This window comes from Crocodylus siamensis, chromosome 1, assembly GCF_052110815.1.
Source record: "Crocodylus siamensis isolate JL-2025a chromosome 1, ASM5211081v1, whole genome shotgun sequence".
NCBI lineage: Eukaryota > Metazoa > Chordata > Crocodylia > Crocodylidae > Crocodylus > Crocodylus siamensis.
The window spans coordinates 233314915-233430190 of NC_143395.1; the positions used below are offsets into that span (position 1 = coordinate 233314915).

Consider the following 115276-nt stretch of genomic DNA (forward strand, 5'->3'; position numbering starts at 1 on the left):
CTTTAGCACAGGTACTCCATAAACATACTTTGAAGCAGCACTTTGACACCTACTTATATATAGTAATTTTTTTTCAAAACTATGTTATTTCTCTCTCTCTCTCTCTCTCTCTCTCTCTCTGTATATATATACATACACATTATTTATTTATTTATTTATACACACCTATACCTTTACAGTTCTGTCTCTTCACTGATCTGGCTCACTTCAGAGTTCATAACACATGTATACAGTTCATCATCATGATTACCATTATACTTATACAGGTGTGCCCATCACCTTCTCCTTTATTATCCCTGTCATCTTCTCCTGCTTTCCAGTGGTGCAATACTCAACTGGGATGTTTGTGTGTCTGTACATAAGCAGGTTCCTGGTCTTCCACAGGGCATTCCTGAAGCAGGAGATGAACTGGTCAAAGCAGGCTGTTAGGGGGTCCTTTGCTGCTTGGTCAGGTGGCCAAACTGGTCTTGACCCCTTCTCTGGTCAGGGTCTTGACCCCGTCACCATCCTGAGTGGAGGATTACTCTCCCCCACACCTCCTTGGTGCATGGCCAGTTCCAGAGGAGGTGGTTTTTTTCCTCCTTCCACCAGCAGGTTTGCCTGAGGCAGTTCAGTGGGCCTCTTTGCCCCTCTCTGCGTTTCAGCGCCTGCGCAGAGAGTGTCCAGTGGGCTACCTGCTCAAGTCCCTGTGTTCCTTCTGCAAGTCCTTTTGGAAGATTTGTTCCCCAGGTGGTCCAGGATCTTCACCCCACATGACCTTCCTCATATCCCAACCCCAAGACACCTGCTGGTGTAGACTCTGCAACTTGTGGTTTAGGTGTTTGTGGTGCCTCCTTTGGCTCTAGGTTGACCACCTGCTAGCCTGTTGAAAAAAGGCTCTTGCTCTCTCTTTAATGCTGGCTCACTACTCGATGTAGTTCCAGTACCTGGCTCTGATGCTCTTTTACCCTATGTAATGCTGTCTGAACTCCTTCTGGGTCTTTTCATCATCCAAGAGACTCACATTCAGCTTCCACACCTCTCTACCCCTCTCAGGTTGCCCCACCATTTCTGCCTTAATTGTTGAGCGGTAGTGGTCTGAGAAGCAGACTGGCATGGGTTCAGCCTTCACTATTGTCCACCCTTTGGGGAGGAAGACAAAGTCTATGCATGATTGTGTCTGCCCCACAGGGTCGACCCAGTTGAAATTTCTTCAGGTTTCTGGGCTCCTTTGCCTGCACCCACCAGGCTGTGGTCCCAGACAAATTGTTTCAGTAACCTGGAAGATCTTTCCGGCCTTTCTTTTCTATCTCCCTCATCAATGATTCAGTTTAAGTCTCCTTCCCTCCCTCCGATTCAAAGATGGCTTATAGTAGCCTGCCTGCAATAATCTCTCTCTGCTGTTGGGGTCTCACTTTGTCTCCTTTCAACAGGATGGCCACTCTTGCTGACCTACTATCATTTGATCGCAACCAAATGGAGTGGTCATGTGCCCAGTGTTTTTTCAAACAAAGCAATAGCTTTTGGTGCTGGACAAGCCACATCCCTGGAGGCAGATAATAGCTGCTTGCAACTGGTCGAGGCATTGTGATATGGTATCCCATTTCTCTTTTTTTAACAGGCTCCTCACATTTACTGAGGCTATTAGTATTCCTATGATAAAGACAGTTGGCAGGGGATGCAGCACAGATGCAGCCCTTACTTTTTCATTTCTTTGCCTTTTTAGGGACTTTGCTCAGGTTTAGGATTAGATTTTTCCCTGACCTGCCAGGTCCCCTAGGATCTGGGTTCCTTTTTCTGATGAGCGTGAAGTGATGCCAGGGTCTGCTTGAATACTGTCAGTACCCAGTTGCCCTGGTCTATTCCTTCAGTTTTCAGGGATTGCCTCTTTTTTGCCTCTACCTCCATTTTTGGTCTGTGGTTTGTCTAGAGCTACTTTCACTTTTCCTATTTTCCTGCAGTGTCTTTTTAGTAAAAAACTCACATCCTCTCCTTTTATCTGACCAGTGTTTGGTGGGTTTTTTTAATTGATGTATTTCATTTTCCAGTCAAATCAACCAAATCAGTTCCAAATCATATCAAATAGCAGAGCTCAATTGTTCAAAAAATGATATCAATCGAGCAGACAAAACTCAATCACTCACACATCATGTATGGTGCTACAGCTGCCGAGCATCCTTCATCTCAGGTTCTCACCCTGGGACTTGATATACTTCACTCCCACTTGTAAGACATTCTTTTAAAACAGTGGAAATGCAAGCTCAGATTCACCTCTCATTATTTTTGTTGAGAGGGGCCCAACATCTCAAATTATTTCTATGTTATATCTGCAGCTGGTATAAATAGAGAGCTACACCTCTTTATTCTAGTTAAGGATCTGGCCCAGAAAATCCCATGCCCTGAGAATTAGCCTTCAGGGTGCTGTCCCTTGTTTTCTTTCTACTCATTGGCAGGTGTCCTACATGCAGATCTAAGCCCAGAGGTCTTGGGATTTGGATGCCCCCAGTTCATACCCGATCTGAGCTAAAAAGCCAGTGTACATTTGGGTAGTAGTCCAAACCAAAAGGCTCATGATTTACCATATAGTTTATTGGGCTGGGCCCCAGCAGAACCAAGAGCCAAGCCATGCACAGCTCAGCACTGTTCAGTATGTGTGTGTACTCCAGATATCCCCACAAAGGATCCATGTGCTAATTAGCCCCCCACTCATGACTAGAACCAGATGTTCTTGTCATGAGTCCTAGGATCCAAAAATGTATATGCAGATGAGGCATGGGGCAACATCGTCCATCTGGCTTCACTTCACAGAGGGCTTCACTTGCACACTAATTATAGGCAACAGGCTGAGAAAGGAGGGGACAGAGGGATACTGGGTGAACTGTCTGGGGCCTCACTTGGTGATGTTTAAAGCTGATGAAGAAACAGGAATCAATGGAAATAGTAAAGAAAGGTGCAGCTCAGTTGTGGGAGTGAAGAGGAAGTCAAAATGTATTCAGTGTCGTGGCTCACCATGACTTTAAAATAAGTCTATGCTGAGGGGGATTGCACACACTAGACATTACTGTATATTTTATTTAGATAGGTAATATTAATTTACCTTTGTGGTGTTTTGGCCAACTTGTAGATTATCTTCTGAGACCATAGGTGTTGGTATGTACTAACCAATAGGAGACTGTGGTCCACAGAGTACCCGTGGTTCTACAAGGTCTTAAAAGAGTTTTGGAGTAAATATGGCCTGCAGAGTGAAGGGCCAATGACTATGTCTAACCACAGGAAGATACTAGAGGTGGTTAGAGCCAGAGATATGCTGTTGATTGTTGAGGTGCTCCCTGATGATGGTTGCCTGGCCATGTGGGAGCAGATTTTCCATAAGGACCTATGAAAGGAACACAGAGACCTGAACTGGCTAATAACTCACTGCACACTCCCAGTGAGGGGGTGGGGGGCAGAGACACAGAGAAGGGCAAAGAGGTCAACCCAGCTGTCTCAGGGGAAGCTGCCAAGGCCCAGCAGAGACCATCGATCACCTCCTATGGCTCTGTCCATATGCCAGGGGTGCATGGAAAACTGGTAAACCGTCTCTGCAAAGAGGTGACAGGGGGTGGACTGATGATGAGAGGCAGCACTGTACAGGCACCTGACTAAACAACAGGGGACCCTGACAGCCTGCTTTGATGAGATTGTGTCCTGCATCAGGAGTATCTTGTGAAAGTCCAGGAACCTCCTGATGTACAGGCACATGGAAATCAAGATAGTAGACTGCATTAAAATGGTACTGAGTGAGCTCCAGTTCTACTACTGGAAAACAGTAGGAGAGGATAGAGAGGAGGTGGCCAACACCACCTAGCAGAGGGACAACTGGCACAGGCTTCTCAAAGATCCCCCTCTAGGGAAAGTGGACAGTGACAGGAAAGAAGACAAGTCAACTGCATCAAACAACAATGGTGAGGATAGCAGCAGTAACAGCAACAGTGGAACCACTAGTGACAGCAACAGTGACAGTGATATGAACTAAGGGCTTAAAGCTCATAATCAGAGCTAGAACCCAAGGGACAGTGTAAATGTAACAAGGAAATGAATGTCGGCGGGTATGCAGGTGCATAAGGGCAATCACTGTAACGGGTATGCGGATGTGAGATATTTGGTATAGGTGTAAGGTGAAGAAAACGGGTTAAGGTTTGGGAAGAATGGTATGCTAGATGGTGTGTGTGTGTGTATATATATGTATGTATGTATAAATAACTCTCTGTTTTTATATATAGAAATATATTTTTCCAAAAAAATATGGCTAAAGTCAAGTGTGTAGTGGCAGTTTCCCATCAGTATGTTTGCCCTATATTAACCATGTGTTTTATATTCATATTCAGTGATGGCCATTTAATCAAATTCATAGTTTGTTTCCATTACTAAACACACTGCTTTTTGTAGCAGTTCACAGATAGATAATGTTTTTAATTTCTAAATACAAGGGTTTCCTTGTATGTAAATGTCAAATATATAAGTTCTTCAAGGTAATGGCTGTTTCTTGTTATACTTGTGGGCAGTGTCCAGCACAATGGGGTTCTGGATTTTAGCTAGGTCCTTTAAGTGCTAATATGATAAAAATAAATAGCTTATTAAGTATCATTAATGTAATAAAATTATGAGATTCTGAAGGGGTGTTGAGAGAAGAAAAGGAGTAATGAAAGGGAAATATTTAGGAGCCTGAAGCATGGATCTCAGGAAAAAAGCCCTCTCGACAAAGGAGAAAAAAAACTGCACTATCTGTTTGAGCCACAACTGGGTTAGAAAGTGTTTGTCAGGCACAGTTTACATATAGCCAGGCTTAACAGCTGTCACTGCATATAGCTGCAGCTAGCACAATCCCAGTTCTGCGAAGAACAGCATTCATGGTTTCACAAGCAAAGAAATGAGTTATCTGAGCAATGTGAAATTTCCGTAGAAAGTGAGGAAATACTGAGCATAAAAAGTCTAATTGAACACTCTATAAACTAGGGGTTATACTGTCTTACTGGCTGTGAAACTTTAGCAATGAAGGTTGTAAAATATTTTTAGATCCTCTGATAGAAGTGCTATAGACATTAGTTATTCAAAGGGCACATCTACATGAGACACTAAATGCGCAGTAGACTACTTTTGCTGATCACAACGCACATCACAGCGAAAGCTATACTTATATGCCAATACACAGTAATATTAGTCTACTGCACATTAGCATCTCTTAAAAGGCAATTACTGGTACTACTGTACAGTAGCACTGATTACTGCACACTGGTTTAGTACCTGGTAATACAGGGTGCCTGTATATGCGTGCAGAGGCTGCTCCAATGCAGTGCGATTACAGCATGTGACGGAGGCAGCTTTCAGGGACGGGTCTCATGCCAACCCACCCACCTGTCTCTATGGGACAGTCTGCCCAGTCTCTCCTGCCACGACTTTGCTGTTCCATAAACTGTTGGTATGATGCGGGAGACTGTCCATTACATGCTCCAATGCCAGGGGGTGGTATCTGCCACTCTGACCTTCCCTACACTGTAGCCCATGCCTCGCAGATGGCATCCATGTGTTGTAATCATACCTGGTACCACAACTGGTGCTTCCAGGTCTCACAGAGATTCTCACTCCCTCCCGGGAACAGCAGGTCATTGTGCTCAAACTACTGGTCTTACTTTCATCCCACACTTGGCCTTCTTACCACTGAGGACTTACCGGGGTCAGGACTCACCCCAAACTCTCTGGCTGAGCCCCCTACTCAGCCTCTGGCCCAAACTACAGCCTCAGGGATCCACAACCATGCCTGGGCCTCTTCCCCCACATGGAGTTCCTGCTATGCCCCCTCTAAGGCCCTCTATACCATGCCCCACCCTGGGGTCTTCTCATCTTCATGATTGACTATTCACAGGGATGACCGTTGTGCTCCCCTTCAGGCTTATTCCTAGTTCAGCCCTAATCAATTCACCCTTGGGACTGCCTTTCAGGCCTGCTCCTTATTCAGCTATACTCAGCGCCCCCTCATGCACAGCCCTTCAAGCCTACTCCCATTCAGCCCTACTCTGTGTGGGGCCACGTAACTATGCTCCCCACACTACCTCCTCTGGGGTCTCTGGGATCTCACATCCCTGCTGGGCTCAGGTGGCACTCTGCTTGCCGTGCCTTGCCCCACTACTCCCACACCCCACCCGAAGATGGGGGATGGGGTTAAGGTGTCCCTCCTTGCCTTTTACCAGGGAGGTAACTGGCTTGGCATTTCCTGGAGGCTCCTAGGAGCCCCACCAGGCCACTCTTCCCCAGCACGGTTTAGTTTTAGGTTATGCCCAGGACCACGAGCTTCTTGCTCTTACCTTCCAGATGTTCCTGCTGCACTGAGCCAGCACTCGCAAACTGCAGCCTTTATATCCCTTGCTTTCAAAATGGCTGCCGTCAACAGGCACCTAGTAGCTGCCTGATTCTGCCCTTAAAGTGGCAGGCACCCAAAGATGCCCTGCTACACAGCATGTTGGAGCAGACTTGATGAGCTGAGTCTGCTGGAGTGTGGCAATTACTGCGCTCCAGCAGCTTCCTGCATCTCATGTATCAGCGTCCCCACACTTCAAAATGGTGGCAGGGGTGCTTGAACTAAAGTGCAAGGACACTGAAATTCAAGATGCTGTGGCTTGCTAAAAAGTTGCTCCCCGCACCCCCGGAGCACATGTAAAAGTGCCCACAGGTATTAAACTTAATGTGCAGTAACTACAGCATATTAATGCATGTGTAGATGTACCTAATGTGTTAAAATCCATGTTAGGGTTTTTCCCCCCCCTTAATTGGACAACATTTTGGGTAACATCTGTTTGGTTTGTCTGAAATATTGTCTGAAATAGGAGGTGCTGTCATGCTCTAACACTTGCAGTAAAATTTTACAAAATGGATGCTGCTGATTAGCTATTTCTCTGTTACAACATTTGCTCTTAGTGACAACATTAAGGCCTTTGAGTTGCACCATGTTCTGCTGCCAATACTGTTTCCTGAATATTTTTAAAATATTTCAAACAGTAGGAAAAAGAAGCAATTACCAATGTGCAATCTTCAAAATGACATGCCTACTAGGTTATTTTCTCTTTGACCGTTTAGGGCGTATACACTATAATCACACCAAATCAGTTTACAACATAGCTCTGTTCTGTAGTGCAAACAGAACTCAACATCATATATTATTTACAGCAGCACCAGTGTGCACTAGGGGATTTCCAAACACAGAAGAAAGATGGTCCCTTTTCCAAGGGAATCAAAATACAAGGAGAGAGGACACATGCTAATTAGAGACCCAAGGAGAAAGGGGATTTGGAACAATAATAGGTAAATTCTACACAACTTCTGTAAAAGTCAACCAGATTTATTCCTGGCATCAAGAGAGAAGTGGGTTCTTAAGAAGGACTTAAATGTAGACAGGGTAGAGTCTTTTTATTCAATGATGCTAACATTGTGGACAAGTACTTGTTTTCAGCGCCATGAGAGAATACTCCTAAGGCTCCATCTCCACAACAGTATGGCACCTTCTTGTGGACACAGGTGTTACATATTTGTTTGGCTTTGTCCATTAAAAATTGTAACTGCTCTGTCATGATGTAGTTTGATCAGCAGACTGCTCAAGCAGAAACCCAATCAAGCATCCACTCACTACAGAGATTCTGGCATAAGAATTATCCAGCACTCAAAACCTGCATTTTCAGCTCCCCCAAATGGAAGAAACCTGTTACTTAGCACTGTAGTAGCCCGCAAGTCAATCATTTCTGAAGGTGGTAAAGGAAAGGTAAAAAAATTCAACAGTCTGCTGTGAAAAGAGGAAGTCCCAGCTTCCTACCTGCTAGAGAACTTACAGAAAAAACAGTGCATCTACACATCGACTAATTAGCTCTGCAATAAATGTCTCAGTGGCAACAGGTGCAGGACTATTAGGCTAGTGTAAACTAATAAACTCCACAGCAGAGTAGGACTTGTAAATACAAGTTTTTTACTTTGCAGCAGTGCACGTGTAGATACTGATGTGGCTGGCTGGGGCACAAGGGTGCTTCAGTGCTGGGGCTGCCTGCTGGCTAGCTGCACACTGGAGACCATTGTGCCCCAGCCTGCTCCAGGGCAGCATGTTGATCTGGGCTGGAGCAGCCCTGGGCTGGCAGGCTGACCCCCTGGACTCCCTGATAGCCAGGGCTGCTCTGACCCGGCTCAACATGCTGTGGTCTCAGGGCGTAGCTGGGAGCAGTAAAATCCAGCATGATGTGCACCGGAGTTTATTGCTGCGTGCTAATAATACTTGTAGACCCACCCAAGTTCTCTAGTCTTAAGGAGTCTTGTTCAGTGGAAGCTACAAAAGACATGGGTTAGAACTACCCTTCTAAACAGTGAAAACACATTTTATGAACAAATTAAATATCGTCATTGGTGATACAGCTGTGGCATCTGTTGTTTATAGTATTGTCTGACACTGCCTTGGAGTCAGGCTTACTTTTTCTTGCTGAAACAGAAATTAGCTTGAGCCATAGATGAAAAATCATTTGTTCCTTTGATTTTTACTACTACTACTAAATTTCCTTTTGTGTATTTATTTTAAAATTTTGGTGAAATAGGCATGATTCAGATTTGTGAGCTGTCATCACAGCTGATCAGTATGGAGATAGGGGCTCAGATTTTTACAACCAGGTATCTAAAGTTCGGTACCAATATAATTTTCAAATAAATGAACAGCCTTGTTTTTCATCAGTAGAGCTTAACATCCTGCAGCTCCACGACCATTTTAGAAAGTGGGACTGAATCTTAGCAGAAGAAAATCTCAGAAATTCCTGCTCAAAATGAACAGAAAATAGTTTTGTCATGGCTAGCTCTTGTCATTTCTCATTGTTAGCTCTTATATCATTGCCAATGATGTTCAGGGGAACAGCAATTTCAACAAAGAGCTCTGTTTCCTGGTACATTCACAAATGAAACATCTGAAAAACAAAAGTGCTCTCCTGCAAGCCATCTCTTCTTCCAACGCGAGCTGATACTTGCACACCAGACTGTGACATGTGACTCACCAACTTATTGCTCTTTTAGTTCCTCCTGGCAGAAATTTTACTATGTTTAACTTAACCCGGGTTTTCTACTTCCTGGTGTCACCTGGTCAGATTGGTATGGGTGATGAGGGGTTTTGCCTTCCTCTCTAGCAGGGGGCCTCTTGAACATATATAGACAATATTTTATAGAAGCAGGGCATTGGCTGCTGTGGTTCCCCTGTTTTACAAGTGGCAGGTTAGGGTGTTAGGTCTATGTTGTGTCAAGGTTGAGGGTAGTTTTACAAAGACTTTAGATTATGGTTGTACGGTATGGTGGGATAGAGATGATCCTGCCTCAGGTAGGGGTTTGGAGTAGATCACCTCTGGAGGTCCCTTTCAGCCTTACTTCTCTAAGACCTCCTTGTCACTCTTTCCTGTGAGGACTGAGATCGAGCGCAGATTATTTGTAGGCAAGAGCTATGCATCCCATCATACTGCAGAACTGGACATTTATACAGTTAATGCTGGGAATATTCCTAGTTAGGGCAGCATAGAAGGAAGTTTGGAAGAGATATGAAACCTCATGTGTCAGGGCATAAATCAAACTTGTACCAATGAAACAATGAAAATTGCTTGTGGGGCAGATTATTCCATAACTGACCACTTACTAGTTTTGCACATTCCTCTAAAGACTCTGGTCCTGACCACTGTCAGGAAACTGAACTAAATGGACCTTGGGCACGACCAGTACTCATCCGGTGTGGCAGGCCCTATGTCTCTATTTTCACTGATGGGTTAGAACAAGGATAACCCAAAGTACACCCATCTTTTGATTTGACCTCCTGTCCTCACAGTGATAGTCAAAATCCTTACCCTAGCCACCATCAACACTCAACCTTCGTACTTCCTCAAGCAATATAGCGAGAAGCCAGTACAAAGACAGGTCAAGATGATGACAAGAACAAAGCCTAGAAGACTCTTCTTAGAGAGCAGCTTTACTTCAACAGAGGAAGAAATCTTCAAAGAAGTGAACTCTTTCTGTCTTTTTCTGGCAGGAGTCTCATGGGAGGAGAAGAAAACAGCTTTCATTTTAGCGAGTCATGATATTTATGGTCCTTTTATAAATTTTGTTTGAAAATATAAAAGTAGATGGGCTCAAATCTGTTTCAAAAGAGAGGAGGAAAGGGAGAGGGAGGGAGAAAGAGTGAGCATGTGAAGGGCAGATGGATCTGACTCATCTTTGTCCACGTTAAAAAAAATCAAAATCCTTCTCTGTCTAAGCATATATCCTTTCTGCCAGTCATGAGGATAATAGTTAACCTTTATTACCCAGCCCCTTTCATCCCAAAGCGACATACAAACTATAAATACAACTATCACCAAGTACAGCCACCTCGTGATACAACATGACAGCTGTTTAATAGTGCAATGCAGCACCGTGCAATAGTTCAAGAACCAGACTTTCAGATCACGTCTCTGGTGAAAGTGAAGTCTTTTCACTGGAATCCTGAGGGGCAATTGTCAGCTAGCGCTTGCTCACATACCAAAGTCTCAGGTGGGCTTTTATCCATCATGTCTGTAGTGTCTGTTCAGCAATTGGGGTTGCATCCTCTAGAGGGCCTCCTACTTTTCATATGTGGAATCTCCTCTGACCCTTTGCCTCTAGGCAATACTTTTGATCCATTTCAGAGAGTAAGGTGCGCATAATTTGTGCAATCATCATCATTTCAAATCTATCTATCTATCTATCTATCTATTCCATGCCATGCCATTCTATTCAAGCTAAAATTAGCTTATATACTTCACAGGATATGGATACATGGAAGAGTATAATACATGAAAAAATTATTGGGGAAAATATAAATCAAAGAACTGTGTTTTGACTTTAGTCCTGATTGTGGTGAGGCCTCTAGTAATTTTTATCTCCTTTGCACATGAACTCCACAGACTACGACAGCTTCTATGAAATTTCTGTCACCCAAACTCACAAGCCCCTCTCTGTACTTGGCAGTTTTGTAGTATCTGTTCTGAGAGTTTGTGGTCAAGAAGGGAGAGAGATCTATGACCTTGCAAGTCAGGACAGAGTCTTTGAACTGGACTCTGGATAATGTAGTGGGTTAATGCAGGGATCAGAATGCAGGAGAAATGTGAACGTAAGTGATTGGTGATGCTATGAAAATGGATTACTGCATGTTATAAGTCAGGGCATGTAGCTTCAGTCTTTGATTTAACATAAAATCCTAGCTAAGCCTAGAGGTCATCTATGTGTCGATTATTATGATCAGGTGAAATCTGGACAGTATAAAATGCAGTCTTTTGCCTAGTCATAGACGGAGGTGGTTATTTCTTGCTATAACTATGATTTGGGCATTTAATAGTACAGAGGAGTCACAAAGGATCCCTAGGCTATGAACAAAGAATAGCTGCTGTAGCTAGTTAGGCAATATGGGATGGTCAGATCTTTTAAATGTTTCACTATCTTCCTAGCCTAACCAGTTTTGCTTTGGTTCAATTTTACCCTTTTGAATAGAAGAATTTATTTTCTCCTGGTTACTCAGTTCAGCATAGGACAAAGTCTTAATCAGGTCTTAAGATTTATTAATCTAGCCTTATTTTGTTTGACTTAATTTAATGGCTGTAAAGCACTTAAACGGATTAACTGAATATGTAGAGACATTGCTCTCTATATAATTAACAATGATATTAGTTTTACATTATAAACCTATGTATGCCTCATATACTTTCTTCTCAAACACTTTGTTGGGACATACCATTCTGCTTTTATGCCTTCCAAAGTGCGTGAGAAACATACAGGATTGCTAAAACACTCTCCAAAGCTAGTGTTTCTTAAATGGAAACGATTACTGAATATGGCTGTAAAAATATGACACCAGTCACTCAAGGTGTGGGTGACAGCATTTTGAAGCACTGAGCAACATGCACTATTCTGCTCTGGATGACTCAGGCCTCCTACCCAGGATGCAGCAGTGGTAATAGAAAATGGCTGAGCTCTGTGATTTTGAGGTCCCCTTAGACTTGAGCAGATTTGGGACCTGCCTCAGTTCTGGAGTGCCTTTTTAGGATAATTTGGCTCCACAATTCACAGTGACAGAACCTCCCCCCCACCCTAAGCCCCTCAAACCCTCTTGCAATACAGCAGGCAAATGCCATTGGGCAGGTGTCAGGCCCAATACCTGCTGCTGCCTTTTGACTTTCACTGAAGGATTGTGGGGAGGAGGAAGCTGAAGTGTCACAGAAAGAAATCCTCTCTGAATACATTTGGATACCTTGCTATTCTTTTTATCTAGCATAGGACCACTGAGATGGGTGTAGGAACTATTCCCCCTGCAGCTCTGGTTGCCTGAAACAGTCTTTGTGAATCTCTCCTCTTTACTGAGTCTCCATCTCCTTTTAAATTCTCATCTTAAAAGCTGACTTTTCTACTCTGCCTCTAGACCTCTTCATTTCTATCCCTCCTGGTTATTGGCCTTATGACTGAATGCTTTAATATTTTCACCATACAAGGTCTTTATGTTACTGTTTCATGTAATTTATACCTGTGAGCTGGAGCCTTTCTCAGTCTGCTCTCAAGCACAGCCCACACACTGCGTAGAGTCCAACATCACCCCCTCCTTGCTTTGGGGTCTTTGCTTTTATTAACAAAGATATCAACAATAAGAAAACAACATTCAGCTGTTTCTAAGGGTTCTCTCCCTTGACTACTCAGCCCACATCCTAGACTGTCCCTCCCCAGTGAGCCATTCTCATTTCCTTTTTATACAAGTGCACTAATAAGCCACCTTCCTCAGTGAGTCAGCAGAACCCACTTAACCCTTTCCTAGAAGGGTCACAACTTGCTAGCAGGGTTGCATGTTTCAGTCCTGAAGACAAAGAACGGAGGGTCTTCAATAATTTAATTCTGTAACAGCCTTGGGATGCAGTTTAAATGAAACATGCTACAGCCTGTGTTGTATTATGTGAACTGAAACCAACCTCTAAACCACATGATGTTCACCTGTCTCAACATAAAATGCTGCCTATTATTTCTAGGGAAATGCTTTGTTGAGGATGGCAGCCAATCACAGGGAGAAAAAGACAGTTTCAACAGAATCCAGCCTATGTTACTAACAGAGAACTCGGTCTTGGAAGGTGCTGAGTGTATGACCCTGATCCAGCAAAATTCTTTAGCTATGATTTCTTTTGGCCTCTCATAGTGCTGTTGGAGTCACTGGGACTACTCAAGTGCTTTCACTTGCAAGCTTTTCTAGATTGGGATCAGCATCCTCCAGATGCAAGCTTGGATTAAGCTGTAAATACAGAATATTGTAATGTATTAAGCAAGTCCACCGGGGTAATGGGAAGAGACAATAAACAAAGGACAGCACTATGCAGGCTAATTCTCAGGGCATGGGATTTTCTGGGCCAGATCCTCAACTGGTGTAAAGGGGTACTGCTCTTCATTTATACCATCTGTGGATCTAACCTAGAAATAGTTTGAGATGTGAGGCTCCTCCCAACAAAAATAATGAGAGGTGAATCTGAGCTTGCATTTCCACTGCTTTAAAGGAATGTCTCACATGTGGTAATAAGCAATCTGATTTATTAGAATGGAAGTGCACTGCAAGCCTTGCAGCTCCACTGCAGAAGGCAAACTGAACACCTGAAGTGTTTGCAAAGCCATGTTCCTTATTTATTTGAAAAATATAGCCCAAGTTTCCTGTGAAGAAAAGAAAACAAAACAAGAAATAAAATCTGTTCCTTCCTTTGTGGCCCTACATATGTCAGTATTCAGTCACTTGATTCTGAAACTCCCTCTTTCAATCAGGAAGCACTGAGCATCTTTCAGTTGCCCTGGCCCTGGTTGTCAGAAAGAAACACCTTTGTATTCGAAAGATGCAATAATGCCCTCTCTGCAAGGGACAGATGAGTGAAATGATCCAAAAGGTTCTCCTGGGTTTGAACTAAGGCAACTTATGGCTTATTGGTCTAGGGGTATGATTCTTGCTTTAGATGTGAGAGGTCCTGGGTTCAAATCCTGGACAAGCCCAAGTTTAAAACTAGAGAGGTTCAGGCTAGACATTGGGAGATGCTACTTCACAGTCAGGGTGACCAGGATCTGGAACCAACTTCCCAGGGAAGTGGTGCTAGCTCCTACCTTAGGGGTCTTTAAAAGGAGGCTCAATAACTACCTGACTGGGGTCATATAAGCCCAGTATTCATTCCTGCCCAGTGTAGGGGGTCAGACTTGATGATCTGCTCAGGTCCCCTCTGACCCTACATCTATGAGACACAAAGGTTAGCATTACCTGTTCTTTAGATGGTACCACCGATGTGCATGGCACCATACAGTCAAACTGGAAGACAAGGTCCCAGCCCTGTGGAGCTTACAAACTATAAGGGATAATTAACATATTGAGAAGTAACATGCATACCAATAGCTGTCTCTAAATATCATAGAGAGAGGGGAAGTAAACATAAGAATATGGGAGAGGAATATTGCCATAATGATTCATCTCTCCATTTGTTTCTGCCTTGTATTTATCTTTGTGAAGGTTATGATGGAGTTCTCTGGTGTTTCAAAATATAATTCACATGACAGAAGGAAGAGAGATTTCCAGAATGGTAACAGAAAGTCAGCTGAGGGTGCTGTAAGGTGAGATTTGAAGAAGACATGGGAGGTTAACTGGTGACACGCTGTTTGACCATAGAGTAGTTCCTTGATGTGTCAGAGACATACATCTACATGAGCCATTTTACTGCGCATTAGACTAATCTAATGTGCAGTAAAGCATCACCATCTACATGTGCACAACAATTATTGCACACCAGATTAGTCTAATGCACTGTTTTCTAGTACCTCCAGATATCTCAGTACCTCCATCTTTTCCCTGCCAGGAAAAAGGGTAAGACAGAATATGACTACAGACATTGCAGATAGTCTCTGAATGGCACATGCGCAATATCAAATTGAATTTAGGACCTTTTGCTCCAAAATAAACCTCTGTCTCTCTAACTGGATCAGACTATCAACTAAAAGGCAGTTAGCAGTATTAAGCATGTGTTCTCTTGGAGACTTCAAGCCACTAGCAGGAGAGACACTAATCACATGAGAGCAGAGCCAGATCCATCTAGTGGAGGGCAGTGGTACTACATAAATAAATCATATAAAACACGGAGAGAAGTGACTATTTTTGCTGGATCTTGCCCCTGAAAGTGCCCTATAGCCATGACCAAACACAGGTGCATGGCTGCAGAATGCTTGAAAAGGGCCCAATTTTCTGACAATCTGAACCCTCATTGCATGAAGGTTCAGATGAAAATGCTCCAAAATGGAGTGCCCTCAGTAACTTCTGTCCATGCACACTGGGAACAGGGCTGAGCTGCATCATCTGCTCCTGGCGCTGTCTTCAGAACAGGAAGGGGAAAAGCAAATGAAGGTAGTTCAGTTTGGAGTTTTTTTAGCTGCCACTGGAGAGTATGGTGGGGTGGGTGGATTGGAGTCCCCTCCACCTTGGGAAGGATGACTCCAATCCACCTGCCCTACCCTACAGCACTGGCTGGGCACCCCCAGAATGAGCTCCCTATGCTCCCTTTCCCTCTTCTCATTCTGAAAACAGTGCTGGGGCTGGGAGAGGGGGAGGGGTGTTGCTAAGGGAGAGTGGCTGCAGGCTTGCAGCAGCTCTAAACAGCAGTTCAATCTCCCAGCCCCTGGGACCCAACAACGAACACCTGTTGGATCTGGGGGATCATTGTAACTCATGGCGCTTCCTGCAAAGCACTGTGAGTTACAACACGGAGCTGCTCTTCTGTCTGCACCTTTACAGCAGGGGTGTCAAACCCACAGAGCAGGGGATCAGACCCATAGACTGGCCCTACATGTTGGAGCCAGCATGTAGGGCCAGTCTGACATTGGTAGCTTATATAGCTCATGCCCTGCACCAACTCTGCAAGCTATATGCAGTACATGCTGGCACCAATCCAGAGCTCATGTGCAGAGCCAGCATGGGGTGTGTGCTGTGAGGTGACCATGCTGGATCAGCCTTGTGTGCTGGCTCTGGTGCATGGGGCCTGTAAGAGGGAGCCAGAGCCTCCTCCTACTTTAAGGGATACTGCAACAGGCTAAGCTGGCTGTGTGGGAGCCTAAGTGGGGTCCCCCCTTGGCCCCATCAGTGCCTCAGGGCACCAGTTAGCTTAAGCACTATTTGTGGGCATTGTATGTAGTGTGTGCCAGACTGGCTCTATACACTGTAAGTAGCACACAGGACCAGAGCTAGTGCATACCATATGTAGCACACAAGGTCAGTCTGAGACCCACAGGCTGGGCCCCCACAGGCTGTATCTTTGATGCCCTTGATTTAGAACATTACATTCTAGAGGAGGAACACCTTCTTGTCACTGTATTGGTTATATCAGTTATCCCGCGTAGGCATTGAGATCCACCCTAGATGTGTTCAATTTAAAAAGGGACAGACTGTCAAGCACTGCATTCAGAATATTCCTGTATGCTCCTTTCAGTAACATACATCAGTAACATTTGGTACAGTCTTCTTTTGCTATCACGATCATTTTCCTCTCCTATTAAGTGACCAACCAGGATTGCCCACTTTGCCATTTTTGCTGACACTCATGACTTTGGTGGGGGTAAACAAGCAACATTGGCTTCTGCTAAATAAGAAAAGGTGTATTAATAAGAAATTATCAGTAACAGCAAAGCTATTAAGAGAAGAACCTACATTTTCAAAGGAAGGTTGTACATTCTCTCTCCTACTTCCAATTTAGATGAAACTAGAAAAAATGCTGGAGCAGCTCTTTAGTGAATCTAGAAACTTGATATAATCAAAATGGCTTTGGACCAAGGTCTTGATTTGTGAGCACTATCCCATGGGGCATAATAGCATTACCTGCATTTACTACTAAAATATTCTTCAGATGCAAGTAGCTCCTTATGCTTTTTACACCTATACTGATCACTGAGCACAAGCTGCTTCTTTTCAGCAAGCCACAAATACTTCCAGTGCTTGACCTCCTCCTACTAAGGCTGCTGGTTAAAGAGAAATAAATGCTTGTAGGACATTAGCAATGTCCTGCCAGCCATGTAGTATGATCCACAAATGTAATGGTGAATGATTCAGGTGACAGCTGGGTCTGGGACTCCTGAACAGAAAGCTCTCCCCCTTTCCCCAGAGTTGGGATTCCATTACAGTCCACCTAGAATCTTCAAAATCTTATCCTGGGTCATTCTTCTCTCCTTCGCCGGAGCTTTGCCTGAGTTTCTTCCAGCCGGTTTCTCCAGGCAGCAATAATGGCATCATCATCCATTTCCTCTTCCTCTTCCTTGCGGGTGCTGCGCCGGTACTGCGAGGATCTCCTTGATGCAAACTTCTCCTCACTTTTTTCCACTTTCTCTTCTTTCTCTCCATCCTCCTCAGACTTTGAAAAACTTTGAGTGAACTTTCTCTTTGCTCCAAATTCAGACATGTCTGTCCTGGACTCTTCTTCAGATTCTTCAACATGTCGGGATCTGAATCTACTGTGTGCTGATGTTTCAGGAGATTCAGAGTCAGAGGATGGTTCAGGTGTTTTTCTGAAAAAATATGGCTCTGGGCTTTCTTCCCTGGAACTTGTCTCACTAACCTTTGATCGGGTGAACTTGTACATTTCCTTATCCTTTTCTGCAGAGACAGAGGAAAATCTTGATGTGGTTCTCAGTGAATCACCTTTAGACTCAGAGGAAGAAAACCTGTCCAGCTTCGCTCTTTGGGATCTGGAGAATCTGTAGCTGGATGATTCTGATTCAGAGTTTACCTGTCTAATAGTGGAGGATCTGTTGTGTTTCTCACCAGCCTTCTCACTCTGGGCATGATGTGATGGCCTTTCTTCTTCTTTCAGGTCACTGAGCCACTTGCTAACATTCATCTCTGTCTCTGAATTCATGGCACCAGTATTTGCATATTGACCAGAGAAAGCAGATGCAGTATGATTTCTGTCAGTATCTGTTTGCAAGGGGTATCTAACATTGCCTAGTGTGCTTTCTGAGTCATCTTTTAATTTCTCTTCTTCATCTTCTCCCTTGTCCTTTTTCTTTTTAAATAAAGTGCTGCGTTTGTTGTCTCTGACAAGCTTTTCAATTTGATAATCTGACATTTTCTCCCTCATCTCCATTTGCATCTCCTTCTCCTTCCGGCTGAGTTTCTTCAGGTCGACATCATCTGCAAAAAGACTGAACAATGGCTTGCTTGTCTGCGTCACTTGCGAGCTGGACCCTTCTGTCCTTGCGCTCATTGAGGTGTTGCAAGACAGGACAGACCGGGTATCAGCACAGCGTATGTCCTGCTGGCGGAGTAGTGAACCAGCTGGAGATGAGCCACTCTGTGCACTGAGGAGGGAGATCTTGTCATCATCTAGGTGCTTGCCAAAATCACCTGACTTCATGCTGGAAGCCATTTCAGAGGGTGGGCGGGACAGCATCAGTATCTCATTTTGTTTCTGAGCAATGGTTTCGCTAACCACATTGGCAATCCAGTTCTGAATACTTGCCATGGATATTGTATCACTTGGGCCAGCTTGGAGGTTAGGTAGAGGTATAATTGGCATTTGAGGCTGCATGGCCCCAGTGCTGCTTCTGGTCTGAGATAAAGGTGGGAGGTTACTCTGCACACTCAGTACAGAAGCTGAATCATCAGCACCACCAATGGAAGGTGTTGAAGGCCAAAAAGCTGACAGTGGGATACTGCCACTCATTGCGCTCTCTGCTTCCCAGCTGCACAGGGACTGGCTTTCTTCCAGGACCTTCTTTGAATGTTCAAGTAGCTCCACTCGCCTCTGCTTCTTTTTAGCTGAGACAGAATCTTCGCCCTTGGCAAGCTCCACAATCTCATTCTTGTTTTCACTGCCAACCTTTTTCTGGTGTTTCATTTTCCAGGCCTGGTAAGCAGTCAGGTTAACATCTGACAGATTCTTCTCTTCTGCAGCCTCCTCACCTGGATGGCTGCCCTCTTCCACCTTGGGGCGTTCGGGTGATTCAAGGTCCTTCTTGTGAAAACCAAACTGGATCCTTTTGATCTTCCATCTTTCAAGAGGAGTCAGCTTGTCTTTGTTCTTTTGGCAGAAGTTATAAAAGGAGCTGGTGTCTGAGAACACACTTTCTTCATCCATGTCCCTGACCTTTCCTCCTGGCTCTTGTCCTGAACTGTCCTCACAACTTCTATTCCTAGAGCAATATCGCTGAGCTGCTTCTTTCTCAATCTCCAGTAGCCTTTGGTTCCACATGTCCCAGGTGCTCTCTGTAGACATAGAGTCTGTGCGGCCCCTTGTCATCCTTTTGATGCCACTGGCTTCCAGTTGTTGCTTCAAGATTTGGATGTCGAGGCTGCTCACACTTTCAGTATCGCTGAATTCACTTGAATGATAGGGTCTTCCTCCCATGCTACAGTCTTCATCCTCCCTCTTGGGTGGACAATTACCTTCCACTTGGTATTTCTCATTTCTGCACTGCCACTCTTGGATCATTCTCTCCACATCCTCCTCAGATTCCTCCCCCGCCTGGTCTGGAAGCCTCGGAGGTTTTCTTTCTTCCTCCTTGTTTGGTAGCTCCCTTGCAGGCAAGCCTTGATTTCTTCTCCATTCCTCATACAGCTGTTCCTCCTCTTCCTCACTAATGAGAGTAGGCTGCTTGGAAACCAAACTTGATTTTCCCAAGGATGAGGTGCTCAGAACACTACCGAGGATGCTGTTAGTATCTTCTTCCTCCACTGTGATGGAGTGCACTTTGGCTCCCATGACACTTCCAGAGTCCTCTGCCCCAGATGGCAGGGAACAAGCCCCTGCTTGGATGACTGAACTCTGGCTAACAGTGTCATCCTCACCAGCAGCATTCTCCTCCTCTCGCTCCTCCAGCAGCTGCTCGTTGAGCTCCCTAAGTTGTTTCAAAAAGCCATCATTGGGGTAAATAGCACGCTTCTTCCTCAGGGTCATCAAGGCCTCCAAGATGGTCATGTGGTGATAGATCATCAGGTAAGCAGCCACCAGCACAGCTGAGCGACTGATTCCCATTTCACTGCTCACCAGGATTTTACCTACAGGTTTCAAACATAATGATAGTCAATGGCTTTCAGTGGCATAGAAGGATTTCTTCTTCTTTTTTTAAATTGCCATAATTAAAATGTAGACAACTAAGATGCCAAAAGTTAGCAGGTTGATATATGCCAAGAGAAGTGGCTGTCACATGTCAGAATAAGATACATTTGTTTTCTGTGCTGTAGCAGTTGAAAGGGGACAAACCCCCAATAATTAGATTCTATATATGGAAAATTTATGAATTTGTTATAATTTTCTGAGTATCACATCTACTTATTGAGGAGTCCTTTAATAATTAAGATTATCTTCTATTCAAGTGAATACAGTAATACATTTCCTCAGAGAGTCTCAAAGTACTTTATAAACATTAGTGAGTTGAGCCTTACAGCCCAGCTGACTGTTGCATGACCTTGGATCAGTCATAGAATCATGGAAAGGCAGAGCTGGAAGGGAGCTCCAAAGGTCATCTAGTTCAACCCCCTGCTTGAAAGTTACTTAACTGACCTGTGTCTCAGTTTTCCCATATGTGCAATGGGGATATTAATACCAGTCTCAATGTTAATGATGATGGCGCTTAATACCAATGGACAAATATATTAATTACTTAATTTTTATAAATTACTTTGAGAGACTTAGATAAAATGCTAACTTATTTTATATATTTTCCAGGAGACAGCTCTGGTGTGTTAGATCTACTGCAGGTCAGAACTAATGAGCTATCAGGGTTATATTGGTTCTCAGGAATGGAACAGCCGGGTCAGTGACTGGTATAGCTGAGGTTTCCATAGTAAAAACTAGTTTAACTCCTTCAAAAGACTGGGCATGCATAGACTTGTAACACTACATAATATACCCTATACTCAGTCTTCTTGTACGTGACTTATTACATGGTATTTGCCACAGAATGCACCTGTTACTGCAGAACTGTGCTTCAGAACTATTATTATTATTAGCCTTTTCTTTCTTTCCATTATCACATTTTCTCACATAGAATGCCCCCTGGAATATAATACACACCTTGTTTTTGAACGGCTAAATTGGGTTTTTCTAGAGTTTTCTAGAGTTATGGCTGCATAGAGCAGGAACAGAGCCTAAGTTTCAGCTCACTCATCCTCCTTTTTCTGTTTAACTAAAGCTGGTCTCCTGGCTGCATCTGCAGACTGGTCCCCATGTGTGGATCTATGATTCTGAAAAGAGCTAAAGAATCTCCACGACTGTGAAATAAGAGAAGAAAGACCAGGAGCAACTAGCAGACAACAACATTAGTTTGATTAATGGAAAACCAAAACCTTTAAAAAGAAGAGATGAGCAATAACACTTGTGGAGTGGAGAACAATGAACCAGTAAGTCATCTGACTCCCTTAGCTGCCTGAATAGAAATGCAACAGCTGTTGCATCATGGAGCAAGAATCAAAGCAAGGTGTTTCTGTCCTGGGCACAAAATCAGCTTGTCCACTTAATTCAGGCATCCCAATTTTGGGGGAAAAAGGTACAAGTTTTATGTGAGAATATATGATACTTTCATACCTTTTTACATTTAAAATTAAACATCCCAAGCATAGCATGAGCATCAAGAAAGCACAGCTTTCTATCTGACAACCTGAAACTGTAATTCTTAAATGTTTATATCTGAGTGTCAACATGCTGTTTATGTGAATGTGCTGATCACGCTGAAACCTAACGAGGCCACCAATTTAAATGTCAGTGCCTCACTGCAGATATTTACCAGAAACATTCAATTAATATGCCTAGTTCTGCAATCCCAAACTGCCTCATACACTTAACTGAGTCCCCAAGTAGCTTCTTACCTCAGCTGCCAAAACTTCCACCTTCCCCTACTGATTCAACATAATAATAAATTATCTATGCAAAAATAAGCAGCACATTCAAAATGAAAGTGCAGAATAAAATTAAGTGAATCAAATGGGAAAATAAATAATACGAGGGATACCATGTAACTGATTGTATTATTCCTTTTCATATTTAATTCTATAATGATCTCTTTTTTAATTTTAGCCAGAGCTTCTGCAGAATTTCCAATCTGGTACACTGGAGTTCCAAACAAACAATGGTGGGGACTGCTGTAAAAGACTATGCAGAGGCCTTGATTATAATCACCCAGAAATGTGTCCTCTCTTATGTCTTATTGCTTTGGTCACCCTAATAATACACTGGTTCCTACAGTGGTCTTGTGGTAGATAACCTTGCAAAGATGAGTATCTCAAGACACAGAGACTTAGATAGCCTGGACCAGGGCTCATATTATTGCTTGAAATGGGTTCAAGAGGCAAACTCATCACAATGGTTGGGTGAAGATGTCTGGTAGCAGATTCAGTTCTGGGGGGGTGGGCTCTCACTAATGGCCAGCTCTAGACCAATTCTTTCTGCCCTCATTTGCCCTCCCTCTTCTGATCCATTTTTGACCTGTCTCACTTTGGAATGCCCATCATATATGGGCCTGCGGAATTAACCAGGATCCCTTATGTCTGCATCTGCACTGGAGCCACTTGGTAACTACAGATCTGGCTCTGAATGTTCCCTGTGATGCCAGCCCCATCTATGGATTTTGAAGTGTTCATGAACTAATTTACTTTTTTATTCCTACCTCTGTAAGTCAGCAATGCTTCATCAAGGAATTCTGCAGCCTGGTGGAAGTGTTTGGAGATGTCCATATCTGGGAAATCATCCACCTCAATGCCCAGGTACTGGATATTCAAGCCATTGTAGAAATCTGACCCTGTGTACACACCAGTACCATGAGCTGCATTTAGGATGTGGGTGATACCAAGTCTCTTCAGACGGCCTTTGTTCACTGCAACACTCCTTCAGAAGAGAGATAGGGACTTTAGAGTTTGGCTTCTTTTTGGGGGACGGGGAGAGTCAGTCCACTAGCAGTCATTAGAAAATTTCCAGCCTGTTACCGTAGTGTATACACACCCTTACCCAATCACCTGCTCCTTTTCTGGTTGCCCAACACTTCTTCAGATTTTTCTCTGCAATGTTCACTGGGCTGCTAAAGTGTTAAACCTGTCCTCTCTGCATCTTAACAGGTCCACCTTCCCTTCCAGCTTGGTTACCACTCACCCTGCCCTCTTGGGCTCATGCAGTTCTGTTATTTTTTGTTCTAATCACGTTGTGACTGACCTCGTACCACCCTCTCCCCTTCTAGCATCTTTTCTGCACAGGTCTTGTGGACAGCAGACCCATAAAACAGAAGCCGTTGCTGCTTGTACTCCATAAATTGCATGTTTCTTTCCTCTTTTAAAAAACAGAGGAGCTAGTTCTCATGTCTGGGCCAAATTCCAGCTAGATAATTTAATTTTTCCCATCTTTTCTCTGGGGGTTTAATCAGATATAGTATTGTTCTCCACACTCTTTCCGACGTTGTTGTGAAGTGTTGCTATGCAGTATGGAAAAGCTGCTGGGCTCCACCCAGAAGTGTTTGCTTTTCAGTGTACAGTGATTGCTGTAAACATGGTCTGTAAAATGCCTTTGGATCTCAAGGGATGAAAGGCATTAGATACATGTAATTTATATTATGCCTTCAGTGACATGCTCTAACCCTTTGCTAAGAATTTTGCGCACCTTCAATAGCAAAAGCTCATACTCACTTCTCTGCTATGAAGACATTGGGCCAGACTTCATCCACAGGATCCTTAGGGGCTTCTAGCCTGTCTTTCACCAGTGCCCTCTGCAAGTCCATCACACACGGTGTGTTGAACAGGCTGGTGTCATCAATCTTTTCCTTAACTCGGTTATACAGGTCCTCCACCAGCAGCTGCTTTGCAGATTCCAACATCCCCAGACAAACTGTATCTGCTTTGACCTCCTTTGTCTTCAGCTCTGGAATGAACTGACACCATCACTAAAAGCACGTACAAGACTTCCTGGCATTTTTATCTTTGGAGCAACCTATGAAGGCCTATGTTCAACAGTGGTTCCATACACTTCCACATGTGGGCACATATGTACTCAGGTAGTAGCCTCAAGGCAATTAGTAATAGGTTGAGTGTGGTACACTTCCCTTTCTACTCACACTAGCTATAGTCTCATTCTAATTCCACATAGAAAGCAAATTATCTAGTAGTTAAATCAACAGGCTACTAGGACTTCTGCATTATAGTCCATGACTCTGCCATACCTTGTGTGACTTTAGGACAAGTCATCAAACTTTTCTTTTTAATGGATGTACAACAGAAAGAGTAACCTGCCTATCCTGTGGGCATTATAAGGCTTCAGGAAGGTTGGTCTGGCAGACTGAGATCCCTGGATGAAAGAGGCAAAACATATGCAACCAAAGTGTGTGTTTCTTACCCCACCTTCTTTGCCCCCTTACCTTCATTGATTATCTGTTTGGCAGCCACAGCAGAAGACAGGTGGATCGGCTCCATGAAAATACTCTCTGTGTCTGTGTCTGACATTATTGAGCACCTGCCAATCAAGGAAACATTTAAGCAAATACCTCCTCTCAACCACAGCTCTGGTACTGCAGCTCTTCTCAAACACTTCAGCATGTAACAGCAGGGAAGCCAGAGAACAGGTCTTATAGGGAGGTGAAGGAACCCCACCCCCCAGGATAAAACAAACTCCATGTATCTCCTTTGCTTTTGGAGGAGACCCTTAGTCTCCGAAACATGTCTGCAAGAGGTGGAGGCGGGGGGGTTCTTGTGGGAGAAGTTCTAAAGAGAGTAGTGAGAGTGTTAGTGATAACAGGAGGTTGATACCTGTAGATAGTAGAGAGAGAGCAGGAGAACAGGTGAGGGAGGGAGATTCAGTGTAGGGGAACTGCAGGGATGAGTGTGCACGTTGGAACTGTAAGAAAGGTGCTTCCTTGGAAGGAATTATCAAAGGTCACTTTGCTGAGGTAGACTGAGGTATCTGAAGCACTTAGAAATAGACATCCTCTTCTACTCTATATTGATTCTTGAGCCCCTCTCACCACCATAGTATCTGCACATCATTCCATTGCATTCCAGACATAACCATACTGATCTACTTCCTTTGCTATGATACCCTGGGTAGAAATCAGGACTACAGTATGCCATGCAAATATGCAAATCATGTCCTACCTGAAGTTTGCCCAACACCAAATAATGCTACAAATTTGGCTCTTTTCAGTTAACAAATTGCCCCATATGAGCTGAATGAGAGGCCTGGGGTAAGTCTGTGAGCTGGGTGAGGCCCATAGATTGGCACCATGTGCCAGATCCAGCCTGCATGCCTGGTCCAGTGTGGGTGCTGCATACCCTGGACAAGCTGCATGTGCTGTTTGCAGTGTGTGCACTGGCCTTGGCCCTGCATGCAGCACATGGTGCATAGGGTTGGTTTGGGTCATGAAGTACATGCAGCACGTGGGGTTGGTCTTGGGCATATGCTGTATGTGTTGTCTATTCTGGCCTGGCTCTGCAGGCTGGGTCCAGAACACAGGCTAGTTTATAGGCCTAGTCCAGACTGGCTTTGGTTCCAGTCCAGTGCAGCTGCCACAAACAGCATGTGCCCTAGACCAGACCCCCATACCAGCTTCAGGCCTGCAGGACACATGATGCTTGAGGCCTGGATGTAGCATGGGCAGCTGCTCTGTGGCTCTGATCTGGACCTGCTCTGGATCCTGTGTGCAGTGCTTGAGGCCAGGGTCAGCATGTGCTCCATTCAGAGCAGGGCTGGTCAGAGATCTACAGGAAACACTGTGAGTCAATTGATAGGGCCTTATCTTTGACACCCTTGGTTTAAATGAAAGCAGTGCGGTCTATGAATCTCCCACAAATTACCATGCTCTCCACATTGATTGCTTCATATTTTGAGTTGTCACCTGACCCACATGGAATTGTTGCTGGTCTCTGACTGGACAGCTGTGCAGCCTGGCTACTAGTACATGCTTGCTGGTACACTCTGTGTGAATGCATATTTATATGACCCTTTTTTTTCTGCACACATTCCTGCAAACAAAATTTGCTTAGTATTAGTGAGAAGTGAAATAAAGGGGCTACAGTGCAATCAAAGTGAGTTCATGGCTTCTATCTGAACATCTCTTGACCAATATTTTTTCTAGACTAGTTACTCATCTCTAACACTGACTGCTGACCTTTTATAGTTCCTCCCCCTTTGAGTTACTAATGTACAAGTAAGTGCTAAAGATCACCAGTACCAATCTGTTTCCATGACTGAAGGAGTCAGGAGATGCAAGCCTTCCATGCGAGCAAAAACACTCGCACGAAGGACTACGTGAGATGTGTTTTATTGTTAATTAAAGCAGAAGGAGGCTTTGATTCATTTACACAGAATGTAGAGAAACGTTTATTTTATACTACATCATCATCATGATTCCTAAACTGTTTGAATGGCTGAATGGCTTTGACTCTCCATAAATGGAAGACACAACCAGCCTGAAGGGTCTCTTCTCAGTTAGATACCAGCTTGATTCCACCTCTCATCAGCAGGGGAGATACCGTATTGTTTTAGCCCAGGCGGTTTTACTTACCTGGCAGGAAAGATACCCTTTTTCTCAGCCTTGAATGACTCAATGTAGTTCAAGGGTGAAGGCCTGTTCCTTGCACTGCAAGCAGAATGACCCCTGCAAGACTCTATCCTCCAGTGTGAGGATCTTGGCTACACCTGGTGATGGGGGATTGATCTTAGGCTGTTCCTCTAGCTTGCTCCTTCAGCCTTTTGACTAGGGTCAAGTGAGACTAGGGGTCAACTGAATGCCAAGGCCTCTGGGCTTGGGGCTTGCACATAGGATTGCTGTGGATTTAGGAGTATATGAAGCCCCAAACTGATGATGAGTCTGGGAGGTAGTATACTTGCTGGTGGTAATGCCATATGGACTTGAACGATTGAGCTCTGCTCAGCTGATAGAATTCAGAACTGATCTGGCTGATTTGGCCCAAAACATAACATTAAAAAAAACCTGTTCAGTGGACTACAGTAGATGGGTTGAGGCTGGGGGTCTCAGTTCCATTCATGGGACAGGTAGCCACATGATAGAAGCGTCCAGAGAAATGGGTTCTAACTGGGCTCCTAGTTGTCAGTCTCAGCAGGTGGATCAAGGGGTGGCCAAGCAATGCAGACTGAACTCCCTGTCAGACTTGAAGGAGTCCCTCTGAGTGTTGGGTGAGATGCATTAGCAGGGGCTATACAGAAGATACTCACCCTTGCTGCTGCCAGTACTGAACTTACTCAATGGATAAACAGAACACATCAATCTATGGGGCTATCAGTACACCTAGAATACATCTGTGCTCAAATATGGTATCAAAGAAAGGGATGTATTTGGTAGCTGTGTTAGTCTGAGACAAAAAGAAATGCAAAACTCTAGAACGCTTGGTTCAAAGATGATTTTTTTTGTGATTTCTTAGGTTGGTCTAATAACAGGTATCATCTCTGAACCAAGCAGTCTAAAGTTTTGCATATTAAAGACGTTAACAAAAGGCTCCCACCATGAAGGATAATATTTCTGGAAAGCCTGTTCTGCCGACACTAGCCTCAGGGTACAGCATTGCACTGGGGTTAAATAGCTAACTCTGTGGGTTCGCTCTGTTCTGCCTGGAATCGGTGAATATTTCAGTTTCATCCGCTAGAGGGCTCAGATGTCTCAGGATTCTGCACACACCACTCTGGCGGCTAGTTGCATTAATTAAATTGGTTCCCATAGTAACTGGGCAATGGAGGTTAGCTGGGCAGCAGCTTCCAAACCCAGGAACAGCTGGGGAAGCTGGAGTAGAAGGGAAGGACTGTGCAGTACGATGGGCAGGTGCAGGCAGCACTACAGAGCTCACAGTTCAGCTGAGACAGGATTAGAGGAATGGGGGAAGAGGTAGAGGTGGAAATTTTGCCCTATTATTGTAAAGGAATAAATTCATTCCCTTCCCTCTCCCCTCAGTTCAAGACTACCTTAGTAGATTTTACACACACCCTCTCCCTAAAGCCCCCTCCACCCTGACATCAGTATGTGATATCCTGGTCTAAATTGACATTAGTGGAGAGTCATGGTGAGCAACACAAACCAGGGAATTGAGGGACCTCTGGTCCTGATACCTACACTCTGTAGGGGAGGACACGAAACAGGGCAGAGAACCCCATAAGGCCTACAAAAGTGGGGTCTGTAGGGAGCACCTAAAATGTCAGTGATTCTCTGGGCTGGGATGACACTGGGTAGATGGTAGGTCAGCAATTCCTGAGCTGTGGGTCATGACCCCCGGATGGGGTCGCAACATGGATTCGCAGTGCGGTGCTCTCCCCTGCACCAGGTTGTGTCCGCTGGGTTGCTGAGACCCAGGGGAAGGGCAGCAGGGCTGGGAGCCCCAAGCCCATAGTAGGCAGCCCACATCCTCCCCCTTGCCCTCCATGGGCTATGCTTTGGCCGTGCTGCCTGGGGAGGGGACGGGGCAGGGAGCCAGGCTTTGTGCTCTGGCCTCAGCAGCTGCTGCTTCCTGGGCGGCAGCCAGGACTCAGGTACTGCTGGGGTCGGGCAACAGGGGGCTGTGGGCCCTGGGGCACCTGGGGAGAGTGGGGAGCTGTGGATTGAGAGTGAGGGGCACTGGCAGGGCCAGGGGGCTGTGGGTCAGGAATAAGGGGCACCTGGGAGGGTGGGGGGCTGTGAGCTGGGAGTGAAGGGCCGTGCTGAGGAAATGGGATCATAAATGGGGTCATGTTGAGGACAAGTTTGGGAAGTGCAGTGGCAGATGCTTGTAGATACTGGATCACGCTTCTGTGCAGCTGGGCTTTCCTGAGGAAATCCACATGCTTAGCAACATACCCAGGCCTGCAGCTTCTGTCAGAGAAGAGCTGGGACCACTGTTGGAACCACAGCCCCTGGCAGCATCTCTAAAGTGAGGTGTGCTGCTAGGGAGGGGGAAGGAGGCACTCACAGACCAGTCTGAAGGGCTGGCTCTCTAGGATTATAGGCTGGGCTCTGGACAGACTTCTCAGCCATGAAGATTAAATTCCTCTCTCACTCTCTGGAACAATTTCTTAAGGACAGGACTGAGGCACACTAGCAGGGGATGGTATGCAGGGAGTTTTTGGTGGGCAGGATTCTCTGGTATCACTAACCCCATCCTTCCCTCTGTGCCAGGCTCCACTCCTCCTGCTGGTGGAAAAGTTGTGCTTTGAACTCTGCAAGTTAATGCTAATACTGTTTGGGGCCTATGGTGAATACGATTTTGCCTTCCCTGGGGCATGCAGTCAGGCAGGCTGCAACAAATGCTGATTTTGGGGGACATTGATGCTCCTGAGCTGTTGCAGGTGGCCCTCAGGCATTTCTCTACAGGGCTTCTAGAATAGCTACAATGTCCATACCAGTTTTTCCTATAGCTGCCGCCCCTTCCATGATTACCTGCTGGTGATGAAGGGAGCAGGAGTGATGTAGGGGCAGATGGGTAACAGATGCAGAACACCCATTTATGGGCCCTGATCCTGGAAGGACAATGTGTGAGCTCCTCCCTAGATCCCCTGTGAATGGAAGTGACCCAAATGTTAATTATATTTGGCACGAGCAGCAGAACAGGTGAGGGAGGCTGTTCTAGTCATGCTGAATGACTGAGCAGGTGAGGAGGAGGAGAACGAGGACGAGGAGGAGGCTGCAGTTAACTGAGATTAGGACATGATCATATTGAACATGAGCCCAGAGAATTGTATGGGCAATTTTTAATGAACACAGTAAAACAGAGCAAACAGGCCAGCTGCAGCTGCTAGCAAAGCCCCAGAGTTGAGGCTGCCAGCGGAAACCATTTACTATGTCCCCATTTGCATGTGGCCTCATTTCCCAAAATATCTCTTTCTGAGAAGAATCCTTCCAGACTGGATCCCCATTTCCTGCCTGACCCAAATAAAGCATTTAACACCATATGGGGAGTCCAGTCAGGCATGCTGGATTAGAAAAGCAGCACAAAAGAACACATTTTTGCCATTGTAAGAAAAAGAATCTAATTGTGCTAGTTTTGACTGAGGCACCTCAAACATGGCAAAATCTCATCTTCTGCCAGTTTAGGGGCACCCTTCTGCCTCACACCCAGCTGTCTGGTGAGAGGTCAGCCTGAGCCAGAACCCAAATCCAAAGAGCCTCACTGCCTGGGCACAAGGGGGTTGTTAATCCGCGCCTGGGTCTCGCAGGTCTGTATAACAGGCTGAATCAAAACAGTCAACCGGAACATATCTGGACTTTGGGGAGATGTGAAATGCTCATTTGAATTCTGCAGCTTAGCTGGCAGAGGCATCGCATAGGGAGTGGGCAACCAGTAATCCTCCCCCGCCGGCCCTCATATTGCTTTCTGGAATGTGTATGTAGGTGGGATGTGTGGGCAAAATCTCAGCTGAATGAATGGGATAAATAACATACAAGCTCTGTCCCCTCACTCATGTGTGGGCTATGTTGGCGTTTCAGGCAACTGCTTCACAGAGCAGAGGGAAGCCCTATGTCATATTCAGGATCTGAGTGGATACACATGCATGGCAGGATGGTGGGAGAGGAGGAAAAGGAAGCAATTCATTATGTGCAGTCAGGAGGCCACAGCGGTCCCCTGCGTAAGTGCACTTACCGACTCGGGGAGGGGCTGCGGAGATAGCGGGCCTGTACTGCCTTCACATCTGGCCTATCCTCTTCATCTGGCACCACTTGCTCACTGTCTGAGTCCTTGCTGCTTGCCATGGCAGCTGTTGGGGTCTGCTGGAGCTGGGGAAAGGGAAGGGAGGAGGGGTAAGAATATACCACAGACAGCACAGCACTTAGGGAAACCTTTTCAGGCTGGGTAGGCAGACAGCACATCATTCCTGATTCCTGTGACATGGCGGTGACACAGCACCTATGAGCTCAAAGCCAGAGTTATAGACGAAACAATGACCCCTTCCTGGCAGGGTGGGGAATGTGAACTCTCCAAGAAGTGCTTTTTCATGAGCCCACAACACATGCTGATGCCTGGTAACATAGATTCATAGAAGTAGGGTCGGAGGGGACCTTGTAGATCATCAAGTCTGACCCCCTGCCTGGGCAGTGGGTGGGAAGCTTCTATTATTTGGCTAGGAACCTGGAGAGGCTGTCACCAGTTCCTCCAGCATCCAGCATAGGCTGTGGCTCAGGGAGAGCCTGTCTCTTCCAGTCTACAAGTAACCAGGCACAGAGTCTGGGAACGACGATGGGGGTGACTGTGCAGAAATCCTATCTCCATCTGGCCAGCTCAGTTCTGTTAATAGGCTCCAGAGGAAGCCACATCCAGCCAGAAAGGGGACTTTGAAGTTAGTGTGGTAGAGAATAGGAGACCTCTCTTCCCCAAAATGACATGCTTCAAAAGGATCAAGCTGAAACCCTTGATTCCAACCACTCTTAAACCCCACAAGCACAAGACGTCTTTGTCGGGGAGACCACGGTACCAGGGCATGGTGAGTGGGCGGAGGGGGTGGTATTATTAGTTGGGTTAGGAACCCGGAGGAGCAGCGGCCAGTTCCTCAGGCCTCACGCAGAGCAACTCTTGGCTCTCACTCAGGGAACGTCTGTCCCATTCCAGCCTGTGAAGGCTCTGAAATCCCCCAGCAGCTGGTCTCAGGCATCAGAAAGACAGGCATGTCCCGTAAACAGGGGGCTGAGGAGCTTTGGCTGTTTATGGATCCAGTGAGAGGGGAAGCAAACATGCGAGGAAAAGGCACTTACCATCAGTGCCCAGATCTGTCCTGTCCAAGGTGCAGTGAGGAAGCCCAGTGAATGGGGCAGGAAACCTGGCCAGGCCCTTGGCTAGAGCGAGAGATCAGCCACCCTCTTCTCTCTCTGCCGCTCCTTCTGGAAGGGGCAGGGCAACTGTCAGCACCAAATCTTTATCAGCTTTCTAAATATAGTGTGTGCCCCACACTGGCTGCTGGGTCGTGTGGGGAAGGAATTCAGTGCCTCATAGGCAGCACATGGTCAAGTTGTTAACTCCTTCTCTGCTGTGGGCTGGATCCCTGGGCATTTTTCTGCAGGGATGTTCCTGTTGTAGGAGGAGTCTAGAGAACTGTCCAGAGTACTTCTGAACCTCCACCTGCAGGGAGTTCCCCTTCTAACCAAGATTCGATCTAGACTCCTTGACCTGTTGGTGTAATCTGCAGAAGGGTCAATGATAACGTGCTGCACGCCAGCTAGAAGCTCTGTGATCTTGGGATGTCTCCCTCACTACTAGGTGCAATGCAGCATCCTGTTTCCTGCTTAACCAGAAGCCTTTGTCTCCAGTCTGCTGACTTCCCTGGAAGCATACACACCAGTACGAGGCATATTGCCTAGTGTGCCCCTGAAACCTCTACATCCTCAGCTATCAGAGCAGAGCATCCCAAGGCAGGACAGCCCCATGGAGAAAAATTCTGAGCATAGTGGGCAGCATCAGATTTTGCTGAAGAAATATATTTATGGAAAGCAAAATTTTCCAGAAACAATGCTGCAGGGTCATCTTAGCAAGCCAGCGGTTGGGGACCATTGGTAATGGGCACTGTTGGCTTGTTCTTATGATCGCAGTTCCTGGAGTCATGCTAATATAGCACATGCAAGGATTTTATATATCAAAAAAAAGTTCTTGTAGTTGCCAGGAAAACCTTGAACCTGGAACCAAAATGAAATTCCTGTAGCGATGTCGGCCTGAGTCTGCTGAGCATTTGAAACAATACCTCAAGGAAAGGTAACTGTCCCATGCATCTTAACTTTAAACTATTTTTCCACAGAGACTCCAGCAGCATCCAATATCATCTGCTAAGGGACTGCATGCAGCAGAGAGAAAAGAGTGCAGAAGAAAAAACTCTGGCTCACACTTGCAAGCAGATATTTCCTGTAGCTGAGGTAAGTCCTAGGGGGACCCTGGTGCTATCTCTGTTTCTCTAGGGAGAGAGAAGAGTTCTGCTGCTCCCAAGGGGAGAGGGGGGCCCATTTGTCACTGCTGGGGGATGGTAAAGAAGGACTGCATGCTGTTTGCCCTCCTTCCCTGTGCACTGCAACCATACCCCATCCAGGCTCCACAAGCTGGAACTGTCATAGGAAGAGTCCTATGACTTGTTTAACATAATGCTGACTCTGATTGGGATTTTCAAGGGTGCCTAAGTAACTGAGGGGCACAAGTTCTAATGAAAGACTATAGTATTTGTGCTTCTGAGCACAGCACAGCTATCAGGTACAGCCAGCACTAGCTGCTGCCTTATGATGGAAAAGGAGTCAAAACTATCAGCTGTGAAAGGACTACTCCTAGTTGGTCACAGGGCTGCTTGTACATGCCATGGGGTTTACTTTGGTTTAATTCTCCCTAAATTGAAGTGGTGGTTTTTTAAAAACCCTGCTTCAATTTAACTTAAGTAAAACCCATGGTGTGTGCACAAGGGTCGGGCCCGATCCTTACCAGCCTCTCCGGTTGTGGGGGGGCAAGCTGCTGGTGGGCTGAGTGGTCCCTGGGCTGCGGAGGGCATGGAAACTGGTGCTTCCCTCTGTGGTGGCAGCGGTATCCCCCAGGTGACATCTGCCCACAGGCACCCAGGCCAGGCAGTTCCAGGGGGCACTGTAGCTGCAGAGGGAAGCACTGGGCCCCTGTGCAGCTCAGGCAGGCAGGCTTCGGGGAGAAAAAAACATCAAGTTCACTGCTTTTTTTTTTTTTTCCAGTGGAGCCTGCCTGCACAGGCTGCTGCCGGGCTGCCTGAACAGCCCCTGAGCTGCACGAAGCCTGATGCTGTAAGGCTGTAAGGTAGCAAATGAAAACACCTCAGACATGTTTTATTTTGCTGCGACCCAAAGTCATTTGATGCACAATATGCTGCTGACAGTGTAAACAGCCACGCCATTAAAGTGCATTACACCGCCCACAATGTAAACAGCTGCATCAATAAAGTGGTACAAAATGGCATTTAAGTTGCTCTAAAGGTCAATTTTGTGGTGTGCACAAAAGCCCAGAGCTCCTTCTTAGGATTTCTGGGACATAGTTCTAGGCGGCTGACAGGCAATAATGTCCAAACCACACGTTTCTCTCTTCTATATTCATTAACTAAATAAATAAGCGGAAACTTGAAATAGAGTACATTTAAATAAACAAACAAATACATGGCTTGCTGTCAAATTTCTCATGATCAGGTTGATTAAACCCTTTCGAATAAATGGACAATGTCTCATAAGCTCTACATAGTACTTTTGGAAAGTGGTCTCATTAGCTATCAGCCCACAAAGTAACAGGTCATTGTCAGTCTCTGTGCCAAATGATGTATTTAGAATCCAGCTGAATGGCTGATACAGGAGGGTAAAATGACTCCCAGGTGGAAGCTAATGTTGAGACTGGAGCCAATTAAGGCAGCCTGCCCAGGTTCTGGATCACTAGGTAACAGCCAAGCTCTTTGCCCCTCCCCCAACACAGAAAGGTTTCAGTCCAATTCAAAATGACACCGCTTGTTCCCTTTAGAATACAAACAACAAATGTAGCTGGAAAATAACATGATTTTTCAGGATTAAACATATACCTCTTAACGCATGAAATACACACATGTGATCTCGTAGACAGCAATGTTACTAAACCCATAGGTGTTTCAACTACTTGATAGTCTATCCAAGGGATGCTATTTGCACAGCCATTCTCTGGAGATTGTGCCCACACTTATACTTACTCCCAGCCATTACTACAGTGAAAAAAAAAAGCACACAATTCTAAAGATAGAAATGTTCCTCTCCTAGCAAAAATTGGACAAGAAACCAAACCAAGAAGGTTGATGTTTATGCAGGATGTTGGCTGATGCTCTTGTGGATTCATTTAGCTTCAGGAATTAAAGCAGCCATTGCAAGAGCAAGTGGGGTTTTTAAGCCAGCAGCCAGAAGGCAGTGAGCAAGGAATGTTTCTGTCAGTTTTTGAAGATAATTGCCTGACTGATTTGTCCTCATTGAAACTTCTCATGAGTGTTTTGGCACATTGGAATGAGCATTTACCTTCAGAGGTCACTGGCATGATGCAAAGGGGGTTGACTAGTTACTTTTATGAAAACAAAAATAACTTACTGTTCCAGTAAGTTCACGTTTGGAAAATGTACTGATCTAAATGCGTACATCCAGTCAGTCAGAAAGTCTGTAGGCATTTGGAGATATTGGATGCTATGGATCAGTCCCAGACATCATCCCAATTATCCTTCAAGAGTCTTGACTCAAAATAATTACTAATTGCAGTGCAATTGAAATGATAGGAAAATAAGACTGCATAATCATGCAGCCATGTTCATATTATACAGGTACATGCAGCTTTCTCTTCTGTCTTTCAGTACTCAGCAAGTCAGTTTTCAACAGCATTTTTGGTGCCCAAAATTTAGATAAAAGTTCAGGCTTTAATTCAGTCACAGGCTATTTATTAATGGTTATTGTTGAAGTGACTATGTAGCCTGAAAGGGGTTGGTTACTTCCCAGAATAGCCACACTAAAGCCACAGTACAGTACTTTTGTGGGACTGGAGTGTCAGGGGTAAATGTACTGACTGCAGAAGGGGAAACAAGGATACTTGCAGGGGAAGAAGTTAGATTAAAACACAGAGAAGGTGAAGACTCCCCTATCTTCCTAAAAAGACAGCATTGTGTGGGGGCCTTCAAAGTACAGCAGTGGACCCCAAATTAAAGTAGCTGCATCAGAGTTTAGGGAGAGTGGGGCATGGGTGGGCAGTAGAAGCTGTGGTTCCTCCAGGAATCAGTTCACACAGTATAATGATCAAGAAACATTTTTTTTGCTATTACCACATCCTTTACCATACTTTTACAGACAGCCCATACATTGTCTGCCCAGAACTGCTTATAGTCTAACTTTGACACTAGTCAAGGGTGCAAGGCAGAAAAAGTGAGGATGGGTTTTTAGTGAGGAGGAGGTTGCAAAGGAGACCCCAGAAGAAGTAGGTTTGACAGGTGTACTTGAAGAAAATCAGTGCTTGGTTGCCTAGAAAAGAGAGAATTTTAGGTACAAGGGGCAGCAAGATTTAAGATTTAAATCTGAGTTGAAGAAAGCTAGCCTTTCTATTATAGAAGAGTTAGGTAGCAGAAGGAGACGAGTTTGGGGCTGGCGAAAGGAATAGACCTTCTTATTGGTAATGTCAATTTTAAAGGCACTCAGCAGTGTGGGAGCATGAAAAGAGTCTGGAAATTCTGGGACAGAGCCAAGGAAAGGGCAGCACCCTGTGAGAGAGGAGTGGAAGTATCAAGAGTACAAGGAAGACTTACAAGTAGAAACCACGCTGTCAGCCGAAGTGAGCAACGGTAAAGGACAGGGCTAATGGCAGCAGAGAAACCAGATGGACTCATGGACTGATGGTCAAGAAAAGAGGATGGCAGGACCCAGGGATTAAACAGAGTTAAAGGAGTAGAAGTGATGATCAGAAAAGATTTCAAGGAGAGAGACTGGCAGGACAGTGGCATCTAGTAAAAAACTGTTTAAGAGAGTGTTTAACCCATTCTGGGTTGGAGAGCAGAAAGCATTCACCGAATCATAGCAACGCTTCAGGACAGGCAGACAAATTCCAGAACAAACAGGTGCCAGGGGTAATTTAAGCCAGCAGACTGTGGCTACCACAGCTGGAACAGCATGAGGATGCCTAGATAACAGCTAACCTTGAGAAAAAATGTTTGGGGATCTTTAATGCTCACAAGCAGTGAGGGTATCACTTTGGTCATCTTCCCTGAAGGTAAGCACCACCTCCTATCACACAGAGCCCCCTTATCCAGTGCTGGACATGAGAACCAAGCCCTAATTGGAGGAGGCTGGGCAGACTTTAAGGCTTCTGGCTGGTATATACCTGAGTGCTTAAAGATTTAGGACTCATGTTGCTTCTTGAAAGAAAATGTGACTCAGTGGGCATATCTACATGTGCACTTTAATGCGCAGTAGCCTATTCTACCATCATGTCAGAAACAGTGCTAATACACTAATGTGCAGTAGAAATAGGCTACTGTGCATTAGCGTCATTAAAAAGGCATTTGCCTTTGCTACTGTGCATTAAGAGGTACTAAATTTAATGCACATTAGCAAAAGCTCATTAACGCATGTATAGATGTGCCCAGTATCAGATTTATTACAGTACGTAAACCAACAAAAATAAAATCCAGAAAACTGCTCACCAAAGCAAAGATACTATTGATAATATTAAATTAGCATTACAACTATCACATCAAAACAAAACAGAGATCAAACAACAAGTCAAAATAATATATCAGACTGAGGCTAAATCATGAAGTTAATATAAAAACATTTGGTCTTTATAAATGAAAAGTAGTCTAAAAATGTAGCTTCTTATTATAAACCCCAGCTGAGAAATTTTACTAAAGTCAGTCTATTACCAGTATTTGAAGCTGATTAAGTATTTTAATACTGAGAGCAAATTACGATCTAATGTCTAAAGCACAGCCACACAATTACAGTATACGTTTTTTCCTTAGAATTCAGTTCCTGTGTGTTAACTTATTTTTCCTCTCTGCCTCAAGCAGAGCAATTATAAAACAGACTTTAGCTGAAGGTGAAGTTGATATGCAGAAGTCTGACACTTCTCTTTTGCCAGAAAAAGCAGGTGACTATCTGAAGTCTCTCAGGACTTTCAAAGGCAGAGCACACTTTAATGAGTAATTTTATGACACAATATTTAGGACAATTTCTTTGCCTTTCCCATGTGGTCTTTAGAGAGTGCTGACACAGCTGGGCTTCCACTTTCAAAGCCTAAAATTAAAGAATATAAAAAGGGTCTTTCTCAGCTAGTCCAAACTAAATGAGTAAAAACAAGATACTTACGACCGTGTGGGAGTTATTGGCTTTTCAGCTCCTGAAATCTTCTGGACCCTCAGAGAGAAGGAGATGGAGCTGCAGTCAAGGTGCCAGGTGGAAACGCTCCACTGACCTAGTGCTTGTTACCAGGGAGTAGGCCTTCCTGGGTGTGAGGAGATGCAGCCTGTTTGATGCTGTTATAACTCGGCTTCTCAAAGATGACAAATTGTGGACATTTTGGTAGATTTATCTTGCTTCGGATGACTTGTCGACCTGAAATGTCTTAATGCTTGCAAGTGTGGCTTACTCATCCTTGCTGTTGTGCCTTCTTCCAAAAAAAGCCTTTGAACTAACTAGTGGGAAGCCCATCTTGGAGTTGTGCAGTTTGTCCAGATGAATTAGGCCATCCTTAGCAAGCATCAGTTTGAAAAAGCCCTGCTTAAACCAGCAATTTAAAAAATATTCCGTGTTTATAATATGACAGAAATGGTAGGTTTGTGACCTTTCCCTCCACACCCACCCATATAAAAAATCTGGCATTGTAAGCCCTTTCTTAAGGACGGTGTCTTGGTCTTACTGGTGTAAAAAGTGTTTAGATGCCATTGTGCCATCCATTTATGGAATATTCACTGTAAACCCTATAAAAATAGCTGATTAGAAAAAAGCATGAATAACTAAAACCATTCACTCAGCTTCTATTCATCAGCAAAATTAAAAATAAGTTAGAAATTATGATCACTTTCATTATCTTTATTTTTTTTCTCTGTTAATATGAAATCAGACATACTGTTCTTTTTTCAGGCATTTACTGTGTGGCCCTTCTATTTGGGGAGCTAGTTAAACAGCTGGAGTCTGCATCTTAACAGAGAAAAATTACTTTAAAGCCTGTTAAGATTAAATCATCTGAAATGCATAGGTTTACATTTTAGATGAAGTCTGTATTCTCACTTTGGGAATGGTCTCACTGATGGCTCTGAGGAAAAATGCCATCTTAGTATCACAGGCTCCACTTCCTGAGGAACCTACATGATCTTTGAAGGTTTGTCAGCTAGGTGCTGGCAAAGAGCAAATCTGATGAGAATTCTAGAGTGCATAAGGTCCCAGCACATGTAGCATAGTGGCACACATCCTCTACCCAATATTTCACACTTAGGACTGACTTGGTTACAGTGGGCATATCTATACAAGACGCTTTACTTGAGATTAGAGCAAATTACTGCACAGTAAATGTCACTGTGTACTGTAAATACAAGTAGCAAATGTACTTGTGAGTAATTACTGTGCATGTGCTGTCGGCTGACTGGGAGCAAATTTCCTTCCAATGAGCTGCGCAGCAGGTGGCAGGAGATTACTCCCTGCCTCCAGGAGCTGCCTACTGCCAGGGCAGGCTCCACCACCAGAGCCCACGTGGGGACTGCCCTGTCAGCAAGGAGCTCCCAGTCCCTGCTCCACAATCACAGAGCGGGGACTGGGAACAAGCTCCCAGTCCCTGTTCCGCAATCATAATAAGGGAGTGTGGGCTAGGCATTCCCTGCACAGGGAGAGTTCCCCACCCACCCTGGAGCTGGCTGGGACATACCCCTAACAGGGACAGATCCTGGCCAGGTCTGCGCTATGCAGAGAGGTCTGCATATGCAGCCTAGAAGTGGTTGGGGACTGTCCCATTGTGGGCAGTCCCCAGCCGGCTTTAGGCTGCACGTTCAGACTTCTCTGCGCAGCCTGGGGCTGGCCTGGAACTGTTCCGGTCAGGGGCAGGTCCTACCCCCATGCCCTGATTGGGTGATCAAAGTACAGAGCTTGGAAAGAGCTGCAGCAGAAGGGCAGGTCCCAGCCCCATGCCCTGATCCACCAGTGGAGCAGCTAGCAGTGAGCCTCCAGTTGGGTGGGGAAACTCTGCCAGCTGGGGGCTTGCTGTTAGCTGTACTACCTGCAGATCAGGGACAGGGCACTAGGATCTGCCCCTCCCCTGCAGCTCTTTCCAAGCCCTCTGCCCCCAACTGGGGAGCTGGGGCTGAGTGCTCCATGCTGCTGGGGCAGGGGGGCATTGTCCCCATCCAGGGTCCGGTGGTGGAGACCACCTTGGGAGCAGGCAGCTCCTGGGGGCAGGGAGCAATGTCCCAGCCCCCACAATGAGACAGCTGTCTCCTGGCTCTGTGCTCCCTGGCAGCCCCTGGACTTGCACGCAGGGAGAGCCTCGAGCCTCTCCTGTCTGCTGCAGGGCTGGAGGGGGCAGGATCAGACTGCTGCCAGGAGCAGCAAAAATGCTTCTGCATCTCCACACATGTAGATGCCTGCCTGGGGTGGGTTAACTCTAGAGTAATTTATGCCACACTAAACCCAGCCCGCAGCATTTGCACATATATACATGCCCAGTGTTATTTTCAGAATTAATGTAACCCTCTATTAGCATATGGCTCTGCAGGCTGGATGCACTCACAGGCTGGGACAGAAATTACACATAAACTGGTATAAGTGGTTGGAAACCAGTCCAAATCTATAACACAATAGAAGTTTCATGCACATAAACCAATTTTAAAATGGCCAAAACCAGCTTAAGATAAACCTGGATAGATGTAGTATCAGACTAAACTGATTTATGTTAAATCGGTTTATTGAACTTCTTTCCCAGATCCCCTCCAGATTCAAGTTAACTTACAATCCTCCAGCATCCCAGGATGCTTTCCATTTTCCCCCACAAGTCCCACTTGCAGGTTGGGTGGGTTGGCCTTGGCCCAAGCAGTCTGCTCCAGTCAAGGGGGGTGGAATGTGTATTCTAGCGCCCCCTGGCTTCTAGCCTGGGCCACTGCAAGCAGGTGGCTGCATTTCCAAAATCAAAAGTGAAGTTTTGTCCACTTGTTTATTGGTCTAATGTACGCAGCTTAGACTAACCTGTGAAGACTGAATCGATTCAGCCTCAGGCTTTTTGACTGTCTGTACTTAGCCTCAAAGATGGCTGGCCGTCTATTTTCTCAAGGGGCTGATATGGAAGAGTAGGGCAGGAGTAGCCCACTTGTGGAGTTTGTGTCCCTTCATCTGTCCAGAATGATTTGGTGGGGGGGGGGAGGCAGTGTCCCACTGCATCCATGGCTGAATTGACTATTCCTCATTACCAGTGACCTGGGAATCAGCATCACTTAGGAACAGGTGAATTGAGCTACAGCTGCAGTCAGGGCTGTACCAGTGCCTTTCTCCACAGAATGTGAGACTGACAAGAGGATGTGAATCCACGTTAACCCAGAGATGTAGTAAATAGCTCTTGTTCCCTGGGCAAAACCTGCAGGAGAGCAGGGGCAGGAGAGGCCAAGAATGAGCATCAAAGGTGTCGGGGTTCCAAGAGTGTTGAGGAGGCACAGGAGTTTTGCCTATGCCAGGGACTCAGAAACAGTTCCCAGCTTTTGTTACTCCTGCAGCAGCTGCCGCCACATGGTTTCCCCCACCCTGGCTGTTCCTTTTACAGCAGCAGTGCAATGTTTGTGCACCCAATGCTGCTGCTGCAGGAGCAATGCTGTGGGGCTGCTCTTGCTGCCAGGGCATGGACTCTCCACGGGTGGGGGCAATTCTAGTGCCTATCCTAAGTTGGTGCGTGGGTCTGATGCCCTGCTTACCCACCCCAAGTTATGCTACTGTATTAACTCCTTGGCTGTTGGCCATGCTGACACCTCCCTTCTGCAGCAGCATTTCTGGCCATGGTGGTGGGGTGTCTTGCTTCAGCTGAGAGAGTCCTGGCAAAAGCCAGACCTCTGGCAGCACTGTGGGCAGGGTCCACCGTGGTCACAGTAGGTGTTGTCTGGAGGCACTTGCAGACAAGCCCCTAGTGGGATTACAGAAATGTCTAAGCAGGAAAAGAGCTGTTGTTAATCCAGCTAAGAACTGATCCTTAAAGGTGTTCAGGAGGCAGGCCCAAATGAATCCAAACTTGATGCCAAAGAAGGACTTACACACAGAGCGGAGGTAATCACATCACAGAAAGCAATTCAGGTTAGCCTTACTCTGGTGGCCACAAAATCATCCAGGAAGAGCACACACCAACTGCAGATGCTTCCCCAGTCTGATGAAGGGTTTTTAAACTTGAAAGCTTACTGAGAAAATTTTTTCCAATTATTTAGTTGGTCTAATAAAAGATATCAGATTTACCCAAAGAACCTTGTCTGCCTTAGGTTTCAGAATTCATTCACTGGTGACATTTTGTTCTGCAAAGATCACCAGGCACCTAAACGGAGGTTTCTGAGCATGTACAGAAGCACATCCTTTTGAACAGCTACATGCCTGACTCCCACTTCAATTCTGCTGCAATCCACTTTAGAACAAGTAAAACATTTACAAACAGCTAAGCCCTGATACAGGCTGGATCCATGAGGAGTACTCAGGGCCTGCCTAACTCACACCATGAGCACTGAGGTCAATATGGAGCACAGAGCCTATACTCATTGTCACTTGAAAAAGAGAAGAGTGATACCCACCTTTTATGTAATAGTCTCATGGTTACAGCACTTGTTCATGAAATAGGAGACCTAAGTTCTTAGGCCAGTGATTCTCCGTCAGGGTGCTTCAGTGTCCTGAGGTGCCATGAGCGTCTTTTAAGGCTGCTGCAAGGTACTATACAATATTATCACTGTTTGGTATACTAGCACCTCCACATGATCCCCAAGATAAATCCAGAGATTTCAAATAGGAAACTATTGTGTTGAAAATATTCTGGCCTGTTGTGGTCTTTCTGATTTCTTTGCAATAGAGGAATTGCTCTAATATTTTTCTGTACCCCAAAAAGACACAAAACCTAAGACCTGACATTTTCCAAGGAGTGCCTAGAGTCTAACAAGATTGGGACCCACTGCTCTAGGTCCTCCTCAGCTAAAGGAACTGAAATCCATATCTCCCATGAGGAGATCCTAACAGCCAGGCTATAGGTCAGGTTGGGTAGACGAGGGGAATCACCTTCCCCATTTCTTGCTGATGGGGCCAGGCCAAAGGGCAGAATGGGATGTGAGAGTCCTGGCACCAGAAGGAACCTAACCCTGCAGCCTGGTGTGCACTCCCTAGAAGAGGGACTCACTCTCAGGATTCCTTATGCGTTTTCCATTGAAGAGTCATTGAATAAAATACATAAATAGCATTGGGAACAAGGAACCCAGGTCTTCCCTCTCTTAGGGAGGGCCCTCATTAGTATGCTAAAATCAATCCTGCCCTGGTTGCTGTCCTCCTGCCCCCATGACTCTTACATTCTTGACTGCACAGTGGCCCAATGTCTTCAACAGGAGGAGCAGTGGGTGGTTCTGTCCAGGCTGTGGGGGTTAGGGCAGTCTCCTGGGAAGTGGGAGTTTGATTCCTCTCAGAATGAGGTTGGGTTAAAAAGCTGCACCTCTGATTTTTAAGTGGTCTAGCCTTCAGACTCTCCTGCCAAAGAAGGGCACTGGAACCATCACTGGTCAAAGGCATTTACTCTCTGTGTACTATGGATCTTGAATTGATGGGTGTGCCTAAGGTCTGAGCAGGGATGGGAATTTAGACACATCCATCTTCAGTATCTACGGTGGGTGAGCGCTAGCTGCTTCCCTGCTCAGCTTCTAAGTCCTCTGGATCTTCCTGTGGAGGTGTCTAATTTTTCCCATGCATTTTCCTCTTGCAAGGCATCTATTCTTAGGCACATTTGAAGCCTGAATGGAGGCACCTACGAGGCTAATCTGGATCTGGCCCTCCATGCTTAACTCCCACCCTAAATGGTTTTCTCAATCTGGACAATCTGTAATGTTAAGCAACTAAATGCCTTTGTAAATTCAGCCCTATGCTCCCTAACTAGATGAATCATTTTAAATGAATGTGGTTTATATTTCCTTCAGTTATTTGTCACTATTCATACCATCACTGTTGTATAGTATTCACACATTCACCTGGCCCTTTGGATTAACTCATCATTTCATTTCCTTTGTGTATCTGACAGTCAGAGACCAGTTCAGTAGGGACCAGGAAAGGGTGTTTATTTACTTGAGCGAGGAAAGGGTGTGTTCAGTTGTAATGCAGAGCATAGGCAGAAATTTCTAAAGGCAGTGGTAAGCTAGCTCGTCATTCTAGGTGGGGTGGATGGGCAAAGTAAGAAAGAGGAAATAAAGACAGGCTGGGGAGGAAAGTTCAGGCTCACTGCCTGACTTAACCCATTTGCTAGTACAGCTATTTAGCAAGCATAGAGGAGGACATTTTGAAGAAGGTAAAGAGAATCCATAAGGCAAATGAAGCGACTTGAGCTGTTCATTTTCAGCCTAGGTGAGTACTTTTTGGGTTGCGTCATTAGGGGACGGGAAGAGGGATAGGCATGTTAAAATGCTCCAGGGATTTGTGTGTATGTGTGTTTTTCCCTCTTGTTAAGCACAGACTCTTGTGTACTTATGACTGGCAGGTAGAGCAACTGCTACTTCATATTGCAATATCAAAACTTACATCCAATTCTATACCATTTCAGGGGCAGGAAGGGAATTAGATTTTAAAACCACTTTTATATGGTATTTATTACTGTTTTAAGTCCTTTGTCCCTGCAAAAAAGTGGAATGGTAAAATCTGCCTAAGTAAATAGATAGCTAGATGGATAGATACACACATGTAATCTATCCATCTATATGGAGAGACTTTTCTAACTCAAGATGTAGATTTACCAACTTCTCTAAACTCAATAGCTTGTTCTTGTTCTTGCTCTTTATCACAGCCTTTGCCATTGCTCTGTTATGGCTTCCCTTCATGTTTCTCTGCATTCCTGATTACACTGGCCTTGACTCACCTTACACAAATGTCTTCATGCCTTCCTCATGCCATCTCCTCAGCCTCAAACCCTCTCCCCAAACCTACTCCCTTAAGCATCCCCTTTGCCTCATTCAAAATCCTCTGAAAACTCCTGTAAAGTAAAGCCTGGGGGAAGGGAATGGTCAGTACTTAGCTAAATATCTTTTAAAAAAATTCTGTTCCTCAGAAGCAGATGCAAACTGAGTTGCCAAGTGATCTTATTTATGTGACTTGTCTAACCCTATCTTAGTATCAGTGCCCTTCTGTTTCTTCCTATATTCACTTCTTGGGTCTTATGTAAATTCTAATTGTGAGCCATAGCCCCTGAATTTTATTTCAATGGACCCTGAATTTTAACAGTATCATGAAAGCACTGGCCTTTGAGAGGTGTTTAGAGCAGTGGTTCTCAACCTTTTTTGTACCAGGATCCTTTTGTAAACATCAATGGCCAGTCTTGATCCAGTGCCTCTTACTCCTGACCCACTGCCTTCCATCCCCAGGCCTTAGCCGCCCAGCATGTGGGGCAGAGGGTGGTATGCGTGGGCCCTGGGAGGCCCCAAGCAGCCGCTTAAAGCCACAGTTTCCCACATTTTTCTCCTTTAACAGTGAATCCATTTTAAAAGTTTGTTGATCCATTTTTACAGTTCGTCCATGACCCTTTCATATATTCTTGCGACCCATGTTTGGGTCACAACCCACAGGTTGAGAAACGCTGGTTTAAAGAATGGATTGAAGTCACTAGACTAGTGAAGCATACCTGAGATGAGAGTGACACTAGAGAATGCTAAGCAGCAGGGTGTATTAGCCCATATGGAGCTAAGAAGCAGGGGCTGAGTCTAAATGATGGTGACTGCAGTTGTTACTACACAATCATTCAGTACTTACATATACAAGTACTCAATGACTGCCCAGTAATCGAAGTTACTGTACAGCAGCATTGCCGAATGGCTTTTAGGTGACGCTGACTGCGCAGTAGCTTGTTACTACTGCACAGTAGCATAGTATCATGCTTTGTGACACGTGATGCTACTGCGCAGTAGTAACAAGCTGCTGCACAGTCACCATCTCATGTAGATGTGGCCAGGGTATACTAGCCAGAGCAGAGCACCACTCCGACAATGGGCTGCTCAGCAGTGTCATCAGTATTGGGTGACCAGGGCACCTTAGAGTGAGTGCAAGGATGGCAACCATTGCTGCTGTCAGCTCAGCTGCTGCAGTTGGCCTGGCTCCCACAGCTATCAAAGCTATCCTGGCCCCTGCCATTGCTGCTGATCAGGAGGTTGAGCCTGGCTGTCAAACCTCTGGTTATATTAAGCACAATACCTGAACGAGCTTGTTCAGAGTTAGCTGATGAATGTCCGCCCAGTGCTGTTTTGCATAAATGTGGCCTTAGAGACCAGGTCCCCATGGTGCCATACACTGTACAAACACTTAACAAGAGAGACATTCTTGTCTCAAAATGCGTAAACACTTAGCACAGACTATAATAAACAAGAAAGATACAACAGATAAGCAGGAGGTTGCAAAGGGAAATGTTCTCAGGTATGCAAACAGATTATGAAGTCATGAGGTGCAGGAATCTTATTTCAAGGTGTCATGGGCTGCACTTTCTTTGGAGTTGTGTATATATATATTTCACTTAGGTAGAGTAGCTCCACATTGTTTGTCATGTTTGTTAATTCCATTTGAGGAGCAGCATAAAGGGCATGGCAATGAGAATGAGAGTGGAGTTGAATTTTCTCTCTGTTGGGCAGGGAGTTTCTCTTGAAGAGGTGGGTCAGGTAAGGAACTTTTTATAGTCAGGCCGCACTTGCTCAACAGTCTCATGAAAGGACACTTTCACCCTGAGGCTCAGTTTCTCTTTCTGAAATGTTCTTAGGTCACCAATGATGTGTATGATTACCAACACTTACAAAACTTCTACAATCTAACTGGCTTTTCACTAGAGCCATGTGAACAGTTGATTTCTTTTTTTGGTTTTCTTGCTGCAATCAGGACTATATAAAATGTAGGTTAGACTGAACAGAACATTTTTGTTCAACAGGAAAAGAAATCTCTCATTTGTTTCCAGGGAGTTTTACTTTTGCATTCAGTGTTGTTAGACTTTGAAATAAAGTGTTTTGAAATCTAAAATCAAAATATTCCATTTCGAAAATATCAAAACAATGCCTGTCATCTTCTCTAAATGTTTTCTCAAGCTGAAATGACTGAACAATTTCATAACAGATCATCTTGTTCTATCACAATCTGCACTTTTCAATTAAGAACATATTCAGTGGGGAAAAAAGTCAACCTGCTGTACATTTTGCCCTTTGTTCTGTTCCTATTCTGTTTATTACCATTTGCTCAACATGGGCAGTGAAAGTAAATGAGTCACTGCCTTTCCTGTTCTTCTGGACTAAAACCTGAAAGCAGGGGAGAGAAAGAAGCCTTTTAATTGATTCTGTTACAAAAATTAGAAAAAGCACTTCTATTTTCTAACAAATTCTAAACCAGGTTGACATTTTTTCTTTCACAACGTATTAGGTCAGGGCTGTCCAACTTTTGAGCAGCTGAGGGCCATACTCTATGTAGGCAACCTGGGCTCCCCTGGTCTTCCTATGTGGGCAGCATGGTCAGCATGACCCCCACTCTGTGCAGTTCCCTGGACTTCCATGGGCCATCCCACCCTGGCCTGCTCCCAGGGGCAGGAAGCAGAAGTTGGAGGAGGGAGGGAAAGCCTGGAGCAGTGGGAGGAGTGGCAGCTGGGTGTTAAACTAGGCAGTCTGTTGGCTGCCACTTGGACAGTCCTTGATAAAGTTATTTCTGCCTTGAATGGGATGGAATTTGAGGCTCTTTTTCTTTCAGTTGGGCTTGGAACAAGTTCTGTTTCTCTCTAACCCTACCCCTCCTTCAGAAAGCCTGATTTTGGACATGCTGCTTATTCTATTTGGGGGCAGAAAGCAACTGTGTGGCACTAAAAATATACGCTGTAAAATGGGCCTTATCAATGTGTTTGGTGATTTCCTAAAAAGCACAGAGGTAGGAGGAAGGAAATAGGACAGGACAGGTTAGATAGGTGGCACTCCAGAACATAACAAAACAGGGTCCCTAAGACTTAGGAGGACATGCTGCAGAGAAGTGCAGTTGGATTTTGAGTCAGTCAAACAATCTAATTGGACCTAGGAAATAAATGGGAGGGCACTGAGAACTCAGCATTTCCCATGGTGGGGCCAGGCAAGTCAGAATGGTTGCTCAGTCATATTTCATAGATTCACAGATGCTAGGGTGGGAAGGGACCTCAACAGATCATCGAGTCCGACCCCCTGCCTAGGCAGGAAAGAGTGCTGGGCTCAAATGACCCCAGCCTGATGCCTATCCAGCCTTACAGCCCCCCCAGGGTAGGGAAGAGCACCACCTCCCTTGGAAGCCCATTCCAAATTTTTGCCACCCTTACCATGAAGACGTTTTTCCTGATATCTAACCTAAATCTGCTCGCTGTCAGTTTATGATCATCGTTCCTTGTTACCCCAAGAGGCGCCCTGGTGAACAGAGCATCTTTGATCCCTTGCTGCATCCCCCTACTGAATTTGTAGGCAGCCATAAGATCACCTCTCAGCTTTCTCTTGTGGAAGCTGAAGAGATCCAGGTCCCTCAGTCTCTCCTCATAGGGCTTGTCCTGTAAGCCCCTAACCATATGAGTGACCCTCCTCTGGACCCTCTCAAGTATATCAACATCCTTCTTGAAGTATGGTGCCCAAAACTGGACGAAGTACTCCAACTGCAGTCTGACGAATGACACATAGAGGGGAAGTATCACCTCCTTGCTTGTATTTGTCATACATCTGCTGATGCATGATAAAGTGTGGCTAGCTTTGCTGATGATTTTGTCACATTGACAACTCATGTTTATCTTGGAGTCTGTTATGACTCTGAGATCCCTTTCTGCTTCTGTGCTACTGAGAGGGTCACTTCCCAGCCAGGAGGTGTGCTGGATATCTTTCTTTGCAGCATACTTACTACTCATTGTCTCTGCTGCACCTGGGGTTAGGGCAGGGGTGGGCAAAATCCAGTCCGCATGCTGAATCTGGCCCATGGGGCCCCTAAAAGATTTAGAAAATTAATATTTATCTGCCCTTGATTCATGTAAAAAAATGACAGGAACCAAGGGCAGTAGGACCCAGGGGAAGCCTGGTGGGCTCCCACAACAGCAGGGCCCACCTGGCCTTGCTCCCCCAGCTGGAAGCCCCAGTAGGGGCTTCTGGTTTGGGAGCACTTGGCTGCCTTGGCGACACCAGAACAGCTGAGTGCAGGTGTGGGAAAAGTGGCCCTTTGCCCACCCCATGGCTGGCACCCTGCACTGCCAGGCAGCCCCATGTGGGCTGTGAGTGGCTGCAGTGGGGAGTGCCAGCTATGGGGTGGGGGTGGGGGGGGCGCTTTTTCCCGTGCTCAGCTTTCCTCCAGGCTCCTTCCTGGTGTGGAGGAAGGTGGCCCCTCCCCCACCCCATGGCCAGCACCCCACACTGCAACTGCTCGCAGCCCATGCGCAGCTGTCTGGAGCAGGCACAGGCAGCCCCAGGCAGGCTGCGAGCGGTTGCAGTGTGGGGTGCCAGCCACAGGGTGGGCAAGGGGCTGTTTTTCCCTCTCCCTGCGCTTAACACTACCTTGTAACCCAGCCCCACTGCAAGCCTGGGCCCTGCGCTGCCTTCGGCCTTGCCTGTCGGGGCTGCACATGGCAACGGCAGCTGCGGCCCCCCTGCTTGCCATACCGGGCAGTGTTTGCCACTGTTGCCTCTGGGCTGCCTAGTGCGCGAGCTCCGGGTGGGCAGCACCCAGCCAACACTGCCCAGCACAGCAAGCAGGAGGGCTGCAGCTGCTGCCACTGACGGGCAAGCCCAGAGTTGGCTTGGAGCCCAGGCTGGCAGCAGGGCTGGGTTATAAGCTGGTGCTGAGCACAGGAAAAAGCGGCCCCTCACTCGCCCCATGGCTGGCGTCCCACACTGTTGCCACTTGCAGCCCACGTGGGGCTGCCTGTGTCTGCTCCAGACAGCCCCACATGGGCTGTGAGAGCCTGCAGCAGGGACGCCGGCCACGGGGCTGGTGAGGGGCTGCTTTTCCCCATGCTCAGCATCAGCTTCTTTCCTGCTGGTGAGCAGGGGGTCAGGGCTGTGCGCTATCCCCTGCCTGTACTGCGGGGCTGGGGGGCACTGGGTGTGAGTGGGTGTGGGAGCCAGTGGGAACATGGGGCCCACAACAGTGTCCCGGGGCCAGTGCTGGTGGGGCCCAGAGCAGGGTGGCAGGAGCATGGGGTCCCAGCTGGCAGGGGCTCTATGGAGATGGGCCAGCTTCCCTCTCCCTGCTGGTGCAGCCCAGCCCGGCTCCACAGACCCCTGCCAGCCTGCACCCTGCTTTGGGCCCCAATGGTGCTGCCCTTGGGACATTGGTCCCAAGACATTGGGACATTGGTCCCAAGATAGGGACCAGGGGGAGGGACACCTGTCAAGGGGCAGGGCTATCCAGCTTGCCAAAACTGGGTAAGTGACCCTCTGCCCGAAATAATTGCCTGCCCCTGGGTTAGGGTCTGGCCCCATTGTGATTCCACATTTATGGGATTTCTTCAGTAAAAAGGCTGGGGTGGAGTGGGGTGGGGGTTGGTTGTCTGGCGGAAAGGCAAGGAATTGCTGCGACTTGGAGCTTTTGGGGTTGGGTAGTCTTTTCTCTCTCCTTGCAAGGTGGGTGAAAAACCTGTTTCTGAACCTGAGCTGGGTAAAACTAGATTGGAGTTATGACAGAGTAAGAATAACCTGTTTTAAGCCTCTGGGGTCCTACTGTTGTTTCCTGGGAGGCAAGGAGGGCGTGGGAGGGGTAAAGGAGGGACAGAGAGAGCCCTAAGGCCATGCAAACTGCAACTGCACTGGGTGTTCCAGAGAAGCAGGAGCCCTGGGAGTGGCTGCAATAAAGTAATAATAAAAAGACATTGCCCTGCAGGATCAGCTATTTTATGAAGCTCTGAAAGCACTTGAAAGTTGAAATTATTTAATTCCCCGTGAGGAAGAGAAGCACCTGCCCCATTCAGCAGATTGAGAAAGAGGCATAGGGCTGTAGTGAGTTACCCAAAGTCACACAAATCAGTGGCAGAGCTTGGAATAGAGTCCAAGCTGTGACCGTTAGTCCTCTGCTCTAGTTTAGTCACTCCTCACTATGTGTCCTGATTTGAAGCTGGAGATGAGGAAGGAGTAAGAATGGCAAGAACAGCAGTGAAGAGAGAGGAAAGGAAAGCAGAGAATCAGTCCTTGCCTGAAAATGTCAGGATGGCTTCAAAGGTGGCCAGGTGTGTGCAATGCCTGCCTGGCAATAGGAATAGTGCTTGCAAAACAGCAGCGACTCAGCACCAAGTTCTTCCAGGAAGTGCCCCAAGGTCAGAAAAGACACTGGGCTTTCACTCCAGTTGTTGTCAGGTATACTGGACAGAGTGGAGGCTATGAAATGGCCTACTATGCCAGTCCATTAGGGGCCCTGGTTACTGCCTCCTTCAAGCCTGGGAGTATTGCCAGCACCACCTGCCCCAGATTACCCCTTTCTTGAGTATCTTGGGGGGTAATTATCTAAGTCACCACAAATGGGTCAAGCCTTATTTCCCTCCAACATACATCCTGCCACTTGGGGCACAGAGCTGTGATCTCTCCTCGTTTTAGGCAATGGATTTACCCACCAATTGTCAGCCCTTGGACAGAGACTGTATAGTCATCACAAGACGACATTAGTGATTTCTTTTTTCCTCTATATGTTACATTCACCTATAGGATTAATCTCAGTCTGGCACGAGCAACAGGACCCAGATCTTGCTTTCCTATGCTGCAGCTTACCCAGATCCTTTTTAGCAGCAGAGTAATTAGTGCTCCCCATGGCTGGTATTCCAGGGCAGCATGACTCTTCACTGTCCCCTCCTAGCCTCCTTTCCTTCTATCCTCTAGGACGCAGAGTTCTCCACTCACATTTACCTCCCTCCATTCTCCGTCTTCCTGGTGTGAGCTTGTGTAGATGCCTCTGGTTGAAATGATCAAAGTCTGGTTTGGGGCTCAGCCCTTCTTTAATGACTCAGTGGGCGTACTCACACATGCAGGCACGTGTGGTTGCAGCAGCTCAAAAAAGAGTGGCACAAGTTTGTGGTGGGGATTTTTGGTTCAGCACACATGCCTGAACATGCACTTTGGTGTGGGGCAAATTGCCACTTGGGGCAAAATAACCCTGCCCGGCTCCTCCCGGATCTTCCACCATGGGGAGCTATAGGCCACAAGTGCTGGTCCCAGCAATATAAAAACCTGCCCTGACAAGAAGCTCAGGGCTATTTGCCCTCAGGAGGTTCCGAGGTCCCCCTCTGGCAAACTTCTTTTCACATTTTGAACCTATAACCCCCATGTTACGCCTACCCTTTTCTTCTTTAGTTGTCCCACAAAAAAAAACCCAAAAAAAATACCTGTATCTTTCAAACTTTGGCCTCACACAGTAGAGGGGGCTGTTAGGTAACTAGGTGGGCCTTAAGGCCCATGATCTCTGGAAGATACAAATAGACAGGAGTTTCAGAGGCCCAGCCACTTGGTACCTGGCAACACTACCCCTTGTGCCAGCTAGACTGCTGAAGCAGCTCTAACCTGGAGTAGCCCCTGTACCCTCTACCCACTGCAGCAGTCTGGCAGTGGGGGCTGCTGCTTGGCTGTGACCTGCTGTGCACCTGTGACATCATCCCTACTTTTGGACCTGTGGCCCCGTAGCCACATGCCTGCCAGACCTGGACGGGGACTACACAGTTGTCTAGGCTGTGGCATAGGCACTACAGCAGAGCCTCCTGCAACTCTGGACCAGCTGCTAGTGGGCCATGGCTACGCATCTGGCCATTGGGCAGCACTACTGTCATGTCTCCTGGTGCCCCCACTGCCATCTGGGCAGCTATCACCCAGAAGATGTGCTCCTTGCAGTAGCCCACTTTGAACTGACAAATCAAGTCCTCTTGGCCCCAAATGGCCAAGAGGTCAGCCACCTCATCTGCCCTCCATCTGGCTCCCTAGTGTTGGCTCTGGACAGGCTCCTTTGCCTGGGTCTTGCCACTTGTCTCAGTAAAGATCCTGGTGTTCCCTGTTTAAAAATTACAGATGTTCTGATAAGAAATCCAAATTCTCTCATTAAAATACCCAAATTCTGTGTTCTTTCATTAGTAAAATGAAATGCCACTATAGAGAGATCCATTGGGCAATGTTTTATTGATATATTTACAAGCTTAAAGCAATTTGGAAGCCTACCAGTGCCTCTATCATCATAATAAAATACATTCTAAATATCTATACACTTTGGCATTTACTTTTGGGTTTTTTGTCATAGAAAAATCAGAGCTGCCCCCTGCTCACCAGGATGTGTGGCACTGAGCAGTACTGATATGCCAGTGCCCTGCCCCCTCACTCTCAGTCCACAGCCCTCCCCCCTGCCAGTCCCCTCACTCCTGACCCACAGCCACCGCCTGCCCCCACTAGCTCCCTCCCAGCATCAGCTCTGTCCCAGCACCAGGGTGAGTCCAGCTGCAGCTGTCCCTCCCACTGCTTTGTGGCTTTGAGCAGTACCAGCCCTTGCTGTTCTGCTCCCTGTCCCTGGGAAGCCCTCGACTGGGGATCAGGGACTGAGCTGGCCCCCTTGCTCCCGGGATGGCCTCCCCCTGCACAGGCTACCCTTGGGGGGGGGGGGCAGGAGGAGCTCCAAGCCTGGCTCTGCCAGCCTCTCCTACCCAGACCACTCCCCGCCAACCTCCGTCTCTCTCTCACACACCCCTGCTGCCACCTCCACCCCTCCCACCAGCACATCACCCCCTCAAGTGATTCCTGGGACCAGGACCTCCTCCCCGCCCCGGCTGGGGCCACATGTCCCAGCACTGGTGTGTAGCAGTTGCCCCTGAAGCAGCAGCTCCCACCAGCAGGTCCTGTCCCATCTCATGTGGCTGGCTGGACATGCATGGTGTGAGATTTGGGGGCGGGGTTTAGGGGGGAAGGGATGTGGGTGTGTGTAGGGGTGTGCAGGGCCAGGTATAGATGCACCCAGTGTCACTTGCTGGATTCTAGCATTTCAGCCAAGTAGGGAGCAGAACATGCCCCCTTAACAATCCTCATACTTGTTGCAGGGAGACACAGGCTGACCCTGAGCAGTCTGGGCCCTCTAATCAGGGCTGTCCTGTGCATTGCTGCCATCTGTCTCCGGTCAGACTGAGGGAGCCTACAGAGTTTGGTGAGATGTGTGCACAGAGGATCCCTGGCTGTGTAGCATCAGCACTGCAAGCTCTCTGCTCTTCAGGGGTGTCTGTTCAGGCATCTCTGGGCAAGTTTTTCTACCAGGAGATGAATTCTCCCAGAATATTTGTACGTAGCCTAAACCATTTAAGCTAACTAGCTCTTGAAAATATCCTGAGTTCTTAGAACCAGGGGTCGCATTTTTCCTTGATCAGGCAAAATTGGCTGCGCTGATTTGTTTCTTTCTCTTTGCAGCACTGGCAACTGCTCATGGTTCCACTATAACTGTACCTGACAAGGAAGTAAAGGTGGCACGAGGGAATAATGTGACTCTTAGATGTGAATTCCAGACTGCTGGTACTGCTGAAAGCGGAGACTTTGTTTACTGGAAGAAAATCCGGACAACGGTAAATTGTGACATGTAACACCAATCACTCAGCCCTCAGGGGAGTGGGAAGGAAGGTCTTAGTTCTAGGTCCAAGTCTGCACAGACTCACTGAGTGATCTCAGTCAGTGTCATTCTATTTCCCTATATGTGTAAAGGGATACTATGTTACTGTAAGCATAAATAAACTAACCATTGTGAGATGCTCAGATATTGTAGTGATGGGTTGTAACAGAGCACAAGTTTTGCTCTGTTACTCACAGGGTGTGAGCAGACAACAAAGCAGTCTGAGGGTGGCTGCACTTCCAATCAGGCCCAGCTGTTCCCTGTAAGAACAGGGCTCTGGGCAGCAAAGCCAGCACTCTGCTGCAAAGCAGCCAGGAGAAGAACACCACCTGAGTGGAGCTGCTGCTGCTCATGCCATCTTGGAGGTACAGGGAAGGAGCTATGGGGAAAGTGGAAGCTCCTGATCCCGGGGAATAGCTTAAAACTACACCCTGCTGGGGAGGATGCCGTGATGGGACTGCCTGTGGCAGGGCAGTCCTCAGGAAATGCCACACCTGTGCCTCCCTAGTGAATGGAGATTATACGGTGCTGAGAAAAAGCCTCATCCCTCACTGCTTTGTGGGTTACCCATGGAGGGGAAAGGCTAGGGGAGCACACCCAAAAGTCATAGCAGGAGTCTAGGCTCACAGTGAGTCCTGAGGTAGGTCCAAGGTCAGGAAGGGACCTGAGGCAGCTTCCAGGCTCACTGTGAGTCCTGAGTTCTATTAAGGGAGCTGGGTGTGAGACTCTAGGGGGGTGGGGCTCTAAGCCTATGAGGAGCTGGTTGTGAAGCCTCTGAGGCAAGGGATAAGGGGACTGTGAGGCCCAGTATTGGGCAGGGGATGAGGCACCAGTGTAGGGTCATGAGGGGACCAAAAGGGTCCTGAGCCAGGTGATCCCAAGGAACAGGGAGGGGCTGAGAGCCATGATGGATTGAGTGGCCTGGTGTTAGGCTAAACAAGTTATAGGACAGATGTTAGGCTATGGATGCCATCTGCAAGGCATGGGACACAGTATAGGGAAGGAGGGAGCCATGTACATTGGCAGTCTCCCATGTGAGCATCGTCTTCCAATCAGTATCATCACAGTGTAGCAGGAGAGGTAGGCGGGTGATTAGCTATACGGCAAGTGGGCAGACCAACAATTTGACCAGACCCAGGACACCCAGTTGTTATGTGGGTGTAAAACTTTACATGCTGTGTCAAAAGATTAAAAAAATTGATTACAATTAGTTGGATGATTTAAAAAAATAATAGTCACAATTAATTGCTATTTTAATTGCACAGTTAAAAATGAAAAACTATGCACAGAAAAACTCAGTTATGCAAAATTATACAGGTACTTTGTATAGTTGAGGGGTAGGTGTGGGGTGTGTGTGAGGGGGAATTTGTGAAGGTGTGGGGGGCTGTGGGTGTGTGTGGGGTTTGGAGCCCAGAGAGAGGGGTTCTTGCATACCCTGGCAGGATGTGGGGTACTGTGGGTCAGGGAGGAGTGTGGGAGGGTGGTTCCAAGGTAGCCACCCCTCCCTGCGTCGGGACCACCTCCTGCTGGCTAAGGGTCTCTCACCTGTGGTTGCATGCGCCTGACTCGCCTGCCACGACTTTGATTGTAATCCGGTTCAGTTTTAGAATGTCCAGCACGTGCCAGTCCAGAAGTGAGACTCCTCCTGTTCGTGGGGTCCCGTCGATGAGGGCTCCGCCTCCTCTACAACCTTGCCCGTACCACTGGGATGCTGACCGCCAATCTGGGCCGGTCACTCGTCAGAATAACGCTCAATACATCCGTAAAAGAAATGCAAAGTTCAACACAAAGTTCACAGCCAGGGATTCCCTAGAGCGAGGGGTGGCTTGCTCTCTCAGCCACCTTCCGCAATATTACCCTGTATGCTGGGGTGCTGGCACCCTTTCTCTGGCTCTCTTTGAGCACTTCAGCCCTCCCCAGGGCTTCTGGAGGCCACTTGGTCCTCCTGATTATGGGCGAGGCAGTTTCACTGTCTGTGAGTGCCCCTGTATTACCGTATATACAGTTTCCGGCTCCTGCCGGGTCTAGCCGCTCCCGGCCACATCAAACAGTCTGCAGCCTCGCTGGGCCACTTGACTTGGCTCCCATGCCCCGCTGGGGTTTTCCCTTACCCCAGAAGGTCCTGCCGCGTCTCAGGACGGCTCGCATCTGCCCGCGTGTGCTCCCGCCGGCATCAGCTCCTTCTCCGCCTTCTTCTGGTTCCCCTCTGCTTGCCGCCAGCGCCTCTTTTATGTTGGCCCTCTCTGTCCGGGGCCCACCTTCCTCCCTGCATCTGGCAGAGGCACGAGTTCGTCTCATGCTCTTGGTCTGAGAGTGGGGCTTGAATGTGATTGCTTCGGGGTGGGGAGCTTCGGAGCCTGTCGTCTCCTTCCCTCCTTCACAGGGAGGAGCAGCAGCAGGGCTGGAGGGGCTGTGGCTTGGGAGTTTGGGGCAGGAACACACACACACACACACACCCCCAGCAGGTAAGTGTGTGGGAGGGAAAGAGAGGGGCAGATCGAGGCCCTCATGGTGTGGGAGGGAGTGGAGCAGGGGCAAGGGTCAAGCAGAGGCATGGGCCCTGGGACTGTGGCAGATTGTAGGATGTAACTGCAGGTGGTTTGTTCAGGGGTTGCAGGAGGGAGCTGCTCCCACTGCTGTGTCTACCCCTGGGGGAGGCATGAGGGGCACATGTCCCCTGGATTTGTGTGGGATGGAGGTGGGTTGATGCAGTGCACTGGGCTCTGCACCACTCTGCCATTGCCCCAGGAGCCATGTGATTTCATGCTGTACCTCCTGCTACCTGGTGGGGAAGGGACACGGCGCAGCACCCCTTGCGCAAAGGCAGCAGGGCGCAAAGTCCCAGTCTGTAGCACCAGCCCACCTCCACCCTGCACACAAATCCAGGAGGCATGTGCCCTACGTGCCTCTCTTGGGGTGCACGAGTGGGGGATCCACCTATGCCCCTGGACAAGCTGCCTGAGGCTCTATTCCACAACACACTCCAGCCCCAGGGCCCCATTCACCCCAGCCCCTGCCCGAGCTCCAGCCCCAGAATTGCCTGACGGGCAGTGTTTCACATGCCGCCAGGCTGCCTTACTAGTTGCCTGCAGGCTGTGGCTGCTTGTTTTTGTCTGTGTACGCCCCACCCCCCTGCTGCAGCCACCCAGAGTTCATGCTTGGGCTGCCCTGCAGTCCTATGTGCTGCTACTGCTGCCCCACGTGGTGAGCCAAAGGTGGTGGTGACAGTAGTGGAGAGGAGCTCAGGTGCAGGCCTCAAAACCATGTGCGCAATTAACATGTTAAAAAAAGATTAACACAAATGATTAACACATTAATTGCAAACATTAATCACGATTAATTGACAGCTCTACTTTAAATTTTTAAAAAATTAAAAAGTTTTAAATAAGTTACAAAGAGCAAAGAGGGTTTCCTTGGATTTTGCAGTGTTGAGGTTTCTGGGGTGTCCTTCTCAAGGAGGATTTGAATTTGAAGAGGTCTTTAGAGTTCTCTTGGGAACACACTAGAGGCGAAGCAGGCTCTGGGTATCTTCTCCCAGTAACTGGAGCCTCCAGAGGTCTCCCAGAATTCATAGAATCATAGAAAATTTGGGTTAGAAGGGACCCCAGGCAGTCATAGAGTAACCAAAGCAGGACCAGCCCCAACTAGATCATCTCAGCCAAGGCTTTGTCAAGCTGGGTCTTAAAAACCACAAAGGATAGAGATTCAACAACCTCTCTGGGTAACCTGTTCCAGTGCTTTACTACCTTCCTTGTGAGATTTTTTCCTAATATCCAACCTAAACTTCCCTTACACCAATTTCAGCCCATTGCTCCTTGTTCTGTCATCTGTCACCAATGAGAATAGTTGAGCTCCATCGTCTTTGGAGCCACCCTTCAGGGACTGAAAGGCTGTTATTCAATCCCCCCCAGTCTGCTCTTCTCCAGACTACATAATCCCAGTTCCCTCAGCCTCTCATAAATCCTGTTCCCCAGCCTCCTAACCATTTTCATTGCCATCTGCTGATCTCTAATTTGTCTGCATTCTTTCTGTAGCAGGGGTCCCAAAACTGGAGACAGGAGTCCAGATGTGACCTTACCAGTGCAGAGTAGAGGGGAATAATCACTTCTCTCAATCTGCTGCATTAGCAGGAGCGTTGCCAGCTCAGTATGATATTTGCTTTCTTCCTAACAAGGGCACACTATTAGCTCATATTCAGCTTATTGTCCACTGTAACCCCCAAGTCCTTTTCTGCAGAGCTGCTGCTTAGCCAGTCAGTCCCTGCCTGTCCTGGTGCATGGGATTGTTCAGTCCTAAATTCAGGACTTTGCACTTGTCCTTATTGAACTTCATGAGATTCCTTTTGGTCTAATCCTCCAATTTCTGAGTCTCTCTGAATCCTAGTTCTACCCTCCAGCATATCTACCACTCCACCTAGCTCCGCTCTAGCCACAAACTTGCTGAGGGTGCACTCTGTCCCATCCTTTCAGATAGTTGATGAAAATACTGAACAAAACTGGCCCCAAGACCAACTCCTGGGCACTCCACTTGATACCAGCTGCCAACTAGACACTGAACCAATGATTACTATCCTCTGAGTCTGATGACCCAGTCAGTTTTCTATCCACCTTACAGTCCATTTATCCAACCCAAACTTCCTTAGCTTGCTCATGAGAATGCTGTGGGAGACTATATCAAAAGCTTTGCTAAAATCAAGTTACATCATATCCACTTCTCGCCCCTCATCTGCAGAGGCAGTCATCTCATCATAGAAGGCAATCAGGCAATCAGTATGGTCAGGCATGACTTGCCCTTAGTGAATCCTTGCTGACTGTTCCTGATCATCTTCTTCCCCTCCAAGTGCTTAGAAATGAATTCCTTGAGGACCTACTCCATGATTTTTCCAGGGATTGAGATGAGGCTGACTGGTCTGTGGTTTGCTGGATCCTCCTTCTTCCCTTTCTTTCTTAAAGATGGACACTTATTTGCCGTTTTTTCAATCATCTGGGACCTCTCCTCTTTGCTACAAGTTTGCAAAGATAATGGATGGCAGGTCTGCAATCACATCAGCCAACTTTTTCAGTACCCTTGGGTGCATCACATCCTGCTCCATGGACTTGTACCCATTCAGCTTTTCTAAATAGTCCCTAACCTTTTCTTTTGCCATTATTGGCTGCTCACCTCCTTCCCAAACTGTGCTGCCAGGTGCAGTAGTTTGGGAGCTGACCTTGCCTATGAAGTCTGAGGTGAAAAGGGCATCGAGTATGTCAGCATTTTCTGCATTCTCTGTCACTAGGTTTTGCCTCCCCCACTCAGTAAGGGACCCACACTTTCCCCAATCTTCCTCTTGTTGCTGCCATATTTGTAAAACCCCTTCTTGTTACCCTTCATATTCCTTCAACTACAATTGTGTTTGCGCCTTCCTGATTTCCTCCCTGCAAGCCTCAGCAATACTCTTATACTTCCTTCTAATCAGTTGTCCAAGTTTCCGCTTCTTGTAAGCTTCCTTTTTGTGTTTTAGCTCATTGAAGAGTTTCCTGCTAAGCCATGCTGGTCTTTTGCCATATTTGCTAGTCTTTCTGCACATCAGGATGGATTGTTCCTATGGCCTCAGTAAGGTTTTTTTAAAATACCACAAACTCTCCAGGACTCCTTTCCCTCACAGACTGGCTTCCCTCTTCTGTTCCAGTTTCCTCTGTATGTACCGGTAAGAATCATAGAAAACTAGGGCTGGAAGGTACCTAAGGAGGTTATCTAGTCCAACCCCCTTCTCAAACCAGGACCAATCCCCAATTAGATCATTCCAGCCAAAGCTATGTCTAGCCAGGTTTTGAAAACTCCCAAAGTTGGAGCTTTCACTACTTTTCTGGGTAATCTGTTCCAGTGTTTTACTACCCTTCTAGTGATAATTCTTGCCAATATCTAACCTAAGCTTCCCTTGCTGCAGCTTGAGACCATTGTTCCTTGTTCTGTCATCTGCCATCACTGAGAATAGCTTAGCTCTATCCTCTTTCAAACCACACTTCAGGTAGCTGAAGACTGCTAATTAAGTCACCTCTCAGTCTCCTTTTCTCTAGACTAAATAAGGCCAGTTCCCCCAGCCTTTCCTCATAAGTCATGTCTCACAGCCCCCTCACCTTTTTTGTTGCTCACTGCTGGACTCTTTCCAATTTGTCCACATCCTTTTTGTAGTGGGGGTCCCAAAACTAGAGACAGTACTCCAGATGTGGCCTCGCCAGTGCTGAATAGAGGGGAATAATCACTTCCCTGGACCTATTGGCAACACACCTACCAATGCAGCCCAGTATGCTGTTAGCTTTCTTTGCAACAAGGGCACACTGCTGGCTCATATTCAGCTTATTGTCCACTGTGACCTCCAGGCCCTTTTCTGCAGAGCTGCTGCCCAGCCAGTCAGCCCCCAGCCCATACTGGTGCATGGAACTGTTCCATCCTAAGTAGAGGACTTTGCACTTATCCTTGTTGAACCTCATGAGATTTCTTTTGGCCCAATCTCCAATTTGTCTAGGTCACTCTGAATCCTAGCCCTACCCTCCAGTATATCTACTACTCCTTCCTGTTTGGTATAATCTGCAAACTTGCTGAGGATGTCCTCTATGTCATCTTCCAGGTGACTGATGAAGACATTGAACAAAACTGGCCCCAGGACCCACCCCTGGGTGACTCCACTTGATACTGGCTGCAAACTAGACATTGAGCCATTGATTACTACTTTCTCCCAATGCTCCAGCCAGTTTTCTATCCACTTTACAGTCCATTCATCCAGCCCATACTTCCTTAGCTGGCCTGCAAGAATGTTGTGGGAGACTGTATCAAAAGCCTTGCTAAAGTCAAGGTACATTCACTGGTGTCTCCCTGCATCCACAGAGCCAGTCTCCCTGCATCCACAGAGCCAGTCACCTCATCATAGAAGGCAGTCAGGATGGTCAGGCATGACTTGCCCTTGGTGAATCCATGCTGACTGTTCCTAATCACCCTCTTCTCCAAGTGCTTAGAAATGGATTCCTTGAGGATCTGCTCCATGATTTTTCCAGGGATCAAGGCAGTGCTTACTGGTCTATAGTTCCCTGGATCTTTCTTTTTCCCTCTCTTAAATATGGGCACTATGTTTCCCTTTTCCAATCATCTGGGACCTCTCCTGATTGCCATGAATTTTCAAAGATGATGGCCAGTGGCTCTGCAATCCTATCAGCCAACTCCCTCAGCACCCTTAGGTGCATCCCTCATGTTTCCCCCATGGACTTGTACACATTCAGCTTTTCTGAGTAGTCCCTAACCTGTTCTTTCATCACTGAAGGTTGTTCATCTCCTCCCCAAACTGTGCTGCCTGGTGCAGTAGTTTGAGAGCTGACCTTGCCTGTGAGATGGAGGCAAAAAAGGCAGTGAACATTTCAACCTTTTCTGCATCCTCTGTCACTAGGTTGCCTCTCCCGTTCAGTAAGGGACTTACACTTTCCCTGATCCTCCTCTTGCTACTGCCATATTTGTAGAAACCCTTCTCATTACCTTTCATATCCCTTGCTAGCTGCAACTCCAATTGTGCTTTGGCCTTCCTGACTTCATCCCTGCATGCCCGAGCAATGCTCTTATATTCTTCCCCAGTTATTTCTTCAAGTTTCCACTTCTTATAAGCTGCCTTTTTGTGAGTAACTTTACTGAAGAGTTTCCTGCTAAGCCAATTTGTTTTTCTACCATACTTGGTAGCTTTCCTGTGCATTGGAATGGTTTCTCCCTGCACTCTTAGTAAGGCTTCCTTAAAGTACAGCCAGCTCACCTGGATTCCTCTTCCCCTCAATCTGGCTTCCCAGGGGATCATGCCCATGAGTTCCCTGAATGAGTCAAAGTCTGGTTTTCTGAAGTCCAGGGTCCTTACTCTGACTGATGTTTGATTTCTTCTTCATTCTTTCTTACAGCATGAAGCTATCATTAGGTATTTTGATGGCTTTATACGATATGGTGAAAGCTACAATGACCGTATACATTTCTCTGGGAACCCAGACAAAGGTGACCTCAGCATCACCCTCAAAGGGGTGACTATGGAAGACAATGGAACTTACACGTGTGGTGCTCACCTGCGTAAGGAGACCGTCGAACCCGCCCGTGTGGCTCTATTGGTCCTTGGTAAGGTGTTGTACTCCCTAAACTAGCACTGACCCAATGACCCAGTGTAACAACTGATAGTACTAAGCAGCAAGTGACTTGATGTTGGTGACTCAGTTGGTGACTTGGTGGACCATCCTTTGAGCTGGTACTGATTCAATACCACAGGGTAAAAAGGAACGAGAATGCTATCCATGTACTTTTTTTTTTAAGAACTAAGTAGCAGTGAACCAAGGGGAGAGTTAACGTGTGTTGACTGGAGAGGGAGTGTATACCACCCCACATGTTAGAAAGGCAAAACTCTAGAGCTCTTGGTTCTGAGATGATACCTTTTTTAAGACCAACTAAGAAATTGCAAAAAAAATTGCAATTTCTTAGCCAGTCTAGTAAAAGGTATCATCTCTGAACCAAGAGTTCTAGACTTCTACATTTCTTTCTTGTCTCAGACCAATATGGCTACCAAATATATCCACCTCACGTGAGCATACATTCCTGAACTGGGGAGCAGGTTCTTGGAGGGAAAGGCAAAAAGTAACAAAGAACACAAAGAAAAAGAAACAGAAGAGAGAAAAAAAAAGAGAAAAAGAAGCAATTCCATCTTTCAGAGGATTGTACGAGTAGGGCCAGTACTTGTTCAGGAAAAACCACGCAGGTGCAAGAGACAGGTCAGAAAGGAAAAGGACTCAGCAGCTCACATGTGTATTGGTATATAGCATTGCATTTGCTCAGGTCCCTGTACCATTTTTTTTCTAGTGGCACCCTCCATACCAGACTGTGCAATCCACGGGACACCAGAGTACGGACACACAGTCAACCTGACCTGCAACTCTCGTGAAGGTTCTCCAAAACCTGTGTATACCTGGAAGAGTTTCAACACGCAGAATCAGCCCCGGCCACTGCAGGCAACAGAAGGTATAGGAGGCACAAAAAGCCTTTTCTGTCAGGCCATGGCGCACTGAATGAACATGGGGATTTGAAACTCTTGGGACTGCTAGTTCACCTAGGGCTCTGTAGATGGTCCTTTTAAAAATGAGGACTTTTAGAAGTTGCTTTCCTGTGGTGCACTGGCCAGCTACAGTAGCAATGGCAGAATAAGTCTCTCCCATCTAACTCAGTGTAGCCCATGTCAGAACTAGCCAGAAGTCATAGATCTTGATGACCTGGGGCTGTGTGAAATAACAAGTGGGTTTTGGTCACTTATTTTCTGTATCATAACCCAACACAACTGACTGTTTCCTTAATGAAACTACCATCTGTGAGGTCAAAGAGTGAACTGGCCAGAAATTTACTTTTTCCTCTATAGGTAATACTCCATATTCAGGCTGATGGAGGGTGGCATGAGGAAAATGGTGAATATTCAGAAGCCTTTCCTGTCTAGGGCCATTGCACCTAGCATTAAAATGCAAATGTTAAAAATAAATATATAAGTAGTGCCTGGGAAAGAAGAACTGCTTTCTTAAGAATTAGAAGCAGGGATGATTTTCTCAAAAGGAAATGATAATATAGCAGCCTCTGAAGTGCAAGCAATGAATAGGAGGTAGTGACATAAAAGAGGCCCTTTAGATTTATTACCAGATGCTCCCATTGGTTTCTTTTTTGTTCACCTCCAGAAATACTAAGCATGTGCATTTTCAGATCTATTCTTATGGCACTGGGTGTGCAGATGAGATAAAATTTGATCCAGACTGGGCAGGGCATTAATCCTCACTGCACAATGTCTGTTTAAACTGCTGCCAAGGAGGAAATCCACATAGAATGTATACATCCAGTTCACTTGACTGGTCACTAGGTGGTGTTGCTGCATCAGAAATCATGAACATGATTTATTTTCTAAAGAGAACAAACCACTCAGGGCTTCTGCCTTGCACTCTTCCTCCCCAGGAGTAGGCATTTGGTCCAGTCTACCTTTGCTTGATATTGATTTTTCAGGGCAGGGGAATTGTTGTCTATTAGAGGTGCAGAAGGGGTCCCTCTACAGCAAGAGGCACACAGTATCACTGTGGTGTGCATTTGGACTTCCCTTGGGATCCATCCTACCGATTCTGGTGCTGGTGGGACACTTCTCATCTTTCTGGTCTGGAGTAGGCCTTTTCAGCTCGGCTTATAGGATAGCCACTCTCAGTTTATTTTGAGAGTTGCAACCCAGCACCACATTGTGACTTTCAAAGCTGGAAACATCATCCTGTCAAAGGAAGCAGCAGTCCAGGCCTACTGAGGAAAGGGTGCAATGCATCAAAACTGTGAAGGTCTGACATTAATTTGGTCTTGTAGCCTTTTATGCCATCTGGCCACTAGTTGGCAGCAGAGATATGGGCAACGCTGGCCAAATAGCTGAAATCAGGGCAGAGGGCTAAAAATAAAGGTGGCAATACCTGTCAAATGCAGGGGTAACATCTCATTATGGAGACAGGACTCCATGTGAGAGAGATGTGGAGGTGTCAGTTAAGACATTCAGACTCTCCACAGCTCCTTTAAACAATGGGGAGATAGACTTTTATCTGTGAATCATTTCAAGGTGGCTCTGCCATCTAGGGTAGAAACAGCTTGGGTAAAGGCAGAAGGTAGGGCAGATGGCATCTTAGAGGCTGGTTCAGAGAGGCATGAGCTTCTGTTGGTGCAGCCCACTTTGTCAGGTGATAAATTAAATAAGCTGCAATTAGCACAGGATGAAGTTATGTTACTAAAGGCACCTAAAACACAAGTGTCTGTATGTGAAAGCTTGTTAACTTGTGCTACGTGCCCCCTCCAAGTTACACCACTTCAGAAGAGGGTTAACTCTGGCCTGTGCTACCTAGCTTGTGTTAGGGTAACTGCCACCTGCTCCATGGAGATGAAACAAGCAATTTGCAGTCCTCCAGCATCCCAGGATGCACCACTCTTTGTTCCTCCTCCTACCTAGAGCCTAGATATCCTGATTTCTAGGTATACCCCTGTTCTCCAGCCTTCTAGTGACAAGTCAGAACTATGCAGGCAAGAAACGGTATTAACCTTAATACGAGACTGCTCACAGCAAGTTCTAACTTTAACATCACTTAACATGCTGCAGATTTAGTACAGTCTAAGTGTAACTTGTAACTTCACCCTTACAGATGTACACAGAACTGGGTGTGGAGGGGGGAGGAATGGGACTTAGCACATTTTATTTTGAATACTTCACAAGTACTTAAAGCAGGACAAGGACACCGTCAGAAGGCAGGGGTGGGCAAAATATGGCCTGTGGGCCAGATCCAGCCTGCTAGGCCATTCTATCTATTTATTTGCTCCTGGCTGCCTGTCAAAGACGACAGGAGCCAGGGGCAGTAGGAAACAGGGGGAGCTGTCAGCAGGATGAAGGCAGCCCAGGCTCACCCTGCTCCCAGCTATTTCTCTGCCTTCCTGCCCCCGCACCGCTCTAGCGCCACATAGTTCCCAGCTGCATCGCCGGAGCATGGGGGCTGCACCAGTACGGAGGGGAGGGGTGGTATAGGGAGGGACACTCTGTGTGTGTGTGTGTGTGTGTGTGCGTGCACATGCACACATGCGCTTTGTAGGGTGAGTCCCACATGCACACCCTACCATACACATGCACCCACATACCCCCTTTGCAGACCCCTCCACACACATTCATTCCCTCACAAACTCCATACTCTCCCACACCCCACTTATCCACACACACCGTTTCCTCACCCTATGCCTATTCACCTCTTCCCCCACACCCCACATACCCACAGCTCCCCACAAACCTATACCCATCCCCCATAACATACAAGAGTAAGACTTCATTTTAAGCTATTGTGTAATCACCTCTATGTGCACTACACGAACACATGTAAATCAGGACAAAAATATTTTCTGAAATCAAATTAATGAATGTTTTAGATGTTTGCTTCTTCAAAGATAATTTGGTATTTTTCTGGCTTGGAAATAGCAAAACCCCTTGCTGAAAGGAGTATATCTGGGGGCAAGGGGAGGGACTTCTGGTGGCTAAGATCAGGGGTTAGGGAGCGGAACTTCCAGTCACAAGATGGGGATCAGGAGGCGGCGCACCTGTCAAAAGGCAGGGCTACCCATGCAGCTCTCGACAGCTTGCCAAAACTCAGTAAGTGGCCCTCCATCCAAAATAATTGCCTGCCTCTGCTCTAAGGTGCCACCCTGCCCTGCCTTCTGCCTGACTTCAAACTAACATGGCTAATCACCTCTCTAGCTTGACTAAAGTGAGGTTTATATTGGTTTAAGTTAATACACTTACTCTTGTAACCAAGCTCCACTATGGTAGTGGAAGGGGGGAGGGGAAGGGGCGGGTGGGGAATGTGTGGCTTTCTTGCACTCCCTGGTAAATAGGTTTCTCCCCTATATTATTTACATAGCCAAAATGGACTTTACCTGACCTACCTAGCCAGGAAAGTTCCCCCAGTATCCCCCTTCTGCTAGATAATTCCAACATGAAATCCAAAAAGCTGCTGGATGAAGAAATCCCATTATACTAAAAGCATCAATTTGCTTGATGGTCATTCTTCCTGACTGTGTCAGCTGTCAAAACTGTTGACAGTGCCATATTTTGTGCCATAGCACAAGAGGCCACAGGCAGAGAAAAGTGGAAAAGGCCAGCCTCTGTTAAACGTTCAGTCTTAGCCCTGCCCACACTTTCATTGCTAAAAAGAAAAATCTGAATGCCACCTACTTCTGGTGACCAAGGGGCACATTTCTAATTATCTAGTTTCATTAGGAACTGTCTGGAAGCTGCCAAACTAAACACCTGTGAGCCACAAAAACAAGTCATTGCTCGTAAGAGTTTTTCATTACTCCCACCCGAACTCAATTTGAACTTACAGCTGAGAAAGGAAGGGTTCCTTCCTCCTATTCCCTTCTATGATCTAATCCCCTCCACTTTTCTTTCTGGGTTTGTGTTTTCCAACAGGACAGCAGATAACTTTAAAGAACGTCTCTACAGAAACCTCTGGTTTTTATATCTGTACTTCCACAAACAGTGTTGGACACCAGTTCTGCAACATGACTGTCAACATTATGCCTCGTAAGAGTCTTGCCTACTGGTAACTTTTCAGGGTGGTATTGGAAAGCATGTTCAGGCTACAAGGCAAGCAGGGGACTAAAGGGGGACCACTACAGGGACAAGTAAAAATGTAAAATCCACCCCCTCAAGGAACTACCCTATCTCAGAGCTTCACAAAAATTCCACTGTTTTGATTGAAGCCCTCATGTTTAGAGCTGTCTATAATAATTGTCAAATTGTAGAAAAGTAGGGCTATAAGGGACCTCGGGAGATCATCTAGAGGAGTTCTGTGTTAAGGTGAAGCGGGCTGGATGAGTGGTGCAGGTCCTATCCATGGACCAGATCAGACCCCACGCACCAGGGTTGGGGCCTGTGCTGCTGGATGAGGTCCTGCATTGCCTCCCTCATCTCCTTTTCACAGAATTGGGCACATCCTGCAAAACCCCTGCACTGCTTCCCTCAGTTCTGTGCCACCTCCCTTAGCTCTGTGCTGCCTCCCTGGGGATCTAAGCCCCATCCCTTGGCTCTATACCACCTATACTGCCTCCCTGAAGCTCTGTACTGCCTCCCTGGGATTCTGCATCCCCTCCCTTGGCTCCATCCTGCCTCCCTAGGGCTTTGCACTGCCCCCCCCCCAACTCATTGCCACACACCCCACTTCCCTGGGGCTTCATGCTACCTGCCTGGGGTCCTGTATTGCCGCCTCTTGGTTCCATGCTGCAGAATTGGGCCCCACACTGCCTCTAGTTGGCTACTGGACCATGTCCATGTGCTAATCCAGCATGCTATGTGGCCACAGAGCTCCCTGTGGGGCTGGAAATTTGGCAGCTAGGGGGTAACAATTGCTGCCACTGATCCCCTGCTGCCCACTTTTTGGACCCTTGGACCCCTGCAGGGATGGCATGGCTCTGCAAGCTGGATTTCAACTGCAGGCCAGATCTCACTTGCAGGCCAGAGATTGAACACCCCTGATCTAGTCCAATCCCTTGCTCAAGGCAGAATCATCCCTATCAAACCCATCCTAAACAAGTGTTTGTCTGGCCTATTCTTAAAAACCTTGGGAGCTACCTCATGCACAACTAATAGGTATAATGCCTCAAACATTCAAAACATCCTAACTGGTCACAGATGAAGCATGGGGATGGGGGCATGCCAATATCCTTTCACTGCAAGAACAGGAAGTAGTTTGTTAAAATTCACTCCAGATCCAAAGAAGGCCTTACCCTCTTCTACAGGGGATTACAAAAGTCACAGGTTTATAGGAAAGCAGGGCTGGAAAGGACCACATAAAGTCATCCAGTCGAGCCCACTACTTAAGGCAGGATCATCCCAGACTAAATCATCCCAGCCACATGTCTGTCTAACCTGCTCTTGAAAATTTCCAGGAATGGAGGTTCCACAACTTCTCTAGGTAGCCTGTTCCAATGCTTAGCACCACTCCTATAATCAGGAAGTTCTTCTTAAACTCCAACTTAAATTTCCTCTGCTAGTTGGAAGCCATTGCTTCTAGTCCCGTCCCATACAGACACAGAGAAAAGGCTATCTTTATTCTCTTTATAATTGTCCTTCAGGTATTTGAAGCCTGCTATCAAACCACCCCTCAGTCTTTATCTTCTTTATACCGAATAACTCTAGCTTTTTCAGCCCTTTCTTATAAATCATGTTTCCCAGGCCTCTAATAATTTTCGTTGCTCTCTGTTGGACTCTCTCCAATCCGTCCATGACTTTCTTGCAGTGTGAGGCCCTGTGGCAGGGCCCAGGGGAAAGAGGGTCCCTCTGCCCATCCCAATCTGTCCTGCCACCCTGCCCACTCAGAGTCCTCCCCATCCCACTTTCCTGCCATGCCTTTTTGAAAGAGTTAAATTGGAAAGTGTCTTATCCCTGCTCAGCGCAGGACAGGACTCTTAAGGTAAGAACTCACCACCTGGCTGGGCTTCTGGTGTCAGATTTCAAAAACCATTGAGCTTTCAGGCTACTGTCTTGCCAGCTTCCTCTTCTCTACCTCTGTTCAGTCTCTCAGTAGCCTTGGATTCCAGGATACTTCTGGCCCTGCCCCTTCCCAGGGCTAAAACCTGAGACCTGGGGCTTTGCAGCCACTCTAATTGATACCTTATACCACCATAGCAGGCCCTTGGGCTCTGGAGCTGGCAGCTCTGACCTACCTTGGGGAAGTGAATTAGGCAAGGTGCTGGAACAACCTGTTCTGCAACCTTCCCCATTTCGCCTTACAGCTGCTTGAGGTTACAGACACAATTCAATCGTTGGGCTTGTCCCATGGACCTATGATTTACCAGACCTCGAATGAAAGGGAACACTGCAACAAAACTTCCTTCCATTTTCGGGCTACTGACAATGTTCATACCAGCATTCTTTCCCTCAGTCAGGGGCAATTTGGCCTTTTTTGTCCCAGCTATCTGTTTCATGTAGAGCCAAATCAAGTTGCAGTGAAGGTGTTTCACTGAAACATTTTGTAGCTAGCAAGTCTGTAACCCAATTTCAAACCATCCTCAACAACTGCGCACCAGAATGAACGTGCACCAGAAATCTATCACAGACAGGAATACCCAACTACCTGTGGGGGCACATTTCTCACAAGAAAACCACTCTCTCTCCAAACTCTCAGTCCTGATCCTCAAAGGAAACTTATAAAACACTTCCCAGAGATGAGCCTATGAACTCCACTTCATCAACCTCCTGGATACTGAAAATCATGGACTAAATATAAACATTGGATTTATGGCCACATTATAACCTGCCTGACATCTGACTCCCTAGGTGTCTCTCCACTATTCATCACCCTTCTCTCTCCTCCTCAACCTGCCTCTCACCCTTTGACTTCCCAATCTATACTTTCACTGACTACCTGTCTTGTGTGCAGACCAGCCCAGCCTCTGGCTTCTTTACTTTTCATTCCATCCAGGACGAGCACACACCAACTGCTGAAACTTCCATAGCCTGATGAAGGGTTTTTGAACCCAAAAGCTTGCTTAATAATTGTTTTCCAACTATTTAAGTTGGTCCAATAAAAGATATCAGATTCACAACAAGAACCTTGTCTGACTAAACCATCCTCAAAGCATGTAGGTTCATTTCAGCCACCTTTTGCAACTCTGTTTCTTTTTTTTCTTTTAGCATCCATGAACTTTGCCCTTTATGCAGGAATCATTGGTGGTGTTGTTGCTGCAATCATTGTCATTAGCATTCTGGGCTACTGCTGTTGCTGCCGGACCCCAAAGGACAAGGACTATGAGATGACGTAAGTGCCTCTGACCAAAAGTGAGTAGGATACCCAAGAGCTTCCAAGCAGAGTCATCTTTTCTCTCTACCACAGACATACAATATTCTCAGGAAGAGGAAGAATATGAAAAATGAGAGAAGGGTACACAGGTTTTACTCGATGTGAGAGTAACACAAAACAATCTTAAAAAGCACTGTGCAGTTTTTGCCTCTATAGCTTGCCCTTTTCAGATCTCATTTGGGATAGTCCCACTATTACCAACTCAGTTGTGCTCTCACCAGCTCCCTTTCCAGCTTTTGGTGAGAGTACAAGCAGCCAGTCAAGCAGGAAGCCCTATGAATTCCTGAAGTCAAGGTAACTTAATCTTTTCTCCCAGCCTCTACAGTTGCTTTGCTTGCTGGGCCTATTTACCAGGGTAGGTAGGACATGATAGACTCATATATCGGAAATGGGCTCCCAATGGTTGCTGTCACTGTAGAGCAGGGGTGGGCACAATACATCCTGCCAGGCCATTCTATCTGGCCCACAGGGCCCCTCCAAAAGATAATTATTACTGGCCTGCTGCAGATTTATCACGGTCTAAGTGTGACTTGTAACTTCACCCTTACAGATGTACATAGAATTGGGGGAACTGAGACTTAGCACATTTTATTTTGAATACTGCACAGGTACTTAAAGCAGGACAACGGACCCATACCCTCTGTCAGAAATGCACACTTGTCAAGGGGCAGGGCTACCCTTGCAACCCTCAACAGCACGCCAAAAGTCATTTTGGCCCTCTGGCCAAAATAACTGCCCACCCCCGCTGCAGAGAGTGGTATGGACAGACTGCATGCACTCTGCAGCTCTTCAAAAGGGTCTTACAGGAAGTAGAGTGCTCACAGCTACTCCAGCTGCAACAGGAGGTGCGATAGCCATGGTGAAGCCCTTAGGGCAAGGGTAACCAAAATGCAGCTTGTGGGCCGGATTCAGCCAGTGAGGCTATTTTATCTGGCCTGTGGGGCCCTTAAAACATTGAGAAAATTAATATTTATCTGCCCTTGGTTCCTGTAAAAACATTCAGGAACCAGGGGCAGTAGGACCCAGGGGAAGTCCCAGTGGGCTCCCACAACAGCAGGCCCTGCCCCACCAGCTGGAAGCCCCAGCAGGGGCTTCTGTCCTGGGGCCACATAGCTGCCCTGAGCGGGAACCTCAGGTAAAGGGCAAGGGGTGCGGGGGAGGACCCCGGGCAGGGAAGGAGCCTGGAGAAAAGTGGCCCGGGGAAAAGTGGTCCCTCACCCGCCCTGCGGCCGGCACCACACACTGCAGCTGCTTGCAGCCGGAGTGGGTCTGCTTGTGCCTGCTCAAGACAGCCCTGTGCAGGCTGCGAGTGCCTAGAGCAGGGAGCGCCAGCCATGGGGTGGGGTAGGGGCCACTACTCCCCACACTCAGTTTTTACCTGGGCTCCTTCTCTGCTTCTTCCCGGTGTGGAGGAAAGCAGCCCCTCCCTTGCCTCATGGCTGGTGCCCTGCGCTGCAGCCACTCACAGCCCCATGGGGCTGTCCTGAGTAGGCATAGGCAGCCCCAGTTGGGCTGTGAGTGGCTGCAGCGTGGGGCACCAGGCATGGGGTGAGCGAGGGGCTGCTTTTACTTCCCTGTGCTCAGCACCAGCTTGTAACCTGCCCCCACTACCAGCCTGGACCCTGCATTGGCTCTGTGCAAGGCGACCGCAGCTGCAGCGCCCCCGCTTGCCACGCCAGGCAGTGTTTGCCACTGCCATCTGTGGGCTGCCCAGCATGCGAGCTCTGGGTAGCCAGCAGCAGTAAACACTGCCCAGTGTGGCAAGCTGGGGGGCCACAGCCGCCGCTGCCGTGCACAGTCCCGACAGGTGAGCCTGGAGCCAGTGTGGGGCCCATGTTGACAGTGGGGGTGGGTTATAAGCTGGTGCTGAGCACTGGGCGGGGAGTGGCCCCTCCCCACCCTGTGCCCAGTGTCCCATGCTGTAGCTTCTTGCAGCCTGCATGGGACTGCTTGTGCCTGCTCCAGACAGCCCCACGTGGGTTGCAAGCAGCTACAGCAGGGAGCGCCGGCCATAGGGCGGGTGAGGGGCCACTTTTCCCTGTGCTCAGCACCAGCTTCTTCCCTGCCGGCAAGCAGGGGGTCAGGGGTGTGCACTGCCCCCGCCTGTACCGTGGGGCAGGGGGGCACTGGGAGTGAGCAGGTGTGGGAGCCAAGAGCATAGGGTCCACACCGGTGTGCTGGGGCCAGTGCTGGTAGGGCCCAGAGCAGGGTGGCAGGAGTGTGGGGTCCCAGCCAGCAGGGGCTCTATGGAGCCGGGCCAGCTCCCCACTCTCCCTGCTGGTGCAGCCCAGCCCAGCTCCACAGACGCCTGCCAGCCTGTGCCCTGCTTTGGGCCCCACCGGTGCTGGCCCTGGGACATTGGTCCCAAGATGGTGACCAGAGGGTGGGGCACCTGTCAAAGGGCGGGACTATCCACACAGCTCTCGACAGCCTGCCAAAACTGGGTAAGCAGCCCTCTGCCCGAAATAATTGCCTGGTCCTGACTTAGGGCATTCCCAGATGGATACTAAAACTGCCCGTCTTCAGTGGCAAAATATCTTGAAATGAGAAGTTAATTAAGACCAACTAACATCTCTTTCCCTGAATGACTTTTTTAGTGAGAGAGAAGATCAAACAGAAGAGGCAACCATGAATCAGGAAGCAGATAAAGGTGAGGAAGACAACAGGAGAGAAAAGCTCCGCGTCTAATCACCTACCACACCACAGATAGAGATTACACATGCTGAAGCATAGAGATGATCACAAATTAAACAGTGCATTTACCAGCCCGGTCTGGTGTTAGCTGTGACTTTCTACAACTATCTGGGACAGAGGTCATCTCTTTTGATCTGCAAACACAGAGTTGATGCCATTATACAACAACGTATAACAACAAAAGATGTGTGTGAAGTACTTGAAAGCCCTACCTGTCATAACGTCCAGATTTCAAGATCATGAATTATGAGTCACTCGGAAAGGCCAGACTAGATTATTTGGTTAAAAAATACAGCCACCAATGTAATGCTGTATTAGACAACGAGCTACACATACAGTGGCATTATCTGATATGACAATGTATGCATTGGTAGGGGGAAGGTGTTAGGAAGACCAGTTTACCGAAGAGATTTTACTAAATGGAACCTTTGCATAGCAACAATTTATAATAAAAAGATGTAGCTGACTGATGGTTGTCCCTGCACTGCTATCAATGAGACAGCTGAGACAGCAGAACTGACCCTTTCACTTTCCTTTTCCAGAACTTGCAAAGCTTTTTTGTGCATCTCCCAGGTGCAATCCAGACCTTGTCAAAAGAAGTTGGCCTCAGCCTGGCATCAGAATGAGTCCTTTCCCACCCCATTGCTATTGCCCACATCAGCAGATCTCAGAATTTTAAGGTGCCCCTGGAAAGTTATCCTTAATGCTTGTTTCCATGTCACATCCCAAGTTACTTTATCCTCTCCCTTCGGAGTCTCTGGGCTTGGGCCTGCATGTAGGATGCCTGCCAAAGGATCAGGAAACATCTGAAGCCCTAGGCTGGGGTGGAGGATACTTGCCAGTAGCAGGACCACATATGGTTCTTGAATGATTCAAACGGATTTGGACCTGATCTGGCTAATTTGACCTGGGACATGAAAATTTTTATTTATTTATTTTAAGGAAAAAGGAGAGTCCTACACCTTCCAAAAGGATTCTACAATATTACATTTATGTAAACGTAGTTAAATTTCTCTCTTAAAAAAGCTCTAATAGGTGTTTTCTATTGAAGCAACTATTCTTTTAATGCACTCTCTTGTTCCATCTTCTGATTCTCCCCTTCCCCAGTTGGAAGGGTGGGGAGGACTTTTTGGTGTTTCTAGTGGATCTGCTGCAGCTCTTTAGAACATCTACTCTATTCTGTGGTAAGTGGAAGCCAACCTGTGGTAATTTGGCAGCTGTTGCCTTCTGCCTTACTGTGGAATAGGGCAACTACAATGGATCAGCTGATTTAGGGAGTGGAAGCAGGTAACCATAGGCACAAACTATTTGGGCATTTTTGTGCATTCATGCCTGAGACATGAAGCTGAGAAGCACAAAAGATGATAAAGAATATTTGGGACACTTGAATGTGCAGAAAGAAAAGAGGTTACGGGAAGAAACAGAAGAATAATTGTGGGTGGGATAGAGATACAAACAACTGTGAAGGCAAGGATAACATGCTTGAAAATCTGGGACAAAAAAAATAGCAAATAAATTAAAGGAGGAAAACTGCAGGATTTTGGGGAGGTGAGAAGTAGGGAGGCAGTTTTAGTAGTCAAGGGAACCAAAGCTTGGAGTTTTTGCAGTAGAAGGTCATGGTCTGACATTAGAAGTGTCAGATGGAAGAAATTAAATGATAAGATTTTTGGGAGAGGCTGGATGGAGAAATAAGCAAGTGTCTCGGAGGAAGCAGGGAACGAGAGTGAGAAAAAGGTGTTGAGGAAAGCAGTACCGTGAAATGGAGGGATCAGCTACAGCAATGAGAGTTCTATTATTTTGCAATTTTCCTGTAAGTGAATTTGCCAAATAATGATCTATTTCTGTTCATTGGCAATAATCTTTTGTAATAAGAAAGGATAGTTTAAGTTATATAACTCGTGTAATTTGGTGCTGCTAACTGCAGAGACAAAAGCTATTTACTTTATTGCCACTACAGGCATAAATCACTATTTCTTTCCTCAGACAGGTTGGTTACTCTCCTTAAACTGAAGAACACATTTCTGCTACAGAATGGCCAGTGTGAACTTACTTATTTGAGTTCTTAACCAGAAATATGAGGGGAAAAAAAGGCAAGACAACGGTCAGCTGTATATTTGCGGCTGCTTGGATATATGAGCTAGTTCTGGCCTTTAAAACAGTTTAACCTCTGTATGATTCATCTCTCATGCTCTTGCCCCATACTAAGAACAATTTGGTGGAAGCAAGCAAAAACTGGCCACAAAATTCAGAGTTACAGTTCTAGAAGCCAAAATCTCAGCTTGTTTTTGAGAGAGATTGAAATAGGACCTTGTTCATGATACTAAAAATAACTTCTATACAGTTATTAGAGGCAAGGCAAAAATAAGTCAGGAACAACTATCAACATTATTAAATCCAGGGTGATGCCTGTTTACATAAAATTTCTGTTTTCCCCTTTAATGTATAATTATGCAATAGCACATGGCAGGCTCAGATAAACCAAGTTTATTGTTCCTCACAGGAAGCTTATTTATAGAACTAAGATTTTTGGAGGTTATGTACTTGTATCTTCAGAAGGATTCAGTCCAGAGTTTCTCAAACAATTTATTAAACCAGGGGTGTCAAAGATGCAGCTCACAGACTGGATCTAGGATCCAGCCTGTGGGTCTTAGAGCAACCCCAAGCATCCCATGAGGCACATAGTGCCTCTGATCCCAGATGCTGAAGCAGAACCACATACAAGGCCAGTCAGGTATAAGCACTGCATGCAGAGCATGCCCTATGCCAGCCCTGTGGGCTGCATGCACCCAGACAGGGGCTGGCGTGTACTGCCCACAGCATGCTGGGCTGGACCTGATGTATGCACTGCATGCAGCACAGGGGTGGCACGGGGTGTGTGCTGTATGTGGTTCCTCACTGGATTGGCCCTGTGCATAGGCGACTGGTATGGGGGGGAAGGGGAGGCACGTGCCCCTGACAGGACTGTCCCTGCTGCTGATACTGCTGGTGGCTGCTGCAGGTGCTTGCCAGCCCTGTCCCTGCTGCTGGCTTCTGCAGGTGCCCCCCCCAGACTCAGGAGGAACCAGTCACCCATTGCCCTATGTGTTGGCTCTGGAGCTGATCAGGATCAGGCCAGCATGCTGAAGGGGCACTATGGGCTTCTAGTATCTCTGGCACCACAGGCTGCACTGCACCTTGCTGCCCTGCTGCAGGAGAGAAGGAGCCCTAGGCCCTTAACTGCTACTGTAGTCAGAGCAATAGGGGCAGCAGCAGCCAGGTAAGAGCCTGGGGATCACAGGCCACCCTAGATATGGACAACCCTGCTTTAGATATTTGTCACTTCCCTTAATGGGAGTCTCACTGAGAAGGCCAAAAACTGAAGAGGCCAGAGTCTAACCCCCTCCTTGTACCCTTATGGAGCATCGTCATATTCAGGACCCTGAGAGCTATGTTTAGCTTCTCACACAGGTTTTTTTTTTTTTGCAAGGTACAGAAAGAGCCAGGATTATAAGTACTCAAGCCCCCGCCAACCTGTTTCCCCATCTGCAGCGTTGCTACGATCTGTTACCCAAGCGGGAACCGCACAGCAAGAACTTGATGCTGCATTACTATATGGAAGTTCCTTTAGCATGCGTACTAACATGACGTTTAAGTTATTTTTAACGCCCTTTCCCTGACATTACCCCAGTCTCCTGTGGCAAGGCTGTTTTTTGTATTATATATTGTTTAATATACCTTTGAGGTTAGAGGAGCTTGGACCTTCCTCACAACAGCTCACCTATGCTCACTTATAGGTAGAAGAGCAGGGGGCAGGTCAAGAACTTAAAAGAAAATTTAAACTGCAGGCAGCGTTACAAGGATTTCTACAAGGAAAAGATTGTACTGCATGTTTCACTGAAAAATTTCCAAACAAAAATCTCAAGAAAACAAATTTGTTCCTATCTTACCCCTGCTCTCCTTCAAGCAAGTCTGTGTTCCTAGGTGTTTACTTCACTGGGAAGGGGGCAAGGGGTGAATAGCACATAGCTAATCACAAGAGAATTGTGCTGGTTTGCCCGTACTGACAGCAAATATAACTGCAAAGTTAATTTTGCCTCTAATATAAAAATGCTTCATCCAAGGAAATTAAAATGCCTCACAACCAGTGAGCATGCTAACTATTTTATAAATGGCAAAGCTCAAGCCATGGATATTAAGAGTTTTGATTAGTCACAGATCATAACATAGGCTGTATTTGTGATTCTAGGTAGGAGGCTGGATTCCCAAGCCCCTGCTATACCCACTGGAAAACAACTGTCTCCCACCATCTACCTGGGCTCCTAATTTCAACGTGCCTTGCATTCCTTTTTCCAGTCCACCCTTTTTGAGAATTTCCTAGTTAGCCCTGTATTTCTCTCTTAACACTTGGCAACCTGTTTGAAGCACCCCCATTCTCTTTTAGTCCAACTGTTGGGTCCCAGTAGTGAGTAAGGATAGTCAACAGGAAGCTGAGTCATAAAGGGAGTATGTACCAGGAATCCCAACTAGTTTTCTAGCAAGACCTTGTTTCCTGGCATGGGTCCTATTTCCCTGCTGGAGATCCTGATACTAAACATAGCACCCTTATCCCAGTTACTAGAGATGCTGGTGGTATAGCCCTTATCACCTGACTCCAAAGTGATTTACCCTTCAGAACTGGCCAGCCACAGGAGTGGGAATGATTTATTTCACAAGGTTGGTTGCTATGGTAACAGGACTACTTTGCTATTTATTCACATCAATTTTTATCATCTGTTTTGGGAAAGACACTGACACACACTGCCAGTGGAGGAAATTCACAGTAGGATGAGCAAACCGTTAGGGTATATGGGGACTTAAGTGTACAGCTAAGGAGATTTGAAAGTAGTCTCCCAGCCTGCTTTTCACCTGGGGGTGGAAAATTGTCTGAAAGTGGTAATTACAGCAGCTTGCCAGAGTTTCAAAGATAGAATCAAGAAGAAGTGAGGGAACAGCGATAATACAGGGTTAGACTAATAATAGCATTCACTGCTTGCTTAGTTTTATTAAATCACTTCATTAAAAAATTAGTTGGCAACCTATTCTAGGACAGGTCATTCAGCACAGGAGATACCAAGGGATCCAAGCCTAGATGACAAACCACTTTTCTTTCACTCCCTTACCCCACTGCACAACATGCCCTGCTGCCATTCACAGGCCAGAAAACCTTTATACAGCTGACAAAACCATTTCTATGCCTGTCAACTACGTACCTCATCCAGAAATAAAATGCTGTAGCTCAGTTTCATACACATCTGTTTAAAAGCACCGTTTCTCTCTTACAACATGAAACTTTGGATAGGCAGTGGATTGGCATGTTTGGCTCAATTCTAGAAGAGGGGTCACTAAACACCCCCCCCCCCGCCCCATCTCAATTATACTGCTTAAGCCCTGGTTGAGTGATGCTTTATGTTTAGTGGGAGGAATACATTTAATTGGCACACAGTGAGACACAGTGTGCTAACACCTAGATACTCTCTGTAGTAAGACGGCTTGGCCTTAGAATGGTCATCTATACTCAGAAATAGTGGGAAGACAGTCTAGTTAGTTTGGTCTTACTAGTGCAGTAGCGGACAGCTCTGGAAACAATCCAGCGTTTAACCTCTCTGCCAGCACAGACAGAGGCTTTTGGAGAAAAAGCATGAAAAGTGATACAGATAGGATCAATCAAAAGCACTTGGAGCTCACTTACTTAACCCAACATTACAGTAGCTAAGAAAAACAGGCTTTCAGAATCAGACAGAGCAAGGGAGGCTTGACAAATGTAAAAGAAAGGCCCCATGAAAAGAATAATGTTAGAATTCCCAGTTGCAGGTTGTGACAGGGGACAAGCTTGGGGCCAAGTCTCAAGCTGGCCCTCCCAGCTGTCTACATAGGGCAGTCCACCCAGTCTCACCAGTCACAACTTTGCTATTACAATAAACTGCTGGTAAATGCGGGAGAATGCCCAATACATGCCTCAATGCCAGAGGGTGCTAGGCAAGGCTCTGTTCCTCCCTACACTGTGGCCCACGCCTCGCAGATGGCATCCAAGATGTTATCATACTCCTGGCCTTAACCTGGACTAAACCTAGTCCTCCACTGGGCCTCACACATGTACACTCATGCCACCCCTCCCCCCTTGCTAGGGCTTCTCGCACCCCACCCCCTCTCATAGGGTCTCTTGCTCGACATACCATACTGTGCCTCCTCCACTCTGCCCTGCTCTCTCCTGGAGTGACCCTTCTAGCCATCAGGCCTATCCAAATCACACCTTGGCTGGTCACATGCCATCTCTTGGGCCTCTCCTGTGCCCCTCACCTGGGTAGTGCAAGCCAATTCACCAAATGGAGGGCCAAATTTGCCCTAGCTCCTACCGGGCTTTGTATACACAACACCGTGATCTTGTGGGAGTTGGCTTGCATGCCGCTCTTCTGGCCATCCTTCAGCCCTGCTCAACCCTGAATTACAACCAGTCCTTCAGGCTGTGAAGATGCACCCTACTCTAGATGCCCACGGACACCCCTCCTCTCTCAGGGTCTCTCAACTGCCCCCTTTCCGGGGCCACACAACTATCCCCTCCCTGGGGCCTTCAGGGTCTTGCACCTGTGGGCTCAGGTGGCTGCAGCTGTGCCTGGCCCCACTTCTCCTTCTTAGTAACCCACCCAAAAGTGGGGGCTGGGGTTTAGGCACCCCAACCTGCTTTACACCAGGGAGATTCACAGTCCTGGTATTTAAGGGGGGCTGCCACACCACTGGCAGTCCCATCAGGCCTCCCTATCCTGGCAGGGTACAGTTTCAGGTAATGCCCAGGACCAAAGAGGCCTCCTCCATCCCCACAGTCTCACCCTTACCTCCATGGTATTCCAGGAGCAGCTCAGCTCAATGTTGCCTCCTTGGCTGTTCAATACAGACTGCCACCTCTCTGGCCTGTTTGCAAATGGCCACTCTCATCAGGCACCTGGCAGCTGCCTGCTTCTGCCCATAAAGTGGCAGGCACCAAAGGTGCGCTGCCACACAGGTAAATTCTTTTATTGGCGATTATGTAAAAACCCCCAAACCTTGATAACCTCAGGTAGCAGAAGAGTAAGCATGAGCGTACTAGTGAATGGCAAGACAAGATTACCTCAGGTACACCTTGACAAAGACAGAGCAAGAGGCTGGAGGGCAGTAAATGTGGTACCCTGGGATCTATGCTATCCTAGCCCACATAGGACCTAAGTCACATCAGGCCACCTGCAGTGAAAACTTCTCTCTGACAAACAGACAAGTTGTCTAGCAACCAACTCTGTTCATAGTACTCAACTTGTGAATAGAAATCAGGTCTGGATGGAGCACTTGACTGTGGCAATGTGATATCAGGTCAGTATTTTGTGTATCCCACTACATGTTCAGCTCCCACCTGTATCAGGTTTGGGAGACTACCTTAAACATTAATGACCTACAGGAATAACCGCAGCTGTTTCATCTGCTAGAACCCCAGGTTAAGAAAGTCTATGGAAAGTCATACAGAAAACTTGGGTGTACTGCAGAAGGAATGTGTCTGGCAGTAAGCCCAGATTTACATCCCCTTTGGCATATAAATGTTGTGCCTTGGTGTTATCTGATATCAAAGAGGAATTCTTCAGCAATTAATCAGCTTTTTGAAGGCTCTCTGCAGGGACCCATTGTAATCGGTCATATATACTTAAATCACCCGGATTGCTACTGATTGTTTTGAGGAAAAAATGCAAGAGGACTGGTAGTGCAGTATCAAGAATCTGACAGCTTCCAAACACAGGGATCCATCTGGATGCTTCTTTGCTTGTTCATGTAAGCAGGCTGCAGGTGCCTTGTTTGTCAGGGATTTGCAAAGTGGGCATTTCTAATCATGCATCATCCCAATTTCATGAGGATGTGATGCATGCAACAAGTCCTTTCTCTTCTTCTAGTTCAGGGCTGTCCAACTGGTGGCTTGCAGGCCCCTGCAGCCATCTCTTACACTGCTGGTAGAGGAGGTGGTGGTGGTGGTGGGGGGGGTAGAGTCCATATGCACTACCCACATGTGCCATGCACTACCTGAGCAGCCCATGCAGCAGGGGAGGGATCCTAGTAGGCAGTACTTTGCTGATGCTGCCCCACAGTGGGGAGGGAGAGGAGTCTCAAAGGCCTGACCCTACAGCATATAGCTGGTGCATCATGAGGCCCAGGGGAAGTCAGACATTCCTGCTCTAGTTTCTCACTAAAATTAACCAACTTGGACCAAACTAACAGGGGACCACAAGTGGAATCTATCAAATAGCAGCATGTCAATATACAGACATAGCGTGCAAACCTGTATGGCAACAGTAGAAGCCTCCTGGGGCATTCTCAGTACTTGGAAGGATGGCCCCTGCCATGGCTATAGAGCTCTACTAGTTCAAAGAGCTTGCAGGTACTTTCTTAGATCACTCTGATTTTGGTATCTAGGGTGGGTTACAGGAAGACAGGAAGCTATGGAAAGTCTAAGTCATTAACTGCTAGTGCTAGTGACTCATTTAGATACTATCAAACCATAGGTGGAGACAGAGGTAGCTGCTGTTCCTCCAGCATTGCTTGCTGCTGAAGGCTGTCTGGCTTTGTTGTGGGTTGCTTAGCCAACAGTGTCTCAAGCTTCTCTGGCTTTCTTGACTTTTGGGAAGACTACCAAATTGGAGCCGAGAAGACAGTTCCCTTTATGGCAATGGGGGCGGGGGGGGGCAAACTTTTTGCCAGGTAGGTGTGCCACAAATTAAAACTCACACCTACCCCAAGTGCTGTCTTTTCTCTTTCCCAATCTGCTACTCAACTTTTCGCTCCCTGACCAAGATGCTACTCTGCTTCCTGACCTGTACTCTTTCCCTGATCTGCCAGCCCTTTCCCAAATCTGTGCACCACAGAATCTGCCTATGCTACTTGTGGCACCCATGCTAGGAGTTGGTTCTCCCTGCTTTATGTCATACTATAAGGGTATTAGCTAGGTTGAAGTTGATCAAACCACCACCTTTCTTATCTCATTTGAAGTAGGACTCCTCAGACTCCCTAGGGCCCCTTCTCCAGCGGCAGGGAAAACGGGCATCAACCCATTTCTTGTGTAAATGAGATCGGCAAGGAAGATGGACAATACTTTCTTAAAAATCACTTGTGTGGAGTAGTGTGGTCCTGTTAATAATGCTGGACATATCTTTGGTGCAGACAAAATGTCTGGTTCTACTATTCACTTGTAATTCGGACCTTTGCTATACCTCTGCCACTGTTGCCAGGGAACTGAGCTAAAACACCAGGTCTTCCTTTCTATGGTGGTTGCCTGGCTAACATTTTCCAACTTCGAAGCAACAGCAAATTCTGAAATAGCTTCTTGGGGGGGGGGGGCTAGGGACAGACATTACACATAAACCAGTTTAAGTGATCAGAAATTGATTTAAACGTGTAACAGAACAGAAGTTCAGGGCACATAAACCAGTTTGAAAATGGTTGAAACCAGTTTGAGATAAACCTCGTTGAATGTAGTAATCAGAGTTAACTGGTTTGAGTCAAATGAATTTATGCAATGTGTGCCCCTGGGCCCCTCCCTGGTTTAAGTTAAACCAGAGTCCCCCAGCATCCTGGCATGCTCTCTGGGCTGGGCAGGGCTCAGCTCTCTGCTCCAGAGCCGAGCTGGCCCCTCCCCTCTGCTTCCTTGCTGCAGATATGGCAGAGGCTACACATACAGTGGGGTCAGCCTAGTTTCCTCCTGCTCTCCCCCTCCACACTCCTTGCTAAGCAGGGATCCCCCCTCACCTCTACTTTACACAGACACCACTCAGCATTTGCTAGCATTACCACATGGTGGCTACCATCTGTGTCATCAGAGACAGGACAAAGGCAGAAAAGGAATGTCAGCTTAGGGCTTTTTGGAGCTAATCAACGGGTAGCTGGTAACATCCCTCCATTCTTTCCTTGGAAAAGCTGTTTAAGAAGAGCTTGAACTAATGGAGATAGGCTGTTTTTGTAATGGGCTGATAAACACCGAGTTAAGGGTAATAAAACAATGTGTTATCAACTCCCTACTGGGCTTTGGTTGGGGGTGGGGGGGAACCTCCTCCCTAATCAGAGGGTCCGACTGGGACCTGGCCACACCCTCCCCTCCTCAGCTTAGCACAGTGGAATGGAAGGGAGGGGAGGGCTGCTCTAGTGCCTCCTGGCTTCTAGCCTGAGCCACTGCAGTCATGTGCCAGCATTTCTTCAGTCCAGAGGGTAAGTCTGTATGCTTACAAATTGGTTTAGCCTAGCCAGGTTAGACTAACCTACAAAGATTGAATCAGTTCAGGCTCAGGCTTTTTCAATGTTTGTCCCTAGACTTGGAGCCTGTCTTGTTTGAACTGTTAGTGTTCACTCTGAAGTGATCCCACAGACCATTCAGATGGCTGCAGCAGAATCAGATCTCCTGAACTCGTGAATGTTTGAAAAGGCCATTTAGTCTCTTCAAAATGGAAAGAAGGCTGAGGGAAGAGATAATAGAGATCTTTAACAACAGTCAGCAACCTTTAAAGACTGCAGTCTGGAATGATCCAGTTAGGACCAAGCCGCTGCTGCCACCACTGCCCCACTTTTCCATAATGGCAACATGGGGAGAGCTCCTGCAGCTGTCACCACCAAAGCTCCACATCTGAAAGCTATAGGTTGTGGACCCCTTATCTACAGAACCATGAAGGGTGTAGACAAAGTGAATAGGAAGCAGTTACTTACAAGTCCTGGAATACTAAAACTAAGGGGCACTCAATGAAATATGCAGGAGACAGTTTTAAAACTGAAGGGGGTTTTTTTTGTTTTGTTTATGAAACATAGTTCGTGTACAACTCATTGCCACAGGAGGTAGTAAAGTCAGCTAGGTTCAAAAAAGGACTAGACTAATAGATCTATCATCCATAAATAGCTATTAAACAGAAGAATTAGGGATGTAACCTCTGAACTCCCTAAAGCAATGACAGTAGATACCAAGGAGGGTATGACTACGGATAGCTCATTCTTTGTTCATACGCTCTCTCTAAATCATCTACTACTGTCACTGTTAGAGCTAAGAAAATTCTATGTCAGATCACTGATCTGTAGAGCCACGTATCCTGAGATCTTCCAATGAAGATGTCAAACTGCACACTAGCTAGATTCCATCCAGTTGCTTTCTGAGGTTACAGGGGACTTAAGTATGTTTGTGGTCCTTTATGCCTTTTACACAGAAACCTGGAGGGAGCACCCAGTGCAAGTACAGTACACACCTATTTTGGAATACAGTAACCTTAGCAAACCAGTACAGAATATTATCAGTTAATCTGATGAAGCCAATTCACTGCCCATGGAACAAGTTGCTTGTCTCAGTCCATCTCCTAGGGTTGTGTGTTCACCTCAGAACTGCCATCCTTAATAGCCATCTCCTCAGAAGAGCCTGGGGCTGGACAGACTGCAGTGAAATTCCTCTTACACCAAGGGGCAGATCCTCTAAGACTGGTCAAGGTATATTACTAGAGTTGTATAGGGAAAGCCTCACTCTGTTGTGTAGCTAAACTTAGTGTCCATGTTTACCAGTTTAGTACCAATTTCTCCAAGATCTTTGACTCTGATGTTGTTTCTGCTATGTCTACCTATAGAAGTGGCACCACACACTTGTGCACAACAGCTGTAGCAGTAATACAGTAATGAAATATCTTGTGCAATTAATATCCAATTACTTGTAGACAAGTGGACATAGGCTAGGACTACCAACTTTACATACACATTTTTAAACCAGCTGTCCTGAAAAAGATTTGCTGGTAGTTTCAATGTGCCTCATTAATATTTGCTAAAGTGTTACTAAGTAACTCATTTCAAATATAGCTCAGTACTTATAAACCAAGAACACATCTCACTGTATAATTATAATTAATATGGAAGGCAGACAACAAAAGAAACCCCCCAGATGGAGTTGAGACAAAGAAGAAAATGGTCAACAGCAATTTATGCTTTGTCTTCTTTCAGAATATATTAGAAAGAACGGATGACCAAGTATTAGGAAGTGTTTTGGATTTTTTTAGATGCAAGGATAATTTCTCCCATTTACCATAAAAGAATATGCTTTATTTCAAATAGCAGAAGTTTATTTCTCCTCTCAAGTTTTGCTTAATGACATGTATGATCCTGAATCAAATAGCAGCACATGCCTGAAAAGTGCTATACTGACTTACACTCATGACCTTCAGAATGAGAACAGTTTTTCTATGCCAACACTCTTCTAATACAGAGGGGGAGGTGGTGGCATGTGATTAAGCAATTTATTCTATTCAGTTAAAAATCAAAGAAAGTGGTGTTAGCTTTAAACTCTTTGCTGTTCACTAATGTGGAAAGTACAATATTTGACTATTGTCTGCATATGTAGAGGTTGCACACCTACATAAGTCATACCATCTGGCACATCTCCCCTCTAAAAGCCAGCTTTAATTAAACTATGTTAGTCAGGTCTGAGTCACTGCCCTCATGCTATTGTGGATTGTCACCTGGCTCAGCCCAGTGACACTAGTGTATAAAAAGATTCAGCTTGTTACTTACATGCAAATATTATAAAGCTATCAGGAAGAGAAGGGGTTCAAAATACTCCAAGTACCATACTGACTTCTATTCTGTTTTTTTATTTCCCCAAACTTTCAGTAACCCTGTCATGCAAGTTCCTATAAGCCTCCTAATTTTAACTGTGCCTGAGCAGTGGTGCTGTTGGCCCCCATTATGTATGCTCCCTTGTCTTCCACTCTGCATTAGTGACAAGAAATATTGTCTCTTAAACTGAATCAAACAGATTTTTTAATACAGTAATGAGATGTCAAGCCATATGCGAACAAGACCGCTCCAGCAACAGAAGACTTAACTGTGTTCTCTTACGCCTATTACAAGGGCATCTCCATTACAATGTAGAGTAGCAATAAGAAAGGACACTATATTCAGTACATGCAAAACATTATTTACATGTATTCTGACATACATTACATTACTTGGTTTTGCTGGACATTATAGTAAGAAACCTCCTGCTCTACGGAGTTTAGAGTGCTCTTGCTACACATAGTATGGAACTGTGTAAGGTATAGCTTCATGCAACTATAAAGCATAGTTACAAAGAGCAGACTTGTGGGAACCATAGCTCTGGATTTCTCACAGCTGTGAGAGAGAAGTCAGACCAATAAGAATGCTTATTCTGGGTATTTAATTAGGGTACCTGATTGAGACTGCAAACCACAACTTTAAACAAATATAATCAAAACGGTTCTCAAAAAAAGGGCCCAAACACCTTAAGAAAATGTGAGCTAACACAGAACTGTCCACCTTCTAAGTGGGTGGGGGCTGAATCTTATATAGACTGTCATGGGGCACTCCCGCGCCCCGCTCCTAAGGAGACACCACCCCGGGAAGGGGAGAGGTGTAGCAGGGCATCAGGGCGCCTGCTACTAGCAGGAGGAATAGGGCTGCTGAAGCACCCTGGAGCAACACAGATGGGGGTTGCTAGGGCAACCAGGCAGGTCATGTGGCCAGGAGGGGGCAGGGCCAGGCCCTTATAAACAGCTAGGCCAGAGCCTAGCTTGTAGTTCCCTTCTGGCAGGGGCAGGGGCTGAGCTGAGCTGAGCTGAGCGGCCAGAGTTGGGGGCTTGCAGCCTTACCTTGCTGACCAGCTGCAATGATGCTAGGGACGAGAACACCCTGACGGGAGGTAGGGTTGGGAGCCCGAGAGGGGCTCGGAGTTTACATTACGAGCAGGGAGGCTCTGTGGTGATTGTGTTATAGCCAGTTGGCTCGGCTTGTGTTATAGTTACACTGGAGGACCGGGTGAGGCCTCACGGGAGCTCCCCAGCAGCTTGGGGGTTCCTGGTGCCCAGCAGGGGCACAGTGCCCGTGGGGCACAACTGTTTGCGCCAGGTGGCGCAGGGTATGGGTTTTGGTCCCCAGCCCATGAGGGCGGCAGTTTGCCCAGTGGGGCAAACGACCCAAGAAAGGGTCAAGGGGCCAGGCATGGCTATGGCCACCTGAGCCCAGGCGCGGGAAACGCGAAGCGTGAGAAGCACAGTACAGGCCCCGGAGAGGGCAAGAGAGGTGCGAGGAGCGCAGTCAGAGACCCCGAGAGGGGCGAGAGGAGCTAGGGCGGCAGCTACGTGCCAGGCCCAGGGGCGCCAGTGACGACGAGCCAGGCCCAGGGGCGCCGGTGACAGGGCGATGGCGAGCCAGGCCCAGGGGCCCCAGGCGGGTGACGAGCCCAGGGTGCCAGAGGGAGAGCACCCGAGGGGCAGGGGACCGTACAATGTCCCACGGAACAGCTGCGAGGCTTGGGGCGTGCTAAAGGGGAGGTTTGGAGGCACGCATTGGCCCATAAGGCTGGGGTGAGTACCCCACTTTGGAACGGAGGTGATCCCAGCAAGGTGTCATAGGGGTAAATAGGCAGCCTCCCATTCTGAACCTCAACAGCAAAGACGTGGCGGGCGAGTAGAGGGTGCCGGATCACCCTAATTGGCACAGCAAGGGGGCGCTAGCGAGCTCACGGCCGCTCACGGGCCCCACCCCGTGACATAGACCATGGATCCTCCCTTGCTCCATGTAGCAGAGGCAGGAACCAAAAGCTGGAGGAGGAAGGGTTGCTCAGAGACCTCAGTAGCAACAACAGCTGGAGTGGTGAGAGCAGCAAACAGGGTGAGAACCTCTTGTGAGCTGCAGGCTGCCAGTTGAACAGCCCTGGACTAATTTAACAATGATGTAGTTGCAAGTTGAAGCTTGAATGGAGACAAGCTCTCAGGTGTCACTCAAAAAATAAGTGATCAGGCATATCAAGTATTTCCAAGGGTTTCATTCTCAGAGTTCTATTTTCAGAAGCTTTATAGTCTCCTACCTGGTGAAGGTTCATCAGGTAGAATGACATCCTCTGTAGAAAAGGTCATAGAAATTTTGAATCGTACAAAGACAATTCACAGGAATATAAACTGGTCCGTCAGGCAGAAGATAAAGCTAGTTTTGAGTAACACACACACACTCTCCAAGCTCCTTAAGAGTAAGGTTAAATATTAAAGGCTTAACTACTTGATGAGAGCCGTGTTTTTGCTACTTAACAGGGATATGAATCCATTTTGTAATATGCCAATTAGTTGCTATGGAAACATCATACAACAGCCACTTTAGTTGGAAGAAGGTGTAAAAGCAGCTCAGGTAAACCAGACAGGATTGTTGTGGACAATACTTTTATTGGACTAAATGGATGGTTGGGAAAGATTTAGATAAGTTTTTGGGTACAAGGCATGCCTCTCTAGGTTTCTAAAGAAACTTGCTTAGTACCCAACAGCTTGTATATTTATTTCTCTACTATGATCCACGAAAAGGCATCACCCATTTAAAAAAACAAAACAAAACAAAACTTCAAAACTCTTGCCTCATGCACATTTCCTGGACTATTACAGCTACAATATCACTTCAACACTTAAACTCTTTTTGCCCTTGATAATTAATGAACAGAGGCAACTGACTAAAAAAATTAAATAGCATTCAGAACGAAACAACTTCCCAGTAAACTGATCAAATATCCCTTTGTTCCTTAAGGTACAGAATCTAGTTCCTTAATAGAATGCAATCACTTTTCTCAGTTCTGTCTTTCACTGTTACTGGTACTCAAATAATTTTGACCAGCATTATCCCACACCTGCTAACTTTGAAATGTAAAGAACACTACTAGGTTCAGAATTTTTAAAGAAAAGATGTTATAATCTATTGTCAGGAATCTTAAGGTTTTAAGAAACAGATGACACAAGATTGTTATGTCAGTATAAATACAAATTAAAAAAAAAAAGCACAACACAAAAGACAGTGTTATTTTCAGCATCTAAATCAAAAAACAACAAAAAAAACCCCACAGCTGGCAAGACTTTCCAGTAAAATTTATGGGGGGGGGGAAATGCAGCTTTTTCAAGAAAACACTAAAAGCAACAACAACAAAAAATAAATCTGCGGGCAAGGGACAGCCTGAATTTATAGCAGCATTCCCTCAGGAATACTTCCCACATTGCCTTTTATCCATCCACTGGGAATTATTTTCACTTTAAGATTGGAAAAATCAGTCAGCAACTACTGACCTGTCTCCATAATGTCCAAGAACAGAGGGAGCGAGTGTCTGTAGAAGAAAATGGATGGATAGACAGGATAGGACACAATAACAAAAGGAAGAACAGAGGTAAGTGTACAAATAAAAGCTATTCAACCAACTTGTTTGCTATTATATTAAACCATCAGAAAAATCTAAACACACATAGCCACTGACTATTATTACCACCACCACTTTCTGCATCTGTGCTTTTACTGGCAATGAAACTAAAACTGAAGTGATGCCTTTAGTCAAGAAAACAAGAGGTTGAGATGTTAGGATTTTACGTAAGAATTAACAAAGCAACTTCTCTCAAGCACTACCCCACACTACTATTCTAGCAACAAGACAACAGAAACAGAGCTATCCTAAATGAGGTTAGGAAGTAGGGTTTCAGCTGCTGGAAGACTTGGGTACATTGGAGAAGTTTTCCAGAAAGCGAACAACTCCTCTTCCTTTCCCAGTGTTTTTTCCACATGGCATCTTCACTCCAGAGGGAGAGTCACCTATGAAATGAAAACATACATTGTACAAGTCAAGTTGGCATTTAAAGAACACAAGTGGAGGAAACTTCTCTACTTCTTACTGCTGCAGTTGAAATAGGCTGAGAAGAACTTGTTAATTATCGTATATACTTCCAAGGAAGAGACTCTAGGTATTGTTTACTGGCCTTAATGTACACCAAGGTCACCTTTAAGGGACATCCTCTTTTCTGGAAAGGCCTGACGTTGCTTGTTGGGTCAGTGCAGTGTTGGGTGGGTCAGGCTAGTTTACAGAACTAGTATTTTTGCCCACTGTCTCCTATCTTGTACTTCAAAAGCCAGACTTTCCTTTAGGAAATGACAGCCACACACAAGATCGATTCTTTTTTACATTGATAACTAAACCAGTCATGGACACCGATTTAAGTGTACTAATTCCAACCCCTACTGCATTCAGCCTATTTTCAAGGGGGAGTGAACTGCACCAGTGCAAGCTGTGGTTCATCCCATCGATTAAAGGTGGTTGCATCAGTTCAGTGGCATTCTATCCAGTATATCAGCACCTGAAGACAGGGAAAATCTCAGATTGGACATAGTCATTCCCTACAGATGCACAGGAAGCCATCTTTTGATGCATGAACAGTGTGTTGAAGTGATGTCTGCTTGCATCTACAAATAGCTTAAAGAAACCCCTCAGAAGAATGAGTTGTCATTCACTGCAGGACTGACCCAAGATACAAACAATGACATTAACTATTCTGGAGTCTTTACTCTGCCGTTGACATTTAAGTATAATGTCTGCCATGGGCCTAAGTTGAGAATAACCATTTAATTGTGTCACAGTGTAACCTGGCCGTATGTACATGCAACTAATGGTGCAACAAAAAGCAAGACGAGCCAAAAAATTATTACACACAAAAAGAATGTAATAATTTTATGGCTGGTTTCCATTACAACTTAAAATGAATGTATGGCCTGGTAGACTGTCCCAGTATTCAATGGCAACTGATCACTGGGGCTTAAATTGCCCTGGTAAGTCCCTGGATCCAGCCAAGAATCAGGTGATTGTCAGGTACCTTTGCTGGTGCAGAGGAAGCCTATCATCATCTTGGGTTCCCCCTGCACTGGCAAGTAGGGTGTAACTGGGGTCTGATCTACAATCTCAGAATCACATCTGGCATGGTAGGAGGTGCGACTGGTGGGACTGTGGATTGGGTACCAACATGATTTTAACTGAATGCGTCTTAGATGAGGTCTTTTTGCCATTTAACATTTCTGTTGGTTGTTCAAAAGCCTGCGTAAAAGCATCCACAGCTTATATCAGGAGTTAAAAGCAACTCTTGATCAAACTAGTGTTAAAGAAAACACTGGTGTTTAGATTTTTCTTAAGAAAGTCAATCCACCTGCACTGAACACAATTACTGAACTTCAAATAGAAGTCCCACTGTCTCTTCCCCCAAACTCAATTCTACTAAAGGTAGCAAGTTTAAGCAGAAATAGGCATGATATACTGGTACCTGTGCACAGGTAACAAGTCTCCCCACCCCACAATTATTTAAAAAAATGTTAAAGAAAACTCTAATGGCATGTCTTAAGCAAATGCCATGCATTACATTTTATACTGCAAGCAACTAACTCCTTAAGTCAAAACTTATAAAATTGGTACTAAATGATGCAAAACCATTTAAACTGTTTAAAAGCTCTTGCAGACTAACTACCCTTGATCTGTCTGTTCAGTTCCCCTTAGGCAACATTATGCTTTGGGATTTAGAGAAAAAAAAGTTGATTTGCCTGCTCACAAACTCAAACTTTAGCTTATGCACTTTCCATATGATAAAGTGTTTTTATCATATGGAAAAGGTTACACAAAACGAAGATTTTTTCAACAACTTTAGTGTTTACGGAGAGTTATGTTAGAATTTCCAATGAAATGGTTATTCACCGAGTTCTCCCATCCTATGTGTTTCATAGTGGATGAAGTGTTTTGAAGATATGTACATGAAGCAAGGTTACCACGGAGAGTTCTTTCATTCCTGGTGTATACTAGCAGAAGGAGGGCAGTAGAAGGCTGCCTAACGGAGTGCTGAAGAGACTGGACCCAAGGAGAATTTCTTTGCTGTGGAAATTCTGTCCAGTAAAACAAGCCCCACCCCCCACCCCCTTTTTATGCATACGCATGGGTTCATTAAAAGGTTAGTATCACCCATCTCAGGAGTTTAGGGAAAAAAAGTTTACAACAGTACACAGGGAAGATCTGAAGCTGTACTGTCCACAAGATAATGGGATAATCATAAAACCCATCTACTTTGCCCAGAAATTTGAGTGGGCTAAAAACAGAACAAGGACTGTGGTGCAGCTGTCTGCTGGTCTTAATACTCATTCTTTCCTCTTCCAAACACAAAAGCCTCAGACTCACCAGAAGAGAAAGATCCTTGATCCTGAACTGGAGAAGTAAAATATCTGGTAGACCAAGGATCTTGAGCCCTCAGTTTCTGTAGGAGGAACAAATATAAAAATACCCTCAAAATTATTAAATGCCTTCATATAATGCCAACTCATGATACTCAGCATGACAGGCAGAGATGCAGGCAATACTGTACTATTGAATATCTGGCTGTCTGTATTTGCATATGGCTTAAGTAGTTTAAGAAGCAGAGACACTTAACCTAGAAGCAGCTGGGGGAGGAAGGGTGCATTGAAAATGACCCACAGTCAGATCACAGCCAGATGCATAATATAACAACGTATGGCCAGAAAGCTGCATTTAACATACCAAGGCAAAATCTCAGTGCCCTGACAAATGAGGAAGATTTGAAAGAGACAGGAAGTCTAATGTCCTTATAAAAACAGAACCATAGGGCAAGAAGGGACCTCAAGGTCAGCTGGCCCAACTCCCTGCATGAACTCCCTAGAGTCTTCACTGTCTGATGGTTCATTAGTGTGTGCCATATGCCTATACATGCAGTCCAGCTACCCATTCACAAGTGTACTGAGAGTTCACACCTGATCAGAAAGGATCCCACTACCAGTGACCTCCACTGAGAAGTGCACTTTGCAGATGGCCTGCAGTAAGCTTCAGAAACCTGACCAGCCAGCTAGTGGAGAATATTCTTGATAGGGCAGCATCAGCCAGGGCATTTACCCATCTTCATATTACAGTCTGATATTGGGAGGTTAGACACCCAAGACAGTTAGTTACATTAGTCCAAAATACATTCGCCATCAATATATAAAAGAAGCTAACCTGGAAACGTCCAGCATCCAGTATTGCCACCTTTGGACTTGGGTTATTGCTAGATATACAGTCTTGCAGAGGTAGGTGAGCTTCGGTCAGTGAGATTCCATACACACTGGCCAGAGAACTACTAATACAATAGCTACATAGACCAGAGAGATAGGAAAAAAGAGAAGAGTTTTACTGGAATGATGTGTGTTTCACCCCACCTCCCCACCCAAATCTGGATTTTCAGGCAAGGGTGAGAGAGAGAGAGAGGATCAGTGAAAAAGAGGATGCTGTTTCAGGCAAAATATGGATGCTGAGCAAGAACAATTCATTCTTATAGGGAATGTGTTTTATTTAACAAGATAGCAACACTTTAGTCCAGTCACTGGGTTACCAGGCTACATTTCCATGCGTGTCACTGTTACCGCACAGTTACATTGCAATGTCATCATACTGCTAACATTCAAATGACAGGAAGTTTTAAAAAAGCCACCACCACACTACTGAAGGGCTGTCACTAGGAAAAATGCTAAGACTTTGGAACCACATTAAGAGTCTGAGAAGTCAAAGGCATAAAACTACAGAGGAAGAGTTAGTCAAAAATTAAGTTTCCAACATGTTGGAAACAACTCTTTTCAGTACTCACGTAATTTTCTTGCAGGATGCTAAAGCACAGATTAGAATATCATTTTCCTCATGCCATTTGCACCTAAATGCAATAAAATTCTGGGTTCAGTATGGAGCAATTGGACCCTGATTAAGATGCATGCAGTCTAACAGGATTAGAAGCTTGTTGACTGTTTCTATCCCTTTCCTCCTAGTTGCCTACTTTCATTGTCTTTGTCTCAGTGTGCAAGTACACAGGATAAATTTTACAAAGGTTACATGTTATCTAGCTGTAGCACGAAATTTGCCCCCTGTTTTTCTCCATTAAATGCACTGTTTACTGCTGCTGTTTGAGAAAGAGCCACATAATATAAGGGAAACTGCCCCAAACACCTAAAAGCAGCAACACTGACCAGAGAGTATTTTCAAATGCTCAGACAATCACAATACATTTTTATCCTATACTCTTTCGGTTAAATTATGTAGTCTTAGTTACTTCCAGCATTCTTTCCACTATTGTGCTATTTTTAAGTTGACAGTGTCACTTTAAGCATCATCCTTTAGGAAACAGGGAACATAAAGATGAAGAGTAAATTTGATTAGGATTCAGTTTTAACATATGGCATTTCAATTATAGTAAGGGAACATTCATTTAGAAAAACTAGATCTAATTTTACTCTTTGGTAAAGTTCTGCGAACTCAGTTAAATCTAAAGGTATTCATGGATGAAGAAGAGCAGAACTCGATTAAACAGAAACACTGCAATAACATTTCCTTCATTCATATTCAAGCTATGATCCAAGGGCAGCCATTCTTTTTGACGACTGTGTCACAGGGCACTTAGGTGCCTGCTCCTAGAAGAGCAGAAACTGCCTGGGGAGAGCCCAAAGAGTCAGACAGGAGCCCAGATGCAGGTTGCCATGGTAGCTAGCTAATGAAGAAACTGGCCTGCACCTGCACCTGGCCGGAAGGGGCAGGCCCCTGGGCCCATACAAACCCCAGGACAGGGACTAGGGAGTTCAGGTCTCTGCTGGCGGCCGAGGGAGAAGGAGCCCTCCTAGAGCAAGTGAAGGAAAGAGGCCTAAGTTCTGCTTTGGGTAATGCAAAGGGGCCGAGCACACCTTATGTGGCTTATGTTATGTTATAGCCCAGGGGCTTATGTTTGGTTGTTGTTTTATAAAACCGGTAGCTTGGGTGAAGATATTTAGGAAAGGAGGCGGCCTCATTTGGGACCCACTTTAGAGTGGGGACCCTGGTGCCAGCGAGGGCGCAGAGAGAAGACAAGGGAGCCAATTCACAGCAAGGCCCAGACTGGACATCAATGCCATCTGTGAGGCTTGGGGCATGGGAAAGGGGCAGTTGGAGCCACACACATAGGCTGGGGTGTCCCTGGGACATCTAGTTTGAAACAGGACCTACAAGGGGTCCCAAACCCATGGGGTTCAAGGAAATCCATCAGCACCGTGGCCAACAGAACGTGAAGGCAGCCTCCCTATATTACAAAATAGATCAAGATGTGGTGGACGAGAATAGAGGGTGCCCATCAGGCTGAATCGGTATGGTCGAGGGGCCTTAGGAGATCACAGCCATCCTTAGGGACCCCATTCCGTGACAGACAGCAGAATCTTACCTAGCTTATAGTAATGGAACGTGCAAGGTTTATGTATGCAAGGTACATGGTGTGGGGGAGAATGGGAGGGCACAGAATTTACAGCACAGGACCAATGCATATATTTTTTCACTAACTAGGAACAATCCGTGCTGGTGTACCTCGTGTTACTGGAGTAATCCCAAATGGAGACATCCAGTTGGCTGCGAACCCAGGTCTTCGAGGGCTCCTTTTGAAGTTTCTGCTGGTACAATTCCACTACCAGATCTTCCACATTCCGGAGCTCAAACTTGTTCTCAATGCCTATCATTCAGAGAATGTAGTCAAGAGGTGTATCAGCAGATTGTACAATAACAGTAGCATAAAACCGACATTACCAAGAGACCAAGAATCCTTGAAATAGTTAATGCCTTACCTGTTTTCTTAGCCATGTGCTTCAGACACCAGTTAACTCTGTGCCAGTCATTAGACTAGAAGGAAAGAAGTATCAGTAGTATATACAGAATACAGTATACCAAGGCCTCCCCATCCTATTCCCATCCTTAACACACTCTTTGCCACTAATTTAATTCTTGCATAATAGACAGTTTTACAATTGTGGTAGCTGAGCCAGAAAATCAACCCCACTTCCATGCCAGTCTTTCATTTATCCTGGAGACATCTTGGACTCCAGGCTTATTTTAGAAGTTGAGCTGGTAATACAGATAAACTGGCCAAGTGCTATCGGATATTAGCTTACATGGGTTTTCCCCATAACTTGGTATCAAAAGCTCTATATCATCTACAGTTTTTCCTACTGGCATGAATGGATCCATGCATAGTAATATTTAAACCATTTGACACAGTTAGCATAGATACTGACAGCCAACATTAGCAGCCATTAAATAAAAATGTCACCCACCACAGTTAAAAGCCCGGTACAAAACAAAGACTTCACTATCATTTTGAAGCTTCTCAGAAACCACCACTGGCTTTGCTTGGTTAGCAACTCAGCAAAAAAAAAAAAAAAAAAAGAAAGCCAGCAGAAGAAAGCAAAAAACTAACTCAAGAACAGAATTATCCTGAAATGTTATTTTCCTTTAAGAGGTGCAAGTACAAGAAAACAGTTACTCTGCATTGGAACTAGGAAAGTGAAATCTTCAAAAACGGTAATGGAGCAAAGAATAGATGCTCCTATCCTTCTGCTACTCATTAGATTTTTACTAGGAAACACTCCTCTTAGTCATCAAATAAAAGTCTGATTAAGAACTTTGCTTTGAACTAATACTATAGGACTTCTAGAAAAATGCTCTAAGTCTGGAGACACTAGATCATACCTTACAGAACACTGGTGGCCAGCTACCCCGGTTTGGCTGGACAAATTTGTAGAGTTCATGCAATACAAGAGGATAAGCAGCATTTGAGAGTTCAAAGCCAGAAACAGGAATTTTATGAGTGGCATCACCTAATGGAGGTAAAGAGGAAACAAGTGAGAACAGAATGCAAAACCTGGACTTTTTTTTTTTTTTTTTAAAAAGATTTGCTACCTCAAGTCTTTGTACTAGTATCCAAAAGGTAAAACCTATCAGTTTCAGACACTCATTAGAATCTGACCTTCAACAAAAACCCTCTTATTTTCCCAAAATAGTGATGCTTTGGGACTGTGAGCTTATTCTGCCTTTAAAGATCAATTATATAAATATTTGAAGAAGGAAGAAACAATTAAGTTAGATCCTAATTGTTAAACTTCCTGTTCTTCAACACAACAGGAAAGAACTATGAACATGCACACTAGTCAAAGGGAGGAAGGGAAGAAAAAAAAAAAAAAAAAGGTGAAACAGGCCATGTGAAAACAGCAGGGCTAACTGACAGTAGTAACATTTAGCAATGCTGCTAAACATACTGATATTTACTTATTTATTATTTGTATTTATAGAACAAAAAAAAGGTATAAAACTCTCAAAATCTGAGGGTTCTCAATCTGACTTGAGGATACACTTTTTGATGGAGAGCCACCACTAGTAGGATTAGCCAATTGGATACAAGCCCTCAGCATATTTGCAAGTGCTATTTGCTTTTTAAATCCTTTTCTTGTTCAGCATATGGTTTAGGATTAAAAGTGGTCACTGGGACTGCCATAGCAGGCCACATGGGGTTACTTTTTCTTAAGATTTTTACTCATTTTAGCACCACCTTCCAGCCTAGAGATTTTCACTGCATGATTTTTATTACCAATTATATCACTATATGGACACATTTCAACTGTCACTGAAAGTCTGTAACCTCCAAGATGGACCTTAACAGCTGTGTAACACTGTACAAAAATGAGCCAGTTTATGACAAAGATCAAGCTAAATGGCATTTCAGGTAGAAGGGCAGCATATAAGCAGCTGACCATGATTAACAGGAATGCAAATTTGAACAAAACATACTATCATTTGTGAAGAACTTAAGCATTCTTTAAAGACCAGTTTTGGTTTTGTTTTTTTAAAAGGAAACAACCAAATAAACAACCAAACAAACAAAAACAGATTCTGGTATATAAGAAGCTATGTGAAATCATGCAACTTTTCCTCTGTTGCTCTACTCGTTCTTTTTACAGTTAAATGCAGAGTTCCCAGGACAAACATCATAGTAAGACAGTTATGACTGGTTTAGGCACAGCAGTGAGACACCAGATTCTGTCCATCCTTACATCCCATTACTTTCCTCTTGTAATACTCACTTGCAGCCTGGCAGTGATACCGAAAGCCACATGGTACCTCTTCTGCAAAAAAGCAGAAGAGAGAAATATGCATTATCAAGCAAGCAGCAGATACAAGAACTGTAAGCTATGAACTATACTTTACTATAGTTAGTTACTGTAGTTACCCATCTTCTTTGTCCTTGTATAATTAAACATAAATATCAATTATCTATGCACATTTGGATAGACCCTGACTGCCACATTTTACAGGCTGTTGCATAACAGTACATGGGTCCCTATCAACTGCACAGCACCATTAATCCCAATGCACAAGATTGTGCAAAATCCTAACTACACAGCAATAACTTCTTCTAAAGCACTTCACCCGCCAGGTTTTATTTTACTCTTCAAATCTTCAGTCAGTTCTGATGACAAGGGTCATTTTCTACACATACAAACAGAGGACAGCACTTGTTCAGGCAGAATACCTAACCTGGAAATAAGAAATTGCCTTTATTTTGGAAAGCTGAATGGGTCTTACAAGAATTGGATTTAGCAAGTCTCCATCCTGCTCCCAGATAACATAACAAGTTTCCACCCACCTGCTCCTTATTACTCACCAGACACTATGAAGCAATGGAAGTCAGCAATTATACCATCCTGCAGCGAGTATTTGACGCAACCAATCTCACAAGGGAGGAAGCGCTGCTCACAGTGAGAGGGCAGTTCTCCGTGGCTGAGAATGTTCAGGAAATAAAAACTGTTCCCAAGCACAGCTGAAAGAAGAAGTTACTTTCAGAGTTGCTAAAGGGGAGAGCCAGCCTTCCTCTACCCAGTTGGTCCCAGTCAAGAACCAGTGTCCCATTTTACTGGGACAAAAGCTACTAAAACAGACAGAACAACAGTTAGATGAAAGATGCACATAGGAAAAAAGATATATGACAAGATAACAGCAAGACATACAATACTTGCGCAAAAGTTAAGGCACTGGAAGCCCAATTTATCTCCTACTTAACTAATTTCAGATATTGTTCTTTTGTAGATATCAGGGAATAGTTATGAAAAACCAGCAGTGGCCTAAAAGCCATCAACCACCACTGTCCTCCAAATGACCCTTACTTCCCCCATCATCAGTATGGAGGGACAAGAAACATACATACTAAAATACTTCCAAGTAATAGGTTCCAAGAATACTAGTTAACTGGCTCCTCAAACAAGCCCAGCTTCCACAGTCTAATAGCAAAAAGCAAAAAAAAAAAAAAAAAAAAGAGGCTGACCAGAGCCATTCCTTCCAGTATGGAAAGGATGGATTATATTTCCACTTCCCTCACCATCTCTCCCCTTCCTGTTTCCTCTTAAAGAGGTTTGCTTGGTGGTTACACAAGTTATACACACTGATTTGTTGGTTGACTGTTTAGAGTAGGGGAAACCTCATCAACTTCCCCTAGGCCAAATGCAGACCCACCTTTGGCAGGGAAGCAAGTGATGTCAGGGAGTTATGGAGGCAACTCAGCTGTCACTTCACCACCACCACAGAAACAGCTTCAGTGTGGCTCCACACACCAGTATTTGATAGTAGCCTCACCCCTACTTGCCCTGCCCTTGAATTCCTGGCCCCTCCAGGAGCTCAATAGGCTGAAGTGGCTCCTTGACCCAGATCTGGAAAGTGATTGACATCCCTTGTTTAAAACATCTTGCAAATATTATTAACATTTTTTACAGGCAAGCTCATACTACAGAGGTAGTGCTTTTACTCTCAGAGGTGAGTTTCAGAGCATGTTGTAAGGGCTAACAATCAATCTTTGGAAATCAACCTTTCTGTACCTAATGAGGTGCTGGCCAGCTAAAAGTGGCATTGATCCTCCCTACTTAGTATTTGCATAATTCTAGGCTCACAGGTTTATCATCCAATAACCTTGTACTCACCTCCTACACCTAATATAAAGCATACAGACTGTAAGTGGGGCAGCTCGGCAGTCCCTGTGCTACGATCTACCCAGGCACCCACACTGATCTAGAAGTCCATATAGCTTACTCCTTAGAGGACTTCTGACCCGAAGGCAGGCTTAGTCAGCACTGAGTCCAACCCACTCTACACCAGACTTTTATATCATTCCTGCAGTGCTGGCGTTGGTTGCAAGCATATCAACCCAGCCCAGCAACTCTGTAACTCCTTCCTCCTTAGGGGCTAGCCAGTCCATGCCACTACACATGCTCCTGCTTGAGACCCTTTCCAGGGTACTTCTCTCCCTGCATACATCCTCCCCCCACACCCCACAAGAAAAAGTCTGCACAGAAGTGGACCTTTTTAAAACACTATGATGGATTCAGAAGAAAGGCTGCAGGAGCAGGGACCACCATATAATGTGGGGTTTCATCTCCTTCATGATGTGTAACCAGCAGAGGTGCTTGGTTACAAACTGGGGTGCCTTGGCTAGGAGCTCAGACTCCTGTACTAGAGGGATCCCCACCTCTACCTCTGGTTGCACCTCCTCCAAGGGCTCCCCAAACCCAGAGGGCCCTTCTTCAGGATAGTCCTGTGCTAGAGGGGTCCCACTCCCTTCCTTGGGCTGCATCTTCTCAGTGGACTTCTGGGGTTGTCCCTCTGAACTCTCGACCTCTCATATCCCCATGAAGGCTGCTGGTGGACTAGGTGTTGGGGCCAGTGCTTATCCACATTGTGGAAGGGAAGATGTGGCCACTTTATGAGTTCCTCAAAGCCTTCCCAATCTTGGCTGAAGACCACAAGGTAGGTTAAGGAGTCTGCCGGGCCTACCAAGCTCAGCTTTGTGAGCCTTTCCGCTGACAACAGCGCCCAGGCTCGGGATAGGGTTTTACATCCTCATGGATGCCCTTGGGGTCCAGGAGTAGGGATTTTCTAATAATTGCTTAGGCACATCTCAAATTCACCAAAGCTATTAACGTAGTGCCTTTACCATGACTGGAACCATCAGTTTTGCAAACTGGAAGGCCTGAGCCCATGCTTCCGCCATCCATATTTGAGATCCAGATCTACTCCGTGTGTGGGCAATCTTGAGGCAGCCACAGGCGAAACCACCTTACGGCTAGAGGGGGAGTTCCCCTGGGTGCGAGGTCCCCTGCTTCCTGGCCCTTTTGGTGCTGGCTGGAGTCAAATCTTCTAGTTCAGGGAAATGGGCTCACGGGTCCCCATCCTAGGTCAGTGGAGGCCCCAGTCTCCAGGGTTGAGGGTTCCTTGCCCTGACTGGAAATGCAGCTCCAGTTGGCACTCCAAGTACTCCGCTTTGTCTGGCTGCCTGCCCTTGGAGCTAGTCTTGGGCCTCAACATGTCCAGGTCTTCTTGGAAGTAGGCCCTCCAGAGGGTTCTACTGCCAGGTATTGCTCCATCAAGCCTTTGCCACCACCTTGGGCTGATACCACAATACCCAGCTTCTACCCCCAAGGGGCGGTATTCAGACGACCGTTCAGGAATTACCTCCTCCACCTGCTTCCCCATCCCATCATCCAGTTTGGATCAGTGCCAGCTCCAGTCCCTCAACTGCTGGGCAAGAAGGCAGGGTCAGCCTCAAGGAAGGTAGCACTCTATGAAAGCACTATCTGAAGGTCTCATCTGAAGTGTTAAGGATGTCCAGCACAATTGCTTTCACTTCCTAGTAATTCACAAACGATTTCAGCAACAAGATCCCATTTGGTCAGCAGGACTGTCTCGGATAGGTACAGAGACAAGGTCACTGCCCGTTGCTTTGGAGGCTATTGTTTGGCAGCTGTAACTCTCAAATGTCTCCAGCATAGTTAGGGGTCATCAGTTGGTCCCATCTTGGTCAGCTGGATGGGAATGTTCTGACCTGTAGCCAGCTAGAGGGACACTGTTGGTCCAAGTGGTTGCTATAAGACCCCAGTCTTCTGCAGTAGCTGTTGCCACTAGGTCCTTAATTACTTTCTGCTGTTGGACAGTCATCTATTCCAGCAGCATTTCCATCTTTTCATATCCATGGTTTGAGGGTTGGGAAGGGCATAATGGGACACATTGTCTGTGATTTGTAGCAGGGGTTAGGTTCACTAGATTGCCCACATTCTCCTAAAAAAAAAAAAAGGTAATGAGCCACCTGGTACCTCTGTTATAGGCTACCTGGCACCTGCATTGACAGGGGTGATGCGTAAGGGGTGTACACAGGTGCACATTCACCCCGAGCATGGCGGTGAACACCCTGCAAAAAGGCACTGTTGACACTGTCAGCAGTGCCTGTGGGTGGTTGCCGCTCACCACCCCACCAGCGGCGTCTGCGGGTGGTCCACAGTTCCCTGCTTACCACCACTGGGTTCCTGCTGCCATGCCCCACCCAGCTGCCAGGGGCACATGCCGTTCATGTACACTGACTTGAGAATCCAAATGGATTACTCCTCAGGGGGTGTTTGACCAGGAGCCAGGTTTAGGGTCAGTGCAAGGAGGACTCGGTGCTGACCAACTCCTATCTTTTATACCACTAGGCCTGGCATTGGCTGCAAGCACACCAGGGCAGGGCCAAATCAGCCCAGTAACTTTAACCCCTTCCTCACCAGGGGCTAACCAGTCCAAGCCACCAGATACAAGCCTAGCTCAGGCCCTGTATGTCCCCAGTGAAATAGCATTTCTGTATCATTTCTACTACCATGAAATAGTTTCTAATCCTTTCAAACCTTAAAGGCCATATTCCATCCTCAATACATGCATATGGATCCTATCAAGTTTAGTGGGAGTTATGGCACAGAACAGAATTTGACCCAAAGCATTGTGAATTACATTTATATCACAAAGGACATTTATTATGACAGGACAATGACAATCCTAATTTTTACCAGGTCTGGCTTTTGCCAGCATATGTCTAATAGATTTGAATATTTGTTTTTTCCCCCCATTTCCTTCAGCTAAGCCTGAAAAGCAGCTTGTAAGTTATTTGTATAAATGAACAAGATTATGATAAGAATCACATTGCTTTCAAGTTACTCTACCTTGATCATTCCTCCCTGGAAGATTAGCGGCATTTGGAAGAGTTGGGCTTTTCTGTATTCGGATGGGCAGGTGTGCAGGAATCGGAGAAGTGTGACTGGACAGCTGGAGACAAGAAAGGTAGTTGAATATACTACCAATTCTGCTCCTACCAAACCAGGAGAGGACCACCACATAGCTCAGGGCTGTCCAAATGGCAGCCCGTGTGGGTTAATGTGGGCTCTTACTCAACTGCCACCCCTGATTGCTCTAGCTGCTGCTTCTGCAGCCAGGGTCTCTAAACACCCCCTTCCACCCTTAGCTTTTGCTTCCAGCTCTGGCCCTGGGAGGCACAGAGCTCACACTACCAGGAGACCCTCGTGAAGTGCAGTGAGAGAGCTGAGGTAGAGGGCTGCCATCCACCCACATTGCAGCTATTTGAGTCTGGAATGGGTCACACCCCCTCTGGCCACAAGTGCCATGTGTATGTGTGAAGGAGGGAAGGGGTAGAGCTGTGCATATGTTACAGGGGAAGGTGGTATAGTCCAAGGGTCCATGGCTCACTCATAGCTGCTTAGAATTTGGACAGCCCTGACAGGCCTTGATTCACCCTGTATAAAAAGCATGAAACATCTCCTTGTAGCCCCTCTTAACCTTACTGTGTTCTGCAGTCTCAGTATGAACCTGCAGACAGGACAAACATGTTTTCTCTTCTTGCACAAAGGACTTCACCTTAGAAGTAATCAGTAAGTCTTAGAAGTTTGTCTATAGATCTCTAAAGTACTAAAAAGGTGGAGAGACTATATCCTTCATAAACTGTGCCTTTTGTGCTATGATCAGTGGCAATCCAGAAAGCTGTAGTTCGAAAAGAGTGCATTCTACCAATGGTAAGAAACTAGAGAAATTCTGTTTGCCCATTCCTTGATGAGACACCAAAAGCAATGAATTATATCAAACTCATACAGTATTTCTACAAATCACATTCCCCTTTTCTGCCATGTAAGAGAGATAGGAATTTTCACAGGATTAGGTCTGCTCTCACATCTGCAGTCTCTTCCAGTTAAGGAAGCATGACCTAGGGTCTCCAGTGCACTAATCTACTAATTTCTTCAAACCAGGACCATCCAGGACAGATACTTGGCAGCACTTAACAACTGCAGAATCACCAAAACATATTAGTATTAGAAACAACAGCTATTACCATTACTTGCAAGATTTTAAGGGCATATTCACCTCATTGCAGGCACACAATTTGCATGATACGCGAGTAAATGCAACACTAGCGGTAAGCAAACCACATGGAAGAAAGCAGGTTCTGCCTGAGCATTTAATTGCTCTCGCACAGAGAAATCTGCAATGCCATTTTAAAGTAAAGAAGTTATAAGGCTTGGGAGCTTGAACCCAGTGGGCATGTAAGACAACAGAAAGCCACAATAAAAACATGCTACTTGACAATGTCAAGAGAAAAACAAACTTTTTTTTCTGAAAACGTAGAGGCACAAACTGTTAATCATTTCCTAGTTAACTGAGGTTATTGTGGCCATTTGCCAAGGTATCAACTTAACACTTACTCAAAGAGCAAAGCTCATCTGAAAAAAAATCAAGTGAAGCTTCTATTAATACAGGTATTGGTTTCCATTTATTACTGCATATATAAACAGTGTAAATTGATAAAAGCCAAATTTGCCTCCACTAATCTGGTATAAAAAAAGCTGAATTTTGGTTAATATGGTGCAACTGTTTTACAACCACACAGTCCCTACAGCTCCTAGTCCAACTGCCTGTCACCTTCAGCCTCAAGTACTTTCACAGCAACTATTTTAACACTTTTTGTCACCATCACTGTTAGTCTGAGTGTAGTTTAGTTCCAAAGCCCTGGTAAAGTACACTGCTGTAAAAGCTTGGAACAATAAAATTCAGGCTCTCTTCCACTTCAGAACAAATGCATGGCGAAAGTAACTAGATAAAATAGTTTTGCACTGATGATTAGTTACGAACATTTCTGGGCTATGGAAAAAAAGGAGCAAAGTCTAATCGCGGCAGTAGTTTTGGTCTGTTTATTTTAAAAGATGTTAACAGACACCATTTAGGCTTTTGCAAGTTTACAGTGTAGTCCTCTACCACAAATGTGGACCGATCCTGGCTCCTGTTCTGCTCTCCCATCCTCCAGAATAGAAGCATGGAATCTGGGTGGACCAAAACTCTCTCACCAGTTACCTGTTTTCCTGATGCATCAGTGGATTTTGCCGATTTCCACTGACGAGCCATTTCTGTATATTTCTCCTTTTCATCTTCAGTCAGCAGCTTTGAGTAAAATTAATTGTTACATAAGTTAGTTCCTGCTAATAGGGTAAATGCATTTCACAAAGCAGAAAGTTCTTTGACTAGCAGACGGGACAATACAGCATTGCTAATCAGAGGCTGGAGTGGGGTGTTATATCAGGCAAAATACACCTTTCTAATGGTACCAATATTTTTATTCTTTGGCTTTGATGGGAGAGACAGATAGGACTGTCATTCTAAGAAGGAAAAAGAACTCTAGAAATGTAACTCAGGGAGTGCATCTATTTTATTTTTGTCTTTCATTTCGAACAGATTTGCGTTCCCGGGCCCGCGTGGGGGTGGGGTGAGGACTGGGCTGTGAGGTCGTTACCAGCACAAGGGCCTGTGCCCGTCTGGGGGCCACATCCGCCCGGGCGCTTCGACTATTAGAGCCCCTTCCCCCCAGGGACCGCCTGCGCTCACCGCCCAATCCTGGGAGCAGTAGGGGATGGCGTCAGCCACGCGCGCGACGGGCAGGCCGAGCCGCCGCAGCTCGGGCAGGCGGTGCAGCACGAAGAAGTAGTAGGCGTTGCGGGCGCCCTTGCGGTTCGGCATGGCCGGACGCGAAGCCGCAAAAACAAAGCACGCAGAACCTCCTTCTGGCTCTGCTTTAGGCGCCGCCGCCGCTCATCCTCGCCCTCTCGCGCCTCAAAGAGCCAATCGGCGGGCTTCCAGAGCAGGCCCAGCCTTCCCTCTTATTGGCCACCGAGCGACGCGGCCCAAGAGGGAACATCCAATAGGAAGGGGAAGGGGGGAGGCTAGAGTGAGGAAACGCCTTATCGCCCCAGGGCATGCCGGGACTTGTGTTATTTGCGTCCTTCTCTCAGCGCCCCTCTGAGTTGGGTGCAGGTACCGCGTGCTGAGCGTGCCTATGGAAGCCGGGCTGCCTGCGGGCGCTTAACCCACTAGCGATTGTCTGCGCGATGTCCCTCCCTCGTCCACCCTCCGTCATGCTTGGAAGCTGAATGAGCTACGCCTGTTCAGCCTGGAGAAAGAAGACTGAGGGAGGGTCAGGTTGCGTGGAGAGGCTGTGAAACCCCTCACCCATTCTTGCATTGCTTTTAAGAGTAGGGAGGCCAAGGACAACAGGGTTGCCATGGTGGGGAGGGGAGAGAACCAAAAAGGTCGGCAGGTCAGATGATGGGTACAGGAAAGGGAGCAGGAAGAAGAGAGCCAGATCAGGCGGGGAGCAGAAAGCAGTGTGGCAGGTTGGATGGTGGGCACAGGGAAAGGAGCAGAAAAAAGAGGCAGATCAGGCAGGGGGCACAGGGAGAGTGGCAGATCAGGCAGGGAGCACAAAGCAGAGCAGCAGGTTGGACAGGGAAGGGAGCAGAAAATGGAGTGGAAACTTGGCTGGGAGCACAGGGAGGGGGCAGAAAGCAGAGCAGCAGAATGGGTGGGAAGCAGGCAGCAGAGCAGGCAGGGGAAGGGATCAGAGTGGCATCTGAGGAGGGTCCTGGGCTAATTTGTGACAGACCCTTGGGTGGGATGGTTCAGTCTCCTTGAATGGTGGAAGGGTTGGACTACACCTGCTGTGGTCCTTTCCCACCCTACTAGTCTTATGATTCTGTTATGGAAATAGCATATTTCCCCTCTACACCCATAACATAGAATTGAGCTTTACCCCTTTGAGACTATCCACTTACCGTTCACTAGCTTAAGCCTGACCTGTGTAGTATGTCTCTGGTGGCAATTAGTGCTAACGGCTGTCCTTCCCAACTGTACAAGTCAGTCTGCTAGTGGTGAACGTGTGCTTCAACTATGCCCAGTATGCCTCATTTCAGTACTGTGCTGTGTAGATTGTGCCAGCATGGGACACAGGACTTCCTTGCACTGGGGATTGTCCACAGGCAGGTGGGATACAAATATGATCCATGGGTTAAACCAAGGTTGTTCAGCTTTTAAGTGGCTGGGGGCTGCATGCCCTGTGGGCCACACCAGCAGGGGCCTCACGTTGTGTGGGCTGCACCAGAGCGAGCCCTAAGGTCCCAAGCTGCATGTCACATAGATATGCCTTACCCACTGTGCCATGTTCACATGCAGGTACCCTCTGTTAGGGACTCCCTCCCTTCCTAGCAGGGGTAGGTGAGTAACCCACAAGTCATTTTACATGCCAGGTAAAACCCAAGTGCCACTCTTTATTATGAGGAAAAATTAATAACACAGAGAAATCATTACAACAAGCTTCTGAGCTGCAAGTGTGTTGGGCTGGAGGAAAGGTACTCCACACCCTATCCCCTGATAGGTCTCGGGAACCCCACCCTGCATCCAGGTTGGCGAGACTGCCTCCTTTATCGGGTCCTCAGCCTTGTCCTCCCCGAAGCAGTTCCACTTGGGACCCGACTCTTCTCATCGTATGTACTCCGCCCCCCCATCTTCTCCAAGAGGGGGAGTTCACTTTTAGCCTTACTGCCTTTTCTGAGATTAGAGCCAGCTGTTATCTCATTTTTTGCAAGCAGTTATTTCTTAAAATTAGAATTGTTATCTTGGCATTCTGCTAGGCATGGGACTTTCCAGGGCAGAGGGACTGTTTAGGGCAGTTCACCTTTTCTGCATTAGCAAGCATCAGCAGATGCATTAGGTCATAGCTTCCGCGAAACTGACCACCCCCTTTAGGGTGTCAGGTTGGCCTCCCCCCAGAAGGGTCTCTGGGCTAGGCCTGGTTTGGGCCTAACACCCTCCTACCACTGTGTTACCCGTCCTTGCTGTACCACATGCCCACTCATGCACTAAGCAAGCATTAGCCCCACCCCCCCAAACACACCTTCCATTGCCCATACCATGCACTGCGCTTCCCTGCTCCCTGGGATGGGTAGGAAGTAGCTGCTGGAGAAGGGAGTGGGAGTTCAGCGCTCCAACTGCTGTTGCAGCCGGGAACATGGGGGCTGCAGCATGTAGCCTGCCTGCTGATTGAACAATAGGTGTAGTGGTAAAGGCCAAAGTGTGTGTAAGGGCAAAAGGGTTGTAAAATTCAGTACAAGGGGTGGTCCTTCTTTGGGGTGGGCTAGGTGTTTGACCGTAGGGCCTGTGGCAGTTAGAAAAGGAGTCCAGGACAACTGGCTGTATTTTAAGGAGGCCCTTCTAAGGGTGCAGGAACAAGTTTCCCAGCGTGACAGAAGAAAGGGAAGTGCAACAGGAGATCAGTCTAGCTAGACAGCAATCTCTTCATGGAGGTGAAACTCAGAAAGGAACCTATAAAAAGTGGAAACTCGATTATAGTACTAAGGAAGAATATAACAGCATTACATGGGCATGCAGGGAGAAAATTAGGAAGGATGAAGCACAATTTGAGATGCAGCTGGTAAGGGACATAAAAGGCAATAAAAAAGGATTGTACCAGTATGTCAGAAGTAAGAGAAAGACCAGAGAAACCATAGAGAAACCATAGGTTCCTTATAGAATGCAGAAGGTAATTTAGTTATGGATAATGCAGAGAAGGCTGAAGTATTTAATGCCTTTTTTACTTCAGTCTACACACATAGGGGCAGCTACCAGATTACAAGTGCAGCTGGCAGCGAAGATAGGGAAAGAGACAGACAGCCTAGGGCAGTAAAACTGTTTAGGGAATATTTGGAGAAGCTAGATATTTTCAAGTCAGTAGGCCCAGATGGGATGCACCCTAGGATACTGAAGGAATTGGCTGAGGTAATTTCAAAGCCATTAGCTAACCTCTCTGAGAACTCATGGAGGTTAGGTGAGGTCCCAAATGATTGAAAAGGGGAAAATATATTGCCCATCTTTAAGAAAAAGAAGAAGAAGATATGGAGAATTACAGACCCTTTTCTCCTAAAGTAACATGGTCTCCTGACCCCTGTTACAGGGGTGACTTGATAACAGTCTTCAAATACTGAAGGGCAATTACAGAAAGAATGGAGATGGGCTTTGGAAGAGTCACTCATTAAACAAAAAGGGGCTCTGACATCATTCTGTTTGGAGCAGGTGCTCCACTAGAACGGTACAGGAATGAAAAGCTCATTGGTTAGCATCTTTGTCCCTTTTTTCTCGCTGCTTCAGGGATTCTCATCTGCTTGGCTTCTCTATCTTGAAATGCCATCAACAGACCTTACTCTTATGCCCTGCCAGGAGTCTGGCTATCTGTTACTGGTTCCCAGGAGGTCCCCTCCTTCCCTATTGTTAAATTCTTGCATGCTTATCCAACCTTCTTTTCCCTGCCTGGTAGTGGACTTTGTCCTTCTCGTCAGCATCTTCCTGTATGTGTGCATCTTTGATCTGAAGCAGTAGGAAAAGGTCCAGAACAGCTGCATGGGGCTCACTGTCAGCCTCACTATCAGGAGCTGCCCAAGGCTTTATTTTCATGTGATAACTTTTAGTGGCAGTAGGAATAAACAAGATGCTTCCTTTAGTGTCACATTGGTTTAAGTGCCTGTACAATACAACAGAAGGGAAAACCAATAGGCAAGACATACTTTATAGGTTCATTTTCTCTCTAGAAGCTGAAAGTAGGGAAGTGGGGAAGGGACCATTTAAAGAGTCCAAGAAAGTGCAGAAGGCTGATTGGTCCAGTGGTCTCTGGGTTTTAGGAGATTTTAGTTTCATTATTTCATTATTTCTTTTACTACAAATGTCCACTGTGACCTTGTATGAGTCACTGAAGACTTCTTGGGCCTTAGTTGCCCATACAATGGCAACAATAGCACTTCTCTACCACACAGGAATATTGTGAGGATACATTAAAGATTCTGAGGTTCTCAGGTGCTACCGTGGTGGGTATAAGCCACCAAGGTACATAAGCTAGCTATCCAAGACACGCTGTGTACTGGTGAGTTATCTGCAGCTGATACTAATGGATGCACATTTGAAGAATCTCATTAGGAGCCAGATATGGAATCCCTGGCTGTCTCTACTCCTTTTTTTCCCTCCCTCTGGTCTCTCTATCACAAATGTGGGCTTATGTCTGTACATATATATAAGGACATTGTTCTCTGCAGTGATTTGCTTGCTTCTACCATAGCAGTCACCAAGGGAAGAAAGTGCATGCCCCTACAGAAACCTCTCTGTATGGAATTCTGCTGACTCCTTGCAATGGATAGATGATCCAGCTCTGGCTCCCTCCCAAAGGGTGACAGCTGTCTTGGATTTGTGTCCTTTCCCACCCCCTCAACACAACAAATACATTTCTCCATAAAAGCCTCCGCATCCTCATTCACACTTCAGCCTAGAATAAGTCCCAGAAATAAACAACTTGTTTTGTTCATGTTCTGCTTTCTTTTGGAGAGTGGTGTCATCTGCTACCAAGAGTGCCACTCATTTCTTCCTCCAGCAAAAGTTCATGCTGTCCAAAGAAAATTGAATTCTCAGAAGTCAGTGGGGAATGAAAAACTTAGTTGGGTTTAAATTTAGGATCACTTTATGAATAGGTTCATGTGACCTAGGAGTTGCCTTCCATCCTACGTTCCCACATTCTCTTAGATTCATGGCTTATCCTAGACATGCATGTACCAGCTACAATATCCTCTCTTCTGCTGCCAGATCACCAGGAAGTACTGCTTTTTCCTTCTAATGGAGGTCATAATCATAGTGACCCATACATTCCTCTTCTTCAGATTAAATTATTGTAACTAATTATATCTGGGGCTGAAGAGAGAAGCTATAAGCAGGACCGTATGACTGGCCCTGTTAAGTATGAATTGTATTAACGGAACTGCTAGTGTACAGGGTGTGCTTGCACAAAGTGGTAGGTGGCTGATTCCATTGGCAGGGTTTTAGAGCTACCTGGATACAGCTCTGACTTATTCTTGGAGTCCTTGAACTTCCCATGGCAGCTCTTGGGTGGGTCTATATGTTGGCTGCTGTGGACCACATCATGTATTTCTTGTTTTTAATGTATGTCAAGAATGAGCCCCATTGTGATAAGCTCCACCAATACATTAGGGAAATGAATTAAATGGGTTTAATTTTTTGCACTTCTTTTTAACCACTTTCACAGCTTTGGAAAACTAGCTAGGTTTGGAAGTATTTCCTCCTACTTCAACATCAAATAACTGAAAAAGGAACAAAGACACAGACCTGTGTGCCTAAATAAAGAAACCTGGGCATGGAGTGTGTGTTTTCATCCACCAATGCTAGGTCTATTATAGGACTCCACTGTCTTGTAAAACATTGCTCCTAGCAGTGCATCTCTGCATGTTCATTTCCATTCTTCTTCGAGCATGTTCTGTTCTCTCATGCACCGTTTTGACTTGGCAGCTTTGACAGCCTTGCATCTTCTGTCAGGAATCCCACAACTACCCAGCTCTTAATCACTCTTTCTTCAAGGGGTAAATTAAGGATAACAAGGTTTGGTTAATTTATAAAAAAAAAGAGTCAGGGGTTATGTCTCATAAAGCTTAAAGTGTGGCTTGAGAGTAAAATTTACAAGCAGACCAAGGAAAGGGTATTCTTGGAAAAAAAACCCAGGACGCAGTGGATCATCTTCAGTGTGATATTACTACAGCTCGGTGGGCTGGCATTCTTCTCTAGCACCCAGCTGTCTTTTCCCCAGAGTCCACAAAGCTTAACCATTCATGTGTTTTCCCTTTAACGAAGCTGGCAAAGTTTTCTGGCCTGTTCATGTTGATGTCCAATAACTCTTGAAACATAGGGCAAGGTCCAGAAGACTGGAAGAAAGTAATACTGTGCCCAAATTTAAAAAGGTTAAGGCTTCAATCCAAGAATGGACTTGGGCACCTATAAGTTAGGTATCATCCTGCCGAGTGTTTAAATGCTTGTTCCAAGAGTAGAATCCCAGAGACAGGTGCAAAGACTCCCAATATAGTCTTGGGGGGAGTTAGAAATGGATCCCTAATGGAGTCCAGAAAATCTGTGCTTCACATAGGAAACCACTTAGAACTAGCCAGTATGAAATGTGCTAAGCATCAGGGTATATCTGAGATTCTGCCGATCTTGGAGCTTAGATGCCTGAATCAGGACTGCAGGGAGATGTCTGCATCAGGGGCAGTCCAACCATTAGGGAAACTAGGCAGTTGCCTAGGGCACCAAAATTTGGGGGGCGCCAAAATTATATACAGAACAAAATAACAGGAACATCGTTCTAAATAACAGCCCTGGCTGGCTACAGCTCCACCTTGGTTTAAGACCTTTGGTTCGGTAAGGGGAGAAAGACCTCTGAAAAGATCTCAGAGGAAATATCACTAGAATCATGACTCCTAACTTTTGGGTGCCAAGGTACACAGTTCGCCTAGGGTTCCAGTTACCCTTTGACTGGCCCTGGTCTGTATCAAAACATAGCCAGAGTTTTAAGTCATCCCTTGAGGGTTAGTGCATCCAAACATTCTTTCAGAGAACTAAACAGGGCTTACTCTTTGCATATTGTGGTGGATGCAGCTAGTGGTGCTGTGCACCTTTTCTCTAAGTGTACAGTTATTAGAGGACTGGCCCAGGAGGTGAGAGATCTGAGTTCTAGGCACTCTTTACCACTTTCGCCATCTCCTTGGAGAGAGCCCTACCCACCAGACAGTTGGCTAGGATGGGATGACGGCATCCTTGACCCCTCTTGTTGAAGTTATGTCTCTGTACATGTAAGAAAATGTGGGAATGTGAGATTCAGAGGCCAGGTGCAGGATGAAATCCAACATTGTAGCCTAGAGGTTAAGGCACTTGCATGACAGAGGTGTGTTCTGGTTCCCATTTCCAAGTATTTCTGGGCTTTTTATTCAATAATTGTTTCATATAAAACACATCAAGTGCTGGAACGAGAAACCAGATCAGGGTAGGATTTCTTCTACCCAGGAGAGTGTCCTGGCCATTGGGCTACAAAGTCATGCCTTTCTGCACACTTAAAGAGGAGCATTGTGGAGTTCCCCCATCCACCTTAGTTTATAGCTGCCGGTTAAAACACTCTTCCAGGAGCTGAGAGATCCAAGTTTGACCCCCTCAGGCTGAAGAAGACATGGAACTTGGGTTGTCCATTTGCTGGGCAACTACTTTAGCAGGCTATTCTATAAAAGGTGGGAACCATCTGTTCTTCCTAGAGAGGGGCCCTGTCTAGTCACTTGGCTCACAGGTGCTCCAAGCATGCCTACTAGATCAGGCTTCTCAGATTATTTAGACACTGCCTAATTTCTGGATCCGAACAGAGCTCTTGGCACTGAACTGTCCAGTGTAGTGTATACATGGGTAGGTACAGAAACAGAATGCAGGCATGCAGGAAAAGTTCAGGTCAGGGAGGGAGGTTGCATGAGGTGTGAATGACTTCAGAGTTGTGATATTTTGTTTCACAGTTTTGAACTATTTCACCTAAAGCTTGGTTTAAGTTCTTCTATGAATCCAATCCTAAATAAGACAAACAAGGTAATTATAGCCCTGTCAGCCTGACACAGATAACAGGTAAAATAATGGAATAGCTGATACAGGACTTGCTGTAATAAGGAACAAAAGGAAGATATTATAATTAATGCTAATCACCTTGCATTTATGGAAAATTGATTCTATCGAATTGACTTGTAATTTCATAAGAAACAATATTAAGTTTGGCTGATAAAGGTAGCAGCATTGATGTGATCTATACCAACACTTGAGAGGCATGTGACTTGGTAGCCCATGACATTTTGATTAAGAAACTAGAAGATGCAAGATCAATGCAACAGGAGGGGCATCCTAGGGTCGCCATGCTCTCCCCTAGCACCTCTTACCATGTCCAGTTGGTCTACAAAGCACCCTCAATTCTCACCTACCACATCTTTGATGTCAAATGTACATCATAGGGAGGCTGCCTCTTCATCTCCCTGGACACAGTTTTCCTCCTGTACATTAGCCCTGTTTTAGTAATGGGTGTTCCTGCGCACCCCAGCCTTATGGGTTATGCATAGCTCCAACCACTCCTTTACCACACCCCAAGCCTCACTGACGTACCAGATGTCATTTGGTCTTATAATCTCTTAGGGCTGCGGGGAGCCCGAGCGTCAATCTCACACCGCACCTCTTTAGGCACTCAGGCTCTCTGCAGTGTTTGTCTCAGAATTGCTGCCCCCCCTTGTCAGGGGCTGGGGTTCCCACTCTGCCATGGGTCCCCTTATGAGGCCTCCTCCTTCCCCTTATAGCCTCTCCCAAGCCACCAATGTAAGTAGTAAACACAAAACACAAGCCCCTAGGCTGTAACATAAATTTCTGCCCCTCAGCTAAGCATCACTCAAGCCACCACCAAGGGTGCTCCATCCCTCACCCATACCAAACTGGCTGTGCATTTTGGCCTCTTCTCTTTTCTCACTCCATTTTTTTTTTTTTCTGTTTTTTTTGCACCAGTCCTGGAAGCACTGGAATACCAGGTCAATGCATGGAGTGGATGGAGCACGCTCCCGTTCCACCACCCAATACCAAAAAGAATCTGCTCAATATAGACCTCCTATGGAGGACATATCAGAGACAATTACCCTGGGAAGCTCACCTACGTGATCACACTGCTTCAGCAGAGCTCCTTCTCCTTTGGCTACCAGCAGGGAACTGCCTGCCTGGCCTCAGCCTGGGAGTTGTATAGGAACCAGGCCCTGCCCATTCTGGTCAGCTGACTGCTAACAGGGATGGGTCACTGGCTCCTTCAGGTTGCCCTAGTGACTTGCACCTGGGCTCCTTCATTACTGCTCCACAGGTAGAAGGTACCTCAGTGGCCTGCTACAACCAACATGGCACACTTTAAAAGATTTAAACCCAGCTCATGATGTTTCAGGATGTAATTGTGAATAGAATTGCTGACTTTGAGTGTTTTAAAAGAGGCCTGGCTGGATTGGTTCTTGACCCTACACCATTTAATATTTTTATTGCTGTCCTGGAAGAAAATGTGAAAACATTATCAATGAGATTTGCTGATGACACAAAGGCTGAAGGGAGTGATAAATAACAAAGGAGGACAGGTCACTTAGCACCTTCTGGATCACTTGTTAAACTGGGCATAAGCAAACAATATGTTATTTAATGTATCCTAATGCAATGTTATAAATCTAGAATAAAAAAATAGAGGCCATATTTACTAGATGGGGAGCTCTATTGAAAGGAGTGACTT

At 46.2% G+C, this 115276-nt stretch overlaps 3 protein-coding genes, 1 long non-coding RNA gene and 1 other non-coding gene across 5 annotated transcripts; 2 read left to right on the plus strand and 3 right to left on the minus strand.

Annotated features, from left to right (window-relative positions):
• Window positions 1-10290: 10290 nt before the first annotated feature.
• On the minus strand, window positions 10291-31837 carry STYXL2 (serine/threonine/tyrosine interacting like 2). The gene is made up of 6 exons (XM_090059161.1): window positions 31705-31837; window positions 30599-30732; window positions 24400-24494; window positions 23675-23906; window positions 22669-22886; window positions 10291-20062 (listed from the first exon to the last, which is right to left on the minus strand). The coding sequence occupies exons 1-6, from the start codon at window positions 31705-31707 to the stop codon at window positions 17223-17225; spliced, it is 3522 nt and encodes a 1173-aa protein (XP_089915287.1). The 5' UTR covers window positions 31708-31837; the 3' UTR covers window positions 10291-17222.
• A 320-nt stretch (window positions 31838-32157) lies between these two features.
• On the plus strand, window positions 32158-33822 carry LOC149874272 (uncharacterized). Its single transcript, XR_016439913.1, has 3 exons — window positions 32158-32287; window positions 32739-32853; window positions 33661-33822. It is a non-coding gene; the product is annotated as an uncharacterized LOC149874272 (long non-coding RNA).
• A 9954-nt stretch (window positions 33823-43776) lies between these two features.
• On the plus strand, window positions 43777-73768 carry GPA33 (glycoprotein A33). Its single transcript, XM_090031615.1, has 7 exons — window positions 43777-44019; window positions 54033-54184; window positions 62139-62346; window positions 63079-63237; window positions 67223-67336; window positions 70448-70571; window positions 73211-73768. The coding sequence occupies exons 1-7, from the start codon at window positions 43986-43988 to the stop codon at window positions 73299-73301; spliced, it is 882 nt and encodes a 293-aa protein (XP_089887741.1). The 5' UTR covers window positions 43777-43985; the 3' UTR covers window positions 73302-73768.
• Window positions 73769-85622: 11854 nt separating this feature from the next.
• On the minus strand, window positions 85623-105891 carry MAEL (maelstrom spermatogenic transposon silencer). The gene is made up of 12 exons (XM_090059172.1): window positions 105685-105891; window positions 105157-105243; window positions 102963-103065; window positions 98615-98770; window positions 98034-98075; window positions 96646-96773; window positions 95745-95799; window positions 95491-95632; window positions 93761-93823; window positions 93136-93268; window positions 92308-92383; window positions 85623-89915 (listed from the first exon to the last, which is right to left on the minus strand). Exons 1-12 carry the CDS (start codon window positions 105814-105816, stop codon window positions 89803-89805), a joined length of 1230 nt encoding a protein of 409 aa, XP_089915298.1. The 5' UTR covers window positions 105817-105891; the 3' UTR covers window positions 85623-89802.
• Window positions 105892-114508: 8617 nt separating this feature from the next.
• On the minus strand, window positions 114509-114693 carry LOC149874275 (U2 spliceosomal RNA). Its single transcript, XR_016440063.1, has one exon. It is a non-coding gene; the product is annotated as a U2 spliceosomal RNA (small nuclear RNA).
• Between the last annotated feature and the right edge of the window lie 583 nt (window positions 114694-115276).

Coding starts and splice junctions, on each gene's coding strand:
- STYXL2 (XM_090059161.1), bottom strand. Junction 23,907..24,399: donor CAAACAGATAATCAATGAAG/GTAAGGGGGCAA, acceptor AGTTCATTCCAG/AGCTGAAGACAAAGGAGGTC. Junction 22,887..23,674: donor AATGTCTTCATAGCAGAGAA/GTGAGTATGAGC, acceptor TCTCTTCTGAAG/GAGTGTTGCAGTGAACAAAG.
- GPA33 (XM_090031615.1), top strand. CDS start 43,986: ATGAAGCGACTTGAGCTGTTCATTTTCAGCCTAG. Junction 54,185..62,138: donor GGAAGAAAATCCGGACAACG/GTAAATTGTGAC, acceptor TCTTTCTTACAG/CATGAAGCTATCATTAGGTA. Junction 62,347..63,078: donor TGTGGCTCTATTGGTCCTTG/GTAAGGTGTTGT, acceptor TTTTTTTTCTAG/TGGCACCCTCCATACCAGAC.
- MAEL (XM_090059172.1), bottom strand. CDS start 105,816: ATGCCGAACCGCAAGGGCGCCCGCAACGCCTACTACTTCTTCGTGCTG. Junction 105,244..105,684: donor ACTGCTCCCAGGATTGGGCG/GTGAGCGCAGGC, acceptor TTTTACTCAAAG/CTGCTGACTGAAGATGAAAA. Junction 92,384..93,135: donor TGGATGCTGGACGTTTCCAG/GTTAGCTTCTTT, acceptor TTCCTCCTACAG/AAACTGAGGGCTCAAGATCC.